This window comes from Cupressus sempervirens, chromosome 6 (genome assembly GCF_028749045.1).
Source record: "Cupressus sempervirens isolate cs-2001-9-10 chromosome 6, ASM2874904v1, whole genome shotgun sequence".
Lineage (NCBI taxonomy): Eukaryota > Viridiplantae > Streptophyta > Pinopsida > Cupressales > Cupressaceae > Cupressus > Cupressus sempervirens.
In genome coordinates this window covers 336,143,296-336,287,474 of record NC_143123.1, presented here as the reverse complement: position 1 = coordinate 336,287,474, position 144,179 = coordinate 336,143,296, and the positions used below count along the sequence as shown (strand labels likewise).

General features: G+C 35.4%; 1 protein-coding gene across 1 annotated transcript; it reads left to right on the top strand.

Annotated features, from left to right (window-relative positions):
• The first annotated feature begins 50,759 nt into the window (after positions 1-50,759).
• On the top strand, positions 50,760-131,494 carry GDC1 (Ankyrin repeat family protein). The gene is made up of 2 exons (XM_089788106.1): positions 50,760-51,118; positions 130,688-131,494. The coding sequence occupies exons 1-2, from the start codon at positions 50,846-50,848 to the stop codon at positions 130,934-130,936; spliced, it is 522 nt and encodes a 173-aa protein (XP_089644232.1). The 5' UTR covers positions 50,760-50,845; the 3' UTR covers positions 130,937-131,494.
• Positions 131,495-144,179: the final 12,685 nt, after the last annotated feature.

The following is a 144,179-nucleotide window of genomic DNA, read 5'->3' as shown; positions in this document are numbered from 1 at the left end:
CCAATAAAATCCAGTTGATGCTGAGTGATTTTACAGTAGATGACGAGCAACACAATATGTGTCAAGCATCAAAAGATTGATAATGCCAAGCTACTAAATTATGACAAAGATTAAAGATTTTCCAAACAAAAGCTAACAAGTTTGTTTTCTTGGAGCTTGTGAATCAAGAGGAAGATAAGATTGATGAGCTACTGACACAGAATCTTATGTAAACCATTTTGGAGGTGAATTCAAATGGATTCTAAGAGAGGTTTCTAGAAAAGACAAGATATGGGGTAGATGCATTGTATCCTACCTAATCCATCAAAAATCCTAATTTTGGTGATGGATAATGAGTGGGAAAAGTGTTCTAATTTCCCATATGTGGGAATGTCTGGTCATGAAGCAAAGAGAGTTAGAGATTTTTAATGCAAAAATCTGTTAAGGAGAAGGAAAGGGGTTTTGCTTCATCAAGTGACTCAAGTAAAGAAGTATGCAATGGTGTACTAAGAAAGAAGGCTTAAAGAGGATGAATACTTGAAGGCTGAACAAGTTGTCAGAGCTGCAAAGATTGGAAGCCAAGCAGAGTTGAGGACTGAATAATGATTTGTAATCTGCAAGTAAGGTTGTAAGTTGTATCAGATCAAAGCTCTATTATTACTTTCTAATAATTGTATCAGCCTAGGGTAAATCCTTTGGAGTGAGGTTGACTTAACAGTCATTGGAAAATCCTTTAATAGTGTGGCATTCCAAGTGAATGGCCTAAAGTCCTCTAACAAGGCTCACTTTTGACAAAGTGATTGAAATCCCTTAACTGGGTCACATTTAACAATGTGTATTGTAACCTTTAATAAGCTTGGCCTTTAACAGGGCATCACTTCAAAAGAGTGAAAAAGGAGTAGCATGTTACTGGTGGTTTTTCCCAAATTGGGTTTCCACGTTAAATCATTTTGTCAAAAGTGCTAATGGATATGTTGTGTTTCATGCTTTACATTTTTGCAAATTGATTTGACAATAATATATCAATTTTAGTTAACACACAATGAATGCATGCATGGTTAAGAATGTTTTATGGGTTTACTGAATTGTGAAAAGTTTAATTTGTACATTTAAACCTTGAATAACTGATTCACTACCACCACCACCACCCCGCCTCTTAGTTATTCTAAAAATAATTCCAACATGTGAAAGTTTAGAGGGAGGCATTTACTGGTTTCTTTTGTCAATTCTACACAATTCAAATGTAACTGCAATCCAATGTATTCTTTTGTAATTTTTGATTTTATGATGTATTCAAGCTTTAACAATGCAAATATATGAATTCCTATTCTAACCATGTTTCAAAAGAAAATAAGAGGGATAGGGTGACAAGAGATTAAATAAATTTGCTGAAAATAAAATTCCTAAAGGACATAAGTCAAAGCAACAATGCGTCTACGAATTAATTATTCAAAAGGATCGCTAGGAAACTAGTGAAAGTAGGAGTAGCACATCCTCAAATCCAGTAATTTAGTCTTCAAAGGAAGCTAACTAATACTAAAAGATGTTTCATGATTCATCAAATTGCACAGCCACGAAGAGAGTGTCCACACAAGACAAATCGCTATGTAGAAACCATAAAAGTTATCCTTTCTCCAATTCGTCACAATAGAAAAAATTGTTAGCAAATGCTAAAGACCTAAACCAAAAGATTGCACAATTATTCAACACAATAAAACCATTGGCTTCATCACAATTCATGAAAATAAAATTCATAAAGTAAATGCACATTCCAACAAGACAACCTACACCTAAATGGCAACACTAATAGCATACTTTATTGCATCAAAACGTCAACCTTCAATACATATGACAGTGATGTGCTTATAATAAACCCCATCCTTTCATGCATTTTTGCATGTAAAGGTTTTTCATTGCAAAAGGCCTGCTAAAATCACTAGTTTTTTTTAAACTATGTATAAACAAACTCCTAACTAGGTGCTAAGTAGGCCTGCACACTTTATTTTATTCATTAATTGGTGCATGAACCTTTACATGGCTTTAAAACTAATAAAGAAGAATAAGATGAGGGGAAAGAAGAATAGGAGTCTCTGGAACTTCTAAAAAAGAAAACCTAGCCTCTTTTGGGCATCACTACTAGTTAAATTCTTGCCAAAATGCATTTTCGGTGGATAAAAATTGCTCAAAATTGAAACTAGTAGTTAACTATCGGTGCCACCACGAGTCTCTCAAAATTGTTGCACATGTGTAGCTATGAACCTTTGTACCTACAAAACCTTGTATCAAAACTAAATCTCTCCACCAAAAGCTCAAAATGCCCACCTGTACACCTTGAATGGTGATAGAGTCAAAACTGGCAGGTTTTTTCTATCTTTACAAAGTTTAATTTCTAGCATCAAGGTCTTCTTGGTTTTTTACCAAAATGATGTTTGAATGAGCCTCCTTGAATTTCTCTATAAGCACAACCACTTCTCAATTTTTGGAAAGACTAAGAGCTTGATAGTGGCTTATCACTTCTCTATGAAAATCCCTCATCTCTTGAATTATGGCTACAAAATCATCAAATTTTGAGTCCATCTCCTTGAGTACTTCCTTAGTCTTGAAGTTTAATTTGACATCATCTTCTAAGGCTACTACTTTGAAGGAGGCTTTAAATTGTTGGACTACTACCTCCGTGGTACTTAGTTGATCTTTGGAGTCATTACTAAAAATCTCTAGGCTTTCTGCATTATAATAATTATCTGCCTCCAAAATCTGTGTCTGAACTCTATCTTTTATCTCTTGGATGTCCCCATACAAAGATTATCTTGACTCTATTCCCAACTTGTATGCTCTCCACCCAATCATAGATCTTGTCCAACTCCTCTCTAGAATATATAGCTTGTAGCATCTAGTATTTCTGACCCTTTATGATCTTCAGAGCCTCCAAATCATTTGTCCAAGAAGAAACTTCATCTATAAGCTTGAAATCTTGGTTTACTACCTTTTCTAATTTATTTATATTCTTCTATATACTATGCAAAATATGCATATTCACCTCTATAATCTCAATCACTTTGTCCTCAAAACTGTGGCACCATATTTTGCATGCATCCAAAAATGAATCACTAGGTTCCTAGGGTGGAGCTCATTTTGTGACAACAATTGATAATGTTATTTTTGGGTTCTCAGAGTTAATGGGACCCACTATCTCTATGAGAAAACCCTTTAGAACTTCATTATGCTTCCTTAGCATTTGTATTTCTTCTTTTTTGACATCTAACTATTTGAATACTTTCTTTAAGCCCAACATTGTCAACGCTTTGGACATGTCCTTCATTGGCTTTCCCAAAATGACTTCTTGAACTTTGATGTCTCATGTAGTGAGAGTCCCTAGATTAGCATGTGGAGGAGGAATGGCAATATGAGTCACCATCTCTTCCTATATATTCATTCGTACATGGGCCATTCGATGGGGATCCTCCATGGGTGGCATCATGGTAGTGATAGCCTACGTGAGCACTATCATTCCTTCTACTTATGTCTACACATATCTCTTTTAGTGGGCCTCCATAGCTCTATAAAACCATATTGGTGTCATTCTCATTAAAGAGATGTCTTGACTAGGTGATGTAAAGGTCATCACTGCCAAGCCTCTCCCCATGCCTAAGTTGGTAGTTCCCTCTTCTATGGCTATCAACTTTGTAATAGGAGTGGCAATAACCATCATTTTCATTGGCAGTGAAGAGGAGGCTTGGGTAGGTCCATAATTTAGCACTTCAGCTTGATTCTCTTCATGCTCTCTTGTTTGGACCACACATTCCTCTCCTTACTCTAAAGCTAGGTTATCTTCTTTCATGGGAGCAGAAGGCACAAGTTTTTCTTTCTCTAAATGGGGAGGAAGAGGTACACCTAATGATCCTTCTAAAAAAGTTGGGATATCCTTATCTTCGCCATCTTTGGGCTTAGCATGAGGAGTATCTTGAATGTTTCCTTCCTTGATATTTGTCCCAACATGCATCCAATCAAAATTAGAAAGGCTAAAGACATCTAAGCCACTCCCTATAGTGTACTTATTCCATCCCTCTAGATCTATAATATTCTCTATTTGGATAGGTTGGTCTTGGGTTGATGGGAGCACTGGGGTATGGCTCCTTCTCTTTTCCTCTATAGCATCCTAGGTTGCTCTAGTTCTCAATTTTAAAGGAACATGTTCTTCTTCATGATCTTCCTCATCCTCTACCCCCTTTGGTATGGTTTTGGGGATCAAGGGGTTTTCCACCTTTTTCTTCAACCTCTTCCTCTTTGATCCAACCTCTTCTCTCTCTATTCTACTCTTCTTTAGGATAAGGGCATGACCTAACCTTGGGGCTCTATGGGAGGTTCTTCAGTCTCTAAGGATCATTTTTTCTCTCCTTTCCCCTTTTCGTCCCTTTCAAAATATGCCATGTCCCTTGCATGCCTGTAGATTGTCTTTGGGTGAACTCAAGACTTAGCAAGGTAAGATGGGATAGTCACCTTTACTCCCTTCCCCTTTTCTAACCTAGCCAATGCTTGTAGTGTGGGGAACATTGGGCAATGGGTCCAGTGAGAAAGGTGTCCTTATCTAGTGCTTTGTTAGGTTAATAAAAGGTTAGGCCTAGTGCATGATATCATCATTTTCTTCCCTATCAGTTCCTTGACATTTACCACTGGCCTCTCATATATTATATCCCTATTATAAATTGGATCAAGAATGTTGGGAGTGTCCTTATCCCATACCTTCAAGGGAATTTGTATGTTCAATGCCTTTTCTACCAATGTAAGCCCCATTTGACAATAATCCTTTATCCTCACCTCATAATCATTGACATAATTAAACCAATGATCCTCTATTGTCGAGTCAGGCACATAGTCCTCTCCTATTGTATACTCAAAAGGTATCACACTCTAAACCCTTCTATCCAAGGGATTCTATTAGTTTGGAATGCTTGGATGTCAGCTTAGGGATCCCTATCCATGGAGTGCAAGAGAGTATATTTCAAGCATAAGGAGGCTCTCAGATGAGCCTTAGAAATACACTTCTTGCCAGTAAACCATGCAATGGGAGGTTCCAAATATGAGATGCAAGAATGCAAATGTCCACAAGGAATTCCTTAATGATGCAATGCAAGATGGAAGCTAAGATAGAAAGAGAATGCAAAATGCAGTTATTCTAAGCAATATGCAAGTTTTACAAATCCCACTATAATGCTATGTGATTCAAGATATTGCAAAAAAACTACATTAACATGTAACTATGCTAAAAATTCCATATGATCTTATGCTAGTATGTGGTGGAATGAGAGAATGAAGACAAGAAATGGAAGTTCTCCTCAAAGCTCCAAAGAAACCTACCAAAAAGCCTGCAACATAACAATATTCAAATGGTGGATGGATCCCTTTGAGAGGGAGAGAGCTCTCTCCTTTAAAGTTATACAGATAGTAGAGATCAAGGACAAGATGATGGATGATCAACAGTGGAGTTTGAAAAGAGAAGTGATCCATGTGCACACATAATTCAACCAATAAAATATAAGTTGACTTCCCATATGAGACAAAAGTCACAAAGCCTTTTCTTTTAATTTGAAAATTAGAAAAAGGACTTTATGTATGCACTTTAAGTAGGTTAGAAGAATGGGGTCTTTTATTTAATTAAAAGGGGACATGTTCTTTTAATCAAATAATGAACTTAGGATAGCATAGTAAAACTATAGGTTATAATCAAATTAATTGATTATTAGCAATTTGGTCTAGGTAAATGATTAATTAAATCAACCAAAATGTTGATAAGGGGGATAATAGTCTAGATGGCCATTTTTAGGTGATTATACATGCCATGTGTTGGAACATGCCAATATTATCAAAATATGGCCTAGTAAGGGGGTAGTCTTCGAAAGGATATAGGTCCCATTCGACCCTATATGTGCAAATTTCATGCTTTTGCTTCAATTCATACAGGCCAATGGTTCTTGGCTAGACCCAAGTCTTTATGTCCTTCTTTCTGACTCGATCATAAGTTGAGTCCAACTGCCTGGTGATCTCTAAAAGAATAATCCTATCAGAAGGATAGTGTGGGATTTTCTTGGGGGTGAAGGAGGAAACCTACCATGCTGATATATGTAAATTTCTTGAATTGGATAAATAACCCCCCACTTGGGTTACTCGTGTTGTGGCCTCAACAAAAAACCTATTTGCATAGTCACCCTCTAAAAAATGGATCACCATGAAGATGAATGCATTTTTCATTATTTGGTACTCGAGGTTCCCCTCTTGGAGGTTTTTCTTTACCAATTGTGGGTACACAATGTATAAATATGCATTTTCATTTTTGATGCTTCTCCTTTTTGGTGATTTCCAAATATTGAGGTAGTTGGGATGCTAATAGACACACTACGAAGGATGTCAAATAAAATTTGTGGTTGTTTAAACTAATACTATCTAATCATGCAAGGAGTCACTAATGATTATTCCCTGATTAATCAAGTTTACCCCAGTCCTGATCTTTTTAATGAAATGGACCATTCATCTCTCTAGGTGGCTTGTCATGGAGAGGCTCATTACTTATCTTAGGAGCACAATGTAGTAACTAATGTCGGATATCATGTACTCACAGGTAAGTTTCACCTTTCCAAGCTTCCTGTTGTGGGGATACTAAGTGATTAGGTATTTCCTTTGTATGATATCCTCTGCATGGGCTCTATTTTCCTGGTATCATCAATTAGCACTCTAATATGATATATTGTATAAGTGATCAAAAGGTGGTAAATAGAAGACCTTCTCTATGTTGTCTAGACTAAGGTCCAGAATGAACTCTCCAGTGACACTCCTCACCAACCTCTCATCAGGCACATAATGTTAGGTGAGGGTCATGATTAGTTATGATGATTGTATCAAAGTGGGGTGAGAAGAAACACTGACTAATCCATTTATGATCATTACAATGACCATCTCTGACTGCTTGTGGGGCTTATTGCAGAGGACCGAGAAGGAGTTCCAATTAATATGGTCTAGTTCAATGTTGTGCATTTCTAGATGCCTATCAATGAAGCGAGACCTCTTTAAAATGCCTTGGAACATGAAAGCCACATGTTTCAGTGTTGCCTTAGATGGTGCAAATGATGAGGATGTCATGATTACCTACACAAAAGTTAGAGGTTAGTATCGTCATGACAAGAAGAGAAAATAAAGTCCACAAATTTGAAGAATCTAATAGACAAAAGATTTGGGTGCCTAGAATGCAAAAAAGGTGGGAGGTGTGCACTTACAAGCCTGCACAGGTGCACAAGGCATAGAAATATGAGGAGTAGCTTTTGCACAAGTGTGCACCCAAAGATGTTGCACAATTGTGCACTTGCATAGTGCACAAGGTGTGCAATTGCAGACTCTGGTTGTGCATGGGCTATGGGAGAAGCAATGGTCCAGAGGTCAAAACTTGCACACTTGCACATAATGACAAGATGCACAAGGCATGCAACTAGGCTTGCAATTTTACCTAGACGTGGATGTTGGAGGGTGTGCAAAAGCTAAAAATGCGAACATATAAGGTGCAAGGGTGCGCAACTAGGTCTTAGAGGATGAAAAATGAGGTGCAAAATGAGGATGCGATTGGCCTATTTATAGGTGTGCAGCCCCTAGACACCTTGATAAGGTGCATAAGTGCACCTTTGCGCATGTGTGCATATGTGGAGTTGGGGAACTTGTGCACCTTGTTAGGGTGCACATGTGTGCCCTTTTTCTCAACTACTTGAAATGCCATTTTTTTACTTGTAGAATCTGATCGAGGCCACTTTTCTTGACCCTTAGACCTAGGAACTAGTGTCCCCACTCTTCGAGGTACCTTAGAAGGCACCATGTTCTATAGATTTGGGTCCTATGACATGAAGACAAGACAAAAAAAGAAAAAAGGGGGTCCCCATTTCTGAACAAAAGTGGGGCGTGTGTTATGGAGCTACAACAAGAATTATAGTTTGTTCTCCTTACACAAGTACTATGATGTCAACATGAGAACCAATATACAATCCATTAATTTTACTTTCAAAATGTGGAAAAATGTAAATTAGCTTGAAAGTAAACTACAACTTGAAATTTTTAAGGAGAAAAAATATAAGATGAGTGAGATTTTGGATGTCGAAATATGTTGTGTGTGATAACCAATGAAGTGAAAGTATCCATTTAGAGTAATGTTAAATTACTCATGATTTCAAGAAAAATTCTTATCAGCCAATATTATGCAAAAACTTTAGTACTTGGTTAATGTAGTGCTTACCCCTAGTCTACATTTTTTTTTCCTAGTTTACATTTTTGCTATCAGTGCCAGACTCTTTTAGGCTAGTTTTATGTTTGATGATTAGTAGCATTATCTTGAGATTATTAGATATAGTTTCAGACTTAGTTGATATATAATGAGATTACTTGGTACTCTATACTTCAAGTGTGCATGATGATTATTAAAATGTTGTTAAATTATTGATGATGTTTAGTTAGATGGATTATCATATGTGTTTTCTTGTGGATACTTACCCCATACTGCATGTGTATGGTGTGCATGTTTGGTTTCTTTATGTATGGCATTTATGATGTGGTTAAGGAAGGGATTCGTAGTCACTTGCTATTTGGGATCTACATGATGCACCACTTCCTGCCATTGTCTGTTTAGCTTAGTATATATTGTGTATGTACATGCATGGATTTTATGCAAGTTGCAGGTACCAGGTATTGACTTTCCTAAATTTCCAAGATGAGCGTACCCTATCACATTATCTCAATGATAAGAGAGGAGAGATAAATTCTTAACTCCAAATCCTAAACCTTTGAGCCATTCATCCTAATTGACAATTAGGACAAGTATCTGACTCGTGTACCTTCTGAATGTGTCAGATGATGTTAATTCATGATTATAACCCCTTAGTTTGATTCTGTATGAATTTTTCTATGATGGGTTTTTGTATTTTACTTTGGGAGTCTTTGGTGAATTTTTTGTTAATTAAGTCTAATTAAAAGATTTAATTAATGATTTAATTTAATGAAAAATTTATATGATATTTTAATATTTTATTTAATTAATCGAGAAATTAATTATATAAAAAGAATTAAATAAAAGAATTAAATTTGAGGATAAATCTATAAGTTTAAATTTGGAACATGATAATATTTAGTTAATTTAATAATAATATATTTAGAGTGCATTTTTAAATAAATGTTAAATAATATTATTATTTAAATTAATAGATAGTTATTAAAATTAATGTTTAAAAATAAATTTAGAAGTGGGACAAGAAATTAATTTATTAAAAGTTTCATGAATGCATGATACATGCATGAGACTAAATTAAATAAATTAACTTAAAGGAGGTCAAGTAAAAATTAAATAAAGTAATTTAGTTAATTATTGCATGTGCATGGAAAAGATAAAAGAAAGACAAATAAAAGTTAATAAAGAGTTTAAAGGGTGTGAGCAAAGAGTTATCTCGGGTGAACGCACAACTAGTGCCTCGATTTTAGTGACAGAACCCTTATCACAATTTGGGGGTTCATTTTCAATGGACCGCGAATTTTTGGAGAAGGAAGGGATTCTCAAAAAAGAGGAGGCTCTGAAAGGAGGGATTCTTCTCTACAATTTCTAGGGCGTTGCGATTAGCATCAGTGTCTAGGTAGATGCTTGTGAATTTCGCATATCTTAAAATGCTCTTTTATTTCCTATCTTCATCATGCATGTTGAGTGTTTTCTATAGAATTTTTGTGATGAATGTTTCCAGTAATAAGCATTCTTAATATGGATAATTGATCATCTAGTTATTAAGATATCAAAGGATCTATTTAATCCTCTTTAGTAGATTAAAGTAATGAGAAATTTATTGGTAGGGTTTGAATTTAAATGGAAAAATCTGCTTAGAGGAATAATTTGATAAATGGGTATGTTGTTAGATTAATTCTAGGATTTAAAATATATATACATATTAAAACAAATTTGTGCTTTGAAATCTCTTATTTACAAATGGGGATTAAATTCATTTCATAGAAAACATGTTTATTTGATAAGATGCTTATCTTTCCCTATTAGACTAGGGGTGGAGATTTTGTTAAAAATATATATATAATAATTAAAATTTATTATATGGAATTTGTTTTTGTTGAAAAAATTTTATAAAAAAAAATTAAAACAAAAAATAAATAAAAATTAATATATATTTATGGGGGGGGGGAGGGAATTACCCCGTACCCCACCCCCTGCCGCGGCTTTGACTGCATACCTGCGTCATAGGTACTGCAATGGCAAGTACTCTATACCTACCGCCACAGGCCCTGTGACAGTAGGGTACTGCGGTCAGAGGCTGCAGGCCTTTATTAAGTCAGCTGGCTTATAAAATAAATACCAATTTTTAAAATATATATATAAGTTTTAAAGTTATTCAAAATTAATTTTTATTAATAGTTTTAAATATTAATTATTATAAATTGTTAATATTAATTTTATTAATTAAATTTTATTAAAGATTCTAATTTATAATAAATAAATTAATGATTTTAATAAAGGATATTAATATATTAAAAAAAAAAATTAATACATTATATGTGTTTTTTCAAATTGTGGGGTGAATCTTTATTTTACTTAAACAAATACTTGAAGTTAATTATAAGATAATAGAGGATATATCTTACTTGATAAAAACTCTATAACAAAAACTGAAACCTCATATTTGACTTAACCATGTGATTGTAAAAGCAAACCCAAGCATGTATTTGTATCTTGTTTTCTTCATGCTATCTACGTATTGGGGTTTTGGGGTTGACTAGATTGTTGACCAATTATAGGATGTCTACCAGAGGCTCGAGAGTTTTGTGAGTGTGGTATAATGTTGACTTGATCTCGATCATTATTGCTCAACCATGTATGTGATGGTATGCTTATGATGAGTATGTTTTTATTGTTGGTTACTATGTTTCAGTGTCTTTGTGGGATAGCGGGATATATGCTATGAGATACTTGATTTAACCATTCTGAGTCATTGATCAGTATTGTTGAGATACTTTTTGATTGCTCATTGAGAACCAATGGATACTATGATTTATCTTTGTCACTTTCTAGTTACTCGTTGAGAATCGATGGTTATTGTGACTTATCTTTGTTGCTTTCTAGTTGCTCCTAGAGAACTGATGTGATTATTATGATTATCTTTATGATGCTTCCCAGTCACTTGTATAGGAATGAGGTGATTTTACTATGATAATGTGATTTGTGATTTCATGAGCTTAGGGTAGGTTATCTATATGCAGTGTTGGGAAGTGGCTTGCAATGGGGGCTGAGGACCCTAAGTGGTCCTAGGGGTAATCCATTGTAAGTTGTTTAATAAGTGATAACTTTACACTTAATACTAACTTAAATGATCATAATAAGAGATAATTGTATGTTCTCACCCATGCCTCGAGTGCTAGTACAGACTAGGATGCGAGTAGAAAGAACGCTTAGTTATGACCTTGCATTCTGTAGTATGCCTTATTAGTACGAGAGGATACTAGTGGCCGTAGGGATCACTAGGGACCCCGGAGTCCTAAGGGACTGCTCGAGTAACTCTGAACATGATTTTTGTGATGACACTTTCCCACTTACATAGTAGATTCCTATGTGTCTTGTGTGCCTTTGGGTCTAGATGTCGATCTATGTTGGAACCTTTGAGTTAGTATACTTTTAGGATTGCTAGACTTAGAGAGTATCTGTATTATGTGACTTGATATCCTATTTGGGACTTGAGACTATCTCCTTAGTGTAGTGGAAGTGGGCCATTTAAGTTCCACACAGTCGGGTGGTAGTGCTTTTTCACTCTTACCATTGAGATTAGTCTGTGGTCACCGTGGCTAGAGCATTCCTTGTTGGCATTTACCTTCATTATATTCATGGATCATTATGATGGATGGTTATATTTTATGAAGGATGTTGTATCACTTTATGATGGACATTATATCTTTTAATGTATGGATGTATTATGTATGGTGGATGATTTCATTTATTTTATTGTTCATATCATGGATTCGAAGAGGATGATGTATTTCTATTTTTACATATGTATATTCTTTTAAGCCTTTCATACCCTGTGACATGTACAGTGGATGAATGAGCATTCCGAATTAATTTTCCAAGAGGCATTCGAAACAAATGTATATTAAATGGACATTGGACTTTTCATTATTCTTTCATATGGATGTGGTATTTGATGGACTTAGTATTAGATTATATTTAAATGTGATTCAACATCATGGGATCCTTAAGGAATGTAACCTATTATGTATGCTTTTAGTTGAATGTATGTTATTTCTTCTGCTACTATGTGTTTGATGTGAATGGTTTATCTTTCATTTTTTTAAATTTTTTTTAAGTTACCAAACTTACTAAAATTTTAGGTTATTTCTTTTGGATCCCTTGGTGGGGCGTTACATCTAGTATCAATGTGCGAAGCTCATCTAGGTGTCAAGAAGATGCATGCAAACTTGTAACGTTTATTCTATTGGTCCGGGATGAAGCATGACATTACTAATTTTGTGGCTAGTTGTCTTGAGTGTCAGAGAGTCAAGGTAGAACACCAACATCTGGGAAAACTTTTGTAGCCAAATCTCATTCCTTCATGGAAGTGGAACATCATCTCTATGGACTTCATAGTAGGATTACCTATGACTTCTCATCATCATGATGCTATCATGGTCACCATCAATCGGTTGACTAAGGTGGAACATTTTTCACCAATCAAGTCTTCCTACACTGTAGCTTCTATAGCTAATGTCTTTATGTGTGACATCATGAGACTACATGGTATTCCCCAAAAGATCATTTCAGATAGAGATCTTGTTTTCACTTCCTCATTTTGGGCATCATTGCAACATGATCTTGGAGTGCAGTTGAATTTCAGTTTAGCATATCACCCAGAGATAGATGGATAGACAGAGAGAGTGAATTAGGTTTTGGAGGATATGTTGAGGATGTATGTGATGGATAGGCAAACTCATTGGGATGACTATCTCTACATAGTGGAGTTCGCTTACAACAATAGGTATCATAGTTTTATTGGCATGGCACCTTTCCATGCCTTATATGGACATCCTTGTTGTACACCTTTGAGTTGAGATAGTCTTTAGGATTGCATCCTATTGGGTCCCAAGATGCTTCATGATATGGAGCAATAGGTAGTGCATATCCGAGAACACTTGACTACGGCATAGGATAGGCATAAAAAGTATGTTGATGCACATAGGACAGATAAGCAGTTTGTTGTGGGAGAGAAGGTTTTCTTGAGAGTGCGTCCATGGAAGAGTCTGATCTTTTATGGAAAGGGCTCAAAGCTAGCACCTCATTTTGTAGGACCATTCAAGATTCTTGAGAGGATTGGTCCAGTTGCCTATCGTCTTGCTTTATAGCCCAGCCTAGCTCGCATTCAAGATATTTTCCATGTCTCAGTACTTAGATAGTATATCCTTGATGCAGTACATGTTCTTGATTGGAATGCATTGTAGGTAGAGGATAGGCAGCTAGCTTTGGAGCCAGTTCACATTCTAGAGCAACGGGAGGTGACCCTAAGGTGTCGAACCATAGAGTAGGTAAGGGTCCAATGGGACCCTACTAATGACTCTTTAGCTACATGGGAGGATGCATCTAGATTATGAGATTTATATCCCTACTATTTTATAGGCTTCTAGGAGTGAGCCTAATCCTAGGCGGGGTGGATGTAGTACTTGCCCCTAGTCTACATTTTTTTTCCTAGCTTACATTTTTGCAATCAGTGCCAAACTCTTTTAGGTTTGTTTTATGTTTGATGATTAGTAGCATTATCTTGAGATTATTAGATATTTTTTCAAACTCGGTTGATATATGATGAGATTACTTGGTACTCTATACTTCATGTGTGCATGATGATTATTATAATATTGTTAAATTATTGATGATGTTTAGTTAGATGGATTATCATATGTGTTTTCTTATGGATACTTACCCCATACTGCATGTGTATGGTGTGTGTGTTTGTTTTCTTTATGTATGGCGTTTATGATGTGGTTAAGGAAGGGAGTCGCAGTCACATGCTAGTCGGGATCTACATGATGCACCACTTCCTGTCATTGCCTGTTTAGCTTAGTATATATTATGTATGTACATGTGTGAATTTTATGCAAGTTGCAGGTACCGGGTATCGACTTCCTTGAATTGTCAGGATGAGTGTACCCTATCGCATTATCTCAATGGTAAGAGAGGGGAGATAAATTCTTAAGTCCAAATCCTAAACCTTTGAGCTATTTGTCCTAGTCAAAAATTAGGACAAGTATAAGTCGTGTACCTTCTGAATGCGTCGAATGATGTTAATTCGTGATTTTAACCCCTTAGTTTGATTTTGCATGAATTTTTCTATGATGGATTTTTGTATTTTACTTTGGGAGTCTTTGGTGAATTTTCTGTTAATTAAGTCTAATTAAAATATTTAATTAATGATTTAATTTAATGAAAAATTTATATGATATTTTAATATTTTATTTAATTAATTAAGAAATTTATTATATAAAAAGAATTAAATTTGAGGATAAATCTATAAGTTTAAATTTGGAACATGATAATATTTAGTTAATTTAATAATAATATATTTAGAGTACATTTTTAAATAAATACTAAATAATGTTATTATTTAAATTAATAGATAGTTATCAAAATTAATGTTCAAAAATAAATTTAGAAGTGGGACAAGAAATTATTTATTAAGAGTTTCATGAATGCATGATACATGCATGAGACTAAATTAAACAAATTAACTTAAAAGAGGTCAAGTAAAAATGAAATAAAGTAATTTAATTAATTATTGTATGTGCATGGAAAAGACAAAAGAAAGACAAATAAAAGTTAATAAAGAGTTAAAAGGGTGTGAGCAAAGAGTTCTATGGGGTGAATGCACAATTAGTGCCCCAATTTTAGGGAGAGAACTCCTTATCACAATTTGGGGGTTCATTTTCAATGGACTGTGACTTTTTGGAGAAGGAAGGGATTTTTAGAAAAGAGGAGGTTTTGAAAGGAGGGATTCTTCTCTATAGTTTTTGGAGCATTGTGATTAACATCACTGTCTAGGTAGACGCTTGTGAATTTCGCATATCTTAAAATGCTCTTTTCTTTCCTATCTTCATCGTGTCTATTGAGTGTTTTCTATAGAATTCTTGTGACAAATGTTTCCAGTAATAAGCATACTTAATATGGATAATTGATCATCTAGTTATTAAGAAATCAAAGGATCTGTTTAATCCTCTTCAGTAGATTAAAGTAATGAGAAATTTATCGGTAGGGTTTGAATTTAAATAGAAAAATCTGCTTAGAGGAATAATTTGATAAATGGGTAAGTTGTCAAATTAATTCTAGGATTTAAAATATATATACATATTAAAATAAATTTGTGCTTTGAAATCTCTTATTTACAAATGGGGATTAAATTCATTTCATAAAAAAAACATTTATTTGATAAGACGCTTATCTTTCCCTATTAGACTAGGGTTGGAGATTTTGTTTAAAAAAATATAATAATTAAATTTTATTATATGGAACTCATTTTTGTTGAAAATGTTTTATAAAATTTTTTTAAAAATAAAAAAAATTAATTAATATATATTTATGGGGGGGGGGGGGGGGGGGAGGAGGGAATTACCCCGTACCGCACCCCTTGTCACGGCTTTGATTGCATACTCGCGTCATAGGTACTATGATGGTAGGTACTTTCTACCTACTGTCATAGGCCCTATGATAGCAGGGTACTACGATTAGAGGTCCAAGCCTTTATTAAGCCAGCGGGCTTATAAAATAAACGTCGATTTTTTTAAAAAAATTTTAAAAAGTTTTAAAGTTATCCAAAATTATTTTTTATTAATAGTTTTAAATATTAATTATTATAAATTGTTAATATTAATTTTATTAATAGTTTTAAATATTAATTATTATAAATTGTTAATATTAATTTTATTAATTAAAATTTATTAAAGATTCTAATTTATAATAAATAAATTAATGATTTTAATAAAGGATACTAATATATTAAAATAATAATAATACAATATTTGTGTTTTTTCAAATTGTAGGGTAAATCTTTATTCTACTTAAACAAATACTTGAAGTTAATTATAAGATAAGAGAGGATATGTCTTACTTGATAACAACTCTATAACAAAAACTGAAACCTAATATTTGACTTAACCATGTGATTGTAAAAGCAAACCCAAGCATGTATTTGTATCTTGTTTTCTTCATGCTATCTGTGTATTGGGGTTTTGGGGTTGACTAGATTGTTGACCAGTTATAGGACATCTACCAGAAGCTAGAGGGTTTTGTGAGTGTAGTATCATGTTGACTCGATCTCAACCATTATTGCTCAACCATGTATGTGATGGTATGCTTATGATGAGTATGTTTTTATTGTTGGTTACTATGTTTCAGTGTCTTTGTGGGATAGCGGGATATATGCTATGAGATACCTGATTTAACCATTCTGAGTCATTGATCAGTATTGTTGAGATACTTTTTGATTGCTCATTGAGAACCGATGGATACTATGATTTATCTTTGTCACTTTTCAGTTGCTCATTGAGAACCAATGGTTATTGTGACTTATCTTTGTTGCTTTCCAGTTGCTCGTAGAGAACTGATGTGATTATTATGATTATCCTTATGATGCTTCCCAGTCACTTGTATAGGACTAAGGTGATTTTACTATGATTCTATGATTTGTGATTTCATGAGCTTAGGGTAGGTTATCTAAATGCAGTGTTGGGAAGTGGCTTGCAATGGGGGTCGGGGACACTAAGTGGTCCTGGGGATAACCCACTGTAATTTGTTTAATAAGTGATAACTTTACACTTAATACTAACTTAAATGAACCTAATAAGAGACAATTGTATGTTCTCACCCATGCCTCGAGTGCTAGTACAAACTAGGGTGGGAGTAGAGAGAATTCTTGGTTACAACCTTGCATTCTGTAGTATGCCTTATCAGTACAAGAGGGTACTAGTGGATGCAGGGATCATTAGGGACCTGGGAGTCCTAAGGGGCTGCTCGGGTAACTCCGAACGTGATTTGTGTGATGACACGTTCTCACTTACATAGTAGATTCCTACATGTTGTGTGTGCCTCTAGGTCTAGATGTCAATCTATGTTGGAACCTTTGAGTTAGTATACTTTTAAGATTCCTGGACTTAGAGAGTATTTGTGTTATGTGATTTGACATCCTGTTTGGGACTTGAGACTATCTCCTTAGCGTAGTGGGAGTGGGCCATTTAGGTTCCACGCAGTCGAGTGGCAGTGCTTTTTCACTCTTACCATTGAGATCCGTCCGTAGTCACCTTGGATGGAGTATTCCTTGTTGGCATTTACCTTCATTATGTTCATGGATCATTATGATGGATGGTTATATTTTATGATGGATGTTGTATCATTTTATGATGGACATTATATCTTTTAATGTATGGATGTATTATGTATGGTGGATGATTTCATTTATTTTATTGTTCGTATCATGGATCCAAAGAGGATGATGTATTTCTATTTTTACATATGCATATTCTTTTAAGCCTTTCATACCCAATGACATGTAGTGTGGATGAATGAGCATTCTAAATTAATTTTCCAAGAGACATTCGGAACAAATGTATATTAAATGGACATTGGACTTTTCATTATTCTTTCATAGGGATGTGGTATTTGATGGACTTAGTATTAGATTATATTTAAATGTGATTCAATGTCATGGGACCCTTAAGGAATGTAGCCTGTTATGTATGCTTTTAGTTGAATGTATGTTATTGCTTTCACTACTATGTGTTTGATGTGAATGGTTTATCTTTCATGTTTAAAAAAAAAAAAAAATTTTACCAAACTTAGTAAAACTTTAGGTTATTTCTTTTGGATCCCTTGGCGAGGTGTTACAGTTAAGGAGTTGAGCTTTGAGATTTCATGATGATTCATGCCAATTGAGTAGTCAATAATTGATTTTTTTAACTCTAACATGATAGTATGTAGGGACATGTAGAAATGTGAATACCGTTATAAAACCAAAATGATATATCTTATAAGCACCAAGTAATATAATAAACTACATTGTAAAGAATAAAGGATCAAGGAAACTTCATAACTCTTATTCATAGATAATTTTAATGACTAATGTATCCTTCATGTATCAAAATTGAACTAAATATAAGTTTTAAAAATGAAAATCAAGGATCTAGGATATTTAATACATTTTTTTAATGTAACCCTTCTATAAACATATCATCAATGTGTTAGGGTTTGGAAGACAAATATCTAGCAGTTACACACAAATCTAATAAATAAAGTAGAGCAACAAAAGACACAAAAACAAAACAAGGAGACATAAATATTAAATGTAGTTCACCCAATCTCAAGTTGTGTCTACCAAATAGAGAATCCACTAATATTATCGAGTAAATCCACTTGATTATGATCTACAATCCCTTGCAACTTGATACCAGTGCAAAAAGATACCAAGTTCTCTTATGTATGAATGCCCCAACCCTAAGCCATAAAAAAACTCATGTTGGTTACAAATATAGGGATATAATACATTAGCCAATAGAAAAAATATACTTCTTGATGCCTTTTAAAATAATGAAATTGTTTTTGGTTTCATCGGGAACTTCCCTTAAAGTCCTGTAAAAAAAATTAGGGGGAAATTATACCAATAAAAGTGGAAAAAAAACTCCAACTCTAACTAGGCTCCATATAATAACACAATGTTGCAAATCCATAGTAAACATAAGATTCAAAATATAGCTTGGAATATGGGTGCTTCATAGCTCTTACCAATAACAAATTCAAATAAACATATCTATAGAGGTCTAAATTAAGCAAATATTAATTGAAAACATAGCAATCAAGGATAATTCATATCTTACTAATAGATAATGTAAACAAATATATCTATAAAGTGTTGAGCTCAAGTGTGCATGTAATATAGAGAAATCTTATGAAGTGTGTGAATAAAGAAACTCCCATAGTGCCAACTTTTTTGGGAAATGGGCTTGTAAATTCATGAGAATACATACATGACATTGAAGGTTTCAAAAAGCCCAAACATTAGAAAACAATAATAGTTTAGATTTGAGAGAACTTTTAACATTTTCTTGATATAAAAATAAACTAGGAGTTAAAGGCATGATGGTAAATACAAGCCACAATGGGGATCTAGTGCATAGGAAAGTAAAAAATAAACATAAAGGAAATAAGATCTAATAGAAAAGAGAAAAATGCCCTAAATTCTACACATCAAAATCTACAAGGATGCAAAAACCATACTATATAGATAGAGAATGAAAGCCTACAAAAAATAGGAAATGACATGAAAATGAAGGTAGTGTATAAGAAAACTACCTTGACAATGAAGGAAAAATAAGAACTAATAGTGACTTTTGAAAGGAAATGTTAGTAAAACCTTTCCTATCAACCTTCAAACTTGTCATTGAATTGTATGTGGGAGTAGGCACAAATTTAATGGGATTTTGAATAATTAATAGAAGGATAAAAGGAAATGTAAGCATATTTTTTTCCATCAACCTTCAAATTTGTAAAGGAACCAAATGTGGAGGAAAGCATAGATTTAGAGGAATTTTGAATTTTGGATTGAGAAATGGTATGAAGAACATGACCAATAGATCATAAAGAAATTACACAAAGAACTGCGAGGACTTCTACATGAATTTGTATGAGCAAGACTTTCTATAAATGTAGAGCCAAAGAGATATCAAAGCTAAATGACAAAACTTGCCATACATGAAGATTTGAAGTCTTGAATTACCTTATGCTAGACACATTTTAGGACGTGGGTAAAAGAAACTTTGAAAACTTGAAGGAATGCTATTTATTATGGCTCTAATGATTTCAAAGCATAAGAGCATCAAAACCTAAGAAGATCAAATATTTGGGGATTTCTTTCACTTGCACATAAAGAAGAAGTCTAAAAATTGACAAAGATGATTTTAAAAAAAAAAAGTTAAACTTTACATTTGTCAAACCAAAAAAGACGTGTAATAAAGTAAATCAAAGAAAAAAGAACACAAAGAAAAATAAATTAATTTCTATTTCCTCAAAATAAAACAAGTGACACATAGTGGCTAGTACTTATGTAATATTGTGAGAGTAATAAAAATAACACATTAATATTGTAATAAAATAAACATAGTTGTCATTAATATTACAATAAAAGTAATAATTAAAATAACATAAAAAATAATGTATTTACTATTTTTTATAGAATAACAGTTTCATTTAGGCAAGAGCCTATAATATAATGGTAACTTCTGAGCCTCTTACATGGGAGGTCTTGGGTTCAAATCTACTCAATAATAATACATAATAATAATTGATTCAACTAATAATAATTAATCTAAGCTTCAGTCGGTGTATTTGTCGATAATTAATAAAATGAATATATTAAATTATTATCTAAAAAAAATTCTAATTAACCAAATTAATTTATATTTAATATTCAAAAATTCTAATTAACCAAATTAATTTATATTTAATATTCATACTAGAGAAAAGTAGGATAGGGTTAAAATTGGACAATAGAAAATGAAATTATAAAATCACTTTTAACCAAGCTACAAAATGTGATTATTATTTCTAAAAGTAAATTTAATCTACCAAAATTTAGCTATAGTATAACTAACTAATAACATAAAAATATGAGAATAAAATAATTTCCATATTATTATGAAATCAATCTTCTTTTTAGTTATTGTTGTAGTAATCTATTAGAAGTAACTATTAATTCTAACATTTTAATTTTATTTTAAATTCCAAATGTAAGTGTAACTATACAAATCTAATATGAAAACTTGAGCCTATTTTGTCATGTGGTGAAGGATAAGTATCTATTTTCACTACCCTTCTAAATTCATCAAGTTAGTGTGAATTCAAGAACTTAAGCCTTGAGTTGGATTTTTATGCTTTGCCTGTTTGTCAAGTTTTCATTTGAGTATGTGGTGTATTTTGTGTCTGAGTGTAATTAGTTAGCCAATATAATTAATTTTAAAAATGATTAAAATAGAAGATTTTAAGAAGGAAATGTTATTATAATATGTTTAACTAATTGAGAATTAACTAAATAAACAAGTTAAAATTAAAGGACTTAATTATGAGTCTAATATTGGATTTAATAACAGTTAAAATTGCTAAAGTTAAAGTTGGTGTACTTATAATTATTTAATTTGACATTATTATAAATTTAGAAGTTGTTTTTAAATAACAAGATCAATTTTTATTTTTTGATCGGTAAATAACCAAAGCCTTTGGATATATTAATGTAATAAAAATAAATACAACAGAGTACCTCTATTCAAATGCGCACTGGTAGAAAAGAACAGAGAACAAAACCTCTAGTCTTGCTTGGGACCAAAGTCTTATTTTATTACATAATTAAAAGGGGCATACCCCAGTAGGCAATTTCAAGATATTTATGATTATTATAACAAGAGGAAAGATTCCTCTTTTGAATATATTAACTTAAACCTCTTTTGTTGATTCTGCTTGACCCAATATTCCAGAAAAATGGCTCAATTTGGTCATCCAAATCCACATGTATGATTCCTCTATTCTGATAGCCAGCGTTACAACCCCTTGCTAACCTACTACTTAGACATGCTAAAAGCAGATGTAAGGACTAGAAGTAAAATCAAATGAATGAGATTCAAGTATTATTTGGAGTTAAAATAATCATATTATTCTCTAAAAATATCATGCTAAATCAAAACAAGCGAAAATAATAAAATAAAGTATTATTTTAAATAAAAAGTACTAAGTGCATATGAAAGAATTAATTATAATAAAATAATTAGAAAAGTAATTAAGTGAGAGGCCATTTTGAAAAATAGAAACCCTAATTAGGGTTAGAGGCCTTTATTAGAGGATTTCAGCTCATTTCTCCACACATAGGTTTGGAGATCCAACTTTGAAATTGAAAAACGACAAATTTTTTATGGGCATTTAGAAATGGGGATTTCTAAGCGCAGAGGAATCACCAAATTGTTAGCATCATATTGATGTAGGGTTTATAGAAATTTCTTTGTAGAAAATCACTTGGACAATTATGTCTTCTTCATTCCTACAAGAATGGAAATTTACTATGGTAGATCTATGAAAATTTACATTGAAATGGTTGTCATAAGTTTGGCTAAAAAATAAAAAATCCTTGTTTGAAAAATAATTGTTCTTAATTATTGAAACATTTGTGAAAAATAGGATTGAAATCCATTATGGAGAAACAAGAACTTAGAAAATAAATCCATGGGTAGGGTTTGAAAAATTGAGAAAAGACTATTGTTAAAAAAATTCAAATTGGTTAAACATTGTTCCTCCACCAAATCTATTAATGAAGCATAAAACAAAACAAATTTAACTTTAAATTACCATAGTAATAAAATATTACTCTAGTAATCATATTTATTTTTACCAAGTTTATTTTGAAAATAACACTTTTTCATATTTATTTTTAAAAAATGTTACCATTCCCACCCCGCTTTCTTCCTCCTTACTCCTAAAAGCCTAGGGGAATGCACTATAAAAGGCAGCACAACGGTTGCCTTGGCAACATAGCACAAGCCCTTGGGAGGTCGCACGCCCCAAATGGAATTATTAATTAATTAATTTTGTTTTAAGTTTGAAAAAAAAAATAGTTTATATTTTTAATGTATTTAAATTTACTTTATAATTTCATATATTTAAATTATATTTATTTATTTTATTTAAATTATAAATTTAATTTAAATTGTATTAGCATTAAATTTAGTTTATTAATAGATTAATTTTAATTTATTTTAAAATTTAAATATTATATAATTGTACTATTTTAATCTCAAATGGTATTAAATACATGTTTTATGAAATATTTAAATATATAGTAATTTTGTATAAAGAGTAACCTCTTAAATGTATTGAGATATTATTATTTCTTTTCTTGGAGTAAATAATAATATACATTATCATGTTTTTTATGAAAACATAGTTTATTGAAATCACATTTTCTTTTAATAACTATGAAATAGAGTTGTTTATGATCAAACTAAACATGGTGAATCGTTAGTTAGAAAACCTTGATAAACGGAAACTACAACTCTTATTGAAAATAGAGTTTGAACACTATATCAAAACATACATGGCTCGCAACTACAATTATTTTAAATATCTTTTATGTTGTTGGGATTTAATTTGGTGATGGGTTTGGGAAACCTTATAGTTGGCCAAATTAGGAATGGTTCCTAGAGGCAGGGGTTTGAGTTTTATTTTTCTAGTGACTTATGTCAGGTTTGATTATATATGTGTTTTCTGTGTCGGGAACCTATATTTCTATGTAAACTCATATGTGGTGTTTTTTTGGTATAACCTTTGAAATTTGAACTATGATCTATTTTTTATTTCAGTTGTGTGTATAGAACTAATGTGTTATTGTGAGTTTATGAGATGCATTTCTACGAGCTTAGCATGTAGGTTATCTATGTGTATATCGGGGAGTGGCTTGCAATGAGGTTGTCATGGTAACTCAATGTAAGTAGTCATAATAAGTGATAACACTTTCATTAATGGTGTTAAAATGAATTAACAAGAATCAGTTTGTTACCCCACTCATGCCTTGAGTGCTAGTACAGGCAAGGATGGGAGTAGAGAGGATGCTTGGTTGTGACCTTGCATCATTAGTATTCCTTGTCTGTAAGAAAGGATACTGATTTCGCATAGAGTCACTAGGGGGTCAGGGTCCTAAGAGACTTCTACAGTAACCTTAGAGTTGACTCATGTGATGACACTTGCTCATATGCATATTAGGTTTCCTATGTGTCTTGTTTGCATCTAAAATTAGATGTTACCTTATGTACTTAGTATGTTTGAGATAGATTTCTATTAGGACTCCTTGACTTAGATTCTTATTTTGACATTTGGATCTCTATTCATTTGGAACTTGAGATTATCTCCTGAACACGGTGGGAGTGGGGTCACTTAGGTTCTACGAGGTCGGGTGGTAGTGATTCTCTTACCATTGAGATCTGATAGTTGGACACCAATGTTGGATGTACCTTGTTTTGGAAATATAAGAGGAGTAACTGAGAGAGGAGAGGTGAATCAATTACCACTAAAATAAATCCCAGATCCCTTAGATGTCAATACAAAACATAAACTCTATTGAAACTGTTGTTACTCGGTTAACACACAGGCACTCGATTTTGGCTTGAATACTTGATCCTTCCTAATCAGATTAATCTTTGTTGCCGAACAAGAATATTCCACTTATCCTTACAATTCGTTTCCTCTAAGCATCTTCTTATCTTCCACACTCTCACACATTCAATCCTCAACTTTACCTTATACTTATATCATATTCATTGTCAAGTCATCTTGAATACAACTTAAAATAATTAATATTCATCTCCTCAATTAGCTAGAACCAACAAACAAATCCATAAAACTCAATATGCCAAAACAAGAAAATCCTTTGTTAGCTGACCCTACTTGGTAGATACTAACACTAGAATGATTTTCCTATGTTAACCAAGTAAACTTAGTTAAAATTGCATCTTCACAAGCTTCCTTTGGTAACTAAGTGAGCTCGATTAACATTGGTTCCATCCAACTTTCCTTTGTTAACTAAGTGAACTCGGTTAATACTCAACTTCTACAAACTTCTCTTTGAAACCCTAAGACACTGTCTTCTAAACTTGGAAAAAACTTGAATACTCGGTAGACACAAGAAAGTGTCTTCATCACTCAAGTGAGGTTGGCATACACTGACTGGTAAAGATATGACATTTTGTGTAACATCAAAAATAATATACAATTGATCAACAATCTCCCTCTTTGGCATTGATGGCAACACAACATGTCATAATACAATGAAATTTTAGAGTAAAATAAAGTAAGAAAAATATCCTTAGTTTCATTCTGATTTTCATCCATGAGAACTCCCTCTATCAGTGTGAACTCCCCCTGACTTCAATTTCTCCCTCTGTCAACAAACTTTGTCTTCAACATCTTCTTCTGATAGAAAACTCTCCATTTTTTATATCAGACCAAGTTCTTCCTCTTCAAACAAAATTTATGTGATATGACACACACAAACTCTCCCTCTTTGACATCTTATGCCAAAGACAATATTTAGTAAATATTAATGTATCTGATGTACAGATTCATATGCAATTTTCACTTTCATTATTGCATCAACTTGGCTGATCTTCAACATACTCTAGTTGATGCACTAGTAAACTTCATTTAGTGAGCTTTAGATAGGGGAATAACACCTAACTTACCTCTTAGATACAAAAATGCATCCTTAGGTAATAGCTTTGTGAATATGTCTGCAATTTGTTCTTTAGTATTCACATATTCCAATCTTATCTCTTTGTCTTGTACCAATTCTCTTAGAAAATGATATTTTATTGTAGTGTGCTTGGTCTTGATATGCATCACATGATTCTTTGATGTATTAATTGCACTCATGTTATCACAGAAGATAACCACTAGATCTTGATTTGTACCTTCATACCTGCCAATAGTTGCTTGAACCAAACAATATTGGAATAATTAGATGCTGCTAAAACATACTCTGCCTTTGTTGTAGACTGAGAAATGCAATTTTGCTTCTTACTTGTCCAAGGCACTAGTCTCTTACTAAGAAAGAACACTCAACCACTGGTGCTCTTCATGTCATCAACATTTCCTACCCAATCTGCATTAGTGAAGGCTTTCAAATCTAAATTTCCTCCTTTCTTATACCATAAACCATAGTCTGCAGTACCCTTCAGATACCTCATGATTATCTATATTGCCATCATATGATTTTTTTTAGGATTAGCTGAAAATCTTGCCACCATACCAATTGCAAGAGCAATATTAGGCCTAGTGTGTACACCATACAAAAATTATCTAACCATTGATCTATATGTGGTCTAGTCTACCTCCTTGGAATCATCATTTTTGGAAAGCTTATGTCTTGTACACATAGGTGTTCCAACTGGTCTTGAATCTTCCATTCCAAACTTCTTTAGTATCTCCTTGTTATACTTAGGTTAAGTAATGTAGATACCATCTTTCTTCTATTGAATTTGCAAGCCAAAAAAGAATTTAATCTCTCCAAATATTGACATCTCAAATTTCTTACTCATTTCTTCTAAAAAAACTTTGCACAAATCATCATTTCTAGTAAATAATTTATCATCCACAAAGATTTTTGCCAACACAATCTATAATGTACCATATCCCTTTTGCTAGGATTTACAAAACCTTCAATTTTCTCTGTATAAACTTCTTCTTCTAGAAATCCATTCAAGAATGTAGATTTTACATCTATTTGATACACTTTAAATCCTTTATCTATAGCATAAGCAAGTAAGGTTCTAACACCTTCTAATCTTGCAACATGAGCAAAAGTTTCACCATAGTCAACACCCTCCCCTTGAGAATGACCTTTGCATACTAATCTTTCTTTGTTTCTTGAAACTTCTCCATCTTCATTCAACTTATTTTTAAAAACCCACTTTGTGCCAATTACATTCTTATCCTTGGGTCTAGGAACAAGAGTTCAAGTCTTATTCCTTTCTATATGTTCTATCTCTTCATTCATTGCTTCAATCCAACTTTCATTATCTAAAGCATCTTTAACTATTCTAGGTTCAAATTTAGTAAGCAAACATGTACCTTTCAATTTGTTCCTTGTCATTGTAACATCTGACTTGTCTCTAATGATATGCTCAAGTGCATGGTACCTTCTAAATATCTTACTAATATAGGTACTTTGGATTTAGAACTTTTTCCACTTGCCTCACCATGATCTTCTACATCATGCCTGAGTTCCACTGTCTATGACTTGCGTCCTTTAGATCCAGAATTAGGCTGCACAATCTATGATTGATTTGTTCCTTCTTTCTACTATACCATTTTGTTGAGGTGTACAAGGGGCTGATACTTGTCTTTTGATTCCTCTTTCAGTGCATAATTCATTAGAAATGAATTCACTTCCTCTATATGATCTCAAACATTTTAGCTTCTTTCATCTTTCCTTCTCATCTCTTGCCAAATACCACTTGAACTTTTGAAAAGCTTCAAACTTATCGTTCAGATACATTATTGTTATCATCCTGGAATAATCATCTACAAATAAAATAAAGTACTTATCTCCATTGTAGCTTTCAATGCCAATAGGTCCACAAAGGTCTGTATGAACTAGCTCCAAGACTTCTTCAAAATGATAGTTCTTTCTCTTGAAACTTGTCTTTCCCATCTTACCAATTTGACAATTTTTGCATAGACCCATATCAGGTTTCCTCAAACTAGGAATACCTCTTACTCTTTTGTTTTTCCTTATTGACTAGGTTATCAAAGTTTTCATGACATAATCTTTTATTCCATAACTAGTTTTCTCCTACTTGAGCAACGAAACATGAACTTTCACTAAGATCTAGGTAGAATAAGATACCTTTTGTTTGTTTACCAAACCCAACTAGATTTCCTTTTCTGTCTAGCAGCTTGGCCTTCCCATTCATGAATTCTACCTTGAATTTGATGTTATTCAACTATGCCACACTTAGTAGATTATGTTTTAATCCTTCAACCCAATAAGCATTATCACATCTGAGTTCATTTGTTAGAGAAATACAACCTTTTCCTCTTATGCAACATGGTTCATTGTTTCCAAATCTTACACTTCCACCATCATAGTCTTCCATATGTTCAAACTTTATTTTATCACCAGTCATATGATGAGAACAACCACTATCAATAATCTATGTATCATTTTTTCTAACATGAGAAATAAGTGTCATTTATCTTCTTCATTATCATATTCATCTTTTATAGAAATATAGACCATCTCATCATCATCACTTCTATCTGAATCTTTAGCCATGAAATGAGACTTCTTACCTTTGTCCTTGTAGTCCTTGTAGTTCTTGAAATCCTTCTTGCCTTTGTACTTTTTGTTCTTATTTTCATCTTTGTATTCTTTTTTTGGAAACCTTAAAGGAATGTAACCAACTTCTTCACTAGAAAAATAGATTAGATGAATTTTACCTTTGTACTTCCCTTTGCCTTTGGGATATCTTCTTATAAGCAATGCTTCAATGGCTTCAAGATCACTATCAAAACTATCTTCCTCTTCACTTTCATATTGTTTTCCTTTTGACTTTGTAGCTTTCTTCTTGAGTGTCAACTTGGCTTCAAATGTAGACTCAAGATTGCTAGAACTAGGAACATAACTATCATAGTTATCTAGCTCAAACATTGTCAATCTTCCCACTAGAGCATCCAATGTTATCTTATTATTTGGATTGCATCTCATCTCTCGAATAGTTGACACTCTGATTACATAGATAGGAAGAAGGGTTTTGAGTTCCTTGCTTACCATTGTCACATCTTCAATTTTCCCTCCAGAGGCTTTGATTTCACTGACACTAGCTTTGATTATGTCAACATACTTTGCAATATTTTCATCTTCTCTCATCTTCATCTGATTAAACTGACCTCTCAATATTTTTTCCTTGTCTCTTCTCACATTATCATCACCTCGATAGATATCCTTTAGCTTTGTCCACATCTCATGAGCAGTAGCACACCCTTTGACCTCATCAAATTCAGCATAGTTGAGAGTTGATGCAATGTCAACCATCATGCTATTATGATTCTTCTTTTCAACAATCTCCTCCATAGTCATTGTTCTAGTATGAGCTTTATATTGAGCATTCAAATATTTCATTCATGAATCATTGATGGTCACTAGATGTAGCTTCATAAATTCTTGCCATGACTCAAAGTTATCTTTGGTCAACTTGGGAATCTCTCTTCTGTAAGACATCCTGATCTTTAGCTTAGGTCCTTGAAACCTTCTTTGTAAGCAACAAAATCTCTGCTACCAATTGTTGGAAATATAAGAGGAGTAACTAAGAGGGGAGGGGTGAATCAGTTACCACTAAAATAAATCCCATATCCCTTAGATGTCAATACAAAACATAAACTTTGATGAAACTACTATTACTTAGTTAACACACAGGCACTCGGTTAACACTAATAATATGTTGTAACTCGGCAAGCAATATAATATCAACTGTTACTCAGAAAATACTAAGCATGCAAATCTTAAGATATTAACTGTGACTAATCTTACTTTACTTAATTTCATACACATAAAAGAAATAGCATGAACACAAGTGACACCAAGATTTAACATGGAAACCCAATTTGGGAAAAACCACCAATTACAACTAGTTATAGTTTCACTCTTTTGAACTGAGTCCTATTAGGAGCCAACCCTATTATAGGTTAAAAAACACATGGTTAAGTGTGACCCTATTAGAGGATTTAATCACCCTATTACAAGTGGCCTTGTTATAGGTCTTTAAACACTTCAATCTAGAAATTCCACCTTGTTCGAGGATTTGGAAAATAGTTCTTAAGCCAACTTTGTTAAGAGATTTGATACACTGCTACAATGGTTAGAGAGTAACAATGATATGAATTGATTGTTGATGCAACTGTATTGCTGATTTTAGATCTCAATTCTAGCTCGAATACTTGATCCTTCCTAATCAAATTATTCTTTGCCCCCCAATAAGGATATTCTGCTTATCCTTCCAATTTGCTTCCTCTAAGAATCTTCTTATCTTCCACACTCTCACACATTCAATCTTCAACTTGACCTTATACTTATATCATATTCATTATCAAGTAGACTTGAATACAACTTAGAATAATTAATATTCATCTCCTCAGTCAATTAGAACCAACAAACAAATCCATAAAACTCAATATGCCAAAACAAGAAAATCATTTGATAGTTGACCCTGCTCGGTAGACACTAACACTAGAATGATTTTTTAGTGTTAACCAAGTGAACTCGGTTGACACTACATCTTCACAAACTTCCTTTGGTAAATAAGTGAGCTCGTTAATGCTAGTTTCATCCAACTTTCCTTTGCTAACCTAATGATCTTGGTCAACACTCAACTTCTGTGAACTTCTCTTTGACACTCAAGTGAACTTGGTAGATAGTGTCTTTAGAACTTGGCAAATACTAGAATGCTTAGCAGACACAGGAAACTATCTTAATTTCCCAAGTAAGCTTGACATACACTGACTGGTAAAGATATGACATTTTGTGTAGCATCAAAGACAATATAAAATTTATCAACACCTTGTTGTAGATGATTCATTCTTCTTATCCTATGATTAGGTTCTATGGTCATATTTTGGTATTTGTTCTTTAGTTGCTTGAGATCCTATGAGATGTATCTTACCATCATGTATATTCTTTTACCATTTTATTCCCTATGGCATGTGCAATAAATGAGTATGCATCTTATGTACTTGTATATTCCTTCATGTGATTTTGTACATGTGGTTATTCAATGACATGGACTTTGTTTATTTATCATACCTTAACTTAGTAAAAATTTTATGTGTGATTCAATGTTATAAAACCCTCAAGAGATGTAACTATTTCCTTTTCTTATGTGTTTATGTGATGTGTATTTGAGTTATTACTTCTACATTATTATCTCTTGTATATTTTAATCTTTAAAAAAAGCTTGTTTAGAAAACTTAGCTACTTTATAGGTTAATTTCTAGGCATATTGTGCACTACTAGATGATAAATAGACAACTTGCAACCAAAATTAAATAACAACAGTTATCGACTACCAAAATTAAATAAACAACAGTTATCAACTATAAACTTGAAAACAATTGGAAACAACTCGAACAATAAACTTATCAAACAAAAACATAGAAAATAGAAGAACTCATAACACTTGTTTTCAAACAATTATTGATGTATTTTTTCTTTATGATGCCACACATGTATTTGATTTTAGTATGTTGTTGTTTCTCACTTGGTTATTATAGGAGGATAGCGACTAAGACTAGATCTATTGCCAGAGGTCATAGCTCAAGACATGCTAGGAGTCATGGGAAAGGTAGACGTCTCAGTCCTCATGAGACCTTTAGAAAGAGTCATGTTTAGGAAGACATTAAGGAGGATAATAGTCAAGAGAAACATGTTGTCTTAGAAGATCCCAACACTAGGAAAATATTGCAAACTATCTTAGAGTGTCTACCCCTTCAAAAGAGAATCGACCAGGAGAAATCACATCATTCTGGGAATTATGGGAGGTGTAGATCTAGGAGCCCTAAAAGGGATCATTCAAGGGATTAATGAGAGTCTGGTAAGGCCACACAGATGAAGGACCTACTACGGGCTAAGATTAAACCTTTCACAAGAGAAGGTACTAGTTATGATGCAAAGAACTGGTTGACTGCATTAGGTAGATGTTTTGTGATGCAAGACTTATATACTAATGTCAAAGCAAAGTATGTCTTTACTCACTTGGAGATATTTGTGGCCAACTAGTGGAAAATAGAGGAAAATAAACTTGGAGTGAACATGAAGACTATCACATGGGAATTGTGTTGGCTTCTAAAGTAATAGTTTTTAAATAACCCAATGATAGGAACAAATACATCTAGGGGCAAGTAATTCCCAACTGCAACATACCTAGTTAGACACCAAGGCCAACTATAAGGCTATACTCCTCTTTAGACTCTGTAAGACCTAGGTGGGTGTATCTCAGATTCTTTTATATGGTACCAGTTTCAAAGCATACAATTGAATCTAGAAAAAGTAGATAAAACCCTTATTTCTCCTATACTTATGAAATGATAAAGGCATGTAGTAGAAAATTGCAAATCTTATGAAATCCACAAGCTGAGTGAGGGCATGCTTTCAACTCTTAAACTGAAAGGGAAATGGATAATTAATTTAACTTTGATATTAACAAAACCTAAATATGCAACAACAAGAACATGTTGATCTTGTAGCTAATCAGTGCCTTATCTATTGGAAAGTTACACAAATCACACACATACATCCATGATACTAGTGACATATTCCATACATCAAGATATCAGATCTATCCTATCACTTTGGGAATCAGACATCCGTGTTGATAAAGACCTCATACTCATGAAATTCCCTTCTCATGTAACTAGCAATCCTGTCAAATCTTTGTTCCAACATGAAAACATATTTAGACATACAACCTTAAAAAGTTATAAATGGGTTTGAGTTCTTTGTTCCTAAATTGCAAAACATTGCAGATAATTGAGAAAGGAGACGAGAATCAAAAGGAAACTAAGAAGATTAATGTTCCTTCTATTCATTACTTTGAAATAATATGCTTAAGATACATGTAAATAACTCATAAAACCATTGAATAGATCACAACTATCTATATTAGCTTCATTATTTTTGTTCATACAAGAGAGAATGTTGAAGAATGGTGGAAACCCAACTGAGAGCTTGCTCAAAAAACTTGGGTACCAACCCTAGAGAAAGAAAGAAAATAGAAAGATATAGGATAGGAAAGAAATTTTGGATTTGATCTAGAAGTGACACATGTCCATTTGAATCTCCATCCCCTACTGCTACAAAGCATCTCTCTTCTCTCTACAACTAAAATTTGAAAGGAATCTCATCATTAAGATTCAACAAACTTAAAATATCTTCTCCAACTGATAAGAAACCCTTGTTTTGATAAAAAAAATTAGATAGGCATCTAAAATGCTGATAAATCCATCACTAAACTGATTTTAACGTGAAAAAACATCACCAACTGCATCCTTACTAACTTTGGCGCACACCTAGTTCACCATTTTACCAAAAACCAAGTCTGAACTACCATACCAAAATATAGTTGAAAAATAGGTCCCTCAAACAAAACCCTAAATATCTCACACATATGGTTTATTTTGAAAAAATAAATGGAAAATATGTAAAGTTCATTTTGAGACCTTTCCATTCATATATGATAGTCATAGATTTTATTATCAGAGATGCACAAGATATCAATTTGAAGTTCAAGTTCAAAAATGTATGACAAACCCACATTTTTGCTAAAAATTAACCTATTTCTAAGGTAAAAACTTTATTATATAATCCTTTGTTTATTTAAATGACCTTGTATGTACTTTCAAAAGGAAAACTATTAAAATTTACTTTTTTTGTACTTTTGAAAATTTCCCTCTATTTTTGCATTCGGATCAAACTTAGGTTTGATCGACCTATGACACGTGGCACCCTATGATTGGATCTCTGAACTGCCACTTGGTAGCTAACACACTACCATGTGGTACCCTCATATTAGACCTCCATACATAGTCACCTTCCCACGTCATCTGCTTACTGGGTACCTTGCCATGTCATTGTCACGTGTTGTCACCTGATTGGTTGCTCCTGCTCAGTGCCACATCATCACTCACCTAATCCCATTGTCACATGGTACCTTATTGCTTCCTTGCATTCCTTAAATACCTTGCATCTTCAAATTGTGAGCAAGCACCAGCCGTCAGATCCACCATGTGTCACGATCTGGTGAAGTGCTCCTGCTTGGCACCACATCAACATCGATTGCCACGTGTTAGCATTATGCTTCCCCACATTTTTTAATGACCTTGCATCTTTGAAATGTAGGAATATGCTAGTCCTTAGATTCTTCCATGTGTTAGCATCTTGAGCATCAATTTTGAAACTACCACATCATCACCTTAGGAAGCATGCCAAGCTTGGAGATGACTGCCACATGTTGCTTTGCCAATAGTCCATCTAAATGCCACTTTTCATCACCTGGTTTATCGTTCAAATTCCATGTGTACACCATGTCATCATCCATGATTTACCCAATCATTCAAAATTTACTCCGTAGTCGAATGAAACTGGGTGCCATGTGAGACCTTGGCACCTTGTCATTAAGCCTTAATGCTTAAGACACTTACAATGTGAAGGCTCTTTCTTAAACAGCCTTGAAAAACTCAAGGCCTATGCAATGTGGGACTAAACCCCTAAGACAAAATCTACTTAAAATTTCTCCCCTATGCTAGTGATATCCAAAATATATGTTTTCAACATATTCTTCATGCATTTTTATCAGCTTAGAAATTTGCGACTGTTGATGACAATCATTTCCAAACATACTTTCTCTTCCATTGCATCTATACTAGGTGGAAGGAAAACATAATAGTTTGATTTATTCTTATTTTGAAAATTATGCACATGGACCTTAAAACTGCTCCCTTTTGTGTATTCAAAATCTTGTCTTGCAAGCATTGAGCTCCCTTAAAAACAAGTGCACTAACATTTCAAACAATCAAACTACTAATTGGATTTTTTAGCAAACCACTTTTTAATCTTTGGTGAGGGGCCAAAACCAAAAGTGAGATATGAAAACCAAAGCTTGGGTGAGTTATTCATGATTGCAATCATGGTACCAACTACTTTAACCCTTCCTCCTCCATATCCAAAACATACCCACAACCTCCATCGATACCCAAAGTGGTTGGCACTAAAAAAGTGCACAAGGGACTCTTTGAGTGGGTGTAGTGGGTTGGGAAGCCATAGTCAGACGTATGGTATTAATACAGTGGGATACAACTAGCTATATTATGATGTTGTAGTGCGCCCATATCTTTAGTAGTGAAGCTAGGAGCTAAGACAAGACCACCACCTCTCTTAGCTATAGTATAACATCAATCCTAACTATCAACCCCTACTTACTTGAGGAAGGTGGTGGCACCCCTATCCATCACACTTAGCTATTCTTTCACCTATCGAGATAATCTATATTTCATGAATATTGCTCTTAAGCCAAATATGTGGGCATCATGTGCTCACAGGTTCTGATATTGTTATTGAAAGAATTCTCCTATCTTTGCAACACATTCCCCATCATTGAAGGATTCCCCCTTCAGCCCCAACTTGAAGATAGACTATCGTCATGCTTGTAACCACTATGCTTCTCTTCTATAATATTGTGTCGAGACACAGTCTCTCAATTTTGTCCCCCGAGTCAATTTTGTTTGTGCAAATGGACCTTCACCAACATCTATGATTAAAATTGCTCCATCCACCATGCCAACCACTCTATCTACCTCACCTCCAAAATTTTCATGACCTAGGGTATCAACCATGTTTAGCTCAATTTCATTTCATGAAAATGAAATAACCCATTTTTTCCTTCAAGTTGGAAATAAAAGGGAGCCATTGTGTATTAGTGCCAGTAGTCGCATGCTAGAGCCCAAAACAACACAAAATAAAGATTTTCATGGAGGGTATTTGAAAACATCTACATGGATATATTTCCATCATGTCTCCTCTTGATCATTAGTTTTTTTTTTACCATGGGAATATTTGATAAAATCATTCTTCATAGCGCGCATCAGAATTGTTGCTAGAAATCCTATTAGGAGTAGTATTGTCACACAAGAATTGATGATAGAAAACTAGTGGATTTCCAAATGTTGGGGCAAAGATGAAGATTTTGAGTTTTTCTCCATCTATTGCTCAAAAGGAACATCAATTTTTTTCCACTTAATAGAGTACATGCATTCAAATTTAAATTCATTGTCTTTATTGATATCAACATCGAAACTTAGGTCAATGATATGCACATACCAAGTTATCATATTAAAACAGTTTCAAATCAAACTCCACTTTTATTTGACAACACATTATTCCCATTTGGGATGTTATCCTTAGTATTTTCATTGCATGAAAACAGATAGGTCTAACACTAACTCGATTAGAAAAATATTTTGTACATTTGTTTCTTATATCCCATTTGGTCTCAAAAACAAGTGTGCATACCAAGGAATTATAGGGCTCAATTTTCAAGGTGGTACTAAAAATTAGGTTTTCAATTTTGAGTCCCAACAAGTTGTTCCTTGACAAATTTTGTGAGAAATTCTTACCCGAGTAGTGGATCTAGTAGATGACATATGAGTTTCAAAATTTGAGGCAATTCACCTTAACCATGGTAGAGTATGAAAAGAAGTTCTTTGAGCTCATACATTATGTAAGGGTTAGTACATCTCACCACTTATGGTGCAACATTTTATATGTGGACTAAACAACCATATCATTGGGGGTGTGAAGGTGTTCTAGACTAAGACCCTTAAGCACACAGTTTGTCAAGCCATACTTGTTGAGAAGAACTTACTTTGGGACACAATAATTTTATCGGTGTGCCTGCTAGTGGACAAGTACCATTAGGATCTAGGGGCACACAAAACTAGGGAGTAGGAAGTAATAGGAAGCCTCCTTCATCTAGAGGTAATCAAGAGAAGAAACAATAAGGAGGATCTAATCTTCCAACATAGAGTGGTGGTGGTTTAAACTCTAGGGATTCCCATAACTCTCAATGCAATAAGTACAACCAACCAACACAAAGTACTCATTCTTTTGCTAGTGGGGGTAGCTTTCAGTAGTCCAACACACCTAGAGTGCTGAGAAGTTTTTGTGGATATTGTTTTTATTGTGGACACCACAGACATAAATTAACCAATTGTCCCCAATGAGAACCATAGTTCTTGAATTAGAAACCTACAATTTCATAGCCCACAGTTGGAGACATGGGTAGATCTCAGAGAATGTTTGTAGTGAAGTTTTATCCTTCTACAATGGGGAAGGGTCCCATTACGGTATGCCCCATTTCTCTTAGAAATGGGGACCCCTTAGTAATTTTTTTTTTTCTTAGACCCCTAGTTCAGGGTCTGAGTTTTTTTTAGGGCTTTATGCGATTTTTGTGTCTAGCTTGGCCCTCTACTTGAAAAACCCAATTGTCAGAAATTAAAAATTTTAAGTGTAAAGTGATTTGATATAAGGAGAAGGTGCACACCAGTGCACCTAGTGCATGTGCACACCTTCCAAAGTGCACTCGTGCGCTAGGTGCCTTAGTGCAGGACCACTTCCCTTTGGAAGTGTGCACGTGTAGGTGTTCACCCCCAAAGGGTGCACTTCATCCCAGGCCTCTAAAAGCCCAAGACCCCACCCTCCTCATTTCATATCCTCTTGCATCCAAATCTGAGTGCACCTCCATGCCCACAGAGGTGTGCTAAACCCTCAACCTCCTACATAGGCATCAAACACAAAACACCATGTTAGAAGGTGCACACTTGTGCACCTATCAAAGGTGCGCAAGTACACACCTTTTATTCACAATTTTAAAAGAAAAACTAAAAACTAAGAACTCTCACCTTTTTGACACCAAAGAAATCTAAAAAAACAACACTTCAATGATTCAATGGTGCACAGGTGCACACCTTCCAAGGTGCACAACTACACACCATTAAAGTTAAACCCTTGTCTTAACACTTAGAGAATATGTAGGTTTAGGGTGTGCACATGTGCACCCCAAAAGGTGCCCAGGTGCACATCCTTAGTTTTGAAAGCTTGAGTAGATGTTCAAGAACACCTACTACACCCTCAAGGTGTGCAAGGTGCACTAAAAAATTGTGCATTAGAGGCATAAGAGGGTTTTTGAGTCTTTTGATAGGTTTTTATGTTATGGGTCTAGTTTTTTAGTAATTAGGGTTTGTTTAGGGTTTGAATTTCAACCTTTTGGACTAATGTGTTCATTCTTTGAGCAGATAAAATAGCTTCCTCCCCATCCTCACTCGTAGCAAAGATTTCTCCAAAACCATTTGTCTTTAAGTTTCAGGGTGTACAAACAAAATCATGCTTCTAGGATGCACATTTAGAGATTTAGGACACTGAATTAGGTCATATTGACTAGAATGCATTCTTAGTACTCTACAACCAACCAAATGAGATATCCCCAATGATTTATGCACTTATTAGATCCAGGTTGGTTAATGTGGACTCACATCCTACTTCAGTGTAGTCTTTAGAACTTGTTATGGCCTTGGTAGAGAATTATGTATTAGAAGAGAGAGTGATGAAAAGCATAATAGGAGAGATCATCCTAGATCTAAGATCAAAAAATATTGGGAAAGTATTCCATCTTCCAAGGGTAGATCAATACATTAGGTTGACTTATCAACAAGCAAAAAGGTGGTATAGGGACAATGAGTAGAAGGCTACTAAAATCCTTCAATCATTATATCTAATTGATAGAACACATGTGGGGTGAAGAGTGAGAAAAGTTGACATGACAAGAGGTTATATGAAGGATGATATCAGGTACTCCATAGTGCTCTTGAGCAGGATCATGGGATTACCAACAATAGGGTACTTGCACATCTGGATGGTACATTTCATTGAGACCATTAGAACAATTAAATGCCAATTGATTGAACCACTTAGTGAAAATTTAGATGAATAGTCGGTGGCAATCAAAACTAATCTAAGATTTGATATGATATCTTATTTGGTGTATTTGTTAGTAGAAAGAACCACAAATTATCCAGGATTGTTTAAAAGGGGAAGCATACAAGATGTTAATGCATGGCCTTATGTGGTATATCCTTAACTAGTAAAGAAGAAGCTCTTGGATCATAGCAAAGAATATAGAATAGTGAATGATGCTTTCATTTTTGTAATCATCCAGTTCATTAAGGGACATTATGCAAAAAGAATGTTAGAAGAGGCAGCAACAAGAATTGCAGAAATAGGTGCCTACTATATCTAGTTTAAGACATTCACCTACTTAAGGGTAGCAAGCACAACTATGAATCCAAAAAAACTCCTGAGATATTCATCAGATAGGCTCATTTTAATAGAGATTGTGAGACAACTCTCATTTGCATATGATAGAGTGAGGAAACAACATAAGAAGACCTAGTTTTGGTCCATCACCATAGGTCCATTTGGATTCAAGCAGAAGCAAGATATCATGAGTTTTGATTCAGAATGGGATCAATATCCCTTGGAGGACTATAACTCTCCTCATCCATGTTTTGACAATATTGGTAGAGTTCGATACTTGGTAGGAAAATAATTTAAACATGAAGATGCCATGGAGGACCATTAGATGAATGCAGTAGATGACTATGACATGCAAATTATTATAGGATGACTCTTTATTTGGTAGGTAGTGCCTTGAAAATAAAGGTCCCATTGAAGGTTGTTCAATAAGACACTTTAGATGTCTTGGATCCCCTATATAATTGGGATAAGATATGTGATTAGTTGATCATGAATGTAGAAATTGATAGAGAAGAAAATGAAGATATCAATTATAGGGCAAGGCATATCATCTAATTAGCCAGGGAATGGATTAAGAGGCCATTCAAGTTGGACCTGGTTCCTAAAACAGTAATCTTCCAAGCCACAACTTGCCCAGTAAAGGGAAGAGGGGCGAAAGTTACAGTACCAACGTTCACAACCCAATCTCCAATTAGGCTAAAAATAGTGTATCAACATGATAGGGAAGTTGGATACTTTAAAGAAAAAAAGGGAAAGAATAAAAGAAAAAGAAATTCTTCTTAGCAAGTTGAGCTCGAATTTGAAGGGACTTAAGCCCAGGAAGCAACTCAAGCACCTGAGAACCAAGAGCCCGAAAATGTAGAAGCCGCTCAAACTCAGGATAATCCACAAGTGCCACCACTAGATCAGGTACAAGGACCTAAACAAGAATCACAAGAGGTGTCCTTACATGTTCAAGAGGAAGAAGCCTCTCCATAAGCTCCTAAAAGAGCTAAGACTAAAACTCTAATAAAAAGGATTAGAAGACAAAAAGCACAAAGAAAGGTTATTCTTATTCCTTGAGTCCTAGAAACCATTCCTTAAGAGGATGAAGAAGATGAAGAGGATAACATTCCCTTGAGTCAGAGGACTCATCTGGCTAGGGCTACTAAGTCAGAATAGAGAAGGAGTTCCATTGTAATGTCGCCATCTATTCTCACACAACCTATTAAGGTTACAACTTCAGAGGATGAGCAACAATAGTGGATTGATGAACAAGAGGGTCAAGGCATTGATGTCTTTAAAATGTCGTATTTTGTTTTCATGTTCATAGATACTAAACTCATAGGTAACAAGATAAGGGATACACCAATGAATTAGCCTTTACAAAAAGATTGGAGTCAATCGCCACCTTTTCAACAAGGACCTCTAGGTGCCCCACCATCACCAAGTCAAGATTTATCTTTCTTGTATAGAGTTTTGACCACTCCTCTCCCTCCTTAATGAAGAGAAAGTACAAGCTAGGTAGGAAGAAGAGCCATATAAAAGACCCATTGATGAAGTATCAGAAGAGGGGGAAATATATGAAGAACCTTAAAAAACTTCTCAAGATATAGAGGTGAGGAGTTTGGACTCAGCATACATAAGGATGCCTAATGTAGATCTCTCACGGATAGAGAAGACTCTAGAGAGGAGTAATAAGAGAAAGGGTCTGGGTGCAAACCCCCACTTAAATTAAGTATATATCTCTAATGGGAACTACTCCAAGATGGTTGAAGAAAGAGGTGATGGTTAGGCATAAAAGGAAACTATATTGTGGTGTGGATGAGGGAACAAAAGAATTAGTTAAAGCCCTCAAGAAACTTGAGCTGGTGATGTGCAAACATTGGCCTTTATTATGAAGAACCAAAATCAAGACTTGTTCACTCATATTTCCATCCCTCCTCTACATGTAGATATTGAAGATCCAACCTTGAAAGATTATCAAGTTAAAGAGGTATTGTTGGGAAATCCCATTGTGGATGTTGTTAAATTGTTGGTGACTACAAGAATTAAGGAAGTGTTTAACCACTTGGAACAAGATGAGTCTGAATTGATAAGGCTCCAAAAGTAGAATGAGCTTCTAAGAGGCTATTTTCATGAAGTGGTTGGTCCTTTGGACCCCGAGAATCCTGAGGTGACTCTAGGTGTGACACTTGATAGGAAGGAGAAGGCAGGTATACAATTGGATTCATTTTTGAATGCATGTCAACAATCGTGGGAAATTTTTGAGGAAAAAGGTATGCAAATAATATAGGAAAACCTTAAACTATTGCACCATATGCAAATTAGTGCAGATAAGTTGGTTGCTATACTGAACCAAGATTTTGGATTAATGGACAAGGTACATACCTAGGGTAAAGACCTTCAAGCATTACAATCAATAAAAAGCCAGAGGTATCATATGCTCATGGATGTATATATGGGAGATGAATTGGATAAGATAGATGATTGGATCGAGAAGATTGCTATTGTTAATAAAGTAATGGAGACATTACATGTAGATATTCATAAGCTCAAGGATCAAACCCAAGAGCAAATTTTAGAAGCTGAGAAGTATTATAGTGATGCTTGCCTTGACAATTTTGAAGATGTGTCAAGGGATAAAATCTTGTCTATGAAAACATTTGTCAATTAGTTTTGGAAGATGTTTGAAGAAGCTTTGACTAATGAAGACATTAGACAAGCATTTAAGATAGAGGAGGCATTGCTAGAATTGGATGTAAAGCTAGAAGACTTTGTAGAGACTCACATAGAAGTGGGCAACTACTAGCAAATAGTAAAGGATAAGTATGATTCTTGGATTTTTTGGATGCAAACCAAGTGATGGAGATCATAGAGAAATTCAAGAACAAAAATCTAGACATACCTCTAGTATAAAGGGGAAGAAAACCTAGAAGCTAGAATTTCAGTTTTGGCGCTTGGAAAAATTTTGCATTTTTTGGCCTTGTCTCTAAGGTGTGCTTCTCCAAAGGTGCACTTCTCTAAGGGTGTGCCGAATTTTTTTGAAGAAGTTAGAGGTGCACCGACACTTAACTGCCAATTCCAAATTTAGAGCTTTCCATGCACTGAAAATGCATTTTGACAGCAGTTTAACTCCTACAAACATTCAAAGAAGGTTGAGCTTCTATTTTTGGCATCTCCAGAGACTCCTACATCATCTGACAGCTTCCTTCTTCTTATCTACTTCTTCTTTCTTTGTTTTAAAGTCATGTAAAGGCTCATGCACCCATTAATTAATATAAAAAAGGGTGGAGTCTTACTTAACACCATTTAGAGAGTCAGTTTGAACATAATTAGATTTGTTTTATTAGTTTTAAGCATATATTTGCATGAAGGAATCTCTCACTCTCAACACAAATTGAGGAGATGATTCCTATAAATTGAGAAATTAAATATGTATTCCAGGCCGTTATTTTGATGCAATAATATATTTTATTAGTGCTTTCATTTTGAGTGTAGTTATTATTGCTAGAGTGTGTTTTATTTCATGGATGTATGTTCATGGAGTGTAATGGAGCCAATGGTTTTGTTGTGTTATTTTGATTGAGAGATATTTTAATTCTAGTGTTTTCTACGTGTTTACAAATTTTACTGGCATACTTAGTTGGAGAAGAGATCACCTATTGTTCATATATAGCTTTTTGTCTCGCGTGAGCACACTTTTTGTGGCTTGGTGATCTAACGAGAAGTGAAACATCTTACAATTACTAAATTCTCATCGATGATTGCATCAGTGGAATTAAGGAAGTGCTACTCCCATTTTCATTGGTTGCCTACCAATCTTTTCAAAGGATTAACTCACAGACGTGTTGTTTCTGTGACTTATGTCCATTAGAGATTTACTTTTCAAGTCATTTGCTTAAACTTCTTGTTACTTATCTTTGTTATTTGTCTTTACAAACACTTGGTTAATTTAGGAATTTGTATAGTTGCATAGTTAAAATTGCATTCATTATAAATATAAAAATATGATTTATTTATTTATTGATTTATTGTTATTATTATTTTTTTTTTGTGGATACTTTTTTTTTGAGATAGCAGGAAAGTTCAAAATCGTATCCGAAATTGGTCAAACCAAAAAAGGCTCCTCGTGAACACTCACATTTATCTTCTACTGAGCAGATTTCAGTAGGTTTCAAGGTCACTTGAAACCTTGGAGTTGATCCCAAATTAGCTTTTCAAGAAAGGAGTTCGAAAGGATTCTTGTCGTTAAGCATTGTGCAAAATGATAGCTCAATAGGTCCAATGAGACCCACACATTGAGTTCTCAAGTTTTATATTTCTTGTAGGCTTCCAAGAGTAAGCTTAATTCTAGGGGGGTGATATAGTACCTACTCCTAGTTATCTTTATGTCATATTACCAAATTCTTTTAGGCCAATTTTCATGTTATGTTATTTGATTTAGTGGTACTTGGTTACTTAGTTGGTTGATACTACTTTCATGATTTGATCATATATTTGATGAGCTACTTTATACTTGAGATATTTCATGTGTTATTTTGATTCATATTTATTCATGTGATGATTTTTTAAATTCTTTTATAGAATGATTATAACTATGTTCATAATGATGTTTTAGATAGATTGTGGATACCTACCCCATACTTGCATGTGTATGGTATACATGTCTATTTTTACTTCTGTTTGATGTACTTGATGTGGTTGAGGGAGGGAGTCACAGTCACATGTGAGTCAGGATCTACACAACGTATCACTCCCCATCATTGCATGTTTACTCTCTCTCTCTCTCTCTCTCTCTCTCTCTCTCTCTCTCTCTGTGTGTGTGTGTGTGTGTGTGTGTGTGTGTGTACATGCTCTACTTTTATGTAGATTGTAGGTACTATGCATTGACTTCCCTAAATTGCTAGGATGAGTGTGACTTATCATAGTATCTCAATTGTAAAATAAAGGAGATAGTTTACAAGTTCAAATCCAAAATTTGAGCTTATTTTGTCTTGTAGTGAAGGACAAGTATCTATTTTCTCTACCCTTCCAAATTTAGCAAGGTGATGTGAATTTGAGAACTTAAGCCTTGACTTGGATTTGTATGCTTTGCCTTTTTGTCAAGTTTTTGTTTGAGTATGTGGTGTATTTTGTGTCTTCAAGTGTAATTAGTTAGCCAAGAGAATTAAAGTTAAAGTTGGCGTAATTATAATTATTTAATTTGACATTATTATAAATTTAAAAGTTGTTTTTAAATAATGAGATTCAAATATTAATTGGAGTTAAAATAATAATACTATTCTCTAAAAACATCGTGTTAAATTAAAACAAGTGAGAATAATAAATAAATTATTTTAAATTAAATGCACTAAGTGTGCATAAAAGAAATAATTAAATAAAATAATTAGAAAAGTAATTAAGTGAGAGACCATTTATAAAATAGAAACCTTAACTAGGGTTAGAGGCCTTATTAGAGGAGTTTAGCTCATTTCTCTACACATGGATTTGGAGGAGCGACTTTGAAATTGAAAGATACAAATTTTTTGTGGGCTTTTGGAGATGAGATTTTTGTAAGCACAAAGGAATCATGTCTTCTTTGTGCTTGCAAGAATGAAAATTTATAGTGGTAGATCTATGAAAATTCACATTGAAATAGTTATCATAAATTTGGTTGAAAAATTGAAAACCCTTGTTTGAAAAATAATTGTTCTTCGTTATTGAAACATTTGTGAAAATAGGATTGAAATCCATTGTGGAGAAATAAGAACTTGAAAATAAATTTGTGACCTTAGGTTAAAAAATTGAGAAAAGATTACTGTTAAGAAAATTCAAATTGGTTAAGCATCATTCCTCCACTAGATCTATTATTGAAATGTAAAACAAAAATAAATATACACATATAAATTACCACGGTAATAAAATATTATAATGGTAATCATATTTATTTTTACTTGCAATTATGGTGACTAGTTTTTTTTGAAAATGATGATTTTTTTATATATTTAAACTTTAAAAAAAATGTTTGGAGGGGTTGAGCCACCATCACCCCGTCCCTCTTTCTTCCTCCTTATTCCTAATGGCATAGGGTCATGCGCTGCAAGTGATGATGTTGCCTTGGATAGTGCAACACATGCCCTTGGCACGTCGTGGGTCTGGGGTTATTTATTAATAAATTATTTTTTTCAAAAAAAAGTTTTAAAAAATTAAAACTTAGTTCATATATATATAAATAATTTATTTTAATTTATTTTATAATTTAGTATATTTAAATTCAATTAAATTTTTTAATTTAAGTGCAAGATTGAAGTCTTTATTATTGAATTAACAAACAATATATTGCTTAATTCTCACATCAAACATGCCAAGATGTCTCATTGGGCTGAAATGATGAGAGGAAGATGGATAGGTTTGAAAATTCCTCCCTTTCTGGGTAAAGGGGAGTCTCTAGGTAAATTAAAAAGATTGGAATGCATTTGGCAAGCTTCGAAAGATGGTAGGCTTTAGAAGATGGTTAATTCAAGCTTTAACTTTGATGGAGCCTCAAGAGGAAATCCTGACCAAGCAGGCGTAGGATGCTGCATCCATAATGATATGGGGGAAGAAGTGGATAACATTTTCACACATATTGGTAACACCACAAACAAATGGGCAAAGATCTCTTCTCTAGTGGAAGGCCTTGAATTATGTAAAACAATGAATATTAAAAATTTAGAAATTGAGGGAGATTCCACAATCATAATTAATGATCTTAGAAAGAGACCCCTTCCCAATTGGAGGATAGATGCAAAATTGGCTATACCTTTAGAACTTTGGAAATATTTTGATAGAATAATTTTCAACCATATCTACCAGGAAGGTAATAAGGGAGCAAATGAGTTAGCTAACATGGGGATGACTGCCTTCCTAGCGACTAATGTTTAATCATTGTCTTGTTTTCCTTATTTGCATTTAAAAGAACAAGAATTAGTAGTTGGTTAGAAGAGTATGTGGCTGAGGAATGCATTGGAGCTTGCAAAAATGAGAATTAAGTAAGCTTGGAATGTTTGGAACTCCTGATTTTGGAGGATGAAGAAGTCTCATAGGTAGAGGATCCACCATTGCCTATTTAGATACAGGCAGATTAATTTTTTTCCCCTCTCTTCCTTATCTTAACCTCTTTTGCCATTTTATTTCTTGTCTTCTTGGCATTTTGGACAAAAGACATAGATAAAGATTAGATTAGTCTGCTCTATGAATGCTATTATTTTATCAGTATTGGAACTCTACTTTATGGATTCAATGCTCCTTTTGTGTTCCATTTCTTACCTGCGTTATGGTTTTAATGCACTTATATCTTTCTTTGATGGCTTCCTAAGGTGTTTTGTTTTTTCTAATTTCATTGCATTAATATTTTTAGTTTTTTCTAACCTTTAATAAAGAAATATGGAGTTGCCTATTGGTTGGTTTTATGTGAAGTTTTAGGTCAATTAAAATAGAAGAGATGTTCTTCTTAAAGAATGCAGTAAACTTTACGACATTGGAGGTGGATTAAAAGACACTTTTTTTGAAATTAGGAAAAACTAAAGGACTATTACCCAACTTTGTCCTCTCAGTGCCTCATGAGTTGGTTGTATTCATTATTATATTTAATATATGGCTTTGGCCTCCTGCGTGTTAAAAAAAAATAAAACTTAAAAAATAATTTATTAGTAAATTAAATTTAATTAAATTTAAAATTTAATAAAAAATTAATTTTACTATTTTAATCTCAAATAGTATTAAATTTGTGTTTTATGAAATATTTAAATATCTAGTGATTTTCTATAAAGAGTAATTTCTTTAATGTACTAAGATATTATTATTATTTCTTTTCCTAGAGTAAATAATAATTTACATTATCATGCTTTTATTAAAACGTAGTTTATTGAAATCACATTTTTGTTTAGTAACTGTGAAATAGGAATTTCTATGTTGGGAACCAATATTTCTATGCTAGCTCATGTGCGGTAATTATCTTGATATAAATTTTGAGGTCTGATCTATAATCTATTTGTGATTTCAGTTGTGCATGTAGAACTGATGTGCTATCATGATTTTATGAGATGCATTTCTATGAGTTGAGGGTAGGTTATCTATATGTATGTCAAGAAGTGACTTGCGATGGGGGCCAAAGCTTCAAAGAGCCTACTAGGGTAACTCATTGTAAGTAGTCTTAATAAGTGATAACATTTTCATTAATGGGTTTAAAATGAATTAATAAAAGTTAGTTTGTTACCTCGCTCATGCCTCGAGTGCTAGTACAGGTTAGGATGGGAGTAGAGAGGATGCTTGGTTGCGACCTTGCCTTGTTAGTATTCCTTGTATATAAGAAATGATATTGATGCCTCATAGAGTCACTAAGGAGTCACGGTCCTGTGAAATTGCCAGGGTAACCTTGGAGTTGACTCATATGATGACACTTTCCCATATGCACATTAAGTTTCTTATGTGTCTTATTTGCCTTTGGGATTAGATGTCTTCTTGTGTACTTACTACCTTTGAGATATATTGCTATCATGACTCCTTGACTTAGATTCTTGTTATGACTAATGGACTGCTATCTATTTGGGACTTGAGATTATCTCCTCAACACACTAGGAGTGGGGCCACTTAGGTTCCTTGAGGTTAGGTGGCAGTGATACTTTTTCCATTGAGATCCAATAGTTGGATACCAATGCTGGTTGTACCTTGTTGTAGATTATTCATTCTTCTTATCCTATGACTTGGTTGTATGGTCATATTTGGAATTTATTCTTCAGTTAATTGAGATCCTATGTGATTTTGTATCTTATCATGATGTATATTGTTTTAGCATTTCATACCTTGTGACATGTGCAACATATGAGTATGCATCTTATGTACTTGTATATTTCTTCATATGATTTTGTACATGTGGTTATTCTATGACATAGACTTTGTTTAATTAATCAAACTTTAATTTAATAAAACTTATGTGTGATTCAACATCATGGAACCCTCAAGAGATGTAACTATTATTACTTTTCTTACATGTGTATGCGATGTGTATTTGAGCTATTACTTATGCATTATTATCTCTTGTATGTTAATCTTAAAAATAAAATTGTTTAGCAAACTTAGCATCTTTATAGGTTAATTTCTCTTGGGTTTCCTAGTAGAGAATTACATTATAACACAAAACTAATGATATTTAATATAAAAAATTTAACTATTTAGAAAATATCAAGTATAATAGTAATAATAATACTCTATATTTAATCAAACTTATAATAAAATAGTTTTAGATTAAGGTAAAAATAGGTGTAGAAGGGACTCAAAACCCCTTAACAAAAGCAAAAGATCAACATTAAGTACTACTAGGTCCTATAAGGACCTGAAACCACAAATCTAAACCAAACAAATCCAAGTTTTACGAGGACTTGGAACCTAAAGTTTAAACAAAAGTTGGAAAATAAAAAATAGAACCAACAAAACCACATAGACAAACAACCTACACACCAACAATCGCAACCAACACTTACAATAGCTCTTTAATGATCTTCTCCACCTCCTTGCCTACTTCTGCAGTACTCTAGATTATATCAACCATGGCAGAATCAGGAACCTCAAGAGCTTTAATAATATTTTTCCTCATACTCTACCTCATTCTCTTACTTGGCCCTCCTGGACTCCTCACCTAACTATATCTGGAGACATATTCTCCTCATTGCTTTTCTTGCTTAGATTGGCCACCGCAACACACAAACTAGAAGTAACTTGCTCCATTCTCTGCCTGCCATCCTTTATTAATTGACAGAGTTCCAACTCACACTCCTTAAGTTTGTCAGGGATGTTTCCAACTTGTCTTTCCAAATGGGCTCTCATAGCACGTTCATGGTCCAGCTCTTTCTAAATGACCCCAACTTTTTTCTTGAGCACCATGATCTCATTGTAGAGCCATGAGTCACCTTGAAGGGTTGCCTCTGCTTTTAACTTGGTAGTATGAAGGAAAGATAACTTCGCTTGGTCAGACTCATCTCTACACCCTTCATCAGTCCAAATCATAGTGTCAATGGTAGTATCCTTACTTTCTATATTTACCTAGATGTTGGTGTTTGCATCCTGCTTCTCATTAAGCTCCTCGTTATTCTCCTTACTCAAGCTATGCTCTTTCATGAAAAGGACTTTATCCTCGTTATTCTTTTCTGTATCCATATCCATTTTCTCCTTGTTGGAATTCCTTTTAGGAGGGGACATGAAAACACTTTGTTTCCCTTCATCATCTCCTAAAGCTTCAGACCCTGCATTAGATTTAGTTTTCTTATCTCTACTACCCTCCACATGATCCTTACCAGTTGACATGCCCTTGATCCTAGAATAACCTTCCAAGTTCGAGCTGAGGTCCCCCATTTCCATTTTATTATCATCCTCAACAAAATTCTAAGAATCTATCACTTCCTTTACATTTTTCTTTTTAATCTCCCATTTGTTACCCTTTTTGGTACTCTTACTATCACTAGTGCCTTCCTCACTTTTAACCATTTTCTTTGAGTAAGGTTCATTACCAGTCACTTTTTGCTTTTTCTCCATAATCAGAGAGGGTTTAACAACCTTGCTTTTACAATACTTTTCAATAAGTAAGATTAAGCCCTTATGGAGCATAGGATGTGACTACTTCTTCCTATGGGCTTGGAGACTTTGAATCAAAGAGTACTTCAAATAAAATGGGAAAGATATTTTATCTTAATACATAAAATGATTTAGGAACACAAAATGGAACTTGTGGACTCTCTTGGCTCTACCATCAAGGATAAAATACTCAGGAATGCACGATAAAACATCCCTCCAGATTACCTTAATCTAGCTCAGGTCATAGAAATTGCTATTCTTCTCTAGCTTTTTCTCCTCTTCATTAGTTTTAAGGAATTGCTTGAAGGCCGCATTCAAACTTATAATAAAATAGTTATCTATACATTTTCACATTCAATTTTGTTAATTTGTTGATGGTTGTCATCTTCACATAGGTTAAGAAGTCATAGAATAATTTCAAATTTCAAGTCTCAAATTTCAAATAAATTAAATAAATTTGACATATTAATTTAATAGTATATTGTAACTTTGAGTTACAAATACAATTTAAAATATTATTAATATATGCAATATACATGATTATTTACAAGTTTATTTTCATGCTAAAATTTTGTTTTAGTTGAGATTATTGTTTAGATGGATGCAAAAACAGGTTTTGAAGGGACCCAAAACCCTTTACAAAAGCTGAAGATAAATATGAAGCATCACTAGGTTTTACAAGGACCCAAAACATGAAGTTCACCACAAAACATTAAAAAACCAAGTTTTACATGGACCTCAAACCACTAGAGTAAACAAACAGAAGCAAACTCAGGTTTTATAAGGACTTGGAACCTAGAGTTTAATACAAAAAGATGGAAACAACAAAATAAACAGAACCGACAAACCAACACAGACTAGAAACCAACACTCTAGCGAATTCTAATAATAGTTGAGATTATTGTTTTTTAGACTTTGTTAAGTTTTAAAATAATGAAATCTATCTTTAAATATTTAAATGAAATCGAATTTTTCTATTTGTCAAGTTTTAAAATAATGAAATCTATCTTCTTTCTCTCAAAATATTGCAATATGGAAAAAGCGACAAGTACAATAACTAAAATTTTGGACTACATGTGAACTATAGAAAATATGATTTTTTTCACACAATGAGTTAAATTTACTTAAATTTAATTGGTAAAGATTGATAAAAAAATTCATTAGTTAAGACTAACAATCATAAAAATTTGATCTTTATTCACATTTACACAAACTCTCTCTTTCCAAATTTCTAGTCTTCAAAGATTGTTTGATTTATTTTTAAAAATATTATAATTACTAATTTTTATATACAGATTTCTATAGACATACTAGCACATATATCTTAAGGTTAATATATATAGAACATATATAGAACTAGGGGAAAAAACAAAGTCTATTATCTTTAAAAATTAAAAAATATTACACTCAATTAAATTAAATGTACAAATTAAAAAAAAAAAAAAAAATGTGATATTTGAAATCAAATCTAATATAAAAAAGCAATTAATTTAAATAAAAATCTAAAATAAAATAAAATTTTTTAAAAGAAAAACATGTCTATTTTTCCTTAAAAAAAACAAAAAATCTAATGTAAAATTGAATACTCTATAATTAGTCAAAAGGTGTTTAGTCTATTGGTGAAGTTGAAAGACTCACAAAGAGCCCACAGAAATCAAGTCTTGCTTAGTGCAAGCCCCCACACCTCTCCCTCCTTAAATACACTCCCTCTATTGCTCAACATAATATTCCTTAAAAAAACACACATCATAATTTCTAATTATCTCACTCGTCACAGTATAATCAACGCTGAGTTGAAGTGATAAGAAGTGGATATGGCTTGCCCTGCTCCCTTTCTCGGCTGGTGTCCTTCGAATATTTGCGCCGCTCGCTCTTCTCACAATATCAATGCTTCCCTGCACTTTACTTCGTCTTTCTTGGGCCAAAAATCATTGGGCAGATGCGACAGCAGGAAAGCAGGTCTAAGAATTATGAAGTCTCATTGCAGAAGGGTAACATGTTGGTTTAAATTTGGTAAAAGTGCAGAGGGAGCAGGAGTGTATGGCACCCAGGCAAGAGAGGATTTTGACCGAGATGATGTTGAGCAGGTTGTTCATTCTAGCCTCCCCTAAAATTTTTATCTGCTTGAATTTCTCACCAAATTTTAAATTGTCCTCAAAACATCTTAACTTGCTTCTTATCTTTGAATTTTGGTTATAGAATATTCCAATATACATGTTTTGTATTAAAGTTCTACCAGGCCGAGTTAGTATTTCCCCTTGTACGATTAGTTTCATTTCGTTGAAATCAATGGATAATTCAGACACTGTTCATGATATTTTACTTGCAAATACCAACGTTATAGGATCTCAAGTTTCCGTGTAGCTTTCTGACTGATGAATTAAAAAAAAAAACGCTTGCATGAAATAAAATATGAAGTGGCTAAATGGATGGAAAATCGATCTGCAAGATTGCTCAAATGTAAATGCAGAAAGCAAAAGGTATGTGAGAGAAAGTCAAAACAGTGTTGTAAACAAAGCATCTCAGGAAAAAATGGAATAGTGTTCGAACATTTCAATCCCGCATGCGACCTTGAACAGAAATACTATATAAGGTGGATTTAAAATGGAAAGTTAAAATGCTAATAGTAAGAACTAGCTTGTGCCATCTTAGGGGCAAGTGGAAAACACCTAAAGAGGAACGAGCTGACAGGGTTTGTCATCTCTTGACTTCAAGGTGGGTGGAAACAAAATAACATTACATCATGTAGTGCTTTGATATTTTAAAAGTTGAGTCTCTGATAATGGTCTTCAAGGTGGAATGAATTGCAAAATTGCCTGATGACTTTGTTAAAACTCACAGCAGAAGAACCATGATCAGAAAAGAATAGCGGTCACTCGGAAGTTGTGGCTGGGGTTTATTGGTTGGATCTTTTGGATAAATTGTGCTTTTTTCAATCTTGGAACCCATAGAGTATCTGTTCTTGTGGATGTCATTAAAATTTTCCATTTCATTTTATCTAAATCATGACAACAGTGATGACAGCAATTATTAGAATAACAATTGTAAATATATCATGATTCAGATTCATAGCTAACTATGTAAATTATATAAGGAATTCGGATTTGTGAAAGACTGTTAAAACAGCATTTTCAATAGTTTTGTAACACTTAACAGGTTATAAGTTCCTCAGATGCACGAGGGAGTTTTCAAACAGTATTTATTAATGACACAAAGGATATGTTTTTGTATTTTTAAATTTTAAAACATTTTAAAAAGCCTTGCCATCAGGGATGTCTGAGACCTCCCTGGCCACCTTGGGAATAGCTAAATGTTCTTGCAGCATTTGTTGTTCATGCAATGTATTTTGGAAACATTGCTGAATTTTCAACATGTTTGGGCCCTGCCATCCCACTGTACCTAAAGTATCACTGGGGTACAGGGATAGGGGTTTTAAGGCTGGGGATGCATCCCTGGGGAACACAATATAGATATGTCTGTTCCCAGTAGTATGGTATGTGGTGGGAAAGTTGTAGGGTAAAAGCATATGCAGACTGGATAATGCTCATCTTGTAAGAGGAATACATTCCTCTTCCACCAGCTTGCATGAAAGTTACTGGACCTTGGCAGCATTCTGGCAAATATCATTTAAATTACTATAATGCAGGCCCATAGACAATAGCTCTGCTTCTGGGAATTTGTGTAGGGTAGTTATTCTCACAATTAGGTGAAATCCTTGGTGGGTGAGGAGTGCCTTGGAAGGTAACTATTGTGTATCCCTAATTGGAGATCTTCTTGAACACTATACTTTTAAATTTGCAAAGCTATTAAAAATTGAATTGTATTTGAACCTTGAACTAAGCCAGCTCAAAACTAAACAAAAATAGAGCAAAATCAATCAGGAAACAACAAATAAATTGTCCATTTTGTTGGAGATAATTAAATCAAGTGATGGTAAATTAACAGCCATAACCCAGTCTTGCCAAGACAAAATTTTTTAGACAGAAGAAAGTTTTACTTACTTTAACCTTGGACTGAAGATTACTTATTTGAAGAGGGAAAAATTGTTTCAACCTTGCTTCACAAAATAATTTTTTTTTTTTTTGGTAAAAAAAGCTCTGAACATAATAACCTCAAGCTATGCATAAAGCAACTTATCCTCGATGGAAGAAATAGTGTAATGCATGATTAATTTTGCACATTTAATCTCAAGCAACAATTGTGTTTGAACACAGATCTTCTTTACAGAAGATAGAAGATTGATTTTTCCCTATGTAAGTGGACTTAATAATGCAAAACTTCTCTTGGAGAAGGCCACATTATATCCCCAATGGACATCTTGCCCCAAATTTCTCAAAATGTATCATAGAAATTTAAACATATGATTTCATGCAATATATTTAAAATCAACCAGCAAAATACAAGAGAATACCTAGATTTAAATAGTCTCAGAAATATTATTGCATTTCAATCTTCAACTGTATAATAACAAGATCTAATCATAAACACAGAAAACTATAGTCAGATTGGATAATATGAAATAAAAATTTTAAGCTCAAGTGAGATACCCATGTGATATCTTTGGTAGACAATGGGTTTCCGTCCATTGCCTCGAAGCTCGAGGGTTTCTGTCCTCAAATTAGTTGAAAGATGAGCTTCCCCATTCTCCAAGAGAAGTAATCAAACATTATCCAAGCATGCCTAAAATGAATCTAGACTTCTCCTCTTAAAGCCAAATGCAGTTACTCGTCAATTTCCCCTGCCTATCTCTTTGTTTTGTCTTTTTTGTCCCTTACTGAAACTCTTAAATATCAAAATGACTTTTATCAATCTGCAATAAGCTCCAATAAAGTCATTTAAAATATTTTTAAAGTTGGCTTTTAAATTTCTAATGTCCCAAAGAAAGGGACATTACACATTTGGAGGCAATGATTTGCGCTTGTGAAAGTTTGGGGGCATTCATATCAGACCTGGATCCTCAATTGAGAAAATGGAACGAGAGTGACTTTTATAAATTTGCTATTGTGTTTATGTCAAAACTAAAAACTAACATGCACTTGATTCTAGAATAAAGCCAACATCAAAATCTCAAGTAGTGTCACATGGCATGAATGAAAATGACTTGCATTTTGAAGCATTTCATGTAGGCCTGAAATCTAATGGCTATTTCAATATTTATTTATTCTAGACATTTATATGTATTTTGGCTATCTAAACATGATACATTGTTGAGCACTTATTTATATTCACTGTGTTGGCCACCTTACCAAATCTTGGTAAAAAAATCATTTGTTGTCATGTTTTGGGACTATATTGTTAATGTGAATTAGAGTTTCTTTGATTAAACCCTGCCAAAAACCTTAAAAAATTCAATGTCTTAAGCCTTTGGTATCATTGCTTGATCATTTTGTGTTGACATGTTGACTTGTATTTCTTGGTTAATTTTATTTAAGTGATGTCTTTTATGTGTGTTTTAATGTGGGTGATTAGCCCCATCAGAAGCATTATTTGCATCACAAAGACGCATTTCCATTTGAAAGCTTAACTTGTGCAATGCACAATGGTCTTCTCTCACTTCCGAGTCTTTTTGAAAGCAATACTTAACCTTCCATTGATCCATTGTGTGATAACTTGTCATGTTGTCAGTATTGTTCCCTTTCAAAAGATGGAGGCTAATATGGCAGTAGATTGTAGGGCATAGCTCCCTCAGATCAACTGGCGAGTTGTAATATGATAATATCCACCCCTGTTGTAGCTACAAATCTCTTGCAATTTCTGGCAAGTTGTAATATCCACCCCTGTTATAGCTACAAATTTTTTGCAATTTCTTTCCAGTTTATCTACAAAGGCATTTGATCAAACAGTTCATATACATTCTTATGTGCAGAATTTTCAGGCTGTTATGTCCCATATCATAATGGCTCCGAATTTCCAACTTTTATAATCAAGGAATTGAATGTTTCGGTTTTGTTTGTGCGTTTTCAATTTGTTTTCTGATTTGGTTGCAGAGATAGCCTAAAAAAATATGTAACGTGATATGCAAGTAAGAGTAAAACTGAACCATAAGGCATAAACTAAATCGCTCAACTGCAAAGATTGGATAGCAATTAATACACTTAGCAGAGAAGAAGAACACAGTTCATACCTTTATTCAAATCAAGCCTCAAATCACAAGCACAATTCTTTACAATACTCCTTCATATGCTGGCAAATGCACATACTACTTCCAGCAGTAATAGGGCCAAATATAAATAGTTTTTAGAGTGTTGGTTTCCGTTGCACCAAAAGATCGACCTCTCAATGCCCGATACAACTGCTAGACTTATAGAAGACACATGAGGTTGTTAAACCATGTCACAAATCCCGAAGGGATACATTTACGATTAGTCCAACAATAATAGATATTTGGCTTACAATATACTGAATTGAATCCAACCTATCATGCTTATTCTGATTCACTTTTCTGAGCGCCAAACACGGCTATAAATTCCAAGGGAAGGTGGCATACCAGAAGCTTAAAATACACAAGTTGACTTCCTCTCATTGAACACACCCAACTCTTGCAACCTTCTAATTATCAAAGCAAACTGTCACACCATGTCTTTGGTTCCAAATTTATAGACTGGAGGAGAGCCTGGCATAAAATAATCTGTAACTATTTCATAGAGTTTCCCTCTATTAGTCCACACCACCATAAATATAATGGCCACGCCCCCTTGTTTTCAGGGAAAAAGCCTCAAAAACTAGTTGCTTGGGTAACAGACTTTGTCCAAACACCTGCAACATACTAGCTCAGTCCTCATCTGTAATCTACATGCCATGCCATGAGAACCACAAGAAATACAAGGACATATAATGTGACATCAACCAACAAGTTTGTGATAATATTCTTCTTCTCACAATGGCATCTCCACGTCTGCTATTAGTCTTCCAACTTAGCAAAACAATAGGTTTGAAATTTGTCTTTCAAAAAGAATTCACAAATTTTTAATTGACCTAAATTGTTGAATCAAAATGCAAAATTCCCATAGTATCTTGTAAGCACAAATGCAAGCCCTACTTGGATCTGCCTCTGAATCTACACCAACAAGTGAAGGTTTTCATCCCTGCTCAAAACCTTTAGCACTCCATCAACTCTGATGAAGATGGGGGATTTTTGTTTCATTGATAAGAGTTTGACCATTGGCAGAAATCTCTAAATCTCCACGGAGAAGTAAACAAGCTTCTAAATCTTCTGTATCCTTCAAACGAGACCCGTAGTCTTCTTTTAAACCATCCTAAGAACTTTCCAGAAAGTATAATATAAAATCACTATATAAACTAAATAAGCCTTATATCTACGAAGAGTGATATATTTAATTATTTAAACATTCTGAGCACTAAAGCCTTTTCATTAGCATCCAATATTTAAAACTTTGAATTTTCATTCTACCGAGCTATTATACTAAGGTGCCCAATAAATTATTTTAATAGAACTATCAACCTTTGTAAAAAAATAAAATTATAGCTCATTAATTCAAGAGTTGTTGAAATTGTCGAAAAACATCGAATTGAAAATTGACTACATTGGAGTGATACCTATGATGAATGATGAGAATTGGACCAGATTGGTTGACGTACTATAAATAGGCACTCTCTCCAAGTGGAGAGCACACAGGAAGCTGAAAATAACTTCAGAAAGTGACATATGCATCCTCTAGACAATCTAAACTCCTCGGCAACATCAAGCAACTCTTCTAACAAGGCTAACACTCATTGAGATGGTCAGATTTATTTACAATGCAAGAGAATCCAAAAATGGGGACATTGCAGTCCTCTCTTTTTAGAATTGCTGCCCGCCTCAAGCAATCTGCAAGTATCATCCATCAGAACCATTCTCAATAATGTAACTCTAGCATCCCAAAGAAAAATTGGAGGTTTGTGAACCACCCAAAACAATGTGTCATGTAGAATTACAACTGCAAATGCGACCTCCAATCTTCTTGCTAAAATGAAAGAAATCCTTTGCAAGAGTTCAACAAATTCAACATCATAACACCACTTGGATCTAACTGCCTCCTTTAACTATTCTGATACAATGATGAATATTGTTTTGAGAGTGAAACATACTAACTTAACATGCAAGAAAAGTAATTCAACATTACCTGTTGGAAACATAGTCCGTGCAGATAGCAATAATAATTTTTTCCTATATATCAAGAAAGTACAAGAGCAGATCAACTTTAATTATGCAACGTTTAATTTTTGCATTAAGGAAGATTCTACAAGATTATATCTCTATCTCTACTTGTAACATTGAGCAAGATAAAGTTTTTTTTTGATTGATAATGTTTGATTGTATTAATTTGAAAAATGTTCAGTACATTTCCAGAGAAAGCTTCATCCCACCAACAAAGGATCGAGCCACTACCTTGGCTTATTTACAATGACAGAAACAATCCTTCCCACAAAATCAAGCCACTAAACTGGCTGATATTCAATTACATTTTCACACTGTCCCCAACCCGATAGACAAGAAGCTAACACCTAGACCATTGCTTAGACCCAGAAGTAAACAAAAACAGAGAGGGCCTCACGAGACAAAATGGCCACCAAACACCACCATCCTGGCCAAGTTATGCGAACCAGCCCGCTGTGTCCACCTAAGAAAAGTTCTGGAAATCACACTTAGCGAAGATGCCTCGACTTGCAACTGCCCGACTACTCTCAGCAGCACCACCTTTGATGATTCCACGCTACCTGTTCCACAGACCAACTCCCCCTCCATCCGAGTAGCACCACTGGACTCACCCCCACCCCTAGCCTTGAAATTGAGTTGCCTTTGTGGCAGAGGCCAACCATTTCCATCACAGGGGGCTGAGGACCTCACAGGCATAACTTTCTGGTTCCTACATGTTTCGCAACGCGATCCTCTATTTTTCGCAGGAAACCCAACAGAGCCTGCCAGCCCTTCCGAGCACTCTCCATTTGTTTTTCCTTAGGCCTAGTGGAAGTGGACACCACCAACAGAGTTCTCCAACTCCACCCCCAATTAAACACCATGACCCAAGATACAAGTGAATCCCAACCCCAATCTCCGTCCTATTCACAATCCCTTCAAATCCACCAGCCCGTTTCGGTTCTAAGCAAGCTTGGGCCACCCTAAGAACTCCCTCCCGCAATGTCCCCACCATAAGAGCTAAGAGCTAAGCCCAGAAACAAGGAAAAGATGTCCAAATTACTAGATGTAGATAGGAATCAAGAAATTTCTCCCCCAGAATCTCCACCAAAACTTCGTAGAAATCAACATGGTCGACCTTGAAGATGTTTCATTGTTTCTTATTCTATGCACAGAAATGGGTCCTGGAAATCCAGTGATTTGGCACGAAGTCTCCAATGAAAAGTTGGCTTCCATAGGTGGCAGGGGCAACTCAAACATAGAGCAAATGCATATACACTAAAAGATGAAAAAGGCCACTACTAACAACAAGTTTTAAAAGTTGTGGCATGCCTCAAAATACACCAATCTTGTGTGAGCTGTCCCAACTTGCCTTTTCATGACGTACACCATTATGATTGAGCATGCCTTAAAGTACTCCTCGCCTAACACAAGCCTGCCATCACTAATGTTCTTGGAGAGCACCAACTCGCCTCCATCTATATAAAAGCTATCCTCATTAAAGGTGACAAGATAGCCACACGAGCCACATGTGCTGCCTAGGTTGAGAGATCTTTCAAATTCCAAAAAACGAAGATCTTCATAAAGTTCAAATTTGTCCACTAGTGATCCATTCACTCCAATATTGGATAGTTTATCTGCCACGATATTGGCTTCTCTCAAAACATGCGATACCTTGAAATCTTCAAAGCCCGACAAAAGATTAGTAATCTGCCTAATGTGTTTGTTTAAGTACCAAGTACCCATCTGTTGTTGGATGATTCCATTCACCGTTAGTTGGGAGTCACCTTCCGAATGCAGCTTCCATACCCCAATTTGTTTGGCCAACAAGATAGCACCAGCCACAACTAAGCATTCCACTTCATTGTTCATTCCATCTGGCAATCTTTTTGCTCCAAGTGTGACTATAGAACTTTGTGTATTACAAGCCACATGTAATGGTTAATCAAGTAATGTTGTAATCAGCATTAGTTATGCTTGTTGGGATGGGTAGTTAGTTGGCGAAGGGATGTGTCGGTTGGTTCTCCCAACCAACCGACTGTCTTATAAGACTTTGGAATTTGAACTTTGGATTATCATGTTTTGGTATGAATATGAATAAAGCATTTCTTCGTCATTTCCATTGTTATGATAAAAGGTATGTTCTATGTTCCTGTGGTAATTAGTATTTGGTGAGTTTGGAACTTTGGTGTGTATTTCCACTCTACATTTTGGCATCGTTGCCTAAGTCCGAGCCCTGAGGTCATTGACAAGACATGGAGTAATGGGAAGACCCTTCCTACACGTATACAAGCAACAAATAGTGAAAGAGAAGAGGAGGAAATAACTAGAGGAAATTAGTTGACACGCGATCTGGTGACGACTTGGGAAGTTGTTGTCGAGCAATACGTGCAAAGGGAAGCCCGTAAGAGAATGATTCCCGGGGGCACGACATGTGGCAAAATTTCGGTGCCACCAGCGGTGTACGATCTACTAGGACAAATTCCTCACTTGTTGGCAAGAAACTTGGTACATGTTGAGGAAGAAAGCGCTGGGACATAAAGGGAACAAAGGAAGCAACAAGTACTCCAACAGTTTTCTGAAAGGACACGAGAACACAACTTAGAAGAGCGTGATAATCCTACGAAGGGAAATAAACACTAAACCAATTCATGCCTCTGATTCCAAATAAATATCTGAGGTGGGTACTAGAGGAAGAAACTAAGGAAGTCGCCTTGACGACATTACGTCTCCAGCACACATACAATTGAAGGAATAGCCAATTTGGCTATCTCTGAGACGCTAGGAAAGAAGTTAGACTGTAGAAACCCAAAAACCCTTGCATGCAAAGAACTTTGATAGGAACAAAACCTAAGCGTAGGAGGAGATACTCTTGGGTTGAGCTATCAAGAATCGAGTCTGTCAAGAGGGAGCTTCCAGTCAGGAGGAAGTGTTTCGTCAGGAAGGAGTGTTCCATCCAGTTGTTCCGTCAGGAACGAGTGCTCCATCGGGAGGAAGTGTTACGTCAGGAGGAAGTGTTCCACAAAGAGGAAGCATCTTGTCAGGAGGGGGTGTCCCACCAAGAGGAAAAAACAACATAATGGCAATGGACAAACAAAAATTGCCTAGATTCATTGGGGACGATTCAGAGGACCCCGCTTGCCACTGTAAAACATGCATAACTATATGGCAAGCTAATGGAGAGAATAATGCTAATGAGTGGCTAAAAGCATTTCCGACCACACTAAGAGTTATAGCCATCCACTGGTATGCAGATTTGGAGGTAGGCAAGAAGAGCACATGGAATAATCTTCACACAACCTTTGAAGAAGAATTCAGACTCCTGAGGGATGATGATGGAATAGTGACAAAGATTTATAATACAAGGCAAGGTAAGAATGAATTGGTTAAAGCCTACAATAGAAGGCTAAAGGAACTGATAGGAAAACTTGACAACAAGCCTACGGATGGAGTGAAGAAAAGGTGGTTCATTGAAGGACTGACACCGTCCTTAAGGAAAAAGATAAAAATAGTCCCATCATCAACCTTTGTGGATGCGTGTAGTTGCGCAATGGACATAGAAAGTGAGAACAAAACCTCCAAAGCAAGAAGGCATGGAAGTGCAAGTGAAAGTTCAGAAGAAAGTGAGGATGAATCCAAAACCATCCAAGCCCTGAGAAAGGACATGAGGCGATTAATGAAGGAGGTAACGAGAAGTAAGGAAGAAAAAAAAGAAGGGAGGGAGCTATGGTGTACAAATTGTGAAAAGGAGGGCCATACAATTTACATGCCCAAGGAAAGCATTTCGTGAGATTTGTCAGGTGTTGGGACACGCAATCAAAGATTGTCCCTACAATCTAAAAACACAAAATGCACAAGTATTCTTCACACAGGGAGAGCAATCCACACCACCCTCCATCTCTCCAAAGAACACAAATACAGAAGCCTCACTGGGAGGATATAAAAATAATAGAAGAGGGAGTAATAATAATAACGACAACAACAACGACAACAACACACCCCGACGAGCAATCTAGTACGATTCTAGGGGAAGATCTATGATCCAATGTAAGCGGTGCAACAAATGAGGACATTTTGCACGATATTATCAAAATGGAGGACAAAATGGAGGAATTTGTGTAAATGGTGTGGACCGGGCAATCATGAGGAATGCGAATTGTCCCAGACAAAAGGGGGTGAATATTTTAGACATTGAAGAACCAAAAAGTGAAATCCTTGGCATCACAAGGATGCAAGCCAGGAAACTGGTCTACCCGGATTCTACTACAGAGAAGGGAAGATTTCATGAAGTACGGAAAGACATTCAAGACAACATGCGAGAGGAAGGGAAGGCAAAGCTAGATAAACTTTCTACGGACGGGGGTGTACCAAATATCATGAGGCAAGTATTGGAGACCACCATCTCGGTGAAAATTGCTGATTTACTGGAAACATTACCTCAGCTGTGGGTAGCATTAACACAAAGGGCAAGTATGAGAGGGATACCCTCTAAGGAAGATAAGAACGAAGAAGCACAGGTTGAGAAAGAAAACAATACCCTATTCACTATAGAAATGGGGAGGACACCAGTTGTAGTAGAAATGGAAATATTGGGGTATAAACTCTTGAATACTATTGTTGATGGAGGTTTTGACGTAAATGTCTTATCTGAAGAAACATGGAAGACAATAGGGAAACCCACACTCTGGCCACCTACATTTCAACTGGTGGGAACAGACCAACACAAAATTAAGTCAATAGGAACCTTGATAGGATAAAAGGTAGTAATTGGCACACAACAGTTTTTTCTTGATTTTGTAGTTATTACATTAGAGAGAAGGGGGTATGATGCTTTACTGGGAAGAGGATGGCTGGTTAGGGTGAAAGCTACCCATAATTGGAAAAGAAACTCTCTATCCATTGAGTTAGAGGGCATAAAGTACACCATAGACTTGAGGAACCAGTTGGTAAGTCAGGACATGGCATCGAATTTAGAAGCAGAGGGAGAAGATCATGAAGGGGTGGAACCAAATGAGGAAGGGGTGCTTAGACTTGGGGAATGCTTAAAAAATGAAATGAGCTCCCTCAATGGATTTTTTCACTGGCAGATGGGAGACTATAAAGTTTGGCAGCTAGAATGTAATATGTTGCAAATCCAAGAATCGATGTTTGAAGAAAGGTACCCAAAAGGGTATAAGGAATACATAGAGGGTACGACAACCCTTAGTAGGACACTAACATACATATTTGAGAAAGAGGCAGAATACAAGGAGGCCAAACTTTAGACTATAAACCTTGGGGAAGAAGATCAACCCAAGGAGATTTTGATAGGGGACGATTGGACCCAGTGTTGAAGGCATCAACTTTCAGAATCTTTCTGGAGTACAAGGATGTCTTTGCTTGGACGTACAGGGACTTGAAAGGAGTGGCCCTGGAATTGTGTCCACCAGATACCACTGGTACGTGGAGCAAGACCAGTACAGAAATGACCTTACAGAATGAATAAAAACTATGCAACCAAGGTCCAGGAAGAAATCACAAAAATGCTGGAAACGAAGATAATATTCAAAGTGCAAACAAGTGAATGGGTATCTCCTATAGTCATATCATTGAAGAAGGACGACAACTAAGTTTGGATATGTGTTGACTTCAGATGTCTGAATGCGGTAACTATAAAAGATCCATTTCCCATTCCCTTTATTGATAGCATCATAGAAGTGGCTGACCATGAAATATACTCCTTCATGGACGGATTTTCAGGATATAATTAGATTAGTATTGCAGAGGAAGACAAGCTAAAATCTACATTTGTTGTTGAAGATGGTGTATATGCCTATAACAGGATACCGTTTGGGCCATGCGATGCACTAGCTACTTTCCAAACAATCATACTACACATCTTTGATAGTATGTCAGTAGGAAACTTGAAAGCTTTCCTGGATGACTGGTCCATCTACAATAGGAAGGAGTGTGACCTTAGAATTATTGGTGAATGCATGGATAGATGTCGAAGAGCAAGGCTGGCCCTGAATCCGATAAAATGCAGATTTATGGTTCCATAAGGTAGACTTCTTGGTCATATCGTATGCAAGGAAGGATTGAAGATAGATCCTGACAAGATTAGGGTCATTCTAGATATGGAGGCTCCATTAGACGTAACAGTTGTCAAATCTTTCCTGGGGCATGTAGGGTACCACTGGAGGTTTATAAAAGGATTTGCCGAAGTCTCTCTATCCCTGGAAAAGCTAACGAGAAAAGGAGAACAATTTTGTTGGGAGAAGGAATAGGAAGAGGATTTCCAAGAATTAAAGAAGAGACTAGTAGGAGCCCCGATCCTCATATACCTTGACTAGAATAAAGAATTCCATGTCTATGTGGATGCATCCAACTATGCAATGGGCGCCACTTTGGCACAAATTGGGAAGGAAGGGCTAGATCACCTTGTGTATTTTGCAAGTAGGTTACTATCAAAAGCAGAGCGCAACTATAGTACCACAGAAAGGGAAGCTTTAGATATGGTCTATGTCGTACATAAATTTAGACATTACTTACTAGCTACACCCTTTACATTTTTTGTTGACCATCAAGCACTAATGTACTTGGTAAACAAGCCAGTGATCCAAAGAAGAGTAAGTAGATGGTTAATTCTATTGCAAGAATTTACCTTCAAGATTATAGTCTGACTGGGAAAAACTCATGTAATTGCAGATCAATTATCGAGAATTAAGTTAGGAGAAGCTTCTGGCAGTGGAGTAAATGAAGATATTGCAGATGCACACCTATTTCAAATTGCCGTGCTACGAAAAGATTGGGCAATATTTGTTAACAACTACCTTTCCGAGAGAAATGCCTGCAGCAGAAAGGAGAAAGAGTGTGCTCAAAAGCAGCACATTTCAATTGATTGAAGGATTATTATACAAATGGGACCTGATGGGGTATTAAGGAGATGTGTTATGGAAGAAGAAATCCTTGGAGTACTGAAAGAATTCCATGAAGGATTGGTAGGAGCTAACATGGGACTTGATGCAACGGCAAGGAAGGTTTTATTGGCCGGACTCTGGTGGCCATTAGAGGCCTTGTCAAAATTGATTTTGATCCATCCTTCCTTTGGTGGGCACCAAGGACTTTGTGATGACTTTGTAAGAGGTTTAACCCTTATAGATCCATTAACGGGTGAACAATAAAGTATTGAATGAAAACAAAGGAACCCAATATGATCTGAAACATGTTTGGGTGTTTTCAAGTGCATCTAACTATTTTCTGGGGAAAGAACATCATCTAGGTGGTTTACCCAAAACCACAAGCTTTATAGTTTCCCACACACCCTTCAATTGAAGGGTGGCCCTGCCCTACATGAGGGTGTAAAATTTGATGGATCTATCATCGTCTCAGCTTTGGTGTTTTGACCCAACACATCTCTAGTTATTCACACACTAAGGTAACTCCTATCTAGTATGACCTTTCAAACTAAGACATGCATTCCAACTCATGTGAACAGACAAATGCTTGCTGCTAGGCAAAGCGACACCTTGGCTAAGGTTTTGTAGTGCCTGCCCCTAGGTCGCATTTTTGTTATCATTGCCGAACTCTTTCTTGGTGAATTTTCTATTAATTAAGCCTAATTAAAAGATTTAATTAATGGTTTAATTTAATGGAAAATTAATATGATATTTTAATATTTATTTTATTCAATTAATTGGGAAATTAATTAAATAAAAGAATTAAATTTGAAGATAAAAGTTATAAGTTTAAATTTGGAATGTGATACTATTTATTTAATTTAATAATAATATTTAGAGTTCATTTTTAAATAAGTGCTAAATAATATTATTATTTAAGTTAATAAATATTTTATCAATTAATGTTTTGAAAATAAATTTAAGAGTGGAAAAGATATTAAAATTATTAAAAGATTCTAGATCACGTGATGCGTGCATGTGATTAAAATATATTAAGATAAAACAAGAGGATTTAATAAAGTGAGTGCATGAGATTTAAAATTAATAAATTAATTTAAAAATAGTCAAGTGAATATTAAATAAATTAATATGCATTATTTATTCACATAGGAGTATGCAAACTCTTGTGAGTTGTCATGTTGACAACACAGGGGTTTGCACTCTAATTATGCACATGTTGTCTACAACACAGGAGTTAGTGTACTAATTAAGCATATGGTGTCTACAACATTCTAGAGATCTCATCATCTTTATCTTCTTATCATGGAAGTTATGTGCTTAGTTGTCATGCTTGTCTCCTAGTTCTTTCTAGACACATTCTAGATGCATTTTAGAGGCCTTTATATAAAGGCTTTCCTTGTGTGTTTGGACAAGCTTACATGCATTTGAGAAGCTCATATGCTTCTACATGCTCATATGCTTCTAGTCACTTGGGGGTTTCAGATGGTTTGATTCTTGGAGGAATGACGAATATTGGAGAAGGAAGGGATTTTTCTATGGACTTCTGAGGCATAGCAAATTAGCATCAGTATCCAGGTGCACTCGTGATTTTCGCATATTCCATTTGCACTCTTTCTCTTCTTGTCTTCATCGTGTTTATTATTTGTCTGAATATACTCCATGAACGAATCTTCAATCTTGGAATTGGAATCTAGAGATGTATGTTAATTTTTAATTGGTTGCGAAGAAAACATCAGGAAAACCCTAGTTCCATTTATGAAAGAAAATTGGATGTTGAATCGGGTTTGGGTTTGAAATAAAATTGGAGTGAGAATTTAATTTGACGAAGGTTTTAAAGTTAATAGATAAATCTAATAGAGGATACGTTGTAATCATACTTTAGATTTGATCTTGATCTTGATATATATATATATATATATATATTTTTTTTTTTTCCCCTTAGAATAAATTCGGTTGTGCGAGTCTATAAACTCAAATTATAAATAAAAAGAATTTACATTCTTTTAGAGAAAATAATCATCTTATAAAAAGGAAAGAGCGAATACATGTGTATATTGGGAAAATGTTTGTTTTAATAATAATAGTAAAAATGCTTTAGAAAGATGTCGCCGCTCAATTACATTACACAATTATCGATCAATTTCATATAAATTTAAACTTACTTAACGATAGAGAGGAGTCTCCATTCGGAGGCGATTATATGTTGTGTAGAGGTAGGAATCCATCTCAGGAAAGCAGGCCAGCGAACAATTGATGGAGTTCTTCCATCCTTTACTCTCGCAGGGGATGATCCTGCTACTGCAACTGTTGTTGTTTTACTAATTTCTTCGGACATTTTGGACTCAATTTTGATGCTCCTCCACCAGCTGACCTTCATACCAGTTAAGCAGTTCTATAAATGCGAAGGTTTGAGCAATAAGTAACGAAATAGAACATTCTGCTGGTCAACCTTGTGGCGGATCATCTGGAACTTGCTACGATTATTGGAAATGATGAAAATTGATCTCTCCTTATTTGAAGGTGCTTCAGCCAATGTGATTCTGTGCTGCCACGTATCAATCAATCCGTACAAACTCTGCGCTCCAATATTCCACTTGCGGTTAGAAGGTAAGGTTTTTATAAAAGTATTCATTACAAATCTATTCACATGAAACCAAGCATATGCACAAGAGAGCTCATTGCCAACAGCAAATTTGATCTTCTAATCTGATTACACGTTAGATTGTTGCATACGAGAGCTCGTCTCCAACAGCAAAATCTTCTTATCTGATTTCGAATTACAATTCGACATTCGCATATTCTTAAAACCCAATCAGATTATGAGGAATACCTCAGTCAAAATCCTCTTCGTCCATGTGCTGGAATAGAATATTCTGTGATAGTTTTGACTTCTGGAGTTTGGCCAAGCTATAAGTCGCCTGATTCACTTGTCCTTCCCGTTGAAATGACAAGACATTTAGAGTCATTCAGAAAGTTCTATTACAGAGAAAAAAAGGAACAGAAGGCTAACATGGAATTATTCTCTAGGAACATGCATTACTATTGGATGATTTGCCTGAGGTGAGTTTCAAATTGAAGGGACCCTTGTCATGCAAGTGCACTATTGTTGTTCAATGAAACTGAGAGGTTAAGTTTTTCACAAGTCAATCACAGTTGAATTTGGAAGTTGAAGATACAATTGAATTGCTGAGAGCGTTTGCATGCTCAAAATACAAAATTATAAGTAAACTATCAGATACCCAAATGGTGGCTTCAGCAGACTCTTTTGAATCCAATGCAAAATTCTCTTGTAACAAGAGGATGATCAGACTTCAAGTGCCCACAGATAATATAAAAGAAAACGTTGAAAAGAATGTGTTTCAAGATAGATGTCATATAATTGATGCTTCCATTGTAAGAGTTATGAAGAGCAGAAGAGTATTGTCTCATAAGGAATTAGTGATGCAATGCATTGACGCAGGTGTTAAAAGGAGTGCAGTGATTTAATGATCGCTTTTAAAATTAATATAAAGTTTTAATGTTATAAGTCTTTCATGTAATTATGTTTATGTTTGATGATATGCACACACACACACACACACACACATATATATATATATATATATATATATATATATATATTCAATAGTTGATATTAACATTGGTCATTTTATGAATGTTATGTATTATTTATATATTGATGCTAATGTTTATAATTGTTAATATTGGATCATTAATTTAATAATAATTTGACAATTATTACTAAATTGGAAGGAGATATTAGTTTGAGTGAATTTAATTAATGGTATAGATATTGTTTATTAAGGAGTTTGTTAATGATTGTTGGTTAATGATATAAACGTATAAATATTGTTAATGGCTATTAATAAATTAATTAATAATTATGAAATAATTATTAATTATTAATTTAGTAATGTAAGTGAATATTGAAGATAAAATCTTATTATTATGCATTAGTGTCATATGATTTATTAATTTAATCTAATTGAATTTTAATTTAATTAAGAGTAGTTAATAATAGAAGAAGTGTAATTAATTATTAGTTAACTTAGGTAAATGGATTTTAATTGAGAGCGAATTAAAAGAGAAGAGACATGAATATAAGTGTCTAATGGAATTTTATAATTATTAAATTTTTAATGGGATTGTTTTTAATAAGGTTGGCGGTTATTTTGTGTAAAATCAATGAAGACTATTTTAAATAAATGATTGTCGTTGAAGTGTATTAAGGAAATTGTAAAACTAATTATTTCAAAGTTGATAAGTATCATTCTAATGTTTTGAATAATGTGAATGATTTTATCTAAAAGTCAATGGAAACTAGTTCAATGATTTAAATAAGTAAATAAATATCTTCTGATTATTTTAAAAAATTGTTTTAAAATAATGGAGGGATAATTCTATGCATTATTCGAAAAATAAATTGGTGGACTTGTAGAAGAATCTTATACTCTTGAAATATACTTGAAATAAAATCTGAAAACCTCATATTTGACTTAACCATGTGATTGCGAAAGAAAACTAGAACATGTGTTTGTATCTTGTTTCTCTATGCTATATGTGTTTTGGGGTTTGTCCTAACTTCGACCAGTCTTAGATTGTTACCAGAGGCTCGGGGGTTATGTGAATGTGATGGCATGTTGATGTTATTTGATCTCGATCTTTCTAAACCCAACCATAGTAATGTGATGGTGTGCTTTATGAGATGTTTGTATTCACTGTTCGTTGATGCGCATCAGTCTTCCTGTGTGAAGCTGAGATGTATGTATTTGAGATACTGACCTAACCATTTTTGAGTCAACGATCAATTATACTTGGATTACTTTCTAGTCACCTTAATGGGACTGAAGTGTTTGTTTTGATCTTGATGATGTCGTGTTGTGACATGTTTTGACTCGACTATTTTTGGAGTCTTCGATCAGTATTACTTTGAGATACTTTTTGGTTGCTTGTTGAGAACCAATGGATATTGTGATTATCATTGATACCTTCAGTTGCCAATAGAGAGCTGTTGTGGTCATGATTATCAATGGATGCTTTTTAGTTGCTCATGGAGATTTGATGCTTTTATTGTGGATTATTTTTTGGTATTTTTCCAGTCGCTTGTATAGGACTGAGGTGATTTTGTGATTTATGATTCCATGAGCTTAGGGTAGGTTATCTACTTGTAGTGTCGGGAAGTGGCTTGCAATGGGGGCCGGGGCCCTAAGTGGCTGCCAGGGTAACTCATTGTAAGTTATTTAATAAGTGAAAACATTTACACTAAATGGAGATTAAAATGAACCCAATAAGATAATTGTTTGTTCTCGCCCATGCCTTGAGTGCTAGTACAGACTAGAATGGGAGTAGAGAGAACGCTTGGTTGCGACCTTGCATTCCGTAGTATGCCTCGTCAGTATGAGAGGATACTAGTGGCCGCATAGGGATCACTAGGGGGCCGGGGTCTATTGAGAGACTTCCAGGGTAACTCTAGCGTGATTCCTGTGATGACACTTTCCTGCTTGCATAGTAGGTTTCCTACATGTCTTTGTTGTGCCTCTGGGTGTAGATGTCGGTTTGTGTTGGAACTTTTGAGTTAGTATACTTTTAGGATTCCTAGACTTAGAGAGTATTTGTGCTATGTGGTTTGATAACCTGTTTTGGGACATGAGATTATCTCCTCAGCGCGGTGGTAGTGGACCATTTAGGTTCCACGCGGTCGGGTGGTAGTGCTTTTTCACTCTTACCATATGAGATCCGTTTGAGACACTGTGGCTGATGCTTTCTTTGATTATGATGGTGGACACGTATCCTTACATTGATGATTTGCATATGTTAGATGATGTTATCTTATGCTTTATCTTGCATGTTAGATTTCTTTATGCAAATGTTGTAGCTTGTTTTAGGAGTGACATCCCTATTACTATAATAATACCGATGATCTCTTCGGTAACTTGGGATGTTACGCACAGAGGGATGGCTAGGGCCCACAATGGTCTAATGATGCTATTTACGGTTGGGAGGAACCGTGCATTTAGTTAGTTGTGTTTGTAATGTATGGTTATACTTTATGATGGATGGTTTATATCTTCTATGATGATGTACTTTATTTCACATATGTATATTCATTTAAGCCTTTCGTACCCTGTGTCATGTACAGTGGATGATTGAGCATTGCGAATTTAATTGCCAAGAGGCATTCGGAACAAATGTGTAATATGGACATTGAACTTTTTAATTATTCTTTAATGTGGATGTGGTAGTTGTTAGACTTAGTATTAATTAGATTAAATGTGACACAACGTCATGGGATCCTTAAGGAATGTAACCTGTTTTGTATGCTTACAGTTGATTTTATGTTATTGCTTTTGCTACTATGTGTTTAATATGTATGATTATCTTTGTTGTTTAAAAAAAAAAAATGTTTGGCAAACTTAGAGAAAATTTTAGGTTAATTCTTTTGGATCCCTTGGTGGGGCGTTATAGGTTTCATAAAATTACAATCACACCTTATGTGTAGTCATTGTTTGTCACCCTACTTAGTTTGTGACTCTCCCTTGTCACGTGTTGATCTTGATTGTTTTTTATTTTGGCATGGGGAAAAAGTCATTAGGTCAAGAAGTCTTAGCATGCATACTCTCGATAATTCAGTTAGGTTTGAAATTGCAGATTATATGATATTGATGGTTGGGTCCTCCTTCAAGGAAATCATTTTCAAGGTCTCATAAATCTTAATGCATTGTAGATGGGGATACCGTATGCTTTTCTAGGAACTATTTAGTACACTGTAATGATTTAGTTTCTGAATTTACACCACTGTAGAAAGGTCTCTGCAGATTTCTTATCACTGAGCAAGGAGATTGATATGCACCTTTGTCTATTTCAATCTGAATTGCACCTTGCATAGTTTGTTGGATATTGTATCTGCATTTGTGTTTTGATTTCAAATTGGAATTGTTATTAAAGTAGTTTCAACACCCATCTTTTATAGCTGTTTGGGGGCTAAGAGTCATGTCTTTTGGGTTAGGTCGACCTGGTCCTCTCATAATTAATTTCAGCCTCTAAATTTAGTTTGAATTCAATTAAAGGTTTGAATTTGCATATAAGTAAGGTGTATCATAAGAGGCTGGTTGGAAGTGGCAGGGTGGAATACATAAAATGTAACCTTTAAGTATAAGAAATTATTTGTTTTCTTATACTTTTAAGTTATATTGTATGTATAAATTATTAGGATGTTTAAGAGCAGGTTCATATCTCTAGGTGTTATAATGGAGATTTTAAATTTTGGAAGATACTAAATTTTTTCAGAGTTAGCCAAAATTCATTAGTCAACAATCTTCCATCAATGTTCTTTTCCAGGTCAAAACTTCATCTCCGCTTGCTTTGCATCTTCACTCCATTCTTTTACACTTTGGAAAATTCATTTCATCACTAATCTCTTGACTTCAATTCCACATCCTTGATTAGCGTGGCCCAACTCTTAATCATATCCCTGATTGACTTTACTCTCTAGCGAGCCAAAGTTGCTCAAACTCATTTGTTAGACTCGGAGACTCAAAAAAAGAGGGTGTCTCTGTGTGCAATGGGGTGATGATGTGGAAAATTCACTGCAAGTCTATTTCTTTAGTCATTGCTAGCTTATTCCAAAATTGTGTCTTCGAACATTTGTCTTCTTTCAATATTGTTCTTTTATAGCTATATTTCAGAGATATATAAGATCTTGTGTGAGATAGTCCTCTTTCTCAGTTTGATTCTATTGGTACCTTGATTGGTTGTCCCATTTATATTGTCATCCTTATTGATTAATAGTATCCTTGTTGAATCTACCTAACTTCTTAAAGGTGAGGGGGCTAAATGTTTACTTTGAAATTGTAGCTGCTATCAATTGCAATCATTAATAGAAATGAGTAGAATTGTACCCTAAAAGTTATAGAGCAATGCCAATAATTGTTTTATCCATAGTTGAAAATCTCGCAATAATATCTTTTGTAGCACAATACATCGCAAGTCAAACTGGACGAAGATATAATCACCGTTTATATTGCTGGCGATATTTTCATTTTGCACCCCGACATTATCAGAAAAGATCACAAAAATAACACGATATATTAGAGTTTAAATTGGTATTAAAGTCAATAGAGGCGCGACAAATCGTTTTAGGGGTTTCGTGGTTAATAAATGGAGGAAAATCACATTTTTTATGCTTGTTTTTTGAAGATGAAGAGGTTGGACGCCATTCTCAAAGAACATTATCATTTGATGCAAGGCATTCTTAGACAGGATTCTGACTTGCGAAGCCTTATGCTACTTTGTGTTCACCTTCCATGCCTTTAGACACCATTCTCACTTTTAGAGGACATCCATATATATGTTGAAAACTTGATTGCATTGCCCCCAAATAATAGTCACAAATTGTGCCTGCATTTCTCATTTGTTTAAAGTTCATTACATGCATTTGATGAACATTTTCCAGTAGACTAATAAATGCCCACATACATCTGCACTTGGTAAAAAAAAGCTAAGGGATTAACATTTAAAAATGCTAAATCATTTTGCAAGGTTGTCATTATTTAATTTGCATTAGGAAAGTTTTATACTAAGTATTCCAAGATAGAGCCAATTTATCAGAGTTAAAATTTAGGAGAACAATTAAACTCAAGAAAGAAGTTTGCACTGATGTTCGTGGTTAACATAAAATAGTGAAAAATACATCAAATGTAATTCTTATGACATTTTCACCATGTTCCCTCGAGTTTCCGGGACGAGGACGGCAGGGGACGGCGGGATGGGTTTCTCGGACGACAATTTTTTTTGCTGATTTTGGGGATGGGGACGGGAGGGGGCAGCAAACAGGAACGGCTATATATATATATATAGGGAAAATCCGAAAATATAAAATATATAGAGAAATTTGCATGTATACATTACATTCATATGAAGACATGGATAAACCATGCTATTTAAACACCATCGAACCTTAACATACAACATTTCAATAATCAAATTCAATGCTCAATATGCTATAATGCATTCATAATTTGGAATTACTATAAATTTAGATGTAATATTAAAATAATAACATAAAAATTTGAAATATACCCAAGAACATAATTTAGAATTAATTTTCAATAGAAACATGAACAATAACGCAGCTTCCAAATTGCAATACACTACTATCATTTAATTCTGAAACCACACATTCAATTCATTGTAAGTGGACTGATATTATTATTAATACAAAAAGGTTCTCTATATAGTTCTGATCATGATATGTTTGTTACAGTAAGATGGTATCTTGATGCAACTTCAATATTCACCATATCTTCCACAAAGGCCTAGATCAACGCACCACCAACCTATTACTGATGTAATGCCAAAAAATAAAATAAGGATGCATGTTCTAGGCCCATAATGCACTTTTCAGATTTTCCCAACACTTTGCACACAGTCTGCTATATAGTTCTGAGTGTGTACCGTGACTATAACAGCAATATTAATTCCATGATTCTTAAAGTAATGTTGTCAAATACTAATCAGAGGGCCCCAAATAGCAGGAATCAACTACCTAACAGTAATAAGCATGTTAGAGTGAACTTGGAAGGAGGGACCCACTTAAAATTTTTTAATTTTTTTTTTCTAAGTGCTGACATTGTCTATAAAATCAGGGATGCCCAATTGTTTAGGGATGCCCAATCGTCCTGGGGACTTCCAAGGCGTCCCCAACTGTCCCCGGGTTGTATGGACATCCCCAAAAAAATTCCTGAAGTCCCCAAGTTTTTGGGACGTTTCTTGGTAATTTTTCAAAAAAGCGAGACGGTGGGGGACATCCCATACCTGTCCCCCCGTCCCCGGGATGTCCTCATTTCTGAAACATGGCCTTTTTGGGAGGGGACGTGTCCCCAAGGTACATAGCATTTTCATCTTTAGATAAAAGCAAACTAAAAGAAAATGTATCAATATCCATAAGTGAAAAAAAATGGTCAATTTCACTGGAAGTTATATCAGGAAAAATTGAGGGTATAAAGCTGTTGCAGCCTATTTAACTCTGGAGTATTAGATTTAAAACTAACAGCTATGTATTTAACTAAAAAATTTGATTAATATATGGTGGATATCTCAAATCAGTACATGTTCTTTGGTGTATATTTGTGTGTTTTTAGGAATATTTTAAGAAATTACATATTTTGAAATGTTTGATAAGAGTGCCGATTTTTTCACCGAGTTTTTCGGCAATTCTGTGTTTTTCAATTTTTTTGGGTCAGCCGAGATATTGCGGAGTCTGAGTTTTTTAACCTTGGTTTTATCCATTTAATATATCTGCTCTTACAAAATTGTAGTCAAAGGGGCATTTATAAGAACAAACTGTTTTTCTTGAATCCAGGCGTTATTTAAAATTGTAGACAGTTGCCAAATAAATCACAATGGTCAAGAACTACTTAGACAGTGACTTCTACCACAAGCCAATAAATAGTTAACACATAGTTAGAGGTGTTAGTGGTCCCAACTGATGTTCTAGAAACCCTAATGGTTGCCATCTCCTATCTACTAACAACTAGATTCATTGGCTAACACAAAGCCATAAAGCCCAGACTTAGGGGGGTGTATCTTCAAATATTCCAAAAATTTAACACTCCTTAAGTATGCATATGAAAACAGGGCAGATTATCCCAATGAAATTATATGAAGGACATCAGATATAGCTTTCACTTCATTTGCCTATTGGCAATTGTCATTATCTCACGATTAGGGGCAAATTCTAAACTACATATACTCCTAGAACAAAAATAAATTTTTATCAGAAATTAAGATTTCGCTCCAGCAGATTTATTTATTCAAGCATCCTAGATTAGTGGCTAGTCTATAAGGGCATTGAGTCAAAAAATGAATTGCATACAAATCCCTCAGCAAGTAAGAACAAAATTCAGAAATTAACAGTTCTATAATGGCTTGCATTTGAGTTAACACATACTGACATCACATTCTTCTACTAAATCCATAATGCACCCTATATTCATTGTCAATTACTTAAAAGTATTTATCCCTTTCCTTGAAAGAAAGCTAAAAATAAGTGACACAGACCCATAAGAAATAAGTTGACAAACTCAAATATATTTTATATTTGAATTCATGTGAAATTTTTGAGTACATACCGGAGAAAATGAAGTGACAGAAATTTCCTTTCATTTCTAAAATCACCATTGCATAAGGAAAGTCTAAACAACTCGACATTGCATCTATACTGTAAAAGTTTTGCTCTCTTCTATCATGCTATCCAAAAAATTTTTTCAAAAGAAGGAAATAAGGTGCTGGGATTCTCTTTACAAGATAAAGAATGAAGAAGTTTTAGACTTTTTACAAATCAGATCACAACAATAAAGATTCCACTTCAATTGCAACCAACCTCTAGCAAGGCAAAGATGCCTGGGAGATTGTTAAACTAGAATGCATGAAATAAACGGAGAATCAAATCTTGCATTGGTTGTGAATAAAGCTGGAAACCTTGATAATGTGTCATCCTCATCAAATTGCACAAAGAACTTGAACAGAAAAGCAATAAGAAGCAATTGGGAAGATAAATAAAGGCACTGATCAGACCCTTTCATCTTCAAACCATCTCACAGTTCCATTCTTGACGTGGAGCACCTTTGGCATAATTGGGTGGGCAAGGTGTCCAATATAGATAACTATTCAACAGATTGAAGCTTGTTAATGGCCTCAGCATCATAGGCATAAACAACTCAAAAAATCTAAAATTAATTTTTTTTTAAGGCCTCAACTAACTAATTCTTTTTCTTTGCTCAAAATTCTTGTTCCCATTCAATAACATCAAGTTCATTTGGCCATTGAAAGCTTTGCAATTGCTCTATATGAGTAACAACTTCTCTCCATCTAGCATCTGTTACAACTTCGGCATATGAAATGATCCTGGAATATCCAATCTCAAAATTCAACATCTTGTCAATGATACTATTGAAATGTAGTTCCCAAAATCAGACTTGGCTTGAATTCGGCAAGGCTGGCTCGACTCATGGCTTGGCTACTGTTTGTTCCCAAAATTGTAGATTGGCAATTCAAGAGCCTGCCACTTCTTCGATAGGATTCCTCAATGAGTTCTGGCCAACGAATGAGAATACTTCTTGATTCCCTTGCACTTCAGGCTCCATGACACCTAGGCGTGTAGACCTTCTCTTCGAGCTTGATCGCTTGTTTCAAAGCTTTTCTAAAGCGAATTTAAGCTTTGTGAGTTCTCTGGTTGGCAAGGTCCTCAAGCTCGATCATAATGAAACTAAATGTTGAGTGTTTGAATTGAATGATTTGTATAAGGTTTTAAACAATGGATTTGTTGCTTGTAAGAAGGAAGTTAGAGATTTTATGACTTGAATAATAAAAAGATCAGTGCCTCTGCTCATTCGGGCAATAGAGTCAATTTCAGTGAAGATGTACAACTTAATAAAATTCTACGCACTTATATTGTCAACAATTAAATAATCAAGATGCGATAGATCAAATATATATGCAATCTTAAATTAGTCTAGATTGAACTTTAACTCCTTTGGTAGGGAGATAAACTAGACACAGAGACAGAAACAATTTAATATTTCACTATATCTATGATGATCACATTTAAGATGCTAAATGATTGTGTCCACTTAGCTGATATTTAAATTGTATACAAAAATTAAAAAATAATTATAAAGGATAAAGCATCTGTTGTTTAAAATCTCCATGCCTTTAATAATAAATAAACGACCTTTTATTTTATTATTAAAATAATATAATTGAAATCATTTTACAAAGTCATATGAAGACTCACTTTCCTTCTGTATAGATAAATATATTACATTTGTTCCATTGAATGTCTTTTTCCTAATATGTCTTGTTATGTTGTTCCATTATGTCATCCTTGTATATCCTTATTATTCTAAAGTTGTGACTTTTTAACTTTAAAAGCTACCTATCTTCAAAAATAAATCGCACCTCTTATTTAATGAATTTCCCTTAATAGTTCTTTATTGACCTTAATAACAAATTTATTTGAATACTTCATGACTTTGCGTTTAAATTAATCTTGATATATGCTTGCTTTGTATTGACACTTTATTAAAAAATAACTTTGTTTCTCATGGAGATCGTCAGCAGCAAATTCTATATTCATCTTTATTATGAACTCCATAGTATTTCCGTCAACAATCAAATCATCTTTTTCTGCGATACTTGTACACGGCACATTCAGATATCACAAGGGGTTGTTCTGAATAATCTCATATCCTCAGATGTTCGTAAACTGATAGTGTATAGTAGTTTTCCTCCTTATGCCTGATGTCATGAATCATAACCACCATGGGATTTATATATGTGCATGATGTGCTTTGAATAAGCAACTCCAAACAAAAACCCATTTGGACTCCACATGACATGATTGATACAATATGCTCTTTGTTTTCCTTGCGTAACTTCAATTCTTGTTATTCGGCGATGTCTTCTAACGGTACAATGAAACTTTGTTCAGAGCTACTCCCGATGTTGTAGGAAGATTTATTTATATTCGATGGGTGCAACCTTTGTATTTTCCTGTCTTTGACTCCATTGTTGTGTATGTTCTCATTGGTTGAGAGCAACAAAAAGAGTATCGATTATCATTCATATCTTCATTTACGCATATAGCTACTCTCAGGAGTGCCTGACCAAGAAGACTGTCTATCGCTTACATCCTTGTATAAAAATTCTTCTAACTCTTCAGAGTGTTGGAAGTGCATGCCAAGATGGACCACTACGTTCATGACCAAGGAATACCAATCTCAATAATGTTCCTCCATGATATTACATAGGCCTTCAATGGGAACTAATAGTCATTGATTATGCAAAATGATAGGAAGGTGCATTGTATTTCCTCAATCATTTTATCATCTTTCTCCTTGTTGTTGGTTGTCTTAACCATCATATAAACATGAACATCAATGTGTGTCTTGTGATGGATGCCTGCAAGCCATCAATATAGCAACTCCAAGGATGATCAAAGGTTCTCGTCTGTCACACCCAGACTGAATGAAGATTGCATATTCCTTGTATAGTTCAAGCTTAGTATGCTTTTATTTGTTAAACTTGCTTAATCAAGATGCTATCAAAATATCTCCCATATTGTAAGTAGGTTATGTTATTTTGTAGGATTGTATACTTCCTTTGATGTTCACATCTCTTCCTTCACTCTAATGAATGATACCTCCTCTCCATATGCCACTCTTCACAATAAAAAATGGAGACTAAAATTGGGCTCCATCAGTGGCTCTTGTTGGGGACGTATGCTCCCTATGGGCATAATGAGTATCCTAGCTTTCTCTGGGTGAAGCAGACTGAGCATCCATGCTACCATGATGTAGGGTGAAATTGGGTGGCCCCAGGCCCCCCAAAAATGGAACTTTGATGCTTTCCTACACCCGATTATGATCATGTAACACTTTGGATCTCCTGCATATGATGCCATATCTTTCCTTAGTAAAATCTGATCCAGTAGCAAATTTCAAAAAACAACCATCACATGGCATGTGCTTTTCTTGCATGATCTCACATAGAGTAACATGATTAAGCAAGTTTAACAAATAAAAGCGTACTTAGCATGAGCTATACAAGGAGTTCACAATCTTCATTCAATCTGGGTGTTGCAGACCAGAACCTTTGATCATCCTTGGAGTTGCTATATTGATGGCTTGCAAGCACCCATCACAATACACACAATTGATGTTCATGTTTATATGATGGTTAAGACAACCAACAACAAGGGAAAAGATGATAAAATGATTGAGGAAATACAATGCATCTTCCTATCATTTTGCACAATCAATGATTGTAAGTTCCCGTTGAAGGCCTATGTGATCATGTTACTCTATGTGAGATCCTCTATTCCTTTATGTGGTATCAGAGCTAAACTTATAGAGTTTAAATAAAAATTTGAAATTACCACTCAGATTTCAAACTTATTCAAATAATTTCTAAGTTGCAACCATGGTGAACCATGCAAGGCTTGAGGACAGACTCGATGGTGCATCAAACTTTGTGTCATGAAGAATTTGAAAAATGATCATTTTTCAAGAACTTGAATTAGAAGCCTACGTGGAAGAAACTAAAAAAATGTCTGAAAATGAGCCAGATAAAACAATATGGAAAAGGCATAATAATAAAGCGATGAAAATCATTATAGATTCTGTAAAGGATCACATACTCCCATCCATATCAAATCTAAAAAACACCTATGAAATGTTCATAACCACTCAAAACACATTTGAAATCAATAATACAAGCAGATTGCTCCCCTTGAAACAACTACTACTTTACATCAAGATGAATAAAGGAGATACAATTACATCCTATTTCATGAGAATTCCAGAGTTAAAAGATCAACTTTAAACTATTGGAAATAATGTAGATGACAAGGAAATAGTCTTGATATCCCTTAAAAGGGTTACTTGCTTCTTGGGAATCCTTTATTCAAGGGGTCAGTGCTCGACTTGAACTACCAAAATTTGATCAGCTTAAGAATGACTATACTCAAGAAGAATCAAGATTAATTACAAGAGGAATCAGTCCAAACAAAGAGGGAGAAATACAAGCTCTACAAACAAACACAAACAATAAAGGAAAGAAAATACATTTCAAACAAAAAAGGGGGAAGTATAATCAAAACTACAAGAAGAGAGATATATCTAAAATACAATGCTACAGGTTTGATAAATTTGGACACACTCACAAGTACTACTCTAAAAGAAAGAAAACTCTAAGTCTCTATAGTTGAAGTCAAGGGAGCTGAAAATTCACGATTCTTTTTAGCCTTATCAAGTGAACTAAACATTGATAAGAATACTTGGATAATTGATAATGGAGCATCTCGACACATAATTGGATTCAGAGACCAGTTTGAAACTCTTGGAGGACACTCCATTGAAGAAGTTGCGATAGGGGATAACTCCACCTATCTAGTGAAAAGAATTGAGACCTGCTCAATACAATTGAAAACCAGAGTTACATTGCAACTAAAAGATGTACTATTTGTACAGGGCATCAAGAGGAATTTGGTCTTCATTTCTGGCCTAGTAGATCAAGGATATTGTACCATCCTTCAAGAAGATAAAGTTCTATCTTGGCCTAAGAATTCAAATATCAAGAATGCCATCACTATAGGTTTCAAAGATGGTAGTCTATATAAACTTTGCAATACTCAAAACCTCGCCTTATATCATGAAGTTTCTACATTGATGAAATTTGGCACAAAATGCTAGGTCACCTCCATTTTCGTGTCCTACTCTCTATAGAAAAGATTGTTACAGGCCTACCTAGTCTAAATTTAAACATGTTGGAACCTGCAAAGAATGTGCTTTAGGGAAGAATTCCAAAGGATCTTTTCTATATGTGAACATAAATAAAAAACTGTGCTTGAACTTATTCACACTGACTTGTGTGGTCCTATGTTAGTACCTTCATTGGGGGGATTTTTGTATTAGGTGATTTTTGTCAATGACTACTCTAGAAAAACTTGGATTTATTTTCTAAAACTTAAAGAATCAAATGAAGTGTTATTAAAATTCAGAGAATTTAAAACATTAGTCAAAATTCAAACTGAAAATAAAATTAAGACACTAAGATCAGGTAATGGGGGTGAATACATTTATGAAAACTTTAAATAATTCTGCACTTTTGTTGGGAGTATACAATAACTTATAATTTGCAACAAAATGGAGTGGTAGAAAGGAAAAACAAAACCATCATTGAAGTCGCTAAAGCAGTGATGCACGACTAGAATCTTCAGATAGCATTCTAGGCTAAAGCCTCAAATACAACAGTGTACTTTCAAAATAGATTTGGCTGTCCTGTATATATTCATATTCCCAAAGAAAAAAGGTCCAAACTAGAACCTTCAGGAAGGAAAGGCATATTTGTTGGCTATAGTGAGTTCGCTAAAGGGTACAAAGTATATATTCTAGGATAAAAGACTATTGAATTCAGTAGGGATATTAAATTTGAAGAAGATATTGCATATAAATGTTCTAAAAATATTGAAGAACCAAATGATAAACTAACTAATAAATTAGATTAAAAAAACCCATTGTTGAAATTCAGAGGGAGAATTGTTCAGAAGATCATGAGCCTGCTTCATCTAATCCTGAAAATACTAAAATCCCAAACAACAGGAAAAGACCATTATGGGCAAGAAAGATGATTGAAGAAAATATTGTAGCCCTTGAAGAAATCTTAGAGAAAAGAAGAAAAGAAAAAACAATTTGTGCTATGTTGCACTTATAAGTGAGCTCTCCAAATTTGAACCATCAAATGTTGAAGAAGCCATAACATCCCGGGCCTGGAAAGATGCAATGATTGAGGAATATCAATCTATATTGAAAAATGATGTCTAGGGCATTGTACCTAGACCTAAGAACAAATCAATTGTCTCCTCTAAATGGCTATTCAAAATTAAAAATGCACCAGACGGAAGTATTGAAAAACATAAGGCTAGATTTGTTGCCAGAGGGTTTTCCCAGAAGGTTGGATTTGACTATGAAGAAACATTTGCTCCCGTTGCATGATATACCTCTGTAAGAACCATAATTGGCATTGCAACATCTAAAGGATGGAAGATACATAAAATGGACGTAAAACCACATTCGTAAATGGTGTTATCGATGAAGAGGTATATCTAGAACAACTAGAAGGTTTTGTCATCCATGACAAGAAATCTCATGTGTGTAAATTGAAAAAATCACTTTATGGTCTTAAGCAAGCCCCCAAGGCATGATATGAAAGGATAGACAACTAATTACCAAACTAGGGTACTCCAAACATGAAGCAAATTCAAATATATACTTCAAAGTATCAGACGGTGACATGATTTTTATTGTGCTCTATGTTGATGATTTACTAATAACAGGGGAAGATCATCTCATTACAAAATGTAAATAAGATCTTGCATCTGAATTTGAGATGAAGGGTCTGGGTCTTCTACACTATTTTCTAGGATTAGAAGTATGGCAAAAGGAGAACTATACATTTCTAAATCAAGGAAAATATACTATTGACATTTTGAACAAATTTGGAATGATGGACTCTAAAGCCTTATCTACACCAATGTAAACAAATCTTTGCAAGCTTAGAAGCGATGCATCTAAATCTAAACCTATAGATCCCACTCACTAGAGAGAGATAATTGGACCATTAATGTATTTAGTGAACACTCGTCCTAACATCGGCTATGCAATAATTGAGTTAATTTATGTGTGAACCTAAGAAAATTCACCTCATGGCAGTGAAACACATCTTGATATACTTGCGTGGAATTGTTGGATTAGGTTTGAAGTATGACAAAGTTGAAATACAATTTCAAGGGTGTTCAAATTCAGATTGGGCCGGCTGCTTTGTTGATCGTAAAAGCACCACAGAATGTTGTGTCAGCTTAGGATCTACAATGATATCTTGGTTCAGAAGGAAACAGTTTGTAGTTACACAAAGTTCTACTGAATAAGAATACATAGTAGCCTCTATGGGAGCCAGAGAAGCAGTTTGGTTAAGGAAGTTACTAGTTGGACTTTTTGGGAAGTCCTTGATCCTTACAATTATATATTGTGACAGCAGAGTTGCATAAAGCTATCAGTAAATCCATTTTTTCACAACCGGTCAAAGGACATTGAGATTCCCTATCACTCCATTAGAGACATGGTGGATAGAAATTTCATCAAGTTGGTATACATCAACAGTGATGAGCAAACTGCCGATATATATACCAAGCCTCTTTCAAAACTAAAAGTGAAATATTTTAGAGGTAAACTTGGTATGATTAAAATGTGATTGTAATTCTTGAGATTGAATCTTAGTTATATATATATATTCATTTAAATTTTGATGTTAAAAGAGTTACTATTTTTCACATGTGGATCATGAGATGAAAGGTGATGATCTTTCATTGATGTATTTGTGAGTTTGCTATTGTAAGGTGACGATCTTAACAATAGCTTGACCTGTTATCATGATAGACTACATTAATACCTCGTAGTGCCGGAAGTCATGATAACAAACATATCATGATAGACTACATTAAGTTGTAGTTCCGGAGTGCCGGAGATCATGATACTTGTCATGATAGAGGTCATGACATTCTGATTCTTGTTATTTGATAGACTACATTAAGTTGTTGTCCCGGAGTGCCAGAGATAAGATAACTTGTTCTCTTGATAGGCATCACAAATTTGATGCTAGTGCACATATCAAGACAATATACTATAGTGCGATAATTTTGATGATTCAATCCTCTAAGAGGGAGTGTTAAAGATGTAGCTTCAGTTGAATTGAAGCATGTAGTAAATCAAAATGATATATATTGCTATATGTATGTTTGCATACAATATATGTATGTATGTATGTATTGCATACACACACACACACACATACTTATATTCAAATTGAAATATGGTTTACTAATTTAACATCAGATTGAATTTCATATTATAAATTGCTTTAACATTGAATCGGGCTCTATATCATATAATGATCGTGGCTTTATTGCAACCAAGCCTTTATGTTTATTGGGCCCTTACCATGATCGGGCTTCTATGTTAAGCGGCAATTTGTAAGTTGATTAATCTCATGTCCATGTAGAACATGACCCTACGTGGCACTTATGCCATATAGAGTCATGTCCCTACGTGGGCATGACTCTTCATTTTTATACATATATTGGTTGCATTCGCTGTTGTAGTATATTCATAAATCTACGGCATGATATATATCTGCAGTAGTAAAAAAACACATTCTCACTTCTGCATTCAATTCAGAATTAATACTTTGCATTAACTCCATTACATCCTACTCTACGAATCTAATTAACTCCCCTTACAAATGAGAAGACTTTTCCTTTATAGTTGCATCAAGTACAATGAATGACTTTGATTGATTTAGAATCAATGGCCAATATTACACCAACACAACCTTAATACAACTACCAGCTACAAATATTAAATGCTGACCAAATTCAATGAAGCACCAACTTGTGGACTGATGAGAAAATAACATTGCTTGAGAACCAATGAGAAAATAGGTTAGGTGAAGACATTAGACATATCCCACACTTGGAACAATTTGATTGAATGAACTTGAACATGTGGAATTGGGATCCTCTGATTGGTTGAGTGGGTGCCACTTCATCATGTGGATCTTGTAAACTTCATTGATTGCACTCCATCATCATAATGATGTCTCTGCATCTCTAGCAATATCTCTTGATACTCGACATTAACCAGCTTTTGATTGATTGTGATGGCTCATATTCTCAAATTGCTTGATCTTCATGAATCTTATCATCCTTTGAAGTTCTTCACCTTGAAACCTTCTCATTGATATAACTTGAACTTGCTTGTACTGGTATCTTACCTTGATCTTGCTCTTGTAGAAGTGATGGCTGGATCATTCTAATTGAGCTTGAATTTTCAAAGGAAATTCCTTGTAGACTTGGTCATGATGTAGTGATTTGCATTATTTGTTCATCATCCTTTTCCATACAATCATTTTGTTCTCAAACTTTATTTGCATCTTGACTTGTATCTCGATCCTCTTCTAAGCTCACCATCTTCATGTGCGTGTTGAATTTCTTAATGAATGACTTGCAACTTGTTGATACTTGAAGTTTCCATGTTACTGCCACCTTGTGAAAGTCTTGAATATAATTTTGCTTCCATCCTTTGGCTATGTTCCTTCCTCCATTTCATCTTGCAAAAGAAAGAAGAAATTTTGTTGAGTTCCTAAAGATGGAAAGTGCGAACAACATTAGATATCTTTTATGATGAAACAACTCAAGAATTAAATTATTAATCTTGACATAAAAGTTGCAAGCTTGTGAATTTTTATGTTAAAACAAATTTCAATCCTAATCTGAAATCTGATTCAGGATTTTGCTAAGTCGAAGAGATTTTCTCTTGCATAGTTTCCAGCAAACTGCTCGATTCCCCCAATTTTGTCCTGCAAACTCTATCTCATTTCATATCTGATTGTAACCTTCTTCAGATTTTGCACTTGTTAGGGGGTCTGCCCTGCTCCTGTATTTTCTTATTACTCTGAGTTCAAATTAAATTGGTGTTCAAATAAGGTCTGTCACCTTCCATTTATGTGTATTCAAACTTCACATGGTATGTCTCTTTGTACATGGTCCGATTTAATTAAGACGGCCACCTGATTTGTACGTCAAATTACCTGCTCATAGCTGACCTAATTCTTGCTTGCCTTGGATTCATCAAACACTTAGGAAAAATCCAATCGTCTTTGCCTCACCTTCCTGGGCAGAAATTGACTTGCTGTTGGGTTCAATGTCCTGGGCAGAGAATGCCATGTTGTTGGGTGCAATTCAAAGAGCTGGGTGGAAATTGTAGTCTTGTGGGGCTCTTTTAACCTTGTCATTTTCAGAATTTTCCTTCTCTTTAGGCACAATACATGAAGCTTGTTCGGGAATTGCTGGTTTCTTGGGCTCCGAGTACGAGGCAGAGTATGTCGATGTGCTGGGCTGGGTGGGAAATGCATAGCTTTTGGGCTCTATGTCTAAGGCGAATTTGATTGCTTGTTGGGCTCAATGTGCAAGTCGGAACTTGCATCGGAGTTGGGATTAGACATCTTGTGTAATGCCCCCCTTTTGCTAGTTATGACACACTATGGGATTTCTACAATTCTAACTTGATAAATTGGTTTATGAATCCAAATGACAGACTTACACAATGTAATTGCTGAATAATGCTTTAATATAATTTGTAGTGCTGATTGTACATACAAGTCTATAATGCAAATGAATGATAATATCAAATACAAAGCTGAATTATTATGTATAATTCCAAATGCATCTGCTAAATATGCTTAATTCCAAATACAAAACGCTTCAAGAAGGTTGCATACAAGTAATATAAATGCTATGTCTAATGTGGTGTAATGTCCCCGTTATAAAATAAATTAAACTTTGTAACAGGCCGATTGATTTAATTTATCTCGGACCCATTTTTATTTTTGTGTTCGAAGTTTGCATTGACGTTGGCTATCCTTGTACACCCTCGGAATGGTCTCCCGACAAGTATTTAAGCACGGCTTGTAGGAAGTCTTAGGATGCTTTTGGATCATATTTCTTCGTACTGCGACCTCCTATTTAGGGTTCTCTGTTGTTTGCCATTTCGGAAGTGAAAGATCTTCCCCATTTGGCTTGTGCGGTTTCGATGGGATTCTACCCTCACCCTATTCCGTTAGTGTATGTGTTCTTTGCTCGGATTGGGAAAATCATAGCATTTTCTTCCGACAATCATTATTCGCATTCGAATCTCTATTGTGGTATGGATTTCATGAACATTTTCTGTATATGAGCAAGACTGTGTTTCAGATCCTATTGTGTATTCCTGTCAAACTTATCTGCATTTCCATTGCCGTACCTCACCACCATACAACATCATCTTCCTGCCACTGTACGGACACTTGTCATTGCCGCACGTACAGACACTTCACCTCACCGTACGACCTTTCCTAATCGCCGTACTGCCTGCTGCAGCCACTGTACGGCTTGCCTGTTGGAGTCACCGTACGGCTTGCTAGGTCACCATACGGACTGATAGACCCACGTACGGCCACACAACCTCCATCGTATGGCTTCAAATCACTTGTCTCTCCATTCTGTACGGCCACTTAGACTCCTGTACGGGCTAGCAAATTTGATCCGTATGACTCTGCATTTTGCCCTCCAATTCTATCGTACAACCTCTCAGTCTATTCTTGTACGGCTACTCTGGTTTGGAGTATAGCCGAAACACTACAGTGGTATCAGAGCGCTTAAATCCTGCCAGCCTATGGACAGTGAATGAGAGTTTATAGTCAGAAGAGGACACATTTTGTTGATTGAATGGCTGACAAACAGGAACCGACCGTTGCCGAACTTGTGGCTCTTCTGAGGGAACTTGCCAAGAATCAAGCACAGATCACTGATACGTAGCGACTTATGGACGAAACTCTCAAGGAGTTGGTAGAGAACAAAATATTGTGCTTGCTATTAGGATTTAACTGTGTGATTTTGAGTCAAACTCATTGACCCATGTTTCATGAGTAGTGATTCAACATGAATCCATCTCTCATGAGAATAAATGGAACACTTAGCACTCATTGGATCTAGGTGATGCTCACAGGGGGGAGAACAAAATATTTGGAGAACAAAATGGTCACAGCATGGACTTGGTGTCGGGGAAATCGAACCCTCCGCTAACATGCTCTTGACCTTCCATGCCGACTTTTCCACCACGGATGGAGACACAACACGGAGGGAGACAACCAACTTTCGAAGAGATGAGAGAAGACTGGAAGAATGCAAACCTTGAAGAAGATATATCCTACAAAGATTACGCAGATCTGAGAATGAGATATTCAGGAGGTGGAAACAGATGATACTTTAATGATGATCTTAGAAGGAAGTTGAGTAAGGTAAATCTGTCTCCATTTGATGGATCCAGTTCCATATCTGCGCAAGTGTGAGTAATGAAAGCCGATACCTACTTCCAGTTGAATCCTATGCTAGAAGAAGAAGCAATCAAATTTGCTGCGTTGCACTTGGACGACACCATCACATTAGGGCAATGATCAAATAAATACTTATGCGGAATTCATGGAGAGATTGATAGAACAATTTGATGGTAAAGATCCGGAACTCAATTTCAAAGATTTGGCACAGTTGAGACAAACTGGATCAGTCGATCAGTTCATTGCAGAATTTCAAAGACTCTATTTTGGTCACAGACATTTCTGAAAGAAGACGGGTAGTGCTCTTCATAAACGGATTGACAAAACCTCTGAAAGGTTGGGTAAAGGGGTTCAATCTGGCCACCTTGTCAGAAGCAATCAATAAAGCACACAGGATGGCATCATCATCGGCATCATCCTCTTGAAGTTACTCACATCCTAAATTGCCGACGTTTCCGAGGGACAAACCTCTGCCCAAGAAGCTATTGTTGGATGAAGCTACCAGATAGGAACTCCGAAGGAAGAAATTTTGTTTCAATTGCAAGGGACCTTGGGAGCCGGGCACCGATGCCTCGAAAAGGGTAAGATCCATAACATTGAGGTCGTGTCTGATGATGAGGACGAACAAGAAGAAATGACCAACCCCACAGTGACACCAACATCAGTTTGAACCATACGGAGAGAATTGCTGCTTTGTTACAACACGAAGGAACCATTGCATTGGCTGGTAGCTCGAGGTGCATAGTTTTTCGTGTGCAGGGTACCCTTCAAGGACAAAGGGATATGATGATGTTGGATAGCAGAGCTACTCTAACTTTCATAAACTCCTCCTTGGTAAAACGAAGAAGTCTACCTACGGAGGAGCACGCAAGCTTTCAGGTCAAGGTTGCTGGAGGGACTTTTTTGCCCTGCAGGCACCTTTTTCCTCAGCTGAGTATCACAATGGCGAATCACATGGTGATTGAGGATTTCTTCATAGTGGACCTTGCTAACATGGAAGTTATTATTTGGATATAGTAGATGGAGACACTCGATGAATACACTCAGAGTTTCAAACGGATGGACTTCACTTTTGTTGTTGATGGGAAGAAAGTTGTCCTCCGAGGAATGGCGAATGAAGGTCTGAAGGAAGTTTCTGCGCATCAGATGGAGGCAATTTTTTGGCACGATGACATTGCATGGGCTGCGCATTGTTTTATCTCGGCGGAACCTATAAAAGGGCAAAGAACACCTCCACAGGATGATGAGCTCCAAGATATTTTAAGTAGACATGAAAAGGTTTTCATGGATATTCCTCGTGGCATACCACCTCACTAAGGGTTTGAACACACTGTCGAGTTAGAATCAGGGGCAAAGCCGGTCATAACCACACCATACTGCCATCACAAGAAATTCAAAGATAAGATCGAAAGGATGATGCAGGAATTGCTAGAGAAAGGATGGATCCGTCCCAGTTCTAGCCCATTCACGTCATGTGTGTGGACTGCCGTGCGTTGAACAAAAAAAAAAAGAACAGATATCCAATTCCAAGCATAGATGAGTTGCTAGATGAATTGTATGACGCGGTCTATTTTTCAAAAATAGATCTCTGTTCTGGATACCATCAAATCTGCATGAGGGAAGAAGATGTGGAGAAAACGGCTTTCTGTTGTCACTACGGACATTATGGGTTTCTGGTTATGCCATTCGGATTGACCAATGCACCTGCTACATTTCAATTGTGCATGAACAACATCTTCAACAAACAATTGCATAAGTATTTATTGGTATTCTTTGATGATCTTTTTATTTATAGCAAGTCATGGGAGGAGCACTTGAAGCATCCGAATCAAGGTCTAAGTATCATGGAAGAATAGTCCTCGTTCGCCAAACAGTCCAAATGTGAATTTTTTATGATAGAAATATTGTATTTGGGGCATGTCGTCAGTAAATACGGAGTTCAAGTGCATCGGGAGAAGATTCAAGTTATGCTTGATTGGCCTCCCCCAAAATCACTCACGGATTTGTGAGGATTCTTCGGACTGTGCAGTTACTATAGGAGGTTCGTTAAAGGATTCTCCTAGCTCAACGCACCTTTAACAGATCTGACGAAGAAGGGGTCATTCCAATGGAACAAAAAGACACAACTCACCTTTGATAAGCTGAAAGAGGCCATGAGCACTTGTCTTGTGCTGGCACTACCTGACTTCACTCGACCGTTTATTTTGGAGTGCAATGTGTTCGGGGAAGGCATTGGAGCAGTACTGATGCAAGATAGACATTCCATCACTTATGAGAGCAGGAAGCTTACACCAACAGAACGCCTATATTCCATCTACGACAAAGAAATGTTGGCCGTAGTACATGCACTAACCAAGTTTTGGCAGTATTTGGTAGGTGCCAAGTTTGTCGTCCATACGGATCACAATAGCTTGAGATATTTTCTGGAGCAATGGGACTTGAACGAACGACAACAAAAATGGATAAGCAAAGTTCAAGCTTTTGATTTTGACATTGAATATGTGAAAGGGAAAAACAATGTGGTTGCAGATGCCTTGTCCAGGAAACCCACCATCTACTCACTAAACCAGATTTTCGCTGACTGGAAGGCATATCTGTTAGTGGAATATTCCAAAAATACATTTGCCTGTGAAATAATGGATGGCCAAACCCACGATGATCGGTATAGAGTGGTGGATGACATCATCTACTATAGATTGGATATACGTGGTACCAAAATCCAAATTGAAGCAGAAGATCTTAAAGGAAATACACGACTCACCTTTGCCTGGACACCCAGGTTTCTTCAAAACTTATAGAAGTCTTCAGGAGAGGTTTTCATGGAAAGGATTTAAAGGGGAAGTGTTGCAATATGTAAGAGAATGTACAATCTACCAAGAGAACGAGTCCGAAAACACTCTTCCTGCCGGGCTGCTACAACCTTTGCTAATTCCTAAACATAAGTGGGAAAGTATATCAATGGACTTCATAACAGGTCTTCCCAAGGTGAATGAAAAGGATTGTATCTTCATGGTGGTTGACAGATTAACAAAGTATGCACATTTCTTCGCCATCCCCTTAGACCTATAGGCTACACAAGTTGTCGATCTATTTTTTAGAGAAGTCTTTCGTTTGCATGGATTACCCCGAAACATTGTCAGTGATTGGGATGGACAATTTGTTAGTATATTTTGGACAGAATTGTTTCGGATGGCGGGGACAGAATTATCACCAAGCACAAGTTACCACCCGCAAACGGATGGTCAAACTGAGATTGTGAACAAATGGCTCGAAGGCTACCTTCGAAACTACGTCTCGACACAACGAGCGTGGGTAAAATGGATCCATCTGGGGGAATATTGCTACAATACCACGTATCACATGTCTATCAGGATGACACCATTCAAAACTCTCTACAGGTACGAACCCCTCTCCTTCATCGACACAGTTCTAGGTGACAGTCGCGCACCAAGGATGAGGGATTGTCTTCAGGAAGGACATGACATACTGAGGGGCTTGAAAGAAAACCTACAACGTGCACAAAATCAACAGAAGATGTACACCGACAGGCACCGAATAGAGAGGAGTTTCGAAGTGGGGGATCTGGTCTATCTCTGACTCTAGCCGTATTGACAATCTTCATTAAAGGGAACACGAAAGGAAAAATTGAAGCCACGATTTTATGGCCTCTATTGCGTGGTTCGTCGTATTGGTGAGGTAGCATATGAATTGGAACTCCCAAAGGGAAGCCGCATTCATAATGTCTTCCATGTTTCCTGTCTGAAGAAAGCCATAGGGCAAAATGTCACAGTTGCTACCGACCTTCCACCACTCAACGAAGAAGGAAAGCTCATTTTGGAACCTATCGAGATCCTCGAAGTAAGTGAAAAGACTTTACGGAACTGCACTGTGAAGGAATACTTGGTATGTTGGCGACACCTACTGTTGGATGACAAAACGTGGGAAGGTGAGCACATTCTCTAGCTTCCGGCACTGCATTTGCTTGAGGACAAGCAAACTTTGGGATGGGAGGACTGTAATGTCCCTGTTATAAAATAAATTAAACTTTGTAACGAGCCGATTGATTTAATTTATCTCAAACCAATTTTTATTGTTGTGTTCGAAGTTTGTGTCGCCATCGGTTATCTTTGTAAACCCTCGAAATAGTCTCCCGATGGGTATTTAAGCACAGCTTGTAGAAAGTCTTAGGATGCTTTTGGATCATATTTCTCCGTACTGCGAACTCCTGTTTAGGGTTCTTTGTTGTTTGCCATTTCGGAAGGGAAAGATCTTCCTTATTTGGCTTGTGTGGTTTCGGTGGGATTCTACCCTCACCCTATTCCGTTAATGTATGTGTTCTTCGCTTGGATTGGGCAAATCATAGCATTTTCTTCTGGCAATCATTATTTGCATTCAAATCTCTATTGTGGTGTGGATTTCATGAACATTTTCTGTATATGAGCAAGACTGTGTTTCGGATCCAACTGTGTATTCCTATCAAACTTATCTCCATTTCCATTGTCGTACCTCACCACCATACAACATCATCTTCCTGCCACCGTACAGACACTTGCCATTGCTGCATGTATAGACACTTCAACTCACTGTATGGCCTTTCATAATCGCCGTATTGCTTGCTGTAGCCACCGTACAGCCTGCCTGTTGGAGTCACCGTACGGCTTGCTGGGTCACTGTACGGATTGACAGACCCATGTACGGCTACACAACCTCCACTGTACAGCTTTAAATCACTTGTCTCTCCATTTTGTATGACCACTTAGACTCTTGTACGGCTAGCAAATTTGATCCATATTGCTCTGCATTTTGCCCTCCAATTCTGCCATACAACCTCTCAATCTATTCCTGTATGACTACTCTGGTTTGGAGTATAGCTGAAACACTACATGTGGCAATATGAAGTATGCTTTACAACCTGGATGCATGTCTCTTATTACAATGTTTTACTCACACTGCATATACAGGCTGAGGAATTATCTCAACTGTAGAGATGTAGGCTGTGTTTGATAATCCTTTCTTTTATATGCTCTGGTTCTCTGGTAATGAAGCTATCTCTGATCTGTACTTAGAGAGAATGTTCTTCTTGATGATGCTGTTTCAGATATGGATTAGAATTGCTTGCACCATTTGATTCCTTTCGCAATCTGGTATGCTCAATCAAGCGCTCCACAAGGGAAATATGTATTTTATTCAATATTATAATTTGCTTTCTTACCATGACGTGATGCTCATTTTATAATCATCATCGGCCTATTGAAGAGGCATGATGGAATGGATGCCTCCCACATAACAAATAATGAAAAGATCATATTAGTCACCACATATGTGATTAAATATTATTTAATCTTGCTAGCCCGATCACCACATAATACTACAATTGCTGATGATTTAATCAATCTTCATAACAGATGCTTGTTATTATTGGTCTTTACTGATCATTGTATCAATAAACCTATGATTAGTTTCCTATTGCTATTTGAATGTTTATTGGCCTCTTAACATATTGTTATTAATCTTATTCTGGCCACTCAATGTGCAATTCAAGACAGAGAAGATTTTTCCTATTGTGGTAATGTTTTGAGGATAGGAGTTGCAATTCCTAAGTGTTTCGTAATCTTTGATGATTCTCCTCAATTTGTTTTCCCAATGAATTATGATAGACTTGTATGAGGCGTCAATCATCCTATTGCTATATCTTGTCGAGTCTTCATGTGAGACACTGCTTTGACCATCCTTGATGATTCAGTTTACCATTGTTTATTATTCATCAATAGTCATACATTAATACCTATGCACCTTTACCTAGATTTATCATCCTTTGTCCTTATATACTTAGACGGCTCATTGTTTTAGGTCACGTCGATAACATTTGGTTGGCTTTTAGTCAACGGTGCTAGATAGTATTGGGCAGGGAGTCTTCACTCATCAACATGTTTGAAGATGTCTTTCACTTATAATGCAAATCATATTCCTTTTGCATTGACATATATCTCCTCATGTCCTAGTAATGAGCTAACTTTCCATGATTCATATTATTGCCCACCCTAGATATCAATTACTTGGCATTAAATAAATTTCAATCTTGACTGAAAATTTATTTTAATCTTAAATTTTTTTTTTGATGTTCTAAATTTGGGGATATGACATCTTGACTAGGATTGGACAATGTCATGGAATTGGGCTTCATACTTGGGCAAAGAATGTCCATGTGTGGGGTTCTAAGCCTTGCCTTAGCAAATTGTCTTCAGCATGCTCGTGTCTTTGAAGTTCTGAAGCCCAAATTTATACTGATTTAAAACTTTCCTTTCATCACTCCAATCTAAATATCATCATTCAATCTGAGATTTGCATAGGAATAGAGATTGGAAGTTTGGATATTCATATCCATAGAATCAAATTGTAAAATAAAACTTGACTTTGAACATCCCTATTGTCTTGCAAATTGAACTTCATCATTGACTTGAGTTTGAGAGCTTGAAATGTTAAGCCTAAATTAACTCTTATATGGTTGTTCTCTGATTTCAGGATTTTACCTTTTGAGGTCAAATTTTGAAGAATAATTTGCACCTAACAACCCCTTTGTCCAATACGAGGCTCTGACTTGCAATTCAAATAACTTCACCCAAATTTTCCCTTTGTTAGCCTTTTAAGTTGGGAGAATGTTTTGCCACCAAAACTAAGACTAACAACCTACTCATTGCAAGAAAGAAGAACAGTGGGTGGGTCCCAATTTACAACGGTACAATGGCGTGAAAACCTCACAACAGGGTCAATACCCATAGTGCCAATGATTGTGACCTTGGGTCAAAGCCTGATCTTGAGATAGGTTTGCTACTCGCTAAGTCTGAAGTAAATACAGTGTCTTTTAATTTTTTTACTTGATCAAACAAGAGTGAAGTTTGCAAATCCTATCCATACAATAATAACATTCCGCTATCCTTAGCCAATTTTCTTTGCATCTTCCATTGAAATATTTATCTCATCAAAATTAAACTTTTGAAGAGTAGAAATAACAATGGAGTGTTTTCAATGCTAGAAATGTCCTGTTAGCTGCCCTATTACTCAGTCTCTATGGAATTTAACTCCCTCCCATCTCTGTTGGGGTCTTTGGAAAGAAAGAAACAACATGATATTTAGATAAAAGAGAACTTTTTATCTAAAAATGGAAATAAGAGGGATTTTAATATCTCTAATCCTATTATAAATAAAATTATTGAGGGCAATTCTAGCAGAGAGGGAGTTATCTGGAAATCTCCTTCAATGGGATAGCTTAAAGCTAATTTTGATGGTTCTGCCAAAGGGAACTCGGGGGGAGCTGGGTGTGGTGGGCTGCTAAGGTATCATAATTGCAGGGTGGTTGATGTTGTGCCCGTTCCTATTCGTGTTTCTACTAGTCATAGGGCTGAGGTGTCAGTGGCTTTGTTTATTGTTAAGAAGGTAGTGGAAACTAGTTATTGGTAGCTATGACTGGAAGGGGATTCTTTAAACATTATTAACATGCTGAATAATAATAACTCGGTGACCTGGAATATTGAAGTGATAATTGGGGAAATTAATAAACTCCTTAATAATTTTGATAATATTCTTATTTCCCATAATTATCGTGAAGGCAACAGGGTTGCTGATTGGATTGCCAACAAAGCTGTTGGTACAGATAGGTTGTTCACATGGGTGGATGACCTGTGCAATGAAGCCGATTTAAAGGCTCTTATTCATTTTGATGTGACAAATGCAGTGGAAGAAAGGATTTTATTAATTATTTTGTTTTAAACGAAGGCTGTAATGGCATTAATAATGAGCGTATGAGTTTTTCAAGTGAGTACTTTCTCATAATCGTCCTCTTTTCTTGGCACGTATTTTGGGTGTTTTTATAAAGAGTTTTTTGTTGCAAAGTGTGGTATTTTCGCAGAGGTCCCTTTCTTCTTATGTGGAAAAACATGGGTGGCGAGCTGAGGAAGCAGGAGCCTACGAACTGCGAGCACTAGAAGGCTGTGGTATGGGAAAATCTTCAAAAAGGTAAGGTTACTGTATACCTCGGTAAATTGCATGGCTTTAAAACTCATATCATTGAGGAGTTCTTTAAGAATCGGTTAGGGTAGAAAGTGTCTTTGCATGGGGTTACGATATCTCTGTTTGAGGAGTTCATAGCTGAAATTATCGGGCTTCCGGTGGGAGGAATTAAATCTAGAAAAGAGACGAAAATTTCGAATGCTGCACTTAAGAAATTCTTGAAATCCCTAGAAGAAGAAAAGAAACTGGTGGAGGGGGACTTATTTGGTCTTAACCAAATTAAGGAAATTTGGCAAGATGTGTTAACTTGCATTCGTGAATACTTTATTCTGGTTGGGCGGTCAAAACGTGTGTATAATTTCCACTTTGTGTTTTTGAATTATTTCATTCATAAGGATAGGTTTCTTTTCCCTTTTATTTAAAGCATTTCCTGTTCAATGGCCTTAGGACCCATAGAGAAAAAGGGAGTAAGCTAGTTCTTCATGAAGGGCTAATTCTGTTAATTGAAGAATACTGTAAGGAGAATGTTGTGAAGCCATCTCCTTTGACGAGGAAAAGAAAGAAATCTTTGGGGAAGGGCACTATGGATAATACCAATGTGAAAAAGAAAAGGCTTATAATGTGAAGATTAAGGAGATGAGTGAAGAGGGTATGGAAACTGAGTCGAACAACGACTTGGAAGGTGATGAGGATTTTGTGAAGAAAAAAATTAAGAAGAGTAATAAGGAAGGTAGAGTTAAGAGAAGCAAGATGGATGTCAGACTTGAAGAAGCCTCAGAGGATGACAAAGGTTATTCGGAGAAAGGGAAGGACGACGATAAGGAGAGGGAGACAGAGAGTGGGGATTACAGTTCAAACAATGAAGGGTATTTTGGTAATCAGGGTGATCCATCGGTTAAAATTGGTGGCACGAGAAGTAATGTGGGTTCTTAGTCGGGGACAAAGGAATAGATTGTTTCTTTGAGCCCCTCTATGGACAAAGACAACAATGTAAACAAGAACCTGTCGACCCTTGAAGTTGGACATAAGAAGGGGCTTCTTGTGGTCACCATAGCCGACAAAAAAGATACAAATTCTTCTCCTATTACTCTTGACACAAAAGATGATAATGCAGATTAGAAGATCGAAGATGAGAAATAGACCCTGGATGGGGAGAGAAAGCTAGTGCTTGATGATGCCCAGGAGGACATTGACTATCCCGAGGACAACACTGTTGATGGGGATAATGAGGAGGTGAAGACTAGTGGGAGAATTTTGTTCCTCCACAAAGCCAAATTGAAGACAAATGGCTCTCCTCAAGTTGATTCTTGGCTTTACAACGAGATCATCTCCCTGAAGAAAAATCTTAGGGATTACAGGACACCTTGGAAAATGAAAAAACCAAAAGAATTGAGCTGGAAAGTAAAGTTGGGAATATCCTAGAAAAACTCATGGCCTATGAAGCAAGGTTGAGGCATCTGGTTAAGGAGAATGGGCAACAAATAGACATGGTTACCTCTAGTCTGTGCATGATGATGACGAGTATTGGAAGGAGAAGTAATGAGGAATCATTTCCCTTATGGCTGCCCAACTGATCAGTTGCCCTAGCAAGATGACAAGGGAGAGCATGAAATAGGCTATTGAAGTTGCGCTTGGTTCGACTGTAGAAGACCTCTCGTTGGATGTTGTTAATACTGGTAAAGATTTGGCTAAGGCTATGAAGGAGTTGGTGTAAGTTTGTTCAGTTTTTTGTGCAGGTTTTGGTTACTAGTTGGGGTTGCTGGTTCTGGCTCTTTTTGCTGGATGTTCTGCAGTTTTATTTTCCAAATTTCCTTATTGTATATTTGACTATTCAGGTTTCAGGTCCTTGTAAAACCTTTTTTTTTTGGCTTGATGCCATACTTGTAGGTTCCAGGTCCTTGTAAAACCTGGTGGGACTTGTATCTTGTTAATCTTGTTTTTTCTTGTTTTTGTATGGGGTTTCAGGTCCCCTTAAAACTTGTTTTTACCGTAATCTAGAACAACTTGATGTGTTGCTTAGGGTTAACCTCTTGTTTTCTATGCTTGAGCCTTGACTGATGTTCTTTACCCTTAAGCTTTAACAATAATCCCTTGAACTCTTTTGATTGTACAAGTGTGCCATCATCCATGATTTGTCTAGCAACAATCAGTCTCTCATCATTGTACTTGGTCAATTGAGCTTCTATGTATATATCCATTCTATCCTCTAGGACATCATTCAATTGTTCAAGAAGCCTCCTTATGGGTTGGTCTACTTCATCACCATCTCCCTCACCTCCACTTTTAGTACCTTCCTCATCTTGAACTGAATAAGAAACTAAAGATGCAATATTTTCCCTTTTGGCTGCTGGTTCATGTGTAGGGATGGCCCTATGAATAGAAATATCATCTCTTTTCTCTTTTATAACAATCTCCTTTATCTTCTGTTGTTGTGGAGCGGGTGAACCTTGTACTTTTCCTTCCAATCATAGGAGCTTCCCATAAATCTTTTCATAATTTTCCATCGTAGTTTCAATCCCTTTAAGAGGATGCAAATCCAGATAAAAATCTACAATGTTGGGATCAACATTTCTTTGATTTCTCCTCTTAGTAGGCCTCTCCATTTCCTTCTCCTTGTTGGAAGCATGAATGCTGATGATAATCCTATGGGGGAGTAATAGATATGTTACTATGATGGTATGTTCCATTCATGATTGAATTTGTCATTGATGTCAACATAGCAGTCTTCTGTGGTATCTGACAGAAGAACAACAAAAAGATCAAGTTGGTACGGACGGCTAGTTGAGTATTCTCACTATCTGAGGTTATGTGAGATACTTCTGAGTATCTAGTATATGCAATTAACGGATGAATAAATGATAAGTTTGGAAGAATTAATTTAAGTTTTGGTGATGTTTGTTCTGAGATAGAGTTTACAAAGGCATGTTTTGGTGAACTTGTTATATCTCTTAGCAGAGTTGTTATTCTGAGGATCGAGGTTGAGGATGTGAAGAAGACAGGTTGGTGATGACGTGGCTAACTTCGCTCATCATAATATTACGTGTACAGAAAGATATTTAAGTTGCAAGACGGAAGATTAATGTTATTGCTAAGTATAACGTGTTCTTAATGTGGTCCTATAATGATTAATTGAGAAGGTCTAATAGCTGATTCAGAGAATTGTTTTATGGACTCAGTATAAAGGAAGGACATTTTCCTTTCTCATATAAGGAGGATTTGGATTGATAAGAAGTAATTGTAAGCAACAGAGAGAGCAGAATGCAAAGTTGAGTAGAGTAGAGCGGAAGTGAAGGAAACTTCATTGCCAAGGTTTTGCTGAGTGATTCGAAGTTTGATATTTGGATCCGAGGTTCATGACTTGGTCTACAAGATCTGACAGTGATTGGTTCAGTTGACGGAATAAAGGAAAGAGGAACATAATAGTAAACTGCATGTTTGAGTAGTGAGCTCTTCTTGTAATTGAAATTGCATGTTTGGGCAGTGGGCTCATCTTGCATACATTGTACTACAACTCCTAACAGGGACTCATATGTATTGAATGTTGTAATAGACTCCTAATAGGGTCCATCCTCTAACAAGGAATATTTATATTAGTACATCATCTTGTGGGCAACATTCCCACCGGGGTTTCCCTCTAATCAAAGGTTTCCCTAGTTAACATATCTAGTGTAATTGTCTATGTGCATCTTATTATGGTTGCTGTTTGCTTTGGTTGAATGGTTAAGTTTGTTTAAAGAAGATAAATGTTTTAATTGTTGGATAACTGATTCACCCCCCCTCTCAGTCATCTTGGTGGACTATTGTTTCTAACACTCCTTGCTTGAACATCTACTTTTGAGGACCAATTTTTAACATCCCGATCCTCCTCTTCATAAAGCATTTCATGAGGATAAATCACTTTCTTGTTAAGTAGGCAGACAAAGATGATCCATACAACCGTTTGGGTCACAAAACCTGTTAGGAGTTGTCTCCAATTTGTACTATTTCAGAAAAGTGTTTATCGGTGTAATTTCTTTTTGACCAAAGGTGAATTTATATATATTGATAACCCTAGGCAAAAAGGTTTCTTTTTTCTTTCCTTCTAGATACCCTTTCTCAATCAACAACTACCAAAACAATTCCATTGCAACAACCCTAGGTGACATGAATATGGGTAATACACGAGGAGGTTGAGGGCATCCATAAATTCTGAAAATAGTGGTCTCATTGTGATAGTACTTGTCTCTCCAATTATAATCATATTTATGATTCAGTATATGTACCCTAGGCCCTAATAATTTCTTAACCAATATAGACAATCTTTGAAAATCAACTCCACCTATGAACTTTGTAATTGGATAAACAGATAAATTCTCAAACAAGACATAACTTGCCTTTAGACAATTCATGTCCTAGACATGAGTCCAACAATGAATGGGAGCTCTATCACTTGTATCATCAACTTTCTGCGGTTTCCATCTTGGATCAACATGACCAAAATTGAAATAGAATATCAAATGACACAATAAAACAAGATTCTTAAAATTGATAACCAATGAAATGCTTTTGTTCCCGATCAATCCTTATGCAGTTCTTTGACAAAATAAGCCACAAAATCATAGTCAACATTTACCTCAAGTTTCTAGATTAACATGGCCATACACATCAATCCATAGGCATCTTCTTTTGCACATCTTTCCCTAATACCTGACATAGTGCATACTATGCATATTTGAAGTAGAATATAAATGAATTAACATTAAATGGCTCTTGTTCTAAATTAGTGAGGGGATATGGCTTGTGCTTGTGTCCCTTAGCTTTGTATCTGGGCACTTCAACCCATTTAAGAGTGACCTTGTGCGTTTCATTAATCTTATCCTCACTTACCACATCAATACTAGTGCAAGTGGCCGAGAAAATTATGAAGGCTTTTGATATGCTTTTCCTCTCAATTATCACTAAGGCTTTTCCATTGCTTATTTTAGTAGCTCTTGATGTGGGACAATATTATCTATCTAGTAGCCTTAAAAATTCTACATCCATGAAAACATTTCTGACAATGAGCTTGGCTAAATTCAAGTTTTATGGATTGCAGATTGGTAGTGGTTATGTAAAGATCTCTATCACAACTACAATCTCTGGCACTCCCTCTTAGCGAGAGGGAGATCATTAGCTGAACAATCAGAGAAGGCTGCAATCAAACTGTCAATGATAAAATCTAATCCCATAGATCCTATAAAATTCACAGAATCTCTCAACATGATGCACCTGTAAAAATCACAATCACTTTTCATCATAGACTCACTCAACATGATGCTGTCATGGAATCTCTCAACTTGACAAGTTAATAATGTTTACAACCAACATTCTATCACGAACTCTCTCAATGTGATACAGTCATGGATTCTTTCAACATGACTTGCAACTCCTATCACGAAATCTCTTAATGTGATGACATGATAGACTCTCTCTACATGATATTCACTATGAATGTCTCATAAGTGAGAGTTATTAGGTCGTCCTTACAACTTATTATGTGAATATTAGCTCATAAAATCACAGCTGAAAACTCTTTTCCAACAAGAGTCTCAATTTTTACAAATACCATAAGTATTGAAAGCATGTATAAGAAATATATGGATACTATATAGACTCCCTCTCAACCAAAAAACAACCCCCTCTGAAGTTGATCATCTCCCTTTAAAGATCATTAGTGCAATCAATTGAGATCAGCTTATCATATAGATCAATCAAGAATTTCTTTGATCAATGCAATAAGATCAGAATATTATTCTCCCTCTGAGGCTGAATCTCTCCCTTTGAATGCAAATAATCTTATCTCATTGCTTCATCCTGTAACAAAGAGAGATTAATGTTGAGGCCTACACAATTTCTAGTCAAGTAACAAAAATGGAATACTTATCTTTTTCCCATAGACAAGTTGTTTGTGTTGAACATTCACAGCTTCAGTTTACAGGACTATTCTCCTACAAATTTCTTAGGCAAAATGTGATCTTTATGCTTACAAATAATGACTCTCAACAGTCAAACAATAAGCCTTTTCTCACAGTCTGCTGAATATGCAGATAAAAAATATTTAACATACACAATAACATCAAAGCTTGGTACACAACACAGAAAGCTCTTGAAAACAATCCAAGAAAATCTAATCAAAATTTGAATCAGACCAAACAACCAAGGCGTTATGAAGAAATCCAACCGGCTGAAAAATGATTTCTGTAAATGAAGAAATGCCACCACATATCTGAAGCATAAACTTTTAAGGAAAGGCTGCCGGAAAACATAAACCAACCACTTGCAGACTTTGAACCAGAATAGCCACATGATTACCAAACATGAATCATGCACAGGCTGCACAAGAATCATGCCTGTGAATAATCCTCAGACATGAATTCTAAAAAAAATCCATATTGGGCACGAAACAATGAAACATAGAGAAGAAAAAGGAAATGAGCAGAGAAGTGATGCATCCATACCAAGTGTCATCAGTTATGAATTAAGGAGCAGTAATATTAAAAGAAATTTACGGTTAGAAGTAACGAAAATGTGAAGAACCTATGCTATGGAGAAGTGTCGACTTCAATACAAACGGTCAACAAACGTGAATGAAGATGCCACATAAATATGAGCCAGGGTAATAATCCTTTCCATCGAGTAATAATGAAGTCAAGACAATAGCCAAACAGGGATAAGGAAAGCCACAAGCAACAGGACAACATATTAACTCCCGTCATCATACTGCTGCTGCTGTTCCTCTTCGATAAATATTTACCCCTTGTCTTACAAGTTTAGCCTAATTCTTTTCTATACAAAGAGTTCATGGGGACATAATCAATGGACAAATCATGCAGTGATCCACTAGCGGAGCCAGACTGCAGGATTGACCAGATCTTCGCTATCTCATTACACCCGATGTCACAAATAAAACGACTTTTATAAAAAACTCTGCTCAATGGTTTCTGAACAGTATGCATGGAAGTGCAAGAGGAGAAATGAAGTCAGATACCCTCCTTCTAAAACATCAGAACGAAGCCTCTTCATCATTTCTAAACTTCAATAATTCATAGATAAAATTAAACGAGAGGTTTTGGTCCCTTGACCTCCGAACTAGGGTCATAAAAATGAAGCTTCCATGTCAAATGATTGCTGTCATCTAACTAGGCTCTGATACCATGTTAGGATTTGGGCCCATAAATTAAAATAAACAACAATAAGGAAAAGACATACCAAATACAAGTGACACACAAAATTATCCTAGGAAAACCCTTCTAGAGTTGAAGGGAAAAACCCAACGACACAACAAAGGACCATTTTATTGGTAATGAAGTATTCGAGTGTACAATGCCTTTCACTTGAAGTAGTATATCTAACAAAAGGGAGATTCTTCACATTATAACCGAAGGTCTCTTAAGTTTACCAAAAATATGACTCTTTATATTTAAATAAAACTTTTTGTATTTCCATGCCTCTATGCATGTTGTATGACGTCTTAATATTTAATATTATTATTTATCATAAATGTCCTTTTCAGCTGAAGGTCACCATAACAATATTAACGCCCAAAGATAAAGATCTCTATCACAGCTACAATCTCCAACAACCGGAAGGTAGTATGTCTGCATTTCTACAATTGTGGCAACAATCCTTCTAGGTTAATTCATCTCTCGAAGGGGTTGAGGTAGGTGCGGGGAGGATATCCAAAAAATCTTGATATAAGGGCTTGGTTCTTGGTTTCTTACTAGAACCTGATGCTGTTAGTTCACCACTCATTTTGACACACTTGAAACCTCAAAACACTTGTGCAAAAGATTGAAAATCCACAATTACTCTAGAAAACCCTAGGAACTTCAATTTTCATTACAAACAGCTCAAAAAAGAGTTGCTGCTTTTACTATTGCTTCTGTTGGAGTTTGAAAACTACCAGGCAACAAAATACCTGATACCAGGGTATAGAAGATAGAAATAAGCCTATGTAATAACCCCAATAGGTTATAACTTCTTCCAACACCAAAAATCTTTATACTTCAGTTGTTTGACATTTTGTCAAACACTTTGCAAGCAAGGGTCCTCTGACTGATATAACTTTTCAGATTGCTGCAGTGATTCTTGTTTGGATTTTCCTCAAAGAGAATGCTTACAAAAGACTCCAAATTGTCTAAACAATGACCTAACATAAATATGCAACTAATTTTGGCAATAGTGAATGCATATATGAGTTCTAATCATGAAAATGATCACCTACAGCCAACTGGTATTTTAACAAATAGTTGGTATGCAAGTTAACTGGCTGATAAGAAATGATATATTAACGCTCAAAGACAACTATTAATGACCAGCAATTGTATCTGCTTAATTGAGAATGAGTGTCCAATACAATATTCATACTAAGTTAGCCAAGACTCTTGGCATTTACAAAGATATCAAAATATGATGATTGCTGGTAAAGTAATATGCACCTACAGCTGCCAATGAAAACTAATGCAACACTAAATATCTAACTTCAATACTCCCCTACAGCAGTACGCTAATCACATGCATGATTAAATACAACTAAAGCCATGGATTGCTGATACCATTGTGAGGAATGTAAAAATGAATGATAGGTCTAGTACGAAATGACAATTACAACAGCACTCTATAGTGAAAGGCAACTATGAGAATACACATCAGACCTGGCATATGAAGTCACCTTAGATAATAGATGTATTGCAATACCACTGAACAGAAAATAACCTCCTCAAGTGCCCAAGTCGTGCCTCTCTAGTACCGCCCTTGATTGTAGATGGCTGTAATAATTTTCTTTGCTTTTTCGGATAGCTTTTTTTTTTTTGGATTGCTTTTCCGGACCTGCTTTTTCGGTCTGCTTTTTTCGGTTCTTCTTTTTTGGCTTTGCTTTTTTCGGACTGCTTTTTTGGCCTGCTTTTTTCGAACTGCTTTTTCAGCCTGCTTTTTGTACTCAAATATTTTTTCTCAATGTAGCACAAATAGAAGACTGAAGTATCTTCCTCCCAGCTGCAATAATTCAAGTGATATTTCACACCCTCAAAATCGTGTACCAATTGAGAGTTTTCATTCTCAATGGCCACAAATATTTTTTCTCAATGTAGCACAAATAGAACACTGAAGTATCTTCCTCCCAGCTGCAATAATCCAAGTGATATTTCACACCCTCAAAATTGCGTACCAATTGAGAGTTTTCGTTCTCAATGGCTAGTTGTGACTATTGCAGAAACCCTAGGCTCCACAATGCACATCAACAAACATCAACATCAACAACAACAAATCTGGATGATTAGAATGAAGCCCGAGGTGCCTATTTATTTTTTTTCTCCACTTTCTCCAGAAACTTCTAGAACATTATTTTATTTTACCTATTAGTGACTTTAAAAAATATTTTATAATTCAAGTCACTTTATTAAATTAATTAAATATAAAGTTACCTTTTAATATTTATTTATTTGATAACTTTATAAATAATTAACTTAATATCACTTAATTATTTAATTAAAATAATTAATTAGTCATCCTCATAAAATATTCATTATTTTGGACAACTTAATTAATTAAATTAATTAACTCAAATTGCCTCTAAAATGGGGACATGACAGCCTAAGGGATAGCTACTACCTGTGATGAGCATGAGTTTTTTCAGATCTGGATCCAACTTTAACAGAATCACAGGGATTCTCTACACTTTAGGTTTTGCAAAACCATGGTGGGTACATCTGAGGGATAAGTAGATATATGACATTTTTTATGGTTCATGACTTCGAATCATGTGCTCACTAACACTTTCCTTCTCTTTCACTTCTATCCCTTATAGTAGAGAAATGGTCACAATTCTTCTGAAAATTTTGCAAATAATTCTGGATTATAACAGCTAACTATAACATACAGAGGATAATTGCAAATAAGTGCTGACCAACGATTAAATTCTTCGTACATGAAAGTAAAAATTGATTTGATTTTGAAATTTTTGCTTCATTGCAACCTTATGATCTCTTCAATATGCAACTGAATATATGATTAGTGCCCTATCCATTGGTATTCGAAGTCTACTCAACAATTTTTTAACCTAATTAATTGCCTTACAATCAATTATATCAGTAGTTAACTCTAAACACATTCTTATGAATATCTTTCTTATATGTTTAGAAATCCTTTCACTTTATTGAAGTATTTACTTAATTCCTTGAATTAAAAGCAACAACAAACTGATAGACAACCTATCTTAGTTGTATTAAATTGCATAAACCTTGCTCATACAATCTCAACATAACCAACACATAAAATGGAGACAAAATTTAGAGAAAATAGATATAGTAGAACATTCTCTTTGTATTAATTTTCCTTGACAATTACACAACACTAATGTAAACTCATAAATACTTCAAGATATGACAACTTCCCATTCAATGTGTTCTTGTATTCTTAGATTTACAGATGAATACATCACAAAATTAACACTAAAAGACTGACTGGACCGAATGCAAGACTAGCATAACACTAGAAAATTACCTAGACTTCAGACCCAAACTCCACATCTTGGAAATCCTTTTATAGAAAGGATTGCAACAAGCTTTAGATGGGAAGACACTTGTCAAAAAACTATTCAAAAACAAATAGAAAGATATTTCTATTCAATTACAATGCAAAACATTCTTTGTACTTAGATCAAAACTTTGGATGCACTGGTGAAAACTGGCAGGTGGCATTTGTCAACAAATATCTCTTTAGCAAATTCGGTTTGTCTTCAACTCCTGTCACCATCTGTGCCTTTTCTTTGCCCTTTATGCCTTTAACTGCATCATAATTGCACCCTTTTGCTACATTAGTCACTATCACCAAATGGTAGGACTTTGATGTCTGCAATAAGTTCCCATATGGTAATTATCTATATCCACATCCGCCCAAGTGGCATTTCTGATTGCTTCCATTTCATCTAAGCATTTGGTCTACTTGACATTTGTTATTGCTTTGATTTTAGCAGTTACTTTAGACGTCTCCGTTTCTATCTTGTAAAGCATATGGATCATATCATATACCGTTGTAGCACTTGCTTCATTATTGCAATAAGACAAAAACTTGGGATGATCAAGAATTTCATCAAGAGAAGATGACCATTCTATCCAATCTTTCATCTTGCCCTCACAATCCAAAATTGTGGGTACAAAATTAGGTGTACCTGCAGCAATTGACTTCATCTTATTTTGGATCAGCTGCATCTTGCCACCAAAGAAATGTTAAGAGGGAAATTGTTAAAAATAGATTGATACAAGTATGATAAATGTGTTTCAATCATTATTTTGTCATTGATGTCAGACCTGCTATTTTGCTGGTAAGACAACTGCTTATATGATTTAAGTATTATCACTTATTTGATTGATGAAGAGGTCAAAAGATGTAATAATAGCACCTAGAGGAAAGGTTGAGTTATGATATGAAAAGGAGTACAAGAATTAGCTAAGACAGTGATATCATAGTGCATTGGTAATCTATTTAAGGTTGCAAAGGTTGATTACACTAAGCAAGTTTAGAAGAACAAGTTAAACAAAGTTTGTCTGCCAAGCTTAACTGAATGGATAGTAGGTGCTGAGCAAAGTTAGTGCAAGCCGAGCAGAAAATCAATTCGAGCCAAGTAAAAGTCTATTCTAGTGTATGCCGAGTGAAACAGTGGATGTCGAGTAAAGTTTAATTGATGCCGAGCACCAATAAACTTTAGTTCGTACCGAGTGATTTTATAGAGGATGCCAAGCAATGCAGTTTGTGCCGAGTATCAGAAGCAAGTTAATGCCGAGTGTTAGCATTATTAGAAAGATCATGAATTTGATGGATCTGAGCCGACAAGTTTGTTTTCTTGGATTGTGTGAACTAGGTGAAAGATAAGATTGATGAATTGGTGGCACAAAATTCATGATAAAACATTTTGAGGCGAATTCAAAGAGGATTGAAGGAGAAGTTTTTAGAAATGATATGGAATGAGGAGTAGATTCATTGAATCCTACCTAATCTGTCCTAACCCTAAATTGGACGATGGAGAATGAACGACAAAAGATCTTAATTCTCTATTTATAGGGATGGCTGGTCAGAAGCAAGGGTTGTCATGTGCGAGAACCTAAGGAAGACAAGGAGTCAAGGGTATTACTTCATTTAGTGACCTAATTGAGAGTCTGCATTGGCATGTCAAGCAAGAAGGCTTAAGGGTATGGATGCTTGAAGGGCGGACAAACTATCAGAGCTGAAATGTGTGAAAGTCAAGCAGAATGGATGATTGAAACAAAGATTTGTAATCTACAAATGGTGTTGTAAGTTGTTATCAGATCAAGCCTTATTATTACTCTCAAATAATTGTATCAGTCTAGGGTAAATCCTTTGGATTAAGGTTGACGTAATAGTCATTTGTAAATCTTTTAACAAGGTGGCATTCCAAGCGAATGGTCTAAAGTATTCTAACAAGGCTCACTCCTAATAGGGTGATTGAAATCTTTTAACAGGGTCACATTTAACAGTGTGCATTGTAACTTTTAACAAGGTTGGCCTTTCACAGGGTATCACTTCAGAAGAGTGAAAAAGAGTAGCATGTTACTGGTGGTTTTTCCCAAATTGGGTTTCCACGTAAATCATTGTGTCAAGTGTGTTGCTGAATCTGTTATGTTTCATATTTACATTTTTGCAAATTGATTTGACAGTAACCTAAGTTTAAAGTGATTGCATAATCTTATGGATGTATGCATGATGATAACTATTTTATGGGTTCACTAAGCTGTGACAGGTTTTATTTATACATTTGGAGCTTGAATAACTGATTCACTCCCCTCTTAGTTATTCTATAGAATTCCAACAATTGGTAATCAGAGCTATCTACTTAAGAGGACTAGTTTGAAGGTACTCGAAGCACAAAGATCAAGATGTCAAAAAGAGATGTACCAAAGCATAATAGAGATAACTTTCCTGCATGGCAAAGTTTGATGAAGTTACACTTTGGAGGACTTGGAGATCATGCACAATCTACCATTACTACTGAGCATGTTGATTTTGTTGGAGCTCTAACTGTTGAGGATCTAAAAAAGAAGAAAGAACACAACCAAACAATGTTGGAGATTGCCTCTGCTCTAAGCTATGCTGAATTTGATGATATCAAAAGTCTTGATAGTGCAAAGAAAATGTGGGATGCTTTACACATCATCTACGTAGGAGACAAAAATGTTCTAAGAGCCAAATCCAAGAGTCTCGGAGGTAAGTTTGATGATATGAGAATGCAAGAAGGTGAAAACATTGCTCAACTCAAGGATAAAAGATGTTGTTAATGCATAAGAGGATCTACTGGTACAATAGATGATGATACTGTACTAAGCAAAGTTTTAAGAACACTACTGCTTATATATGCTATTAGATTTTTTGCAATACAAGAACTAAGATGTATATCAGGGAATACTCTATCTCTTGAAGGTCTGGTAGGTAGACTCACTGCTTTTGATCTCTCTAACTTCGATAATTACGAACCTAAAAATATTGAATCTGCTTTCAAAGCTAAGCTGTCATTGAAAGAACCTAATGTGAAGAAGAAAGGACAAAATATGTGTCTAGTGATAGTGATACAAATGAGGAGGATGTAGATCAACTTAAAGCACTACTGGCAAGGAGATTTCATAGAGGTAAAGGCAAGTTTAAAGGTAAACTACCTATCATTTGTTTCAATTGCAATGAGATTGGTCATATTGTTGCTAGATGTCCAAAGAAGAAGAACTACAGAGGTGGTGACAAGTTGTAATGACCCATACTAGTACTGTAACAAATCCAACCAACACCGTACTATCTTGAGCCTGAACTTTTCTGTTTCCCCTTTAAATGTGAATCTTAGAGTACGAACCCACTTAACAAATAACCAGCAATATGAATAACAAATGATATTCCAAATAGATATTTTCTCAAACTCATTCTCAAATAACACATTTAGAAATACATCCCTATGCAGATGAAATACGAAGTAAAACTCGACATTCTCCAATAAATCTCTTTTCAAAACGACATTAAGACTCAAGCATAAGAACAATGCGATAGAAATCAAAAACTCTAAACCACCATCCTTTCAATGATCCAAAAGCGTGTTATTGCCTTATACATCAGCAAGTATGATAACCAACAACTTTCGAATAACTTCTAAAACGTTATTGTACTATACAACAGTAATACAATAACTATCCAAATACAGTCCAATCTTATACATAGTTTTTACAGTCAGATTGGAAAACAAGAGAAGAACCTATAAGCTAAATGAGACACCTGTGATGATATCTCCTTAGACAATGGGTTTTGGTCCACTGCCTACCTGCACGAGGGGCTACGTCCTCACACTGGTTGAAAGCTGAAGCTTTCTGAAAACTCTCACAAGAGAGATCTGGAAATCTGAATAGTAAATTAAGCATGTGCAAAGGAAAGAGCCTCTTCTTCTTTTATTCTCGCAACGATTACCCTTTGACTTCCTTTTTGGGTTTCGTCTTATCCCTCCTCGTCCTCTTGTGACCACATGAGAGATTAATTTGACCTTTAATAATAAATCTCCAAGTAACATAGTCAAATTTAATATTGAAAATTCGTTCCTTCCTAATAATTCTAATGTCCCCAAAGAAGGGACATTACAAATTTCCCCTCCTTGAGATTGCTTGCCCCCAAGCAATTCAATACCAGGATCCCATACAAGTCTGTAGGCAGCCCTGAAATCCAAACTGAAAACAATTTCGGCCATACTGTGAAGCCAAATGTCTCTCTGCAATAAGACTTTCAACTGGATCCCTAGATCCCATATAACTCTTTGAAAGAACTCAGCACCTGCACCTGTAAACTGTTCAACATTGACCAACACTCGGACCACAATAAAATCCTCGTCCAACCATAGATATATACTGCCAACACTTGGATCCCAAATTCTGTTATGTCGTTTCGCTGCTATGATGAGGTAGAAGCATATCAAAGATCCACGTGTAATCCAATAGAGTGTGAAGACCTGCCCTAAATGGGTGATGTAGGAAATGAGTTGCTCATAAACTAAAACCACTATCTCAAAACCAAAACCAACGTCATCAACTTGGAGAACTCCCAAGTACATAGGTGCTACGAATAAGAAAGATGCTGGAAATATAACCACATTCCTCACATAGCTACTCCACCAAGAATTACTTAGTAGCTGATGAAGGAAAATCACCCAACTCCTGAGAGGGTTGAAACCAGAAAATATGTTGGGGTTGATCAATTGATAAGCAATAGAAGTTGATTCATCATTCCCAAGCTGAGTTCTCGAATCATTGTTAGGATCTGAATCAGTATTCCAGGGTCTGAAATCAATTTCTTCCTCCTCAAGGCAAACAAGAGAGACTCCCTCATCTATCATAAAAAATGGGTTATCGGACGTCTAGTCAGCAGCCACTTCAAACAAGGGGTTATCTATCAACTGAAAGAGATCTAAAGTTTTGCTACTTAATCGTTTGGGGCAGCTATCCAAGTCATAAGTTTGCTGAATGCTCTCAAGTTCATCGATGACTTATAGGAAAAATTCCTGTCTCATTCTATCCTCATGTTCCCAAGATTGATTCATGACCTTGATCCGATTTTCTGCTCTTTGAAGAGAGAATCGAGCCTCATCCAATGCCTCACGAACATGCTTCAGCTCTCTGTAAAGTTCATCAATCTCATCCTTCCCTCTATTTGACTGTTCAGCATATAACTCAGCAATCTTAAGGATATAATCCCTGTCTATCAGCAAATACAAGTAATCTGATTTCATAGTTTCGAGGGCTATCTTAACCTCTTGCAAGTCATCAACATTCCAATCTCTTCCCACATCTCTTGGAATCCTCTTGTAGAGCTCCTCAACCAACTCTTGGGTCCTATCATAATGTACTAAAAATGCTACAATCATATCTTCACTAACCTTCAGTTGACTCTGCACAACATGTACTTCATTATCTTCGTGATGAAACTGTTCATCATTTTGCAGTGACATCGTAGGTTGTTCCTCTAGATTCATGACCTGAGTATATTGTTTATGATACCAAAGTTCCAAATTGCTACTACCTTGTGTGCAATTTGTTTCATTATTCTGCTTGACCAAGCTCACCTCCAAGTCACCAACGAAGAAACTTGTACCTCGCGCAACATCTACTATGTGATCTTGAGAAGGTTGCCCATCTTTGGTGGTTAATTCAAGACCATCCGATAGATAATTCTGGTTTACCGGAATTTCTTTGTACACCCCCATGTGTTGTTCGCTTGCAAAAAGATCCTGGGCCAGCTCCAGATACTTTTGTTTTGCCATATCAGTCATATTTAGCTGCTCAAGATAAAAATCCATATAATCATTGAATGATAGATCTTTCTGAATTCTGGTAGGAAGTCCCTTGTACTCTCCATAAATGTCGAGTATTTTGGCTTCTACAACGGAATCTGAATTCTGGACTATCTACTCTTGTGGCTTCATAGGAGCTTTCTTGATATGATCCAAATCCTGCTTTCCTCCCATAGCTAGATACCTGCCTTTGTTACTGGATCTTAATGAAGTCATTGGAATGTGCGACAAATTGCAGCCCTAACACTGGTCAATCTAATTGAAACTTCGTCACCAAAGAGGCCTGAAATATTTGACTTGCAGTTTTGCTACCAAGTTCAGTTATTGAGTGGATAAATGTTACAGATTGCCTACATCAGTAGGGGTAAAGTAGGCATAATCAGAATTACATATTGTGCCCTTGCAAACTGAAGACTAACAAAACCCCGTACTTCCTTCATTCAAGGTGTTGGACTCAATAATAATGTACTTTAATTCAGAATAGAACTTCTTGTTGTCTAGTTCAAGCCAAACCTCTTGATGAATTTAATTGCAGTCACTGCCAAGCTGCTTGGAGATGCTTGGTTGCCTCACTGTGGGTAGTTGTTACAAGATATAGATACTCAAATATATTTGCAGTTTAAAGACTATCAAATGATATGACTACCACGCACTGTTCAGATATAATATTCAGAATTCTAAGATTACAAGTTAACATGGGTTCACTGACAAAAACTTAAAATACAATCTTGGAAACACATGCGGCAATAAGCCAACTGCACAGAGGTGCAACTGTTGTTGCCATTGCAATGTTGTCCTGAACACTATGTAAAAACTTGACACTATGTTCTTCCTTAAGCTATTCTTTTGACAAACCAAGTTCAACTATACAACATGTTTCTCAACAAAACCACTTGCTGAATTACTATAGCACGCTCATCCAGTTTATGAGCTATTTTCCAAAGAACAATGCTTGTAATCATATCCTATGCTCCTCCAAATCAAAACAGAGAACCTTGTGCTTGATGAGCACCAACCACCATGTAAAAATGCCTAAGAATTGATGAAGGGCCACACCACCCTACCAACTCATAACCAAAAATGCAACAATATGGAGACAAAGAGAGACAAAATGCTTCCCAAGCAATTTTATTATACTTGAAAATCCTTACAACATCCACAAGATGATATTATAGATATGACTTATTCAAAATTTTTTTTACAAATTCTTCAACATAAGAGAACTCCCAAATAAGAATTTCCACAAGAGTCTTCACACCAAGAGCTTCACCAAGAAATACTTCCCAACTAAGAGCCTTCACCTCCAAAGCTTCCACCCAAGAACTTTTACTTGAAGAGCTACACCTTAAGAGCTTTCACACCTTGAAGCTTGACCTTCCAAAGCTTGATTAGAAATGCTCATATGCCTTGCTTAAATAGACACTTACCACCCAATGCATGATTTATCCACAACCTTCTAGAATTCCATTTACACAATATCCACAACCTTCTAGGATTCCACATACACAATATCCACAACCTTCTAGAATTCCACCTACACACCTCAATAAATGGAATGTCAACCATTTTTATTTTTTATTTTTTTATTACGCCACCTATGCGCCTCGAAAATAGAAATTTCGTTTTTTTTCCCTTTTCTCCTTTTCCCTTATTTAAATTTTTTTTTTCTTTCAACATGCCCCCTTTATTTCGGATGCAAGATGTTCCTGCATCAGGAATCCCCGTCGATCAAATGCTTCTCCATGTTCTAACGTTGATAACATCGTCACTTGGCAAGGTATCTCACAGTTGTAAATTTCACAGTTTGTATTTGAATTGTGCTCCTCCAATGCTAACGCAATTGCTTCCGAAAAATGCTTAATACCTGCGCTCCATTCTTCTGTCACAGAATCAAACAAGGATATTTTGAATTTCCTTTTTTTTTTCAATCACCAAAGTCGTCTCCTCGGCTTCACCCTATCCTCCACAAATATGTTAGTATTTTTTCTTCTTTAAGCCACCTGACCATCTCTTTGTATGATTCTCGTATAGAAGAGTCAAGTTTTGTCAGTATTATCACAGATTGTGGAGGTGAAACCCACTCCAAAGTAATCTGCTTACTGCTACGGACAACAGTTGTAATATTACCACTCTCAAAAGAGACAACGCCATGCTTATGCCATGTATTCTTCTCAGGATTGCATCCCCACGCAAGTGTGAACAAGGACTTTCCACTATTTGGCTTTGCACTGTTTCTCAAATCACACTTGGTTGCTTCTCTGTTAAGTACTTCCTCCCTATATATTGTGCTTTTCTCAGAACATAGCCCATTTTTTATTTTGGTGTTAGCATTCCATTCTTATTTTGTTGAGACAAATCCACTGGTTTCTTGCAATTAATGTGCACTTTGCCGTGCCCTCTTTGTTCTACCAACGAATTTCGTAATCGCTCTAGTTCATAGTTTCTCTTCCACTCAGCTGCTTCTTTTTCGATTGCAGTGTTTACTTTGACCCAGACTATGTTATTCTGAACGTGTTCGACAACTGTCTTTATCTCTCAAAGGCTTTTCTGAAATGGATTTTTAGACTTTGAACACATCTCTCACCATCCATTTGAACTCAGATTACCACCTTTCGCCACCAACTATGCTATGATCCTTGGCGTTACACTAGTTTGGCTAACATTTGGTGTCTGCAATAAAGTTTGTTTTAAACTGCCACGTATTTTCGAAACTTGTCTTGTTGCGTTATCAAGCAATATTAACTCCATGAATGTTACACGTATCTATTACCTTCTCTGGCGCCAAAGAGCCTCACGATAGGTGTGACCAGCTCTGTTGAATTTAATAAGACATTCAGCACAAAGACGTTTTGAAAGGCACCTTACCCCACTTGTCATAATTGACCCTCTACTGGTGCAGGATTTCACACCCGATTTAATAATGCCTGGGACTGTGATAACTGGCCGTGGCTTGTAACATGAACCCAAGGATACGTCCTGGTAATCCCAGCAATTGCCACCCGAAAATCTGGTATTCCCTTCACACATACATCAACTTTCAAGCTCGACTGCTATCCTGTGAATTCCTCTTCAACCCTCTTACTCCACTACGGTGAAACCAACTGCATATAATCATGTCGTAACCAATAACCTTTTGGCATGGAGAGTATATCTGTGAGTTTAATCCCTTGGTCTGAACAATGTGTGGTGTAGCCTGACACAAATTCAATACGTAGTATTATCTTCTAGTTTACCACGTGATGGGTTAAATGCCTGGCAGGTCCTTCAATGCGCAACTAGTCCTTGAATGTTTACGCTAGTTAATCACTACTAACCCGTTATATCTATACTATGCTATTCCGGTGAGTATAATCTGAATGTGATGGTAGAGTAACTGCGTATAGACTCAGATATAATAAGGAAATTGATGTTACTCTCTCCTAGTGACACTCCAAACTCCCACGGGATACTTCATGAAGACCAAGGCATTGATACCATTCCCTCTCCCAGACTGTATTTCAACCTAGCAATACAAAATACTGAATGTTATCCAACTAGTTTGCCCTTACCTCAACAACTTGGTTTCTCGTGCACTTCTACTATTACTTGCCGTTAATTACTCCGGACTATCTACAATGTTAATGACGCCCCTTCTCAGAGAAGTCTCTCACATGAGCTCCACAATTGCAAATGTCATAAAAAACCAGTATCCCGTACCAACCTGTATATGCCCCAAACTTTATTGTGCCAACTTGATAACCCACAAGGAACCTTGGCAATTCCAATAATCTTGCTTGGACTGTAATATTCTTTTCCAGATAAACAGATATCAACTAATGCGTCTAACATTAACGCCTGTCCTCTTGCCAAAACCCAATATTTTCCACCGAATCAGTAGAACTCGATACCATAACCTGCTATTTGCCATATAGTCCCATTCGACTATGAAATCTGAAGCAAAAATGTGATCACTAGATTCTCAAATAAACTTCATAGACTAGCAACAAGACTAGCTCTGATACCACTGTAATGACCCGTACTAGTACTGTAACAAATCCAACTAGCACCGTATTGTCTTGAGCCTGAACTTTTCTGTTTACCCTTTAAATGTGAATCTTAGAGTACGAACCCACTTAACAAATAACCAACAATATGAATAACACATGATATTCTAGATACATATTTGCTCAAACTCATTCTCAAATAACACATTTAGAAATACATCTCTATGCAGATGAAATACGAACAACAAGTAAAACCCGACATTCTCCAATAAATCTGTCTTTTCAAAATGACATTAAGACTCAAGCATAAGAACAATGCAGTACAAATCAAAAACACTAAACCACCATCCCTTCAACGATCCAGAAGCGTGTTATTGCCTTATACATCAGCAAGTATGATAATCGACAACTTCCGAATAACTTCTAAAACATTATTGTACTATACAACAACAATACAATAATTATCCAACTAAAGTCCAATCTTATACACAATCTTTACAGTCAAATTGGAAAACAAGAGAAGAACCTGTAAGCTCAATGAGACACCTGTGATGATATCTCCTCGGACAATGGGTTTTCGTCCACTGCCTGCTTGCACGAGGGGCTACGTCCTCACATTGGCTGAAAGCTAAAGCTTTCTGAAAACTCTCACAAGAGAGATCTGGAAATCTGAATAGTAAATTAAGCATGCCCAAAGGAAAGAGCCTCTTCTCTTTTTATTCTCGCAACGATGAACCTTCAACTTCCTTTCTGGGTTTTGTCTTATTCCTCCTCGTCCTCTTATGACCACATGAGATATTAATTTGACCTTAAATAATAAATCTCCAAGTAACATAGTCAAATTTAATATTGAAAATTCGTTCCTTCCTAATAATTCTAATGTCCCCAAAGAAGGGACATTACACAAGTACAAAAGTAGAAGAGATGAAGACAACAAAGATTACAAAGACAAAGGCAAGAAGTCTTGCTACATTGCTGAAGAGGAAACAAAAGATGAATCTGATGAACATGATGATGAAGTGGTGTATGTTGCAATGAAGGACGAATATGATGAAGATGAGGCAACTGCACTTGTGTCTTGTGTGAACAAGAATGATAAATGGATCATTGACAGTGGGTGTTCACATCACATGACTGGAGATAAAAGTAAGTTCATTACCTTGAATTGTTATGATGGAAATAGTGTAAGATTTGGTAATAATGCACCATGTTTGATAAAAGGAAAATGTTCTATCAAACTCACAGAATAGATTTTATGTGACAATGCATACTATGTTGAAGGACTTAATTATAATCTGTTGAGTGTGTCACAATTGAATAATTCAAGATGTAAGGTTGAGTTTGAAAACAAGAGTGCTAAGATATATGATACTGATGGAAAATTGATTGGAAAGGGTGATCAAACTAGGAGTAATGTATTCTACCTTGATATAGAAGATGCTACTTGTCTAACTGTAAAATTTGATGATGTGTGGCTATGACACAAGAGGTTATGTCATGTTAATTTTGATAACTTGGTTAGCATCAATAACATGAGAAAAGTTAGAGGTTTGCCTAAGTTGAAGAAACTTGATAATATAATGTGTAAACAATGTTAGGCAAAATGACAAAGTCAAGTTTTAAGAGTAAAACTCATACCTCTAAAGGAGTACTAGAGATTGTTCATATTGACTTGTGTGGACCAATTGAAGTGCAAAGCTACAAAGGAGATGAGTACATTATGCTACTTGTTGATGATTATTCTAGAATGATGACAGTTATGTTTTTGAAACAGAAATCTGATGCTTTCCAAATGTTTAAGTGGTACTTAGCAAGAGTTGTTTGAGATCTAACAGAGGAGGAGAATTTACATCAAATGAGTTTGAGATGTTCTGTAATGATAGAGGAATCAAAAGATAGACATCTACTTCTAGAACCCCTCCACAACATGGAATTGCTGAAAGGAGAAACAGGTCTGTAATGGACTATGCTAGGACACTCATGATGGAGAAAAATGTTGCTTTGAAATACTGGGGAGAAGCTGTAAGTACAATTGTTTATACCTTGAACCATGTACAAGTCAAGAAAGTTACTCATTCAACACCTTTTGAACTATGGTATGGATACTCACCCAATGTAAAATATTTTAAGATATTTGAAAGCAAATGTTTTGTTCTCAAAGATTTCAGGAATGGTAAACTAGAGGCAAAAAGTGAAAAGGGTATATTCCTAGGGTATTCCACAAGAAGTAAAGCTTATAAATGTTTAAATACTAACACTAATAAAGTTGTGGAAAGTGCAAATGTGAAATTTGATGAATATACAACAGTACATGACGTTGAACCTATGAAAGAACAAGAAGAATACAAATCATTTGTATACTATTATGAAGGTATGCTTGTTGAAGAAGATGCTACAAATCAAGTTACTAACCAAGAACGAGTTTCAATGACTACTGAGTTACATACTATGAATGCCGAGTTGCATTCAGGGACCGAGCTACATTCAGATGCCGAGTTACAGAATGAAGTTGAGGCACATTCTGATTCTGAGATTAGTTTACATGAGAGAGATGCTAAACTACTTGATAGAGATGCACATAGTGACTCTGAAGTAGAAAGACCAAATGAAGAAACCAGAGCTGAACCAAGATTGTCTAAATATGTCAAGAGACATTATCCTACTGCACAAATCATTGGAGATAAAGATGTTAGACCAATGACAAGGAACAAGTTGAGAAATGATTCATGTCTGTTGAGCATGAAAGAATCCAAAACAGTGAAAGATGCCTTAGAAGATGTGGACTGGAGTAAAGCCATGGAAGAAGAGATTGAACAAATTGAGAAAAACAAAACTTGGACTCTAGTTCTTAGACTAGAAGACAAAAATGTGATTGGCACCAAATGGGTATATAGAACAAGCTAGATGAAAATGTTGAAGTCACAAAGGACAAGGCAAGATTAGTCTACAAAGGATATGCACAAGAAAAAAGAATTGATTATGGAAAAACATTTGCTACTGTTGCTAGATTGGAAGGAGTAAGAACTCTGCTTGTTTATTCTACATACAAAGGTTTCAAAGTTTATCAAATGGATGTTAAATCTGCATTTCTAAATGGCATATTAGAGGAAGAAATTTATATAGAACAATCAGAAGGATGATGCAAATAATAAGAACATGGTATGTAGATCACACAAAGCTTTATATGGTTTGAAACAAGCACCAAGAGCATGGTATGAGAGACTTCATAATTATCTTGTGAAGATTGGATTTGAAAGGACTCATGATAATAACAATCTGTACATGAAGATAGAGAAAGACAAGTATTTTGTTATCTGAAATTTTTGTTGATAATATCATATTTGGAGGTCAAGATGCTTTATGTAAGGCTTTTGCAAGTGAAATGAAACAAGAATTTGAGATGTCTATGTTTGGAGAGATCAAGTTCTTTATGGGTTTGCAAGTACATCAGATGAAATATGGTATATACATCACTCAATCAAAGTATGTCAAAGAGATACTAAAAACTTTTGGATTGGAGGATTCCAAGATAGTAAGTACACCTATGGTGACAGGACATAAATTGTCAAAGAATGATGATTCAACTGAGGTGAATCAAACATTATACAGATCTATAATTAACAAATTACAATATGTAGTACAAAACAGACTTGATATTGCATTATCTATAGAGATAGTTGCAAAATTCTTTGCTAATCCCAGTGAGAATCATTTGATGGCTGTAAGGAGAATAATGAGATATATGAAAGGAATAGAGGAATATGGTCTATACTACAAAAAAATGAAAAAATTGAATTACAAGCCTATACTGATGTTGATCGGGCTGGAAAAATTGATGACAGAAAGAGCACTAGTGGAGGAGCATTTTTCTTAGGCAAGAGGTTGGTTACATGTACTAGCAAGAAACAAAATTGCACTTCACAATCTACTGCTGAAGCTAAATATGTTGTTGCTACTATAATTTGTACAAACATTGTATGGATCAAACAACTACTCATAAAGGTACGAAGGAAGAGATCACTGAACCAACGATACTTTATTGTGATAAAACAAGTGCTATCAATATATCAAAGAATCCTGTGCTGCACACAAAGTTTAAGCACATTGTAATCAAGTATCATTACTTGAGAGAATTAGTTCAAGATAAAGAGGTGAAGATAACATATGTTAACACAAAAGAGCAAATTGTTGATGTTTTCACAAAAGCATTACCTAAGGATGCTCATGAGTATCTAAGAGGTAAACTAGGGGTGATACCCCTACCAAAGGCTATTTAAGAAACAAAAAGAGTGCCCTGCATCAAACAAGTTGATTGACATATGTTACACATTGATGCAGTGGATCTTACTTTAGGAGCTGCCTAAAGTAATCAAAGAGCTGAAACTACAAAGCAGTCACAAGCAAGGTGACTAAAGAGAAATTGAAGAGGTTCATATCTACATATTAAGATGACAAGTCTTTGGCATTGTTGTCAAAGAGGGAGATAGTAACTGATCAGAAGATATATACAAGAGATTGGGAGATATGAGTAAGATAGATATTGAACAAAGAGGGAGAATTCCTAACACATAGTATGAGGGAGAAATGTTGACTGCTGAGAAAGAAAGCGTATCTGTTGATAACATCTACCTAGTAAGAGGGGGATACTGTAGAAGGGAGATATAAGAAGTAATTCGAAGGGAGTCATAAGCTTGAATTAATTGTCTGTTGATCAAAACAGAACAAAATTTTGTAACCTATTTAGAAGATGAAAGCTGCTGATCAAGGGAGAGATTTCAATACAAGGAATTATTTTCTTTTTGGTATTGCGTTGTTCTTACTATTTTAACCAAGTCAGTTTGGTTGATCAGTTTGGTTTGCCATCAGTGCCAAAGAGGGAGATTGTTAAGAGGGTGATTGTTGAAAACAGATCGATACAAGTATGATAAATGCGTTCGATCATTGTTTTGTCACTGATATCAAACCTGCTATTTTGCTAGTAAGACAACTGGTTATATGTTTTAAGTACTATCACTTATTTGATTGACTAAGAGGATTTGATCAAAAGATGTAACAATAGCACCTAGAGGAAAGGTTGAGTTATGAAAAGGAGTACAAGAATCAATTATGACAGTGATATCATAGTGCATTAATAATCTACTTAAGGTTGCAAAGGTTGATTACACTAAGCAAGTTTAGAACAAGTAGCTAAATAAAGTTTGTTTGCCAAGCTTGACCGAATGGATAGTAGGTGTCGAGCAAAGTTAGTACAAGCTGAGCAGAAAATCAGTTGGAACCGAGTAAAAGTCGATTCTAGTGTATGCCGAGTGAAATAGTGGATGCCGAGTAAAATTTAGTTGATGCCGAGCACCAATAAACTTTAGCTCGTACCGAGTGATTTTACAGAGGATGCCTAGCAATGCAGTTTGTGCTGAGCATCAGAAGCAAGTTAATGCCGAGTGTCAACATTATTAGAAAGATCGTGAATTCGATAGATCTGAGCCAACAAGTTTGTTTTCTTGGATTGTGTGAACCAGGTGAAAAATAAGATTGATGAGTTGGTGGCACAGAATTCATGACAAACTGTTTTGAGGCGAATTCAAAGAGGATTGAAGAAGTTTCTAGAAATGATATGGAATGAGGGGTAGATTCATTGAATCCTACCTCATATGTCCTAACCCTAAATTGGAAAATGGAGAATGAACGACAAAAGATCTTAATTCTCTATTTATAGAGATGGCTGATCAGAAGCAAGGGTTGTCATGTGCGAGAATCTAAGGAAGAGAAGGAGTCAAGGGTATTGCTTCATTTAGTGACCTAAATTGAGAGTCTGCATTGGCATGTTAAGCAAGAAGGCTTAAGGGTATGGATGTTTGAAGGGTGGACAAGCTATCAAAGCTAAAATGTGTGAAAGCTAAGTAGAGTGGAGGACTGAAACAGAGATGTGTAATCTGCAAATGGAGTTGTAAGTTGTTATCAGATCAAGCCTTACTGTTATTGTCTAATAATTGTATCAGTCTAGGGTAAATCTTTTGGATTAAGGTTGACCTAACAGTCATTTGTAAATCCTTTAACTGGGTGACATTCCAAGTGAATGGTTTGAAGTACTCTAACTAGGCTCACTCCTAATAGGGTGATTGAAATCCTTTAATAGGGTCACATTTAACAGTGTGCATTGTAACCTTTAATAGGGTTGACCTTTCATAGGGCATCACTTCAAAACAGTGAAAAAGAGTAGCATGTTACTGGTGGTTTTTTCCAAATTGGGTTTCCACGTAAATCATTGTGTTAAGTGTGTTGATGAATCTGTTATGTTTTATGTTTACATTTCTACAAATTGATTTGACAGTAACCTACAAGTTTCAAGTGATTGCATAATCTTATGGATGCACGTATGATGATAAATGTTTTATGGGTTCACTAAGCTGTGAAAAGTTTTATTTATACATCTGGACCTTGGATAATTGATTCACCCCCCCACTCCCTCAGTTATTCTAAAGAATTCTAACAAGAAAGCATTTAAATCTTTTATTTTATGGATCATTTTCTTGGTGTTTACAGTGGTTACTTTTGGCAAGTCTTTCTTCTGAGGGAGCAAAGGGACTAAATTATCAATAAATTGTGTGTAAGGGCCCCATGTACTAGAAAGTGGAGATAATAGGGCAATAGCCTCTGAACACCTATATTTTGTCCCCTCTAAAGCAAGGTAACTGCTATGCACATTTTGAGAGATTGTCTTGAGTGCATTTCTCTTATGAATCAACAAGATTTTCATTGTTCTGATTTTTGTATCCTTGCTTGCTTCAAAGTTTCCTTCATCAACTTCCACTACATGGCTTGATGTCTCCCCTGTTTCAGGTGCTTGGCCTTCTGTCAGCACACCTTTGTCATGGAGTTCTATAGCAGTTCTAACAATTTTCTTCAATGATGCTACTTCCTTTTCTAGCTTAATAGTCTTTTGCTCCAAGACATATGTTTTCTTCATTTCCTCTTCATAGCTTCTTCTCGTCTTGATAAATCTTTCATATGTTCTTTCTAGTTGGGCTTGAAGAGTATCCATCTTATTCTTGCCCATTAATGCTATTGAAGTGTGCATCCCATATATTTGATCACTAGAAGCAGACTGTTCATGCCAAAAAATGGCATTCCCCCTAGCGGATTCTTTGATCTCCATGAGGGTAGGCTTATCATGCCGTGGAGCTAAACCCCATATTGTCATCGTTTGAGCATCTATGTCATATCCTAACCCTCTTAGCTCTCCATATTGATTTTCATCTTCAAATGAAATTGATCTCTCCTGTCTCCTCATTTGATCCAGCAGAAAAGATGAGCTGATATACCCATCTTGGGAAAACAATCATACCACTCCTTGTCACCAAATCTCTTGCCTCTTCAACAGTGAGGGTTTTACTGGTAGGATCATATTCATGTAACTTCTGCACTAACCCAACAACTACTTCATCAGAATCTCCTGGCTTCATTTGCAGAGCTACTTCATTCTACTTTATTTTAAACAAGAAAATTTTAAACTCATCAGATTTGATGAAATCGCATAGTAACACGGGGACGCATCCCCCCCTTTTTGCCCGATGTCTCGGAGACTTCAACGCACCAGAGACTTGGGGACTCCGTCTCCCCGTCCCCAATAGCGCCACCAGATTCCGCCACCTCCACCAAGGATGGGGGCATCCTGATATTCACTATTTGCAGATTCGACTATTTATGTTTATGTTCGATGTTCTAATTCAATGCAATGTTCAAGTATTCACTCTTTTACATCTTTATATCCTATATTGCCATACATATTTTTATAACTAGCATTTTTAAGTACCATATGCATAGATATATTCACCCCTCTTGTCCCCTGCCGCCGTCCCCCCACCGTCCCCAAATTAAGGCCCCTCTGTCCCCCTGTCCTGGAAACTTGTCCCCCCGTTCCGCTGTCCCCCCGTCCCCCAAGGCGGTGTAACCATGTGAAATTGTCATCACTCATAAACTCATGAGCTTCAATAATCCTATCATCAACCATTTGAGCTTCCAGCTGCAATTTCTTTGTTCTCTACTCATCTTTTGATGCTTGAGAAATCAAGAACCTCCTTCTAATTTCATCAAAGTATTTGCTGCCCCTTGGCAGAATCTAGAGGGCCTTTTGTTGAGCCTTTTCTGGCTATTCTACCATCTTTTGCCTTTTGTTTCTTTGTTCTACTCACTTAGAACTCTCAGGAATATTCTCTTCAGGCTGATCTTCTTCAGGTTAGTCCTCATCATCAGAGACCTCGACCATAATCTCATCATCTAAATACTCAAGGTCAATATATTTTTTGATTGCCTCAAGGACTTGAGATACTCATTCATTAAAATTCTCTACACATTTCTCCAATTTGGACCAGTAGTCTTCATCAGGATATAAAGCTTTGAATGATGGATTTGCTTTTCTCATTTCATATTCAAAACTGACAATGTCCCTATACTTCACCATCCTTTCCTTGTAGATATCCTCATTTAACCTATCAGCAATAACATCTTCTTCCCACATAGGTTTTGTGGGAGGCAAATTGTACCCTCTCATGTTCTTCAGGGCAATATCTGACTACATTGAATGGATCATAAGTTCTGGCTGGCCCAGTTGGCAGCTTAAAATTTCTCAAAAATGCATTGGTTTCCTCAATGGCATTTTTACCGATTTCAAAATCTCCTACCTTAGTGCATCTACACAAAAAGGTTCCTTTCTTGACACCTTTGCCCAAGTATTCTCTATTCAAAGAAATCAGTTGCCAAAATACTTCCACAAACCCTAATCTCTTAGGGACACACTTGAGCAAGATATGGGGTGGTTGAGGGCATCCAAAGATTCTTATAATAGTATACTCTTCAAACAAGAAAACACTTCCCCAATCATGTGTTAATTTCTTTCCAACATCAAAGCACATTTTAGCTTTAACAACCTTTCCAACACTCTTAAGATTTCTTTCAATTAACAACCCTATCATTTTTAAAACGGATGAACAAAATCATTATAAAAAGAAATGACATTAGAATGGGTAGAACATTTGCCATACCCTTGTCCATCTTTGTACTGGCAACCTTTCTCCTCATTCTTGTGTAGATTCGAAGAAGCTTTGATCAAATATATCAACATTCTTGAATAGGATCAGATGCATGATTAGCGAATAATGATGGAATTTAAAATCCTTCAATTCTCCTTGCTGGGTAGCAGTGATCTCCTTATGGATACTATCAATGATATATTCCACAAAATCATACCCAACATTATGATTTGGGTCTTGGATATTCAAAGCCATGACATAATATGCTCCAGAAGCATTCATGGTTCCATCTGAACCTAGGGCTTTGTTGATTCCAAACACAGTATTTTGAAAGTATCTTTGGAAGAATTCCAAGGGCATAATCTTTTCAGAATCTTTCTTCTTTGGAATGTCTCCCACATTCTTCTTTAAGTGTTTGGTCATATTCCTACCCATGTAGAAACTCTTAATGATTCTTGTGATATTCATTCAATTTCTCTATCTCAATTGGCAGTGACATGGGTCCACCCAAGTCAAATGCTTTTGTGAATGTTTCTTTATCCAAGGATAGGAAAATGCTTCCATCCCTTCTGTGGAATGACTTATTAACAAGATTGTAGCATTTGATTAATGCTTTCACCAAGTCCACATCTACAAACACTTCTGGCATAATCAACTTGCCCAAGTTCTTTACCTAAGGGTTACATTCTGGAACCTTTGCTGCTCTATTCTTGTAGAAATACCAAAACAATTTGTACCCATTTCTGTCAAGAACCTCTACGTCTACATGATGCATATGGGTCTTTGAAGGCAAGATCATTTGCATTTTAGGCATTTGGTGGAACTAGGCAAAATATGTATCCACTCTTCTACAAACGTGTTGGGAACCTTTGGCGGCGTAGCTAGGTCTTCAATCTCTACTTGTGCAATTAGTTCTCCTTCTCTCTAAGCCATTTTTGCAAGTAATTGTCAACTCTATATATTGGGTGCTGAAAAGTCACCGGAAACCACTCTATAACTCAAAATTCGGTCAGGAAACTTAAGCAATTATGAAAACGGTAATGAAAATTTTCCTATCTTTCTGACTTTATTTGTTTCTGCAATGGGAGTGTGGCATTAATGACATTTAAGATTAGCACACTTGAAAACCTATCAATTCTTGAAAAGCTGGCAAAATCTACGCTTTCATTTTTCGTACTTCCATCTTGTGTTCTTTTTATCTAGCTCAGATGTTGCCTTTAAAACTGCTTTTATGCCTTAAATTTGACAGCTGCGCCTATATGAACAAGGTTACCTTTTTGATGTTTCGCAACCTCGCACCTTATTTCTTCAACTGTTGGATCTAGCTTGCGAAGCTGCGAATGCCTTTATTCACTCCTTCACAACTCCATTTTACTTTACCTTTCAGATTGCTGCGATCCGGTGATGAATCCTTTATTTACCACTTCACACTTTCGCTGCCATTTATACGCTAACATCTTTTATCCTTGCGATGATGCGCTGCTTTATATTCTTACCTTATCACTCCTTCACAACCATCAAACAAGATGTTCATTCTAACCGTACGATGTTGCACCAAGCATTTTCCTTTAACACTTTCCTCATCTCGCAACATTGCAACTTAATACCCTAATTGTCTATGGAATTGTGCGAGAATGTGATAAACACATTCAACTGAAACAATTTCTTTGTTCGGAACTTCGCATCATTATCTGTTTACCTTTACTCTTGACTTGCGAAGATGTGCTCCTTTGTTTTGTTTGACCGTTATCTTCTTCTCATAGCTTCACCAGTTGGATTTTAACTGTTATGTAAACCCTTGCGCACTTGCGCTAGTCTTTAACCTTAGCCATTATGAACTTATCATCGCATGTTCACAACATCAAATTGGCAATTGCAGTTAAACCTTGCGAAGGCGTGATCTATAGCATTCGCCACTTCGTGGCCTTTACCTTGAGTTATTCATTAACTCTAGCTATGGTGCGATAATATAAAATCATAACTGCAGTGATCAATGAATCGCTTCCTCGCAACTTAACATATTTCTTTGCATCAAATCTTTGCTATCTAGCGACAAGCATTTCTTCTAATTGTTGGACATCTTTCATGGTTTTCCATCCTGGACATCACCTTCATATGTTAACCATACAATCATGCAAACAGGGCTTTATTTGACTGTCTTTTTTTCTTTGTTGCTTTGCTGTTTAAACCCTTAACTCAGCAAGTAACCCCGCAAAGGCACGACTAGAAGCTTTTGCAACCTCGCTTCATTAACTTGAGGTTTCTTTCATCCACTTGTGAAAGTGCGCTTGCTTATAATTCTTAACCATCAATGCCTTTTTGCATCCTCGTGGCTTAGTCGTCACATTTTACCTAATCCCCCATGATGTTGTGTTGACATCTCTATTGACTGCTTCCTTTTATTCGCATGGTCACAACTTAAGATATCTTTAATGCTTTATGACTTAACCCTTTTCCTTTGATCGCAGCATCACCACTTGAAATGCCTTAAGTCAAAAATGACTTGCAATCATGCGCTCTTCCTTGTTTTGCTCGTTCGCATCTCCAACCTTGATGTTATTGTTAGCCACTGCAAAGCCGCATTGAGCTCAAATTAGACTGTTTTGCCCTTTCGCCACCTTGGAAATGGTTAGTAAGCAAAGCGGAGCGATGTTGCGATTATTGAGACTTCGCAACATTGCAACTTAAAAGATCATGAAATTCAAAGATAAAACATTAACTTAAAACTTAGGGATGTAAAGGCATAACAAGGTTTTTCACATATCTCCTTTTAAAAAGGCAAATGTATTTCAAACGAACTCAAACGACATAACAAGACAAACAATTGACCCAGGGTTTTTTCATGAGGGCAAACATAACTTTTAGAAACCCTGAGTATTTTAGACATAGTTCTTCCTAATTTTCACAGATTTTAACAAGACTGCAGGGAAGTGAAAAATAAGACCAACAACTTCAAAACTCTTGATTGCCTATGAGAAAACAATCGGCTTGTCACTAATTCTTTCTCAATTTCTGAGAACACAATTGTGAATGATAATGGTTGAAGCTTTACATATTCATCACCAACTTGCAGTCATCTGCACCAACTTTTCAAATTACTTCGTATGGAACAAACAAAGTGTTGTCAATTAGTCGTGCATCTTTTCTTTAAATCTGTCATTGATCCCCTCAGATGCAGAATTGTATGATGAATTCAAATACTTTTGACTTCTCTTTAATACATCTCTTTGTCTAGCATGGTTCTAATGTGGCAGAAATCAATTTGTTCAACCCCTTTTGACTAGATTTTGACTTGAAAGCTCTTTAAACCCTTTCAAAAAAGCTTTATTGCTAAGATATGTCCTACCTTTGACACATGTTGGATTGAGGCATCATTGTATCCATTCCCATCAAGCGACTCTCTCATCCAGTGGAGATGTGATATCTCAACTTTGTGGACATGTGTCACCATCTTGAATCATCACACCTTATTTGCTTTCTCAGACTTTAACCTTGTGGAAGTGCGATCTTGTTCCACTTGTCCCTAAGAACCTCGTCTCAGTATGGACTCTTGTCAATCTTTCACGACATCACATCTTGCTACTATCACACTTAATCAGTACTTGCATAGCAAGCTTTTCTCTATAGTTCCTAGGCCCATGTATGCAGGACACTATCTTGGATGTCTGCACCCTGACCACCAGACATACCATAACCTCTTGTGATCTTGGGAGAAACCTCTTTTTTATACTTCAATTGTCCACTTTATACACATGGTAGTTGCTCTTTCCCGCGATGGTACAGGTTCTTCAACTTGCCAAACACGTGGTATCCTCTCGCATGCTCACAAGAAATCTCCAAACTGCCACTTTTGACTTGTAGGGATGCGATTAGCACTTCTTGTAACCACTGATGGTTCATCACAAGCTTCCTAGATGGTTGTATCTAGCAGTTGCAAGGATGTGAGTGGCACTTTTCTTCACTGCAAACCGGGAACTATGGTTCTATTGGGGCTAATTGCACCTGGCCTATTGACATGACCACAAGCTATAATTGCAGTGATCCGAATGGTCAACTTAAATGTTCTAATTAGAACATGCTTGTAAGTTATTACGTAAATGGTAGTCTCTCTAGGAATAAAGATATATTAAAGATCAGGACCTTAAAACATTTTATGTGACACTTGCGGTTGGACAAATTGATCACAACCAAAGACATACAGACATAATGACTGACCAGAAAGTACTTCAACAAGCAGGGCGCATAAACAAATGTCCTTAGGGGACATGAGAAGACAACTTAAACACAGGTGACCAGCTATAATAAGTCACTGAAAAAATAGAACCAAATCAGACCTAGGGCACAAAAGGTAGAACACTGGAAAAATTTGAAATCCCTATTGTGGAAATGCCTAGACCAAAAGTTGTAAACCAACTTGAAAACATTCTTACATTTCACTGTCCCAACAGGAGGTAACCATTTGAACAAAACATAACCATGACATAATATGCTAAGTACATTCTTTCTATCTTCTGAGAATTCTCTACCTAACTTCCTCTTTGTTCTCATTTACAAGAGATAGTTTCACCAGACATCTTTATTTTGCAGGTATCCACTGTCTGCTGCCCTGAGGCTTAATATGTAACCTTGCTTTGAACTCTTCCTTTTGAATATTGAATCAAGTTCGCCTTTTGAACTGTTCATCTTGAAAGATTCATTGAGTTGGATTTCCATGCTTCTTGTTGATTCTCTGTGAACCTTGTGCAACTGAGGTGGCTTTCAAGTTCCCAACCATAATGAATGCAACACCAGACATTTTTGGCTTATTTATGTTGTTTTGGAATTTTCTAGCTTATTGTCTAATCCTCAAATCAGGGACAGCTTCTTGATCAGTTCTGACATCATCTTTTATGTCTTCTTGGATATCTTATGGGTCTCTCATTGCTGCACTTCCATAATTTCTACATTGAAATTTCAAGACTCAATTTTTTTTTATAGTTTTATGAGCTAACTCAGGGCTTACATCATTCATTTCTGACTTCTGTTATTTATTTTTTCCATTTCAGCTAGTATGAGAATCTTCCATTTTACTCTTGAATCTTGATCAGTCTCTGTTTTCTTGGGGGGATAAACACCTAGCATTCCATTTGGTCAGGTTTAAAGGTTTTATCTCCTTTTGCAAATTTTTTTGTCAGTCTGTATCTCCCTGTGCATTGCACATGCTAAATCCTTACATATCTCTTAACCTTTGTACTTGCCTCTTATCCTTCTTGATATTCTGCAAGTCCAGGGTTTTAGCTTTTCCATCAACAGTCGATACCCATTTTGATCCACAATAGTTCTGTAATATTTCCAGTATGGTGTTTGGGACTCTGGATCTTGTAAATGCACATATGAATTCAGTCCACCACAAGCTGATACTGCTTATTCAAAAAACATCTCATTTTTTCTTGAAATGCACATACTTTAAAAATGTTTTGATCCACAATAGTTCTGTAATATTTCCAGTATGGTGTTTGGGACTCTGGATCTTGTAAATGCACATATGAATTCAGTCCACCACAAGCTGATACTGCTTATTCAAAAAACATCTCATTTTTTCTTGAAATGCACATACTTTAAAAATGTTTCTGAATATTTTTGCTGCAATTTGTAAAGTTTGAATCCATCCTGCATCTTCTGTAATACTTTGTTTGTGTGTTTAGTAATTACTAATTAGATTCTAGTGCTTTTTCATTTTTGAGTTCTTGATATACATCTATGTGGATTTAGAGGATCCCAATATTTTGACTTGTGCAGTATTTCAATTATATGGGCATGCTTGCCGTTGAAGGCTCATATGACAAGATGGAAGCTTTATTGAACAAGAACATACCCCCTGTAGACATTTTGCTGCTGCTGGCTGCTTCTGAAGGTGACAAACCAAAGATAGAAGAATTAATGCGAGCTGGAGCTGATTATACAGTTACTGATGTTGAGGGAAGGACAGCCTTAGATAGAGCAGCAGACGACGAGACAAGAAAATTGATTGCAAATTTTCCCAAGTGAAGTGTATAATTTTGTAGCTTTATATCAATATATTGCTTATATTGGATTGGCTGATGTGTGCATTAGTAGCATGTAGACCTATGTAATTGGGTAGATTGCTGCCAATTCCTTCTACTGTTATGCCTCGGAAAATAATCATTTAAATGTGACTACAATAGGAATGGTCATTTGGAGATTTATGATGCTTTTCCTTACCATGTAATCTCATTAGTTGAGTGCTGTTGTTTACCAATTTAAAATATGGTTGATTTGTTGTGTCCATCCAGACTGTACTTGTATGGACCTTTTATTGCTTTACATTCCCAGTAAAAAGTTTCCTCAAGTCACAAGAAATGGTGCCAATCCATCTGAATGTTTCGTAGACTGAGGTTTTCATGCTTTAATGCATATCATGGCCTGTCATGCATGTAGTCACTGAAGTATTTTGACAGTTGTAACGGCAGTATAATTGTATGCCTACTTAAATAAGAAACCAACCAGTTTCTTGATACTGTTTAGTGAATTGAGTTTTGGTTTTGGAAAACATATCAAGGAATATATTGGTCTTTAATATTACAATCTACTTTCAAATGCTTGTGTTTGGATTCTAATGCTTCATGTGATGATAGTTCTTTAGTTCAGAAAATATAGTCTATGAAAAACACACAAGAAACACTATTATATCTGTATACTAGTGTACATCTGAATGGTGGATCATTTTACAAGTTTCAAATGTTTTATACATTTATCTAATCAGTGGTGATTCTAACTGTAAAGATGAGCATTATGGATGATTACTTTGATAATCAAATTACAAATATCGAAAATACTCATTAAATTTATAGTCTAAGTCTAACACAGGACCCTTTGTTGATTTTCTTGGCAATACATCGGCCAATGTAGTTGGTGTTGTCGAGTATGATATGCCTTTGATGTAGTAGTCACATGTTCATGAGCAAATACTTATCCCAGGTAATAAGACTAATCTTTAATTTGATTGCAAATGACAATAAAGTGCAAAAATGAGCACTGTGCATTACTGGTTTTGATAATAAAATGAGAAATATAAAAATGGTATTTGCTGAAATTATAGTCTAATACAAAGCCTTTGGTTGAGTTTCTGTGTTAGCATGCTTGCAATATCTTTCAATCAATGCCTTTACAGTTGGTGTATTGGAGTATCGTATGCCTTTTTTCCGTAATAGTTGTGTTACCTGGATATTTTACTGCGAGAGTTAGTTAAATTAACTTTGGAGAGAGAGAGAGAGGGAGGTTAATTCTCAACTATTCAAAACTCTCTCTCTCTACGTACTTTTCTCTCTCCATGTACTCTTAACTTTCCTATCTCTACATACAACTTTTCAAAACTATCTCTCTTTACATACTCAAGTCCCTCTCACTTCGTACTTTTTTTTCTCCACATACTAAAAGCCACTGTGTTTCTACGTACTAAAACCTTTTCAAAGGTTAAGGTTAGGAGGTTTGAGTTTGAATTTGAACTTCATCTAAAAAATTTCTTTTCTAACCCGAACCTCAATTGTATAACTATCTTGGAAGTGCCATTCTCGAATAGATGTAGTGCTTCTCATTTGGAGGCATGTAATACTTTGATAGGGCAGGGCTCATGAACGGTTTGGCTTCAACCGTAGGTAAGGCAAATGCACTGCTTGGCATTATATCTTCAAGCAAATGCAGTGGTAGGTGCAAAGCGGTTTGAAGGGCTTAGACAAGGAAAGTAAGCGGTTTTAAGAACTTAGACCATCAAATGCAAGAAGCAGGTGCAAGAGCTGAACTTGATAACAAGTTCTATCAACACAAGAAACATGGTACGTCAACAGAGCTCCATATGATCTCAAATGGTCAAAGATTCTTCCAATACAAATATTGAACAACTTTTAGTGCATTTGTGTTGAAAGTGTGGAATCTGGAAGTGTAGGCAAGCATGTGAACTATTTATCCTAATGTCTATTACTCCTCCAGCCCACGCATATGGAGAGTTTGAAGGTGGCGTGACTTCCATTCAATATCAATGTGTATTTCCACTGATGCTTGGAATTTCAGGATGATTTGATAGAAAAGTGAAAGCATGTGAATGTTTGCTAGAACGTCATCTGAGATTGCACAAGCATGGAAGCATAAACAAGTTTGTGAACCATTTGACAAAATGATTCAATGTCCATCTTGTACGCAAGAAAGGTCTGCAAAGTTTGGAATTAATACTATGGTGCAAGCTGCCTCGTGGCATAGTGTCTTGGAGAAGAAACTCGTTGCATACTGAATATCGGTTAATGAAAGAAGCTAAGACACATCGTTGTGGGAAAATGATAATGGTTGTTTGCAATGAATCATGTGTATTTAATATTCAATTCTACCTGAACAACAATGTCTTGAATGCCAACCTGTCACCTCATTATGTTAGTAGGCTTTAGGTTTCTTCTCACAAAATAGGAATCAAATGAGCCAAAAACTATAGATGTGAACTATCTAACAGGATACACCAGGGATGAAAGTTCCCAGAGTATATTGATGGGCAAGTTTGAAGTTTTGAGAAGCATGCGAGTATCCTATGTGCACCTCCCAATCTGTAGGATAATTACATTGGTATGAGGAGATTGGTACGACATTCTTACCGAATTTGGTATCCCATGTGAGTTCAAAGGAATTAAATTATCGTCAGGATGCTTGGTAATACTCAATGTAATAGAGATTGTCGTAATAATGGTCTCTTTCCAGCCCAAAGTGGATTACATAGTTGCGGAAAAATTGATATCGCTATTCTACATTGATCTACACATAATATTCAACCCATAGCACATTTGATGGTCTTAGGCAATTAATTCTCAATGACTTGGACAATCTGTGTGAGGAGGGTGTTTTAATGCTAATACGATGAAGCAAACATCGTGCATCATATTCGACTACTCAAGCCAGACAAGGCATGTAAATTGTTTGACATAATGCTCTCAACCCTGTGTAGTCGCATGGATATATGGCAAGACAATTTTTGAAGACACCAAGCACGTAAACTATTTGACTAAATGCCTCAAAGCATTGGCAATCTCATGGGCATCGAGTATGGAGAACATGAGGAGAATCTTTCAACTCAATTGAAGCTAGGAAATGTTGGTGAAGCATAGTGTTGCACATATAATCCTTGATCCATGAAGAGTATGGGCATTTTGTAGTAAAAATATATGATGAGACATTTTAGAGCCATGAGATATAGATGCTAGACAAGGTAGTGCTGTGTTTGATAAAATGCCGAAATCAAAGATTTGAAAATGTGGTTGGTGAGAATATGCATAAAATAAAATAAAATAAAAGCTTGCTAACCTCTCCCAACCATGTCATGAAACTCAAATACCACTAAGGGAATCAGAATATACAAATTGATTTTTGGGTGTGCAGTCAAAGACTTCAAAGCTCATCAACTCTGAAGCATGAGATCAAAACTTTGGAAATTCCAATAGCAACCCAAGGAAGACAGATGACATTAATAAATGTCTTTAGTTAATCATTGATGCTTGATCATCAATTAAAGATGAAGATGGAAGGCTACCTCAGTGAAATCAACATTGTGGTATTTTCTCTACAGTAGATTTTTAATTACCTTATGGTGAAAAGTGACTAATGTCATTTATTGTAACTGGAGTTAGGATCTAGAGTTTTTATTCATATGAGTTAGTTTTCAAATGCATTCCAAATTGAAAACCCTAACTTTTTGAAGTGGTTACGAACCCAAAAAGTTAGTGAAGCCATAATGACATATAAATTCAAGAACAATGCATGTAATAGAGGACTTTTTGGAATTTGGAATAAGGGAACACTTATGTTTTCGATGATAAGACAATTTTTGGAAAGTATGTACAAAGGTTATATTTGTAATCAAAGTTTCTTCTTATGTTCTTGGTGCAAGGAAATAAAAGGAACGTGCATTTTGTATTCTCTTATCTTCAAAGTTTGAACTATTTGGGTGTTGATCCTTTTTGTAGTTAATGTTTTCACGGTATGGTGTAGATGTTAGTGAATCATTGAATCATCACTGAGCTAATGCTAGCCTTCAAGTGTAGTTCTTGATTGTTCTTATTAGTGATTTATGTTAATTAAAGAAAGCTGCAAAGTCGTTTGGTGCATTTGTCATCAGTAGCTTTCTCTTTAACTGTTAAGTTTCAATACATTTTATTGAAAAGTCAAATACATCCATCATACGAGGGAGTTGCCCCTCTTAAACATAGAGAAAGGTTGTAATGTGATAGTGATCGTTTGCAATCTCTCCGACTATTGGTATCATTCACAGGGTGAACAGGGTCATTTCTTAAAGGTAATTTTACAGTGACAAATTTGTTTACCAATAAGTTGTTAGCCAATTAGCAAATATTTTTCACAGTTGATGAGGCAGGAAAGCAATCATTATTTCAACCCTAGTTTAGCCAATGAGCAAATATTCAAGAGAAGTGGTTGCCAAGGACTAGATTGCAAGATGAATTCTATAGACTATGCAGGGAAGAAAATAATGCATCAACCTTAGAGGCTGATTAGGACCTTTAAGGAATACACGATTCCTTCAAACCACTTCAAGTAGCTCATTAGGAGTGCCAAGTAGATAAAACCCGAATGGTCAAGGTGCTTCTTGGTTTGGTGTGGATGTTTGATGAAGGATGTGAGGTTAATTGATCTAAAACCAATTGAGTGTAATGAGTCAATTAGATATAAATTAAAGGTGAGTGTGAAAGTGTTAAGTGATATGCAAGTTAATTAACCATGATTTAAGCGATCAAACAAGATGACAAAAATATTTTGATCATGGGAACCAAAGTGTCTGATTATGACATAGTCCCTCTAAATTTTGTGAGTTCATTGCATCGGATAGGCGTGTGGTCTAGAGGACAACATCAAGACAAATGGACTCCAACATAAGGTGATGATGTCTATATGGACAAGGTATGGATAAGATGTAGCCAAAGTGGAAAATGTAGAATAAAGTAACTACAATGTGAATGCAACTAAAACCGAATAAATATAAATGTAAAGGAGCAAGCTAAGAACTAGTACAAATATATAAAATATGAAGAAAGGATGTATTAACTTGATCTATCAAAATGATAGAGGATGACGAGATAAACAAAAACCTTTTTTTGATGGTTGATAATGCAATCCTACCGATGCCTCAAATCCATGAAACTTGCACACATGCAAAGAGCGAAAATGTTTAGGTCATTTGAGAGGCTTGCTATAGTCAAACCCTCGCTTTGGTGTTTCTACCTCCACAAATGACTGATAGACATGATATGGTTGGTGATAGATAATTGAAATAGAGATAATAATAATAAAGCTGAACATAAATAAGATAAAGATAATGGATATGGTAAAAAACACAAGGATATGTAGCACAAACTCCCCAAATGGAAGTAGATAGCTTAGACATGCATAGTGAAGCCAAATACGAGAGCTTGAGAGTGCAATAATGGTGAAACTTGCAAGAAAATGGAATATTTGGAAACACCAAGGTGGTATGCAGTTGTTTGGAGAGAGAGAGAGAGAGAGAGGGACCAAAATGGGTGCCAAGATGGTTTTTTGAACAAGCTAGATAGAATATGTGCATGAGGCCATCATTTTTTAGTGTTAAAACTACAAGGTAGCAGGTTTGAAACACTCAAATGGCTCTTTGCACGTTTGTTGATTCAAATAAGCTAGTGTGCCACATAGAGTCTTAACGATACACATTTGTTTATAGCTGCTAAGGCTTCCTTACGTTGAATTTTGGTTCAATGGTGAGTTGGCATAGTGACATTGATGGATGAAGGTGGTGGATTTTGTGTCTTAAACTAAGGAGGACAAGATGCAAAAATGAGCTTTACACGAGGATGCAACTTTTATGCCATTATAGACTATAATAGTAGACTTGATAGTAAGTTATGAAATGCTATCCTTAGAGGCTCAATTCCCATGAAATAACTAGATTAGAATCACTCTCAAAGAACAACATAACATGACATTCATTTGTGCTTGGGGAACATATTTCTAGGATGTCATACCATTTGGTCTAAAGAATGTAGGTCACCTATTAGAGGGAATGTCTACAATTTCTCATGAAATGATGCATGGCATCATGGAAGACTATGTGTATGATATTTTTTCAAAATCAATAATCAAAGATATTGACATAAACATCCTAGTAGTAATCTTTGATAAGCTTGAAGCACACAAAGTCAAGTTGAATCCTAAGAAATGTGTATTTGGAGGTACATCACAAAAGAATCTAGGTTGCATTATATTCCATTGTCGAATAGAGGTGAATTTGGAAAAGGTCAAAACCTATGATGAATGTCTCCTCCCAAGAATATTAGCTAACTAGAATCCTTTAAGGGGATCTACAACCAATACAAAGACTTGTAGCACAACTAGCTAACAAATGTCACACCTTTCAATATGCACTTCATAAAGATGTCCCATTTAAATGGGCAGATCCATGTCAAGAAGCACTTCAATCACTAAAAGATATTTTTTTCTGTTAGCTCCTGTTTTAATGCCACCAATGATAGGACAACCTTTACTTTACATATTAGCAACACCTCTAGGCATGCTTCTAGTAGATGACTTTGAAGGCAAAGAGAGGACCATGTACTAGATCACTAAAATAGTTGTGGGATATGAATTGAACTATCGACCATTGAATGAGCATGCGTATTGGTAGTGGTTGCATATTGAAAACTTAGATACTATGCACAATCATTACTCATAACCAAGATAGACCCACTTGAATACATACTCAATAAAGCAACACTGAGAGGGAGGCTAGCTAGATGGGTTATGATCCTTAGTGAATTTAATATACAATATATTGACAAAATATAAATCTAAGGACAAATAATAGAAGATCAATTAATTGGTTGATGCTCATTTTCTAGCAACTCTTCCCATTTTGTTAAACTTTTAGGATAAAACCATATTTCTAATCAATACACAACCAATGACATTTTTACTTTGATGGGTCATGCATAGAAAAGGGATTTGGTGTTAGGACATTGTTTACAACACCTCAAGGTGACTCGATCCCTCAATCTTAAGGGCTCAACTTTGTATGTACTAATAGCATGGTGGAATATGAGGTTGTCCTTATAGATCTCAAGATAGTTGTTCAATAGAAGATCACACACTTACATGTTTATGAAGAATTATAGTTAATTATAAAGCAAGTTAATGATGACTACATGACTAAATGTTGATACGAGATTGTTTTGAAAAGAAGAATCTGTAATGGAACAATAATTGTTTTTTCACTAATGTCAAACCTGCTACTTGAAGGTAAGACAATTACTTAGTTGATTTGAGTACTATCATTTGTTTGATTGATGAAGAGGGTTTTATCAAATGTGATAACAAGAGCACTTAGAGGAAAGGTTGAGTTATGGTATGAAAAAGGAGTACAAAGATCAGTTAAGACAATGATGATATAGTGTATTGTTTATATACTTAAAGTTGCAAAGGTTGGATACACTGATTAAGTCTAGAAGAACAAGTAAGAAGAATTTTGTCTACCAAGCTCGACTGAGTGCACAATAGGTGCTAAGAAAAGTTAGTGCAAGCCAAGCAAAAAATCAAGTGGAGCTGAGCAAAGTGAAGATTTAGTGTATACCGAGTGAACATAGGGTAAGCTGAGTAAAGTTTTGTAATGCCGAGCATCAGTAAACTTTAGTGTTTGCTGAGTGAACTAGTGGAAGAACAATATGGAAGCCGAGTGACAACATATTGATGCCGAGTGCTAGTATTCATGTTAAATTGTAGATTTGATGAATCTGAGCTGACTATTTTATTTTCTTGAATTATGTGAAGCGTGTGGAAGATAACTATGATGAGCTAATGACACATAATTCAAGGTAAATTGTTTTGTGGCAAAGTCAAGGAAGATTGAAGAAGTTTCTAGAGAAACCAAATGGAAAAGTAGGTAGATTCATTGTATCCTTCCTAACCCTAAAATGGATGATTGTGGTTAAGCAACAAAAGATCTTAAATCTCTATCCATAGAGAGAGATGGTCAGAAGCAAATGTTGTCATGTGCAAGAACCTAAGGAAGATAAGGAGTCTATGGTATTGCTTCATTCAATGACTAAACATAAGAGACTGCAAATGACATGCAAAGCAAGAAGGCTTAAGAGTATGAATGCTTATAGTGTGAACAAGCTATTAGAGTTGAAGTGTGTGAAAGCCAACCAGAATGGAGGACTGAAACAAAGATTTGTAATCTACAAGTGAGTTGTAATTTGTTATCAGATCAAGCCTTACTATTACTTTCTAATCATTGTATCAGTATAGGGTAAATCCTTTGAGTTAAGGTTGACCTAACAGTCATTTGTAAATCCTTTAACTAGGTGACATTCCAAGTGAATGATCTAAAGTCCTCTAACAAAGCTCACTCCTAACAGGGTGATTGAAATCCTCTAACCAGGTCACATTTAATAATGTGTATTGTAACCTTTAATAGGGTTGACCTTTCATAGGGTATCACTTCAAAAGAGTGAGAATTAGTAGCATGTTACTAATATTTTTTTCCCAAATTGGGTTTCCATATAAAATCCTTGTGTCAAATGTGTTATTGAATGTGTTATGTTTCCTATTTACATTTCTGCAAAGTTGTTTTGACCTAGGATAGTAATCTACAAAGTTTAAGCATTGTATGATCAAATGGATGCATGCATAATAAGGTTTTATGGATATGGGTCTACTAAGCATTGTAAAGTTTTCTTTGCACATATGGACCTTGGACAACTAATTCAACCCCCCCATGCGTCTCAGTAATTCTAAAGAATTCCAACACTAAACATAAAAATTTGATACCATACAAGACAATGGTAGATAACTTCCATACATACTTGATCACCTTGTCTTTGAGAATATTAATATAATTCAAAACAAATCAATTAGTGAAATGTCAATGGTGGGACGTGTTTGTTCTCAAACCAATGTATTGGAAAGCTCTAAGAGTATGCCGAACTTTATACTCAAACCCTCCAATTAATTTGGCCAACAAATAAGATTAACCAAATTGTGGTTATAATCCCCAACACTTTAGGATATGCATGACCTAAGTGGATAGACTTTCTCACCAAGAAAATCTCCAAGATGGTGCTTTTTATATAATATTATATTCCTTCCTTGTATCTCACTTCTATTCTCTATCTTGAAATGACCTAATCTTAAGATATATTAATTCACTAACTAATTTGTTTCTAATTTATTGATTGTTTCTATCTCCACTTCTTTGATCTTGAACTACAACTATCATGCTTTCTACTTAGTTTATCTTTTACTTCTAATTTCACTTGTCTTCTATTTACATGTTACTACAAATTTCGTAAATTAGTGAATTTAGTTTTAACAAAATGAAGGTTCATGATGATCAATGGCTTAACTAGGTTGTAGAGTCAAGCTTTTATCATTCTTCTTGTTTACAATTCTAATTATTTGGCATATGAGTGTTTATATGGTATATTAGCATGCAAATATGTAATAGTGCTTAGTTCTTCTTTAACAATCAATTCATTCCCCTTTTAATTATTGTAATGAAGTTATACGAATTTAATCTTACAATGTAAGAACCACACAAATGAAACACACAAAGTAGAAAAAGCTATTTGATAAAGAAAAAAATATTGTAATACTCCAATTCAAATAATTTTAAAGGAAATAACTTGGAGACAACTTGGAAAAATTTTCTTCAATAATTTCAACAAATCATTCAAAGGAGAGTAAACAAGACATCTTCTATTATCTTTAAAAATTATTGAAATAAGTACATCTTGCTCTATTATCTTCAAAGCTTACTGAAATTAGTACATCTCAATCACTAAAAATCTTGTTTTTTTGTGCATATTGTATTGTATCTTCTATTTTTAAAAATATTTCAGTCTTCATCTCTCCTTTATGCAAAACTAGGAGAGGTGAAATTCTTTATATCATTACAATGCATTATTTCATAACTGCAATCATTTTAACTATCAAATTTTAACAACATTTGTTAAAACAAAAAACATAACAAAGAACAAAGAGATCACACAATATAATTAAAGAAATCTTGACTCTTAAGCATCTCTAGTGGCTTCCCCACACCTCTCCTTCTATCTGGGTTTTCTCCTTTGGAATCTTAAGACATTCATCCACCCATCATGCAATCTAGAAATTTCTAGGCTAATGATAACGGGAGATGGTAGACATGTGACTTAAGTGGTCCTTCCATTTTCTATCAACAATTTCACTTGACATTAATATTAATTTTGGGAATCTACCTTCGAGTGCTACAATTCTATCTAGAAATACTGTGAAGGCTTTAATTAATTTTTCTTTCTTCATTCAAATGAGACACAATCTTGAGAATTTTGTCCTACTCAATTGTCCATTCTCCTAGTCCTTCTTTCTACCTTCTTTGTTAATGAATTTAGGAATAGACTAGTGTTTAATTGTAAGGAAATCAAACAAAAAAATTGTATATTCTTTTCTTCTCCTATGACATATTTGAGTTCATGCATGATTCTGCTACCATTTCCAGTTTCTCCTATTCCATGAGATGCATTTGAATCCAAAAATATTTAAAGTACTAGACAATACATCTTTCATCTTCAAGAAATCTCAAAGTCCCAACTTCTCTTTCATTAGTATGATCAATTGGTTTCTCTCCCTCATGTAGATGAGCTATGTAACCATGAATTTATTCTTTAACATTGTGGGTGAGATTGAGGCTTATCTACTTCATCATCAATTTCAGTGCATTGTCGCTTCCTTAGTGTTAACCACTTCATCTGAGTCCTCAATGGTCGCTACTTCTTTCTTTTGTTTCTTTTGTGGGGGGATTAGGATTAGTCTCTAAATTAGATGAATATTGAATGACTTACTTTTTATGTTTTTGGGGCAGAGCTTCACATTTTGTGGTGTGTCACTGACAAATTTCCCATATAATTTATCAAAATTTAGAAAACATGCCTACATCCTCATCATCTCATTGAAAAATGATCTTGTCCTTTCTTCTTTCTATCTTCCTCAATCATTCTCAAGATAATCTATTTTTTGGTCTTTGTAAAATATCGTCATTTGTTAGGTGTTTCTACTACATCTTCCTCCTACTTCATCCTCCAAATGGTAATTTTATTTTAGATTCTTATGAAGATGCTTAGTAGTATTAGAACCAATTAATAGACTTGGATATCTTGATGCATGAGGTAAAATGACCCTCTTCTTCTTTTTCTCCATAGTTTCTATTTCAAACCACAATAGCTATCACTTAAATTCCATAAATGCTATCCTTTCTAAGATAAAAAAATGATTTCCTGTGGGAGCCTTGCTAGCATCCATAAAATTTAATGAAGTTGTGATTACTTTTGATGAACCAATCTACAAAATTATGTATTTGGCCCTTTTTTGGTTTATACTTTGATAGCCTCATCACTATTCTTATCTTGAGAGGTAGCCTCTCCACTTGATGATCTAGGGCTCTAAATATCCATAAAACAAAAGAATAATGAAATATCACATGTTTGCACTCTTTACTGTCTCTATTCTATATGTGAAACCATTGTTGAACAATCAATCTATTTCCTTGATAATCTATGGTAGTCAGTTGCAAAATGACAAAGAATAGTGCTCGAACTCCCTCATTTAATTCTACTTTAACAATTGGTTATGCATCAACTTTCAATTTCATCTCTTGGTTCTAAATGGTCATTGAATTAAACATTAAGTTGATCAACATTTTTGGTCCTGATATCATCTCCCAATAACTAACACCATCCATGACAAGTTTCATAAAAAATCCCATAAAACCTTAGGTGGAAGATAGTCCACTCTCCATGATAGGAATTAGTCTTCTCTTTTCACCCCTTTTCTCAAAGTATGCCACTTCTCTTTTTCCAAATATCTTGACCAACCTATCATTATCTACCCTACATTGTTCTTAGTAAATTTGAGTGAGGGATTTTTTGTTCATCTTAAAACATTCTATTATGCACAATTTAGTGACAACCAGTATTGAGTCCCCAATTATAGTCCTCACTATTATGGTTTCATGTTTGAGCACACTACCAACACAATTATTGATTTGAGATCAATAAAAAAATTTTGACCTATGATTTTGCCAAGTGAAGGTTCCATAGGTTTGAATGTGTTCCTATTATTATAAAAATATCAAACAAGAGCCCTATTAGTATGTAGAATTTTGCGTCTCTACACCTTCCCCATACATCATGAAAATCTATTTTAGCACTTGTGTCTCCCAACCCAGGCAATGCATCTAATGTAGCCTTTTGTAAGGGTATTTGAATTGGTTTACTCTTAACCACCAAAATCTCACCCAATTCTTTCTTCTTAGGATATTGTAAATGTAGGACTAGAAAATGGGTTAGAGCCTAGCATACTTGAGCACCCACAATACTCAATCAACATATGCTAAACCCTTCTAATCTACCATGAAAACAAATTAAAGAAAAATAAGTAAAACAAGTGACACCCCCTCTTCAATTTTAGCTCTCACGTCCTTTCTTCTCCATTTTGATGTAGCTCCAATTGCCTATAGTGCACATAATTGAAAGCCAATGACACAAAGATGGGATGAATGCTATTGAGAGTACTAGAAGCGTGGTTTGGGTGTGATGTTAACTATAGGGGTTGAAGACTGAAAATGAGTGCAAGATGGCTCAATTTATAGCCAAAATGCAAGAGGTGAGACATGAATGAGGAGATGGACACTTGTCAACCTGAATGTGCTACTTGGCATGATATTCCTTAGAATATCTATGAAAAATATGACACAATATGTCAAATGTAGGATTCTATGATGCATAAAAGTCAACATAGCTAAATGTGGAAGAGAATCTATGACATGCATATGACACATCAAAGCCACTTGTAGACAAGAATTTATGACGAATGTGGCTTATTATAGTCATGTGCATGGAATAATATATGTCAAATATGACACATTTTAGCCAAGTGTAGAGAGAGATCTATGACTTATGATGTCCATGTTTTAAGACTAGGTGGAATGTTTGAATTAAAAATTCATAATTTCACACAAATGGAATTTAGTAAAATAGAAATTAGAAGTGGAAAAATAAGACTTAGGAAGTTTAGAATTCCCATAGTTTGCAAAGGTGAATCAATTAATTAATGAATATAAATTTATTGAGAATGTTGGTTAGTAAGAATAATTAGTAATGTGGGATGAAAATTATTGAAATGACATAGGAATAGATTATGGGTTACCTAATCCTATAAGGTA

Excerpts from the sequence above, each read along its gene's own strand:
- GDC1 (XM_089788106.1), top strand. The coding sequence starts at position 50,846 with ATGGCTTGCCCTGCTCCCTTTCTCGGCTGGTGTCCTTCGAATATTTGC. Across the intron at positions 51,119-130,687 it reads ACCGAGATGATGTTGAGCAG|TATTTCAATTATATGGGCAT; the intron begins GTTGTTCATTCT and ends TGACTTGTGCAG.